Source organism: Stegodyphus dumicola, chromosome 1, assembly GCF_044657685.1.
Source record: "Stegodyphus dumicola isolate Sdum_Otavi_A_Nest chromosome 1, ASM4465768v1".
Lineage (NCBI taxonomy): Eukaryota > Metazoa > Arthropoda > Arachnida > Araneae > Eresidae > Stegodyphus > Stegodyphus dumicola.
Window position 1 is genome coordinate 76577185 of NC_140768.1, and position 131068 is coordinate 76708252.

At 31.8% G+C, this 131068-nt stretch overlaps 1 protein-coding gene and 1 long non-coding RNA gene across 4 annotated transcripts; both read left to right on the forward strand.

Moving 5' to 3' along the window:
• Nucleotides 1–25971: 25971 nt before the first annotated feature.
• LOC146999118 (uncharacterized) lies at nucleotides 25972–27739 on the forward strand. Its single transcript, XR_015039452.1, has 2 exons — nucleotides 25972–26244; nucleotides 27103–27739. It is a non-coding gene; the product is annotated as an uncharacterized LOC146999118 (long non-coding RNA).
• A 1881-nt stretch (nucleotides 27740–29620) lies between these two features.
• On the forward strand, nucleotides 29621–120218 carry LOC118198018 (flotillin-2-like). 3 transcript variants are annotated; one of them, XM_035369606.2, is made up of 9 exons: nucleotides 29621–29917; nucleotides 36981–37062; nucleotides 49705–49919; nucleotides 52599–52831; nucleotides 70362–70481; nucleotides 71709–71923; nucleotides 82328–82511; nucleotides 90287–90433; nucleotides 103025–120218. In XM_035369606.2, exons 1-9 carry the CDS (start codon nucleotides 29869–29871, stop codon nucleotides 103052–103054), a joined length of 1275 nt encoding a protein of 424 aa, XP_035225497.1. In that variant the 5' UTR covers nucleotides 29621–29868; the 3' UTR covers nucleotides 103055–120218. The 3 variants fall into 3 exon arrangements, with proteins under 3 accessions (XP_035225497.1, XP_035225498.1, XP_085672568.1); XM_035369607.2 differs by lacking the exons at nucleotides 29621–29917; nucleotides 36981–37062 and adding an exon at nucleotides 37206–37372; XM_085816442.1 differs by lacking the exons at nucleotides 29621–29917; nucleotides 36981–37062 and adding an exon at nucleotides 37279–37384.
• Nucleotides 120219–131068: the final 10850 nt, after the last annotated feature.

A 131068-nucleotide genomic window follows, 5' to 3' on the forward strand; every position in this document is an offset into this window, starting at 1 on the left:
ATTTTGTTTTGAAGGACTTCTAGTTTTCTCCTATCCGTCTTATTGGCAATTGCCCACGCTGGGGCGGCGTAGAGCATAACTGGCCTAATCATAGTGAGATAGATCATGCCTTTAGCTTTTAAGCTCAATTTCGATTTCCTACCTATAATAGTATAGAGCGACATGAAAACTCTGTTTGCTTTATTTACTTGGTTGGTTACGTGCTCTTTGAAGGTGAGCCTATCATCTAGGGTAATTCCCAAGTACTTTGCGGACGAGCAAACTGGAATCACATCATTCTCTATCTTGATATCCGTGTTCATAGTGACATTTCTTCTGTAGCGACGGAACTGGACAATTTTACATTTCGCGGTATTAATTTTAATTCTCCAAAGTTGACACCAAACAGCTACTATGTTGATGTGAAACTGTAGGTTAGTAAGAGCAATTTGGGGGCTTTTAGATTCCGACAAAATCACCGTGTTGTCTGCATATTGCGGGGTTTTAGCATTCAGTGGGTTGGGTAAATCATTAACGAAAATGTTGAATAATTGTGGGCCAATAACAGACCCTTGCGGGACGCCGCTGGCAATGATTTTCCTTTCGGAAAGGGAGTCTCCAACTCTCACCTGGAAGGTTCTTTTTAGGTATGAGATGATTAACTTCACAAGGCTGACAGGAAAAAGAAAGTTATTTAGCTTGTAAATCAGTCCTTCGTGCCAGACCTTGTCGAAGGCCTTCTCAAGGTCTATGAAGCATGCTGCCACACCAGTCTTGTGGAAAAAAGCTCTCGTGATAAACTCAACGATATTTAGTACTTGATGGGTTGTACTGTGGTGTTTCCGAAAACCAAATTGGGCCGGGTCTATCAGATCCAATCTTTCAAGGTGGTCTGTAATTCTGTTGTTTAAAGCTTTCTCAAATATTTTTCCGATAGCCGGAAGAAGGCTAATAGGACGATAACTGTCTGCAAGTGAGGGGTTTTTCCCCGGCTTCAGTATAGTGATAATAATCGAGTGTTTCCCACTGCGAAGAGTAATAACTCGTCCTGATGCAAGCATTAAAGATGTTTGTAAGTAGCACTATACACCTTGGAGGGAGGGCCTTCAGAGCACGATTGCTGATCCCGTCAAACCCGTGAGCTTTCTTGGTATTGATATGTTTAATGATAGTATGGACTTCTTTCGGGGAGATGAATTTTATATAATCCGTATTATCCCTGTTTTTGAGCATGTTAACGACATTTTGAACCTCCTCATCGTGCTGGGGGTTGGTCGAGGGGTTGGGCCTAAACGTCTCCTCAAGTTTCTCTGCGAACACATTGGCTATGTCTTCTTCAGAATAGTGGGTGGATCCCATGTGACTAATTGGAGCAATGTGATACGTCCTATCTTTTTTCATCGCATTTACAATTTTCCACATAGAGCTTGTATCAGTGCTAAAATGCTCTAAAAGATTATCCCAATTACTTGGCCTGAATTCCATGATGCCGGCCTGAATTTTCCTGTTGAAGTAATTTATAGTCCTTTTAAGTGAAGGGTCTTGCGTAACATTAAAACTTTTCCTAATTCTATTTCTTTCCTTTATGTCGCGAGAAATATCTTCAGGGAGTTTATTCCTCAAGGTATCTCTGCAAGCATACGAAGAACTCTTAATCGCATTTTGAATTTTGAAAGTCAGCGAATAAATTTCACTTTCAATTTCCCGGCTGTCTCTCAGATGGGGATTACAAGGCATGTTCCGTAGTTTATCTGTAAAGCTGGTCCAATTCACTTTAGTGCGTTTCCTTGGAGGGTCAGGGTAAAAGCCGTGAAAATCAAACACTACTGGATAGTGGTTTGACGACAGTTCTTTCTTGACTTCTAAGTAGGGAGTCTGACTAATATTTTTAAGTAATGCAATATCTAGTATGTCTCCGCCACTTCGACAGTAGAAAGTGTATTCACTTGGGGTGACTAGCTGTAAGTTATTTGCATAGATATAGTTTTTAAGCAGACTACCATTTCTGTTACCCATCCTGGCTCCCCAGGAGTGATCTGTTGCATTTAGATCACCCACAAGTATGGTAGGGAAATTCGTCGACATTATGATGTCTAAGTCCTGTAAGTTGATATCCTGCGGGGGGTTGTACGCTGCTACTATAAGGTAATTCTCATTGGTCGTACTGCTAGCAAGAATTGCAGTGTATTCTAATCTCGTTGTCGTCGTCGGGAGCTTGATAGTGTTGAATTTAATGTGATTCTTGATCACAACTGCAGTACCTCCGCGGGTAGTCCTGAGCCTATCGCTTCTAATAACGCTATAACCGGGGATTTTGAACTTATCACAAGGCTTGAGATGAGTCTCGACTATCAACATAATGTCAATATCATGAGCCGATAAAAAGTGCATTAATTCAAGTTTCTTGTAATAAACACCATTTGCATTGAAAAGGGATATCCTTAAGTAAGAGTGCGTCGCATCGATCAGATTTGTCACGTGAGCATGGTTATTAGAACTCATATTCAATATTTGAAATGTATTCGATGGCTTCCATGCCGACTTCAATTTTACCCATTAGGGACTTTGCTGACTTAAACTTCGTAAAACGTTCCTTCACTTTGCAAAGCTGCTTTTTGAACCAATCAAATATGTTCTCTTCAGGTTCTCCGCCTTTCGCCCAACTGGGCCAAGTTTTGGCGTTTTCGTCAGTTTTTCCACCCGGCAAGGTGGGGAAGTCATCTTTATTCAAAGTAAATCTAGCTTCCTGCTCTTTCGCTGAGAGTTGGGGCTCATTTCTCTGGATTTTAGGATACTTTTGACATCCGTTGTACGACGAGACATGACTTCCATCACAGAGCGCACAGCGCGCCGTTAGTTTCTCCTTGGGAGTTTTGCACGTGAACGTTTCATGCCAGCCTGCACATTTCATGCAGCGGGCTCTGTAATGGCAGTGCTCTCTTGAGTGTCCATAACGCTGGCACCTGTGACACTGAAAAGGTCCAGGCTTCTTCTTGTACTGTCTGAGTACGACATCAAGTCCTCGAAGTTTTTCCAAATTCCAAATCTTCTTTCCATTATCATTTCGCTTGGTTTCAACTAGAAACAAGGGTAGCTTCACTATCTGACCTTCCCTATAGGTGGTCAGCTGCCTCACTTTTTCTACGGGTATTTTTAACTCCTTCAGCTCGTTTTCAATAGCTTCTACTTTCATCGTTCTGAGTAGCTTTTTTATCACCGCTTTTAGCGGTCTATCTGAGTTAATTTTAAAAGTGTGGAAAGGGACTCCTTCACTTGCGAACATGCCTGTGATCGCTCTATAATCATCAGGGGTTTTTGCTCGAATGGTTAGAGTATCTCCTTTCATTCCAGCTTTGTAACTTTTAATTTTTAAATCTTCCTCTATTCTCTCTGTTTATCTTATCTTTATTTATCTGTTTATCTTATCCCAGTCGCCACTGAACTCGTCTAACACAATTGGGGGAACATGGTTTGCCGTTTTTCTGGAGGCAATAAATTCGCCTTCAGTATCTGCACTATCCATTTTGTCGTTATCCTGTAAATCCGCAAATTTACTTTTCTGAGGTGGTTCATTTATCTCAGTCTCAGATCGAGGTTATTTTTAGGGTATTGCGAGGGGCAATAAATCCGTCCTCATCAACCACATTTTTCTTTTTAAGCTTAGAATTCGTCCTCCTAATTTTAGGGGTTTCCTGCGCTTGCATATTTAGCTGTAACTTAACTGCTCTGAAATATGCTGAATTCTCTCAGTAACCGGTCCTGCTTTCAAACCCGATTTTTCTAATTGTATCTTTTCCATAATCAGATTATAAATCTCATTAAACTTTTCCTTCGGTAGGTTACTGATAACCCGTTCATCTAGATATTTCCGTAAATCATCTATCTCTGTTACTGACATGGCTAGCTCCAACCTAGCTGTTAGCTACTGGTAGCCGCAGCTTTGTATAAACTTTATACTCTGATGTAATTTAAAGCGTTTCGAAGCGCGTCACAAATCACAAATTTTCAGAAACGTATTTTAACTCCAACTTAATCTGAAGTATAAATAAAATTTACTCACTTAGCTTTAATCCTAAGTTCTGCGAAAGCAATTCTTATAACGAACTAACTTGTACACTAATAATAACGAACTGAGAGGTTTTCCTCCTTTTATAAGATTTTAAATCGCGCGCGAGAATTTTCTGGAACTTTCTCGAAATTAAAAAGAGATGTTTATTTATTAAATATTAGATGCACGTGCTCTTGTATTTTTAATTTTCCGGCTTAGCTTTCCTTTAATATTCATCACGCGCTGCACTGCACGGGGTGTTAGAACCCAGCCTCAGTTGTTATTTTTCTTTTCATAGTTTGTCACTGTAAGAGTGGCAACCATCTGATTTTCGTTGTAATTTGTTGTAGTTCTACGGATTTTGAAAAATAAATATGACGCTTTGGAATTTTATATGTAAAGTTATTTTATTTTAAGTTTATTAAGAGAAAGGAGAACGGGTAGTTCTTGCAAATCTCGAACAATTTTGGTGACCACGGAAGTGATTGGTAAAACAAGTCAAGGTTATTTTATTGGTTTTATCGAATTTAATTCTATTTGACTTTATTGAATTTATTTTTATTGGAATGGAATTGTTAATTGAGAAACGAAAACCTGTCAGAGCGTCTTTTACGAGAACGGGTTTTCATCCGCAGAGAACCCGTTGACGCTTCGGGAAAGAACCCGTTGGCGCCGGAGCCGAGCTGTAAGCGTGATATTTATTATTTTGCAAACGTGATTTTAGTGCATGTAAATTCAAGTTAGCAGACAAAACAATATATTAAGCATATGGTAGTAAAAATTCACAGGTAATATGCATGTAGAAGTAAAACTAACCGGTTAAACGTGATATACGGATATAAATTTGTATTAAATTCAAGTTAGCACAGAAAAGAATATATTAAGCATAAGACAATATATAAGCATTTATAACGTAAATAAAAAATATAAATTAGTATTAATGTACTGAAATTACCCGGTTAAACGTGATTAACGAAAAAAAAATTGTCTTAAATTCCAGTTAACACGGAAAACAATATAATCCTTACGTCAGCAGTGGTTTGCTAATTTTGATGACCATGGTGATGCATCAAACTATTCTGTCATCTTTGATAATCAATCATATTTTTTATTTCAATTTAATGATCTATTTATGTCACACCTGCAATCCTCTGAAAGGTTATTGTTAGAAAAGCATTAACAAGATATTACCTTGTTAAAATTTTACTCCATAAAAATTGATTTATTCTCATAATTTTAGATGACAATAACCAATAATAAAAATAAAAGCATTACTTAAAATGCACATGCATATTTTTGCGACCTACGAAAACAAATTATTTTACGGGTTAAAAACCTCATAGTTCTGCATGCTTACACCTGTTAATAATTAAGAACACAACGTCAACAGCCGTGTTACAAATTAGCATTCACCTCTCCCGCCGTATTTTCCTTTCATCCCGAACCGAGAACCGGCATTTATCTACCAAAATATTTCTATCTATTCGTTGTTAAAAAAATTCAGAAAAAATAATAATAAATAAGAGAAGAATAATATAAATCTGCAAATGCGAACAACGACAGTGATAATTCAACAAAGTGAACGCAAGAGGAATGGTTGCAAACTTCGAACAAGCGAATAGGATAAATCCGCGGGGTTACCAGGTTTGAACTATTATCGCCAACGTTGGCGATGTTTACATTTACCGGGTTCTCTGCGGAAGTGCTTCCACGAGAACAAGTAATGCAATTTTGCAGCAATTAGAAAAGGAAATTCCTGATGAAGAATTTATAAAAACGAAACTTGTTACTTTAGAACGTTTATCTGTTGAACTTAATGCATTTGATACTCAAATATTAAATTCAGAAATTTCTTCAAATGATCAGTTTGAAAATGAATGGGCGAAAATTGAAGAATACAAAGAAAAATTAGATTTAATACGAGTAAAAGCGGAATTATTCTTCAATCGCCAAATGATACAATCTACTAGCAGTATTCCGCCGAATTCGAACAAACGGAAACTGAAATTACCTAAAATAGAGTTAAAACAATTCGGTGGCAGCGAAATTAAAGATTGGTTACCGTTTTGGGGACAATTTCGGCGAATACATGAAGATAAAGAAATTCAAAACGAGGATAAGATGCATTATCTCGTTCAAGCGACCGTACCCGGTACGAGACCACGGGATATTGTAAACAGCTTCCCTGCAACTACCGAAAATTATGAAAAAGTTATAGAAAGCTTAAAAAATAGGTTTGGCAGGGAAGAATTGTTGGTAGAATTCTATATTCGGGAATTATTAGGTTTGATTATTAAAAATGTCACTGATCAAAAGAGAAAATGCAGTATATCAGAATTGTATGACAATTTAGAGTCGTATTTACGTTCGTTGGAGTCAATAGGAATGACAAGCGATAAATACGCTGCAATGCTGTTTCCGCTCGTGGAATCTTGCATTCCTGAGGAAATTTTACGAGTTTGGATTAGAAATCATGCATTAATAATTGCAGCAGAAAATTCTCACTCTGAGAAATTGAAACAATTATTATTGTTTTTAAAAAATGAAGTGGAAGGAGAGCAGAGAATTTCTTTGGCAAAAGCTGGATTTAAATTAATTGATTCGGGTGCCAAGAGAGAAAGTAGAAGAGATAAAAGGTACCAGAATAAACATTTCGTGCCTACAGCAAATGATTTATTCTCAGGCCATAATAAAGCAACCAATTATAGTGAGAAGAATTCTTGCATATTTTGTGAAAAATTTCATGAAAGTCGAGATTGCTTTGTTGCTCAGAAGATGCCTCTGATTCAAAAGAATGATGAAATTAAGAAAAAGAAGGGGTGCTACTTCTGCCTTAAAATTGGACACAGGGCCAAGCAATGCAAGACAAATGTACGATGTTTGATATGCTCGAAAAGACATTGGGGTGTCATGTGTCCGGATTTGCCCACTAATCAAAAGAGCAATGATGTTGAAAAGAATAAAGAAGAGGAAACCAAAACGCATCACTTGCGAGCACTAATTTCCTAGATGAAGTGTTTCTTCAAATCCTATTAATTAATATAGATGCAAAAAAAGCAGAAGACAGTAAGGGCACTTATCGATACAGGATCGCAACGTTCATACATATTAAAGGAGACTGCTGTAGACATAGGGTGCCACGCAATTGGATCTGAATCTTTAATCCATGCACTTTTTGGAGGAGTAACAACAAAGAGAGAAATTCACAAACCCTATGAAGTGAACGTTAGAAGCCTAAGAAGTGATTTTTCTAGACGACTAATGTTGTTGGAACAGTCGAATATTTGTGGACCAGTAGTCAGTTTACAGCCTGGAACATGGATAGAAGAACTAAGACAGAAGAATATCCATGCATCTGATGTAGGAAAAAAAGATTTGAAAATAGAAGTTCTTATTGGAGTTGACGTCGCAGGTGTTCTATTAAGCAAAAGAATTCAGAAATTAGAAAATGGGCTGACTGCTGTGGAATCACTACTTGGATGGACAATCATGGGAAAGATAAAAGATAACGTTTCAGAAAGAAACTCCTTGTCCATGTCTTCAACCATAACGTCGATGTTGACTCACAGCAGTGACATAGAAAACTTGTGGAAGCTAAAAGCACTGGGAATTACAGATGCCAAAGAAAGTAAAACTGACTCAGAGTTAGAAGAAGCAGTGTGGGATCACTTTCACAAGACTCTGAAGACGGTGGATGATCGCTGTGAAGTCAGTTTACCATGGATCAACGATAAAGAAGCTCATGTTGAAAGATAAATTTGAAACATACAATGCAGTGTTCGAAGAATGGCTCGAATCTGGAGTAATAGAAGAAGTAACAGAAGAAGAGGAACGAGTTTACAATCATTATCTTCCCCACAGACCGGTCTTCAAAGATAACTGTACAACAGCAGTAAGGCCTGCATTTGACGCTTCGTGCAAGCAAAAAGATTTCCTGTCACTTAATGATTGTTTAGCAAAAGGTTAAAATTTAACTGAATTAATACCTAGATTGCTTCTTGAATTTAGGCAAGGAAAAATAGGGATTATCTCAGATATTAAAAGAGCTTTTCTTCAAATATCTGTTCAAAAATCTGATCGTGATTTCCTAAGATTCCTATGGTAGAAAAACTCGGAACAAAAGGAAATAAGAAAATTTCGCCATTGCAGAGTAGTCTTCGGACTAAAATGCAGATCGTTTCTTTTAGGAGCAGTGATCAACTCTCATTTAGACCAATGTGAAACTTCTTTGAAGGAAGTGGCTACAAAATTGAAAAATTCCTTCTTTGTTGAATGCTGTGTCACTTCAGTGAATTCGAATGAAGAAGCAGAACACTTTATTGCAAAATCAACTCAGTTAATGGCAAGTGCTAAACTTAAGAGGGTGGGAGCAAACAGAACTGAACAGTGGAAAATCTACAATGAGCGAACCATTGAATGTACTTGGTCATCTGTGGAATAAATATGAAAATTCTTTGTTTTGGGGCATCCCTAATATCAACTTGGTTGATATCTCAGTGACAAGACGAAACGTACTATCAACTGTACAGAGAGGTTTTGACCCAATAGGTTTCACATGCCCTTTTACACTCCTTCCAAAGTTATACTTGCAAAAGAGCTGGGAAATTAAATTGAGCTGGGATGCAGTACTACTATACTAAAAGAAAATTCTTGAAGTGGGTCAAATAATTGCCCTTGTTATCCTCTGTGAAGATTCCCAGACTACTTTCATTGACAGAAGGACAATATTTTAGTTTGCATACGTTTGCCGATGCTTCACAGGGATCTTATGCAAATGCAGTATATATGAGAAGTCAAAATAAAAGTGACCCTAGTGCAAGCCAAAGCACCAGTGGCTCCCTTGAAAAAATAAGTATACCACGACTTGAATTGCTTGCTTGTCTTATTGGGGTGCGATTAGCATCATTTCTCAAGAAGAACCTTAAGGTCGAAATTTCAAAGGAATATTACTGGACCGATTCTTCAACAGCACTATTCTGGATAAAGAACGTAGAAGTTTGGAGCACTTTTGTGAATAACAGAGTTTCAGAAATTAGAATCCTATCGGATCGTGAAAATTGGCATCATGTACCAGGTGCGGAAAACCCAGCCGATATGCCATCAAGAGGATGTTCTGTGAAGAAACTCATTGAATCAAGATGGTGGGAGTGCCCACCTTGGTTGGCACTGCCGGAAGAAGAATGGCCTCGTTCTATCCCTATCGATAATAAAGAAGAGGTTAATACTGAAAAACGTAAAGCAGTTATAGTTTCGTTAAGCAATGTTAGCGATATGTCTTCACAATTCTTTGGCTATTATTCTTTGGCTAAGTATAAGAAAATACTTAGAATGATTGGGTGGATACCCAGATTTATAGGAAATACCGGAAAGAGGAAAGAAGAAAGAGAATCAGGAGAGTTAAAAGTTTATGAATTGATAAGGGCTGAGAAATCTATCGTGAAGATTATTCAACATGATTCTTTTTCATCTGATGATATTAAGAAGCTGAAGTCAATAAGTGTGTTCAAAGATGACGAAGGCATTTTACGTGTCAAGTCTAGGTTGACTGAAAGGAAAGACCATGAAAATTTTATTTATCCGATGTTACTTCCGAAGAATCATAAGATTGTGGAGAAATTGATAATTGATAAACATATATCTCTATGTCTCATGCAGGAATTCACGTACTGATGTCAACACTTAGAGAGACGTTTTGGATCCTGAAAAGCAGAGCTACGATTCGAAAAGCTTTATATGCATGTGTCAGGTGCAGGAGACATGGAAGTAAACGACTACAGACTGTGGCTGCTACCAGAAAACAGAGTTAGAGATGCTAGTGTTTTCGAGATTGTCGGCGTTGATTTATCTGGCCCATTAATTTTGAAGGATAAAAGAAAAGCTGGGATTTTACTTTTCACATGTGCTGTTTTCAGGACGGTCCATTTGGAACTGATTTTGTCCCTTTCAACTCAAGGATTTTTGCTTGGTCTTAGAAGATTTATTGCCCGTAGAGGGAGGCCATCGATAATTTATAGCGATAAGGGAATCAATTTTGTCGGATCCAATAATCTCTTGAGATCGATTAATTGGAATACCACTGAGATAGAAGCCGCCACAAACAAGATCGATTGGAAGTTCAGTCCACCCGCAGCACCATGGTGGGGTGGCTTTTGGGAATGACTTGTTCAAATGATTAAGAAGCTTTTGCGTCGAGTCCTAGGCCAGTCATGTCTGAATTATGAAAAATTGTTGAGTGTGCTGTGCGACTGCGAAGCAACTGTGAATGCCAGACCACTCACTTATGTATCAGAGAACTTAGATGATCTGATCCCTTTGACACCGTCCTTGTTTTTAGGTGAAATTCCAGTCTTTGGAGTCTTGACTTGGATCATCTTGATAAAGTTGATTTCAACAGAGACTGAGACATTTACAAAATTTACGAAAGCTCTTGAGAAAGAGATTTAGAAATGAATATCTCGGCCTACTAGTGCAACGTCAATCTACAGTGCCGATTTTCTCAACAGATAAAAATCGGGGATATAGTTCTTATCGAATGTGATGACGAACGCAAGGTGTTGTGGTTTTTGAATAAATTTGAAGTAATTGAACTATATCCCGGAAAAGACGGCAACATTCGAGTAGTTTGTGTCAAAACCATGTCTGGAGAATTTGTTCGACCAATTCAGAGAATATTCCCTCTCGAAATACCTTCATCTTTGGAGTCATATGAGGCAAATGAAACTGAGACGCAGGGTGAAGACAGTTTAGTCTCAAAATTACCAAAGAATAATTCAGCTGCAGATTTATCAAAGGACATTAAGACTGTCGTGACTAGAAGTGGACGACAAATTAAAATTCCATCTAGATTTCTAACCTGAACACTACTTGAGTTATTACAGAGTATAAATTCAAGAACTTAATTTTTTCTTTTGCTTATTATTTAGCCTTAATATTTGTGTGGACAGTATTTTTTATTATATTTTGTTTTGATTGATTAAGTATATGTCATCAATCAAAAGGTGGGAGTATTGTTAGAACCCAGCCTCAGTTGTTATTTTTCTTTTCATAGTTTGTCATGTCACTGTAAGAGTGGCAATCATCTGATTTTCATTGTAGTTCTACGGATTTTGAAAAACAAATATGACGCTTTGGAATTTTATATGTAAAGTTATTTTATTTTAAGTTTATTAGGAGAAAGGAGAACGGGTAGTTCTTTCAAATCTCAAAAACGGGGAATAAAACAATTTAATTTATAATTCAACTAACATTAGCTATTTAAATACCAAATCCGTAACAGTATTAATCAAAATAAGTCTTCTTAAGTTTAGAATTTAATAGTACATTTAGTAACAACTCTGTGAATGAACACACTAAAATATTAGTTAACCCGATTCTGTTTTTATGCTAATATTGATGTTTTTATTAAATCGCTGAGCCTAAGGAGCTTTAAAATAGGAAGATGTAAAAGCATCTGGAAATCAAATGCTTTCAAGTGAACATTTAGCAAAATAGTAATAAATAGTCACTAGCAATAATAATAATAAATTTTACTAACTTTGCTTAGGCCGTGAAAAGGATCTTATTACTTGATTTCTAATTTTTCTGTTATTTTTTGTCAATGTTTACGAGTAAGAAAAATTCTGAAGTCTCTAAGTTTTAAGAAATTTAAGGCAACTTTTCAGGCCATAAGTCTCTAAAAAGATCTTTATTTATTTGGAAGATTAAAATTCTCGTCCAGTAAATGAAACATTTTTCTCTTTTTCCTCTAATACTATGCGCTCATTCTCAAGAGCGTAGCCGTATACCGTTTTTGATAACAAAAGTCTTCCGGAAAAACGCCTTTAACAAATAATCTTGGTAATCGATCATCCCGTTGCTGTAAACCAACTGGTTAGCTTTTTTTGCCCACTTGCTCAATTTTTGCTTGCTTTTCAATCAATGAAAGTTTTTTGGTGAATATGAATCACCTCACGTAATACTGCAGTTCTCATTCAGAGCATTAAAATAGTACTTCTCGGTGGTGTTTTGTTTCGATGTATTAGATTTTAATCATTGCATTATAATGCAATAATTTTCGACGATTGCATACTGAACGGAGCTCTAAAATTGTTGATTTCTTTATATAGACTCCATTCATTTGCGGAAATGTAGTTAGTATGATCATTTAAGTACAAATGAGATGTTTCTTTTTAAGAAAATTTCAAATATTGCATTATATAGCAATCAGTTCGATAACTTCTCGTAGACGATTCCAGTATTTCTGCAAACAAATAAAGATTGAGCATCCCCTTTTTAATATGACTATCTCCATATATGATCAAAGTCATCTGAGATCGTAGATGATCGCCTTACAGAAGGTTCGCTGTATTTAAACCTGCCGTTAATCAGAATTTAAACGCTTCATTTTTAGAATTCATACCTATATCTGCAATTTTTTTATTAGTGAAATTAATTGTCTTTGAAAGAGTTACAGTTAACTTAAGAAAACGTTTTTCATGCCGCATTTCATTGGCTGCAAAATGCATTTCTTCCCTCTTTTTCCCCTTCCATCAAAAGTTCTTTTTCCCCTTCAGTGAAGAACTAAAACAATGGTCACCCTATTAAAAAATATTCTGCTTTGAGAGATTTCGTCTAATGTTTTCTACTTCAGTAAACATAAAAGAATTTTTAAAAATAATTTTCAAACATTAAGTATTTTCTAAAATAGCATTTCTCAACAACTAAACACCATCAAAGAAAAAAATATTTGAGTTTTGTGTTTTGGGGCTTATTGACTTTTATCTTTAATATTATATTTTAAAACAAAACTTTTTTTATATAAAACAAACAAGGTGTTTTTATTATTTTCCGTGATTTTGCTTCAATTAACAAAATTGCACTTATAGAAATTATTTTCAATTAACAGAAATATTTCTATTAATTCAGCTGCTCTATTATTATTTTGCTTCATTAATATTAGTATTGTTTTTTAAAGATCTAATTATTTTTTAAAACAATTCTTTTTAGAATTATATTTTCTAATTATTTTCAGGTCATATGCATAACAATGTTTTCTCGTTTTAACGCCGAAGATGGTGCCAAAACTAGAGTTTGAATTAAAAGACAATCTAAACCATACAGAAATTGAAGAAGTGAAGAGTTTAAGAGAATAATGAGTGAAAAATCCAACATTCGTAAAAAATGCAGAAATTATACATCTAAATATGTAATTTTAATACTTAATAACTCATTTTTAATACTTAAATATGTAATTTCATGAATTTCCAAATCAGTATTCTAATTTCCCTCCTTAACTGTACTCAAAGCGTTTTCTCCTTTTTACTCGAACGTTGTATATATATGATTTGATGACTTAACTGATAGTTTCAGTTACCTGATAGTTTGATGTCCTTTCATTATAAATCCGTACTTCTAAGCCAGCTGCAAGTATTACTGCAATAAAACCTTGTATCTTTCTTGATTTTTGGCAAGCTAATCTACGATTCCTTGGGTTAAGTTAAAATGTGTTTCTGTTTCTAAGGACGTCTTAACTTTTTCAACGAGTGGTGACCAGTAGGGAAGCTCGTGCGAGCCTTTTCTTAAATATGGCTCTAATTTGCAAGCCTCTTGTTTTTTATTAGCCCAAAGGAGCGTTAGTTCAGAAGGCCAATTACTAATTTTGTTTTGGTATTTTGCGTCGATTCATTATAAACGGTGAATCACATTTGAAATTGTTGCCACCAAATATTAGAGCCCTGTATTATATTTAAAAAATTAAGTAATGAAGAATCTGCATAAATGTATGTATGTTTCTCGCATGGTGATAAAGCAACGGTACCTAGAGCCATCAAAATTTTAATAACCTCGTCTCCACCCGAATATGGGCATCTGGAAGCGCAAATTTGTAATTTATTTTATTATCTATTTCATATTTTTTAAAGCATTTATGAGTTTTTGATTAAGAAACTTGGTTATTTCGAGGTCAGCAATGGCAACACTATTCGGGGAAAAGAAAAAACATTTTTACCTCCTGCGCGCGAGACTGCATATCGGAAATTCTTAAAGATATGCTCTTTTAAATATTTTGTGATATGGCTGTTGAATTGAATTTTATGGTTTAAATGCGAAGAACAGGATATTTAATAAAAAAAACGTAACACATAAAACGCTAAAAAAAGTCCCTTTGGGCGTAATATAAAACCAGAAAGCTTTCAAATTTTTGTTTGTTTGTTTATTCCAAGAAAAACACGCATCTCTCATATCATAATCATACTTCAGCTTACGTTAATCTTTCTCGTCTGCATAATTAATATTCTCGTCTAGTTTCCATTAACTTCTTTCTATCAAATGAACTGAAGATAACCTAAAAATTTAAACAGGTACTCGAAAATATATTTTCATTTTTACTTCCTTGTACGAAGTAAAAAGGAAGTATTGTAATCGCGAAAAGTTTCAGGCAGCATATTTCAACGAAAATATCTATTTTGACCGCTATCGAATGCAATTTAACGTGATATCTATACGTAAGGACAGAATAAAAGACTCGTTTTCTCAAAAAAAAAAATTATTAAACAGCTTTAAAATGAATTCTGAAGAGAATTTTTCGTGGCGTCTGTACGAACGTATGTACGTACGTATAACTCAAAAACGAGTAGCCTCAGAACGTTGAAATTTTGTATATAGGACTGCTATAACATATAGATGTGCACCTCGTATTTTGGTTGCAATCGGCCGCACCAAACGTATATAAATATATTTATATATATATATCCACTCTGTTACCCGGCTCACTGAGCTCAGTTTCTTTACTCTTATATGTTTGTAAATTGTACATTTTTTGCTTTAAAAATGATTGAATTATATTGTTCTTATCTTCCGGTTAAGGTTTTTATGCCTTTAGTAAATCTGTATGCAATATTTTTAGAATTATTAACAATTTTAATGTTGTTTAAGTGCCGCTAAGCCTAATAATATTTTTGATTGCGGCCATTGCTTGTTTACATTTGAAACAGCAAACTAGTGGATTTGTTGCCGATCTAGAGAAACTTAACTTCGCAAACGCCTTCATTTATTATTTCGAATTAAATCATGCTTAATCCTTTCTGGAATTTTTTCAAGGAAAAAAGTGTTTAAGATTTACTTCGTAATTTTTAATACAGATATTTTGATTTTTTATGTATTTTTGCCTTGTCGCGAAGTGAGAACTGAATTAATTGAATGAGAAATACTCAATCGTCTGTTAAAAACTGTTTCTTTTTTGTTTTGTTTGCTTAATTTCTTTTATACATCATTCTAGCTTTATTATAGTATTTGAATAGAACATGCGGCAACGACTAGATAATTCTATTCTTTAAATGATGTAAATTTTGTGCATTCTGAATTACCTCTTAATTTCAAGTTTTTTGGAAAACAGAACTTTTCAAGTTCGTATTAAGAACGAGCTATCTAACATCAGTGTAATGAAAGCAGGTGTCCCTTAGGGCTCGAATTTTTCACCTTTTCTTTTTAACATCTACATAAATGATCTTCCCAGCCACAAAGATGCCATAATCGCAGACGATACTGTAATTCTCAGCAAATCCATCAATCCGCAAAGAGCCATCCAAAACCTCCAAAATGCAATAGACTATATCTTCCCATGGTTTAACGTTTGGAAAATTAAAATCACCATATATTCACCATAATAGTCGGTGGTAATGTATATATTTTCGTTTTCGTTAATATTTAGCCAAGATTTTACTTCATTCTTTTTACTTATAGATTTACTTATCAAATTACAAAGCGCTATGGACTTTGTTCCTGCCAAAGTAGGTAGACTTTGTGTGTAAATAGTTTTTACTCTTGTGAAACGTTTCAATGTACTGCAAATTGTGTTTTTCATCATTTTACTTGCCAATTATTGCTTATCAAAAGAATAATTTTTATGAAATTTTAAAAATGCCTTACAATACATCCTGCAAGAGATGGCGCAACCAGAGCTCCAGTCAACTAAAATGCTTTTGATCACTACTAATAGATGGCGCCACACGAGCACCTCATTTGTTCAAAGTTTACTTATTCTACGGACAGCGGCACAGGAGCCTCCGTCGCTAGTAATCTCTGAGTTCTAGCACAGCATGTGTACAAGTACTTCCATATTATTGGATACAACTTACTCGATTCTTCAAGCATTTAAAAGTCAAGTATCATTATATTGGTAAAGGTCGTTAATGGTCGATTGCCTCTTACTAAGTGATAAGACATAGACATAGACATAGCAATCTGAATTATAATATGGAACGAAATATAATACTGTTAAGTAAATCTAGCGCCAGAGTGTCGCTATGGTAAACAAATAGAGTTTGTTTTTAAAGAATGCATTTATTCTATTGTAGTTTATGCGCTATAAGTAGATTTAATTCAATCCAATAAAATTAAATTAAATGCAAGAAAAAATGCGTAATATTCCGTACAAGGAAGTCATGTGGTGCACACATCAGATTTTTTAATAAATGTGTTGCTGTTATGAAATTTTTTACCATGATGATTATAGGAAGTTTTCATTAAAAGACAGAACATAAAATGAAAAATCTTCTTTGACTGTTCAATATATTTTAAATTTAATGACAAATAAGAATTGAGCTCAAGTCTTCACTTTAAATAAAAGCCTTTTCTGGAAGATCATCGCTCAAGCCTAATTAATTAGTCTTCTAAAACATCAGCTAACATAAAAGAAGAAAATAATGTGTAGCATAATTAAATTTACTCATTTTTTATGCAATGTCTGGGATATTTTGGGATTTTTTTTTTTTTTTTTCATTTTAACATGTTTTCTCATACACATATAATTATTTTTATTTCTGGTCTTTGTAAAAAGAGCCCACCAGCTGCCGAGCGGTAAAATCGCTAAACACTGGTAGTTCGGTCCGAGGTTCGAATCCCGCGAACGGGCTGGCTGCATGGGCATTTTCGTGGTTTTCCCCATGTGTAACGTGTATACGAGCCAGTTTCCCTTAGAAAGTCCTCCACGAAGGCATCCCTCCTCTTAGGCAGATAGCCCTTGTGTGCTTTGCCGTATTCTCAATACACACACACACACACTTTGTAAAAAGTAAAACATTTACTTAGAATTTGATATTTTGTTTTTATAAGATTAAAATGATAGCCTTTTGTTAAAATTTTTATAATTGACCACTTATTCCATCTAATATCTACCGTTTTGTAATATTAAAGACAATTGAATTTTTTATATCAACAGACTTTACGACACTTATATTACTTTTGTCACATTTAAAATGTTATAAAATTAAATAGTGTGTGTGTGATTATGGCAAAGCCTCAAGGGCTATCTGCCTAAGGGAATGGATGCCTTCGTGGAGGACTTTCTAAGGGAACTGGCTCTTATACAATAAAATTAAATAGAACTTATAGTTACTTTACACATTTTGCTATGTTCGCATCAAGTCTGAAATAACTACATTTTTCTGATAAAATACGAGTTTCAATCTGTAGACAATAATTTTTATAATTTATTTTGATTTAAATTTTTAAAACATGTAAAAAAAGCATCTCTTGCAAAATCATTTCAAGAAAACTTTCGAGTGTACGACTTTTAATGTAAATTTTAACTATTTTTTACGTAAATTATATTACTTTTCAGAACATTTTATTAACATAGTTTTTTAGAAACAGGTAGGTTTAAAAATATATAAACAGAAAAAGTGAAAAAAGTTAATAATCCTTGAGAATTTTTTGCAAATAAATTTCGCAGTATCCACAGACAAACATGAGCAACTGGGTATAGGCTATGTCTGACAGTGAAATAGAAGGAGACGAAAGAGTTATTTTCCTAGCCCACGAAATATTTTCATAACTTGTAGAGTTATGCTCCATTTAAAACTTGAGTTAATTTCTACAGGCCCTACTAGACTGATAGAGAATTATTGCTGAGTCTAAATCACCAAGTCAGAAGAAAATAAAATTTAAAAAAAAAAAAAACTTTTATTTAAGCTTAAATTGAACACGACAGACACAGCTTGTGCTACAAACGAATTTCCGTTACCTTGCGCGTACTTCAATTAACATAGTGGGACGTCAAATTTCTGTGTAGATAACGAAATCTGAGATTACAGATAAAATAGGTTCCTTAAGCTGGTTCAGCTATTTACCGGCGCATATTTTTAAAACATCGGCTAGCAAGATGCTAAAGCCGGAAAACAACTTAAGAAAGAGCTGGTGGGATGCAACTTCGGCAGAGCTTGAGATTCTCGTAGTAGCAAGATGCTACTACCAGAAGCCCTAATCTTAACGTTCAAAACCCTCAGCTTATATACAAAAACAACTAATTTCCATTCCAGTGAAGACTCCGGAAATAAAAAATCATGGGGAAATTGTAAACAACAATTGGTTAGTTAATATAAAGTACCTTGCAAATCTTTTCGCGCATGACTAGATAATTTTTTTATCCTTAATAATTTCAAAGAATCTTTCACATGAAGTCCACAAATATCTCACGAACTAACTAATAGCGAATAACAACTTTTTAAAAAGCTAAAATTTTATGAAAGTGAAAAATAAGTAAATAAATATTTTTTTTATTCTGAAAGCCTTCAGATTTCATATGACAACCAAGCAGGCGTGTTTTTTTTTTTTTTTTTTTTTTTTTTTTTTACAGACACATACACCTTTTGAGAGCATCTGGACTAAAAATATTCCTACATAATTGCCACTGCTCACTTTGAAATCGTTCAGCTTTTTAATCAAAAATTCGTATAAGTTTACAAAATAAGAAATAGGTAATAAAACAAATTCGAAATTTGGGTTTTCAGGTGCCCATTTTCGGGTGGAGGACTAGGTTATTTAGAATTTGATGGCTCTAGGTACCGTAGTTTTTTCACCATGCGAGAAACACGCACACATTCATGCGGATCCTTCATTATTTACTTTCTTTAAAAATAATATAGGTTGATAATATTTTATGGCAACGATCTGAAAAGTGATACAGTCGTTTATAGCGATTCGACGCAAAATGCGTTTCGAGACTAATCACTAACAGCTCTTCTGGGCTACAAAAAAAAAAAAAAAAAAAACTTTAAATTTTAAATAAATTTACGAATGAACGCCTATACTGTTCTGAATGCTTCTCTCAATGATTTCTTTCCTCTGATTAATAAATTAATAATTCAAAAATCATTCATAACTCGCATCATTAAAATGGTTATAAAAATGAAATAAAAATAATAACTTTCATGAAATTACTTTATTATTTAGAAACTTTTTATTGGCATAAAAGAGAAAAAAATTCTACAACAGAAACCAATTATTTTTATCTTCCTACAAACAGTACACAAATCTTTTTTTTTTTTTTTTCACATTCGTGTCGTCTGATGTATTTCAGGTATGATTAATCTGAATACTAAAAAACGTATACTACAACACACTTCTGCATGCTAAAAAACGTTCTTTAAAGTTCAATGGCATATTTCTTTGTACTTCAGCTTTGTAAGTAGACACAAAATTTTTCTCTGAACTATGACAAAACATGGCTTTGCACTTTTTGTAACATTTATCAACTATTATTCTAAGATTTTTAGAACACTTCAAGCAATTTCTACAAAAAATTACTGTTGATACAAAATGTGGAGCATACTGCAATGCCAAAGATGAAATCGGGTAAGAAAGGAATTCTTTAAATATAATAATTGCAATTTCTTCATTCGGAATATCTAAATTTAAACAATTTTGTATACGCAAAGCCATTTGCGTAATGTCTTTTGCTCTATTAATTGCTTCAAGCATCTCTTTTGCGAAACCTAATTTATCTTTGTAGATTGAACTAATTTCATTTTCCTTAGTTTGATCCTTGCTTGGAAAGGAAACAAAAGTGCTTTCTTTATTTCTAAAGAAATCAGTCTTACTTACAAATGAGACTAATTCACACGCTGAATTCACATGCTGAACTGAAAAATTATATTTAGAAACTTGTTTCTGCTTACTTTTTTCGAAAGCTTCTTTCTTTTCGAAGTTAGTGAAAATTGTAGATTTATGACGAGACATTACTTGATAAATACTATGGAAAGAACACAAAACGTGTCCCAAAATCACTATTGCCAGCTCTGCTTTCCCAAAATTTTATTTAATAAATATTATTCTTTACCTTGAAGCTTTTAGCATCAGAAAATAAGATTACAATATCGGCTGGGAGCTTATCGCATCAACTGATATTTTACAGAATGGATACAGTTGCAGTTATTTTTTAATTTTCGTTTGAAAAAGGATTACTCTAACCATAAATTAATAAATATTTCTAAAAAAATTCATTTACTAATTTGTAAAAAAAAAAAAAAAAAAAAAAAAAAACCATTTACTAATTTGTAAAAAAATCCTTTACTTGCGCTTTTTGTGTGTTAATTTTAAAGATACGACTGTTTGTAATAATTTTCAGAAAAAAGCATTTATATCAAAGTGCATTTTTGTCACTTATGAGAACGAAAGTAGTATATAGGCATACGCATACGTGCCTCATTCAGATGAATTCTAATTTGATTGCACCGTACTTCGCTTCCATTTTGATTGTTCATTGATTCTCCGTCGCTTCATTCAATGTTATCTCCTAAACTGTACTGCATTTCTCCATTACTTTTAATTGCTGTGTATATTTATTTCGTAATCTGTTGACTGTAAGGTACTTTTTATCAATGTAGACTAGAAAACGTTGAGGAAAAATCATATAGAATATTTTACATTCTTCATCTTTCCTGATAAGCTTAAAGTAAATGTTCTCCCAAATATTTCACCGTATCTTCGTTTTAAAGAACTGGCATAATATTACTTAATGGCATCTTCTCTGTCTGTATAACCTTCACTGAAGAAAGATGTCTTCGAGGAGGATTCGAATCTTAGAGAAGGCATGGGTGGTTGTAAAGGTATAGTGTCTGTTCGGCAAGGGGACGGACATTCTAAATACGCGGCAACCTGAAAGTCCTCTCGAGAGTTTGCTGGTAGGAAAGAGGGGTAGGAGGCCTTCCTAGTCTGCTGTCCTCAGAATTGGGGATGGAACTAAGTAAAGTCGTACTGTCACCTGTATAGTGTTCAAGGCTCTTACTTACCAACGACAGAAGCACTCTTTCACTCCTTGCCACGATGAATTTTGTAGGCTTGTTCTGATGTTACTATCATACAAGTGAGATAAATCACATATATAACTTTGTCCATAAGAGCAGATCATTTTGTACATGGATTGGCCAGCTCGATGTCCCAAACTTAACTCGAGTGGGCTGAACAGATGCTGTCATGAAGCCATGTTGAATAAAATCATGAATAAGTAAAGAAAAAATGTAAAAACGAGTAAAAGAAAAGAAACCCTTAGTTTTGCATGGCTTCATCTTGATCGTTATGTGCGAAAATTTTACTATAGAAGACGAACACACGGATTTTGTTTAGCAAACAAGATGCATTTATAAACAAAACCTAAGAGGGATAACTAAATTTTTAAATGCTCACATAAAATTGAATGTTAACATAGTTAATGAGTTTCACAAAGAAGCACCTGAGTTGCATTTGTGTCTTCCGTTGGAATTGATTCCGCTCAAAAACTGAGAAGTGCTCCAGCCTCAAGGTCTATAGAATCCTCTTCTATAAGCCTTGGCCAAAGAATATGTAAATAGACGTTATTTGTCTCGGCATCCTGGCTCCAGTTTAATTTTAAGCTCTGGTGAGACACCGATTATTTTTATATTATCCATGGAGGAAGGAAATTCTTTTCCTCATTCCATAGAATTATCACGTTCTTTTGTTGAGTAGAATGATGCAACACTTGAGTACCTAGGTGCTCTGACCTTACCTTCATCAAATAATATGCACGTTCTAATTTATCAAGGCGAACCCTTCCCCCTCCAAAAAAAAAGAAGAAGAACATTCTAACAGTATTTACAAAAGATCTGAAGATGAAGGAACATAATCATATTCACAAGAAAAGTCAGGATCTTAGTTGTGGCTGTCGGGCTGAAGACGTGACAATAAGAACAAAACTGCAAATACATGAGCTAAGAGTAAAAATCTATCAAAGTTTCCCCGGATTGAAAATAAATGGAGAAAGAAAGTATTAAACTCTCAGCACAATATGACATATACTTAGTTTATATTTACATCAAATAAATTTCCCCTAAATATGTCCTCCAGAATGTTAAATAGCTCAAAAATTTTGTAAATAGAAGTGGGAGCAGCATGAACCTCATTCATGGGGCCACTGCTTATTTTAATTATATCGAATATATATTCGTCACTGAAAGTCTTATTTATTTTGCGAATGATCTTCATAACATCTACAAATCTGCAGAGATATTATTTAAGGAATTTTCTTTTGAGCATTTCTGTTTTTTGTTTTATCGGCTAGGTTGAAAAGTGAAGTCTGGTCACTTATGTCAATGGTTTTACTAGATCTACCTGTATTTGCGTTCCCCATGGGGCAACCCTTAAAAGTGACAAGTATTTCAGAATTAGGAGTTTTTTCTTTTACTGTTGGCGGAAACATGCCCTCCACGTGGTTAAGATCTAGTTTCATTCATATCCTGGGTTTTGGGTCGCTTTTTGATATCAGTGCGATTTTTCGGATATAATCGAAAGCTAGCAGCATGCGCTCCACCACACTTACAACATATGAGTTTATTAAAAAATATTGCTTCCGATTCCGAACTCTTTTGAGAAAGAGCGTATTTAATATAGCTCTGAGCGGGTTTACACTCCTTTGAGAAGAAAAAGTGCTGGCAGCTGTAGCATCGAGTCGCACCACATTTGTAGTTGTATGGCTAAACATTAACATCAGAACACAGAAAGCTACTGATATCATAAATTTTCTGTTCCCAAAACATTGGTTAAGTGAATATGAAATAGAGGTAATGGTGTCCTGGTTTTAAATCTGTACTTTGATTAATGATGTTGAATCTAACTCTTCTTTAATTTCGTCCGTATTGCAGTCTGCAGATAAGCCTCGTAAAACTACCTTCAATGGCTTCCCTTTTTTGACATGTTATACATGATGTTGGATACTATTAGCTTCTAGGTATCTGGTGGTCTCGCGGTGATGGTCAACGGTAAGCGGTAATAATTTTAGGAATTCTCCTGAAATTCTAGCAGTAAATACCAAGTTTAGTTCATCATTGAGTTTTTGACAAAGTCATTGAATTTAAGTCGAGGAGTAACTATAATCAATGAAATCCTTCTTAGGTGACCGCAAGGCCACAAAACACGGGTTTCTTGGCTGGACCCCAGGCCCAAATAGATATCTACTAGATATCTAGTATATCTAGTTGGCCTTGCGGAGCCCTATCCCAAGCTAACAAGATATGTGATAAACGTAGCATGAAAACATAACGTATAAATAATATAATAACGTATAATAAGCAGAATAGTCCTTGTAGCAATTCCTTGCAGGGTGAAAAATCGATGGCAAATTTTTCGTAATAAAAGTACACGAAATGAAGCATGTTGAAGCTTGTACAGAAAACTGTAATCCTTGGTTTGGGTAAATCGCGGTCCAAACGGAGGGGATCTCTGGAAAACAATGGTTGGTTCTAAGGAGGTTAGAATAGATGGAGGGAGGGTTCGCAGTTTCCTTCACTATAGGGGAATGAAACTTCACCGAACAAACGGCGTCCATGTTTGTAACTTCAAAACATTGCATTACGGCAGTGAAACGTACATCTGTTCTGTGCATGTAATTTCCAGTAAAAATATGTTAAATTTATAATGAAATGCTTCTCTGTTGATAAACTTTTGTTTTAAAGTAATAAAGATGATATCCATAATTTACTATGAACAGAAAATTATTAAGAAATAGTTCGAAATCTAAATGCATATGTATAACATTAAATCCTTTAAAAATGATGTTTCTGCATATTTAAAGGATTTGCTTAGGTTTTATTAGCTACCTGTTGATTGTACTTTTCCAATTTTTCCTTTAAGAAGTGATATTTCTGATTTATTCACAATATTATCATAATTTATTAAAGAATTATTTCATATACATAGTTTATGAGACAGAAAAGAAAGTTATTTTATTTTAGTATGCTTAAATACTTCAAATTTAAGCTGCAATACACTAAAACAGAAATTCACATATTTAGCAATAATTATCTAAAATATAGTCACAGGTTGCATTTTTTTTAAATGAAAGTTTTAAATATATCCTTGTCAGAGCCAAAACAAGAAAAAATATTAATAAAATAAAACAGATTTATGTGAATTTAATAATATCATCAGTGAAACACGGATGTGTTTCATATTTATGAATCCCATAGAAATTGCCTTGAATTAAGCTGAATTACAGAAAATATACCTATATAAATTCTTGGATACGTCTTTCCACATGTTCAATTGTGTTAATATTTTACTTACTTTTATCTCTATACTGCCCAGAAATTTGTAAGTTTATGCAAACAATTTTTTAACAACAGAATAGTTTATCTTGATCAAATGCACAAATTATATTCATAACAGTTCATGAAACTTAAGAAATGAATAATAGATAATACATAAAAGTATTACTTTATTTAACACGTTTACAATTCATAAAAATAGTAACAATTGATTTCTTACTTTCCATGAAAATTATAAAACCAGTTACCTAAAAAGTTCAAATTATACAATTTAAATCCTAGCATATATCATTGTATGTTAAGGAATGAAGATACCAGCTATAAACAGAAACATTAAAATGTATTTAATATATTTTGATTATTATGAAGTCCATTTTTTTTTTTAAATCTGGAAAGAAAACAACATGACATTGTGTTATTTTTTAACATATTTATCAAATTACATAAAAAAAAAGGAAATCAATACTTACACGTGAAAAGTAATTCCAGGAATCTTTTTCGAAAATCTATTTGTGCATCCATATGCAACACAAGTTGACATGCTTCAAAAAGAAAAGAAAAAAATGTTGCAATTACAGACTTCCTTGCAGAAGTTACAGGCTTATTCACAAAGCCTACAGAACGTTTCCTCTGCTGTTTGCTCCGATTGGTTAAAACAGGAAATGTAGGGTTACAGAATCTAGTGCTTGGCGACTTTTGGTTCATCGCCTTTACAATTTGTATTTGAGAGTCGTGTACCAAAAGGTGTGCATAACCAATCGGAGAAACCGCAGCTCAGCTGTAATGAGCGCGGGAACGTCCTCAACCTTCTAGATCATCGGTTCTATCCCCGCTCGTAGCTTTTCTAAACTCTGCTCTACACGGATTTATTTTTATTTTAACTTTATTGAATGACTTTGTCATTATTTGTCTTTTCGCCTTCGGGTGTGGTGTTAAAAATTAAACGCTTTTATTTTCTCTATTTTTGTTAATGTTAATTTTTCTTACTTTTACTTACGGGTTTGTACTCTTTGTAGTAGGTACCAGTAGCAAGATTACGATCCAAGATCCCGTAAAGCATTTCAATAGAAATAGCGCATAATGGAATAAAATATAATTTTAGTTATACTTACTCATGTAAAAAGAATAGGTATCCGACGCCCTTAAATGTTTACTGAATGTTTTCATTTATTTTTTAACATTTCTTTATTTGTATAAATTAATGTGCTATGGAAATCTACACAATAGACTCTTTCTAACAGAAATGAAGAAAAAGTGCATATGCTATCTCCATGTAAACACCTTTTTCTTGTAAAACAATTACGTACTTTTAAAAGTTTAAATTCAAATACAAATAAACTATTAATAAGATCCGTAGGTTATTTAAAATATATTCCACACAATTCCTCTAAGCTTTCATTCATAAAATAAAAAAATATCGAATGAAATAAACGCTGTTTCCGTTTGTTTGGCGTTAATTACCACGCCTACAGGGCGATAACTCGCCATTCCAAATATGACCGCCAAGCAGATGTTTCATCCAATGAGAGCAGACCGAAATGGTCTGTAGGCTTTGTGAACATGCAAGTCACTGCGATAACAGTAACATGGCCGCGAAGCTTCATCGTGTATCCGAACTTTCCCTCCTTATATTCTAACCTAAGGCTCCTATAAACCAGGCTGAATCATCAGGCATTCGCGCTCCCAAGTGGGAGATTTAATGGCGGCTGAGTGGTTAAGGTGCAACAATTTTTTGTGTTTTTTTTGTGTAAAATGGGCGGATGTACAGCTATTAATTGTTCAAATCATTCACGGAAAGGTCATACATTGGTAAAATTTCCTAAAAATGAAGAAAGAAGAAAAATATGGGTAAATAATTGCCGAAGAGACAATTGGAAACCTGGTCCAGGCGCTGAACTTTGCTTAGTAAGTATAATGTTAATTACGCCTTCATTTAGAGTTTATATCTTCTCTGATGTTTATAATGTGCAAGTAAAGTGAAATTCTTGTGTACAATAACCTGAGTATCTGCTAATTTCTGTAATAATACCTATAATTAAATTAGTCTAGGGTTAATGTACCCGTCGCCAAACATCGCCAATGTAGATGTTTTGAATATGGAAAAGAAATTTCTCTTCTAATATAAAGCGCGGATTTTGTTTTCCTGTGCTAATTGTGGAATTTATACTAATGTAACATGAAAATCATTAGCATATTGAAATTTATTAAAAAATAAATAATAATTTGGAAAGTCAAGATAAAATCTGAATGTTTGCTAAAGATATATGTAACATTATACTATAGTTGCAATATCGTTGGAATGATATATAATTTTTTCTTTATTTTATAATCACTATTGTTAAAAAGTTAGATGAGTTGTTTATGCACGGTGCCCACTACTGTTTCTTGGTTAAAATAACTTCCAGAATTTTGACATTGACATCTGAAGTCAATAGAATAAATTGAATAGTGTGAGACAAAATATATATAATCTGACTTCAATAATTGCAAGGATTGTGCAAGTTTATTTATAATCACAGTATTATACAATTTGGCAATGGAGTAAAGATTTAGAAATGAATGCAAAAATTCAAATTAGTATTTTCTTGTTTCTAATTATAGAAATATAGTCTATTTTCCAGTATAAAAGTTTTACTTAAAAGTATGGGAAAGCAGATTTGTTTCATGCATGATCTTTATAATACTGGTATGAAATGAATGAATTTTAATCTGTAAACAATTTTTTGTTAATATTGAAATGCGTTTCTTTGGGTACATTTTTAGGCACTTGTGGATCATGTCAGACAACATGCAATAGAAAAAAGATGTCCGTGTGCATAAATTTTCCCATTGTGTTACTTCATTTTATCTAAATTTCAAGGATAATTCTTTTCATTTTTATATGGCATGTTATCAGTATAAAGGCTAGTGAAAATAAATTGGTATGTGTATCTGTTTTTGAAGTGTAATGCTTAAATAAAAAGATGGTGTGTGTTTCTTCATTTAAACAAAATTTCAAGGATAGTATTTTTCAGTGTTGTACGGTTTGTTATTTCTCAATGTAAAGTGTAACAAGGGGAAAAAAAACTGGTATGGTATATCTGTTTTTTAAGCATGATAATTTTATTTATTTCTTTAGTGATGCATATATATAGAGAGAAGGTGTTTGGTCCAACTGAAGTTATAATAAATCTAATTTTACTAGATCTCTCCCTCCCCTCAGGTGTAGAAAATTTTCAAGTGCAGAAAGTTTATTTGCAGAATTAATTCATTTCTGATAAACTTATTATCATTAATTTTTTATATAACATGTTATTAAGTTACACATTTGACTACTGTGTAATAAAATTGTATTTAGGGCAAAAAATTAACTATAATTTTGCATCTGGTGACTAATATCATATGCTTCTAAGAATATTACTTTAACTTTTTCCATAATTTTTGTATTTCAGGAACATGAAACTGTTATTTTGATATACTTAAATAATAAAAGTGTGTATCTGAATCAATTAATGGATACAAATATTTTACAGTTATTTTTAGAAGATATTTGCCATATCGCTTCTAATAATTCATAAAGTATGTTAAAATATAGGTAAATAATTTGGTGCAGAATTGAAATTTAGGGTTTAAAATATAGTGAATCATAAGACTAAATGATTTTTATTGTCATGATTTGCCTGGGCTTAAGAATGTACTTTTCGCCCGGTGGAAATTGTCATCAAACTGTCCTGAACAGGCTTTTTGTTGATAATAACTTCCAGGCTTATCAGTACCTCCTTTTGAGTGGAGGGTATGCAAATATAGTACCCAATTTAAATTACATTGTGATTGTAATAATATTGTGGTATGAAATAAGTGATTATAATTACAATTTAGGTAATTGCATTGTAATTATATTACATTGTATCTGTGAACTCTTAATTTCATTACTTTATGCAATTATGTTGTAAGTGCATAATCTAATTGCAATAATATAATATATTCGCAATTACAAAATAATTATAAATGCAGTTACATCTTAAATAGAGGCCATTTTAATACTTTTAAATTTTCGCAAGATAACTTCCCATTAAGGTTCATTTGGAGGAAACTATGCAAATACTAAAAAAGAAGTTATGCTAAATTTACATATTTTGTACAGTACTTTCTTGTTATAATGCTGTTCAATATATCTTCAATACTTTTGTAAATTTAACGACATTCTTTGCAATCACTGTGGTGCTTTAAAAAGAAGTTTCTTAGTTATGCTTTCTAATAAGAATGGGTTTAAAATTAAGTATTATGTATAATAACTAGCAGTTAAAAAAACTTGACTGCATGAAAATGCTGTTGCTGTGTAAAATAAAAAATAAGCTTTCTTTTATGCTTTGAAATGAATTACATGTGGTTAAGTCGTCCTTTTACAATTTAAGAATGTGGTTAACACACATTCTTAAATTGGACAGGTTTTATCTAAATTATTAGTATAAAATATATAAACTATGAATTATTTTGTAACATAACTCAAATTACAAAATTCATTCTATATACGTTCAAAGTTATTATCTTTTATGGAATAACTATTTTTTTAATTTAGGTAAAAACTGGATTTTTAGAAGTATTACAAATACAATGCAACACAAAGGTGATCTGATTGAAGAGGAAGGACTTTTTATTATGGTTTCTAGTTCGTATTTATATTACATTTGATGAAAAGCATCCAAAACACAGAATGCTGTACTTTCTTCTTCCATATTATGTTATGAAATATTTCACACATTTAAAAGAAAGTGTTTCTTCAGAATCTTGCACAATTATTTCCATGTACCTCAGACTTAAATGACAACATATTCTTAAGTTATTTTTTTAGTATGAATTTACAGTGTTTTTATGGAAATTTTTGTTAAAATGTCATTAAGATAAATTTATTTGCACACTCTACGCTTTAACTATTTCCCCATTTGACACTATTGAAAGTTTTTATTCATATCTTATTTATTATAGTCTGCTAACGAAACTGAAACATCTAAAGAATAAGTTATTTTGAATATGTTTACAAAATATACGCGAAATTTTTATTTAAGTGAAAACGTCTATATACTATTCGAGAATTAATAAATTATCCGAAAAGTTTATATGCGCTGAATACCGCGCGTCTATAAAATAAATCTTTAAAAAAACAGCAGACATTCAGCCAGCGTGTGCGATAAACGCGCCAAAATTGGCAGCGCGTTCACTCCCTCGCCAAGAGAGAAACGTTGGTGATTCAGCCTGGTTTACAGGAGCCTTATTCTAACCTCCTTGGTTGGTTCCCGACTTCTTACGCATGTGCGAAAAGAGCGGAAGACATGTGAACGATGTCGAAGTCTTGCAATAGACGTAGCACTGGGTTTCTTGAAAAGATACAAACAGAAGACCGGCATTTAGTAGTTGTTGAAAGTGCTGTGTAGGATTTGAGTATTTCGATTTTTATTGAAATTATCTTTCAGAAAACGCCAGCACAGTAAGGATTAGTTTAAAATAGCTGATTTTATATAATATAAAAAAATAGCTTTTAGGAAATAAAAAATGGGTAATGTTGAAACAGCCGGGCCAAATGAGGCTCTCATCATCTCTGGTAAGTACAGTATTTTTTTTGTTTTTTGTTGTAAAATCCGTATTTTACAGAGCTTTTTTTTTTTTTTTTCCCTACTTATAATAGACACACTGAAATTCGAATTTTCCTCAACATTTGTTCATTTAGCCTTTGAGAAAATAATTTTCTACCATAAAATTGTATCTGTAGCAATAACATATGTCAGATTTGCTTTAAATTGTTTTTAAGCATGTAATCAGAATTCCATGAAGAAAAAGATTTTATCTGCAACGGAAGGGGCGTGTATTTCTCTCAAAATTAAGTAATATTTTAGTAATATAAAAATTATTTAATACCGTCTGTTTGTTTTGCTGAAATTTGAATTTGGTGAGAAGTTTCTGTATATAATTATAAAATTTGAATGTGTCGTAATATGTATTTATTTAAATGTAACTAGGTAATGATACAAAATTCATCATAATTAAATTTAAGATAAAGGTTCCATAAGCTAATAGTTTTAAAGAGTTAGATACTTTTAAAATGTCAAAAGTATAACACATTTTAAAACAGCTCAGTATCTCAATAACTAACTGGTTTGTGATCTTGAAACGTTGTTTACGTATTTCGATATTCTTGATGTTGTTTTTGCATTTTTACTTTATATTCTAAATATTGAATTAACTGAAGTCTTGCAAAAAAAATAAAGCACAGTCTTCTTCTTTGGCATAAAATTGTAATATGTAATTTGTGCAGTATTTTGGATAAACAAATCATTCTTTTTAACTTATTTTACTCCCCAATTTTGTAAAATAATATCTTTTTGAAATGCTGTTCTTTAAAAGCAAGTGAATCATAAGAATATTTTTATTTTTGATTCCTCCTAATTGACTATTTTTTAACTTGAAGGTAATTTGTAAACTTTATGCAAGAAGCACAATAGCTGGTGATTGCATATTTACATATGGCTTGTATTAGTTAAAATTTGGACTAGAAATTTCAGAGAAATTATGCAAGCAAGGAGGTAAATTAGTTGTTAGAAATCTTTACTCAAGTATTCAAATCCTGTGAATGCACATTATTTTCTAAATATTAATAGAAGTATAAAAATATCCAAGTTTAAAGTCTGCTGGTGTGCATAAACATATAGTTAAACAGAATTGTATATATAATCGCCATAATTTAAATGGAAATGATAAGAGGTGAGGAGTTAAAATTTCATACAATTTCAAATTTAATTATAATTTTAAACATTTTTCTGTCAGAGGCACAATAATTAGCCATTTTATACAGATATAGTGTTTGCACTTAATAAAAATTTCTTGAAATTCTAATCAGTGAGTTCAGCGAGATCAATCATACAAGCAGGAAAATTGCACCTTTTATGAAATCTTAATTGAAAAAGAAATTACTTTGGAATCTTGTAAGCAGGTTACTCTATTAAAATTAATAAACAGATAGATATTATAATAAGTTAACTTTTTATCATGTATATTTATACAAAATAGTGTAAAAAAGCATATTATATGTAGTTCAGGAGATTTAATATGTTGAATTTAGTACAACTGTAAACAAATTCTCTGGCTTTTCAAATGGCAGAATTTTACTTTTACTATAACTTTGTTTCTGCAATGAATTTTTACATTGGGTTTTTAAAATGTTTGTAAAGATTTGAATTTCAGTATCAAAGCATGGGAAAAAAATGTTTGATTTTTCTGAATTATTTGAAGATTTTGATCCATTGAAAACCCATTTTGCCCCAGTACCTAAAGATATCACTCTTTTCATCTAGTAATGTATTAAATATGTTGAAGTAGCAAACACACACAAAGGCACATGAACAGATGTAAGGTACATACACAGATAATTTGTGGTGATTATTAGAATGTTTTTGTGTTAATACTGCTGGAAACAGTTAAAGAGAATTGTTATTGTATAAAGTGAATCAAAAAATAGTTCTTTTGATTTTCATTAAATTTCATCTCTCTAGCAAAAAATAAGATTGCTTATTTTTGATTTTTTTCATTAAACTGAAATAATTGTTTCCTCCCTTTTTTTCCTCTTTCAAACAAGTAAAATAGGTTAATCTTTGGATTATGGTTACTTGGCGAAAATTTGGCGACCACCAGTTTTTTTTTTTGGACGCCATTTTGTTTTCACGAAGTAAAGGCATTTTTTTTAACTCAACATTTTTTTCCAACAATCTGCTAGCCGAATTACGCTTATGCTAGAACTTTTATGGAACAAAAGTGCTTAATCATGACGAAGATTAGATACAAAATTAGGAGAAAGTGCAGAATCGCCCACTGCTTGCCGCGTTTTTAAGAATTGCACATACACTGTATCCATGTGCACGTCAACCTATTTTCACTTAAAAAAAATCCCAGAATTGCACAGAAATGGCATTGCGCACACTCTTGACTTTATTTATATACACTGCTTAAGTCCTAGCTAGTAACCTTTATCGCCTTACCAAAATCTCGCCATATTACCTGTTACCATATTCCAAAGATTAGCCACAAAATAATTGCTTGAAAATATTTTTTTATTTAGTAATTAATGAACTAAATAATTAATCTAAGATAGAATATCTTGATTCATCATTTTTTATACTAAATTCGAATTTTCAAAATTTACAAAGCAAAAAATGTTTTGGGATGCTTGATATCTCAGTTTAGAAATTTATTGTTTACTTATCATCCAAATAATTTGAGTATATACGTGCATTCATCAGACTGTTTTGCTTTTCATACATTGGATAAATTTAGAATATTTTTAATTTCAGTCCTTTTTAATGCAATTACAGATAAGAAATGCACTCATGATTTTACTGCTTGCAACATGGAAAAATGTAAACACGTTGCATTGACGGTAATGCAAAGTGCAAATTCTGCAAAAGATGGAGACAGGTGCTACTACTCGGTTTATAGCAGAATCGTATGGAATTGCGATACAATTGTGTACGATATACGGAAAAATAAAGAAAGGCTGTTGAAATTTTACAGCAACAGTGATTCTAACACCAGAATCCGAAACTGGAAATCTTTGCATGAGGCGAAATCGGCAAACCTCCATGCTGTGTATATGTAATACAATGAATAATATAATCAATTTATATATGTAATAATAAGTTATTGCAATAATGTATATAATAATTAAATTAAATGTATCTAATACGCCTTATTTATTTTGCAATTTTAGTCTGAATATTATGATTTATCTTTTCTGTCCTGAAATCCGCAAAATCCTAAAAAGGGAATTGGGAGCATACCATTGTTTGTCAAAGATCTTGGGCATTAGCATTACATCAAGTCTATTCTAATTTAGGTAGCCAAATGAAATTGAAGTCAACCTAAGAAATGATAGGAGATTTTAGTTGATGTTTACATTATGGTAACTTGGCGATTTTTTGGCGAACATTTGGCAACCAACTCTCCTACAGCAACCCTCTACTTTTTTTTCCCTGCCGCCATTTTGTCTTCACAAAGTAAAGACATGTTTCTTTTCTTCTTATCTACTGAACACTTCTTCCAATAATCTACTAGCCGAATTACACTTATGCTAGAAATTTTATCAAACAAAACTGCTTAATCATGACAAATATTCACTGCAAAATTGGGAAAAAGTGCACAATACCATACTCCTTACGCGTTTTTCAAAATAACACATACACATAAACCATGTACACGCCGACTTATTTTTACTTAAAAAAACATCCCAGAATTGCACAAAAATGGCATTGCGCACACTCTTCACTATATCCATGTACATTGCTTTTTTCTCATAAATTAGAAAAATTTCACGAAAATACATGACAATTTTCTCAATCTTTAAACCCGATTAAAAGAACATATATGAAATTACCTGATAGCGAAAAAGTATTTACCCTTTCCAAATATGAACATTTCCACATATAAAATTAATAAAATACCCAAAAACTTTTACCTCTAAATTATCTATTACATTATACACGTCACCAACGAATTCACACCGCAAGCATTACAAATACTTAGTATCAAATATTTAAATTATTTCCATGCACGTTTATTTCAACTTAAACGTATACCAAATTCCTACAAACATAAAATTAACAAAATAACTATCATTTAATTAAAATATCACTAAACCATGTACACGTCGAACGTCGACTTATTTTTACTTAAAAAAAACATCCCAGAATTGCACAAAAATGGCATTGCGCACACTCTTCACTATATCCATGTACACTGCTTTTTTCTCATAAATTAGAAAAATTTCATGAAAATTTTGTGAATCTTTAAATTCGGTAAAAAGGACATATATGAAATTACCTGATCGCGAAAAAGTATATACCCTTTCCAAGGATGGACATTTGCACGTATAAAATAAATAAAATATCCAAAAACTTTTACCTCTAAATTAACTATTATAAACGTCACCAACGAATTTATAACAAAACATTAAAATTGATTACAAATACTTAGTGTCAAATACTTAAATTCTTTCAAAGCACATTTACTTCTACTCAAATGTATTCCAAAATACTACCAACATATAACTCTCAAAATCATGATCATTAAATTAAACTATAATTAAATTGAAAAACACTACTTAAAATATAAATAAGCACGTACATTAAATTAATAAAAATTAGCTTACAATCCTAATTACTTTAAACTAAATCAGTGCTAATAATAATTTTCCAATAATACCATATTAATTTATTTACTCCTTACATTTAGAACAATGCATAAAAATAATATCCTGAAATAATTAAAAATACTAACTTACCTAATCTTCTACAGAATCTTGAGTGCATAGCGGATCACAAAATGTACATTTTCACCAGGTTTCTTGCACCGCCATTCAAACTATCTGTAATATCCTTCCTTTCACACAATCTCATTTCATTCCTACATATTGGACATTCATACTTATCCGCAATTAAGCAATTCTTTTCAATTACACATAAACGTAATAAAAATTTCGGATTTACTTTATATACGGCTAAGGGATCCAAATATTAAACAACACTGTTTCACAGAACATAGAATGAAACTACTCCTATAAAGTACAGCAGATATTTTTACAATATGCCCCCTTTTCCGATTAAAAAACAGTGATTCATCCATTAATGTCACATGACATATCTCATGATCTCTCATTTCCCTCACACAAAATAATGCGTAATTGGAACTGAAAACTTCTCACATTATTCCCAAAGTCCTAGGTAGTAACCTTTATTGCCTTCAAAATGTCGCCAAACTACCTGTTACCATATTTCAAAGATCAGCAAAGGATTTGTTTGGACCATCAACAGATGCATTTCTTTTTTCACCTAGAAATGACAAAAACAAATCTTCATGTCTTAGAATTTGAACTGTATGTGTGTACATCAAGCATGGTAATCATGTATTGCTAATTAACTGCTGTTTCAGTTACATGGCCTTCTGATGTATTGTAAATTAAGGCTCTACTCTTATATTCGTCCTAACATTACCAAACGCCCACCAGCGGCTGAGCGGTGAAGTCGCTGAACACTGGTAGTTCAGTCCGAGGTTCGAATCCCGCGAACAGGCTGGCTGCATGGGCGTTTTTGTGGCTTTCCCCATGTGTAACGTGTATATGAGCCAGTTTCCCTTAGTCCTCCACGAAGGCATCCCTCCCTTTAGGCAGATAGCCGTAGTGTGCTTTGCCATAATTAAATAAACCAAACCAAACCTGACATCACCAAATGTGGCGATATATGTTCTGCGCTGGTTTTTGGTGCGATTGCAGTGCTGTGCAGTGGTTTTGTGAACGAAATTGTTTGTATGGCAACCCTTTTGACGTTGAAACTTAACTCTTTAGCTGCAGTGCTTTAATTGCCCATTGGTTCGTGTTGTGCATGTTTTGAAATGGCCTATGTTGCAACGACAGATGTGGTGGCAAGATTTCGGTTGCGTATTTTAGATTGTGTGGAAAGTAAATTTAGTATTAAAAGGTATGATGTTAGAGTTGTTAACGAGTCTTTTGTTCACAGGTGTGTTTATGAGGATCGAAGTGTATTTTTGGAATTTCTCTGGGACTTTTAAAACGGAGTTCAAAATTCAGACCTGCTATGAGAACTCGGACGAAGAAGGGTGTTTCTGATAGTTCTGTGGAGTTGCAGTCAAATCCTTGCTGGTAAAGTATGTGGCTTTCAGTGGAGTTGAAGATTTGGATTGTGGTTTTCGTGTAGTAAGTTAACTTTGGAGGAAGTTTTTATCGTTACTTTCGAAATTTTGAATCTCAGAAAGGCATGTGATAAAGCAAAATCGTGGCACTTTAGTTCACAGACGTTGTGTGACTGGCGAAATTTTATTAACGAATGTATTACGGTAAGTGCATTTTATTTTACTGTTTTTATTTTGTAGAATGTTATGCTCATTGTTTTTTTTACTATGAGTTTTTGTTGTTATTGTTGTTTTTTGAATTGTTTGTAATTAGTTTATTTGATTGATTTGGTCACAATGCCTAGGTTGTGCAATTCATAGATTTTTTTGAAGTTTAAACAGGATGCTGTGTACATGGTATTCTTTGAAATTTATTATTGTTATGTTATTTTATTAAGGTGAGGTGTGCGTAGTTCGTAGATCCATTCGTTGCCTAGATTGTGCAATTCATCGATATTTTTTAAAGTTAAAACATATCGCTGTGAACATGAATTCTTGTCAAATATTTTTGGTTTGAAACTTAACATTTCTACTATCTAAATTTTTTGGTTTTGGGATTTTTAGCTTAAATTGTGTGTTCAAAACATGGTTTTTGGAGACATTTTAGGCTTATAGTTCGAAATGTAGACAAAAAATTTAGATTGTAATATGGCACCGTGGATTGGCGAGAAATTTGTCACCAAGCAAGGGCGTATATAAGAGTATTTCCTAAATCAATATTAAATATTAACATTTAAATTAATGTGTAATGTGTACATATATGACATATGAATGTTAATATATTTTTATATATGATTGCTAATGTATTTAATAATATTTTCATGACTCATATTTATGTATTGATTTCGTTTTAGTGAAAATTATGAGACATGATAAGGAAAATGAAAGTTATACATATAATAGTTAATACTTTTTGTATTTATTTATTTTTTTAGGTGGCTGGTGTGGAAATACTGGGAAGAAGATGGTTGTAGGAGGATGGGGTTGGGCATGGTGGTGGGTTACAGATGTTCAAAGGTTAATTTAATGCATCTAAAATACTTTAGTTTTTCTTAATATCCTTAAATTATCTTTTATTTTATATACTTTCTTTTATTTATTTGGTTTTGCTGTATGTTTTATTAAGTTTCCCTTTTTTTAATATTTTGCACTATAGAAGATGCTGCTGTTCTGCCGTTGATTTTTTGCATGAAACTGAAAAAAAGCATGGATCCCTTCCCACTGAATAGTTGCATGAAATTGAGAAAAGTATTGCTGTCTTAAATTAATGAAAAATAAAAGCCATTGATTAAATGTTTGAGGAAGCTGGAACATGTTTTGACTTCAAGTATATAATTTAGTAATTATTAATTACGTATTCTTATTGACAAGATTAAATACTCTAAAATGGTAATATCAGTTTGATATTAACATTTTTTTGTTATTATGTAAATGAACTCTTTGGCTTCTCATATTTTAGTTTTACCTTTTGCCTATAAATTAATTTCATTTTTAGCCTGTATTTGCTGGACAATATTTGAAAACTGATATTATAAATACAGTACAAAGTGTGTAATCCAGACTTGTCGGGACTTCGGTGATTCCGGATTAAGGTTTTTTACGGATTATAGATCATCAATTTAAATTTGGTAAGATGGCATGCAGAAATTATACAATTAAAAATGTGAAACCATAATTTATGAAATAAAAATCAATTATGATGTAAAGGGTATAAAAATTTATGGAAAAAAAAGCTTTATATTTATTTGTTTACCTTATTAAACATTTCTTTCAATGCAAGTTGTTTAAGTTGCTTCTTTTTTTTTTTTTTTTTTTTTTTTTTTTTTTTTTTTTTGCTAATACTTTCTCTTTAATTCTATAAACAGATGTAATTTCTTGTTCAGTTACGAAGTTCCACTGTTCAAGTCCTGTAATTACTGTATCGGGAATACCGGCTAACTTGTTAATTGAAATTTTTTAGTTTTCAGTAACCTCTCTGTCACTTTTTATCAGAAGCGCACATGGCTAAAGGCTTTACGCGCATGCGTAGCAGATGCATGCATTAAACACGCATGTGTAAGTTTGTGGCTTTGAGGTCCAGATTATAGATCATTTCGGATTACGGACTTTGTACTGTAGATACTTTCTGATTGTTTGCATCTCGCAAAAAAATCACTAACTCATTTGGTGACTTTCTGAATTAGGGACTCGTTTGTTATCTTTAGAGCTGATGATTATTATTGTGTTCATAAATAATGCAAAGAAGCATTTTATGAGAAACAATTGTACTGTAAAAATAATCTATACAACTGATATTTACAGTAACAGATGCTGTTTAGCTATGAAGAAATAATGGTTAAAGTGTGGAGATCCGTGTATATTCAAGCATGTGTTACGAGCATGCATACATGGGCTAGTGTAATGTAGATACGAAAAAATAAGCCAAAATCTATGCAGTTTCACCAAAAGTTGAAACAAGGGGTGCATATAATCGAAAAGTACCTATAAATGTAACTTGGATGTTATTAATAATAAAAATCACAAAATATTTTTTTTAATAATCGTGTTTTATTTGTGTTAAATAATAAATTATGGTCATGTGTGATATATTTTTAAATAGTTATTAGGGTGGAATATTTTGTGTTCATAGATCTCACAACCAGAAACTTTTCTGTTAAAGGCCATGCAATGCATTTTTGGCACCACCTTGGTGCGTTTTGTATTCTTCCTTTCTCCATGCCTTTGGCTGAGTCTTGATGAAATGGAATGATCAGGAATGGCGAAACAAAAACATTTTCTTTCATAATATAAAATCCTCTAAGAAACGTTCTGTGTTTGTGTGTGGGGAGAGAATATGACCTAAGTTAGTTTTAGTTCTTTCAGATTATCTTCACTGTTATACCGATAAGTTGCCAACTGTTGGTGACTAATTTTTTGCCAAGCAAAGATGTGAAAAACAACAGCCATTTCCAAAACTGATGACTTACTAAGAATTACACAAAATAATGACCAATTAACAAAATAAAAAATGCCAGAAACATCTATTATAAAACACTTACTTTTTTTTTTTACGTTATTCATCCTATGAACACAGCAAACAATTTTAGCTTCTGAAACAAAAGAGAACTGCAGAAACTTGGTCTCCCCATATGTACTAAATCTGTTTTCTGTTGAAAGAAAATCAGGAATTTGCACATATTATAATTGTATACAGTGTTGCTTTTCTATGTTCCCAATAAACTTTTTTTTTTTTTTTTTTCTTCTGAAAGAAATCAAAGAACTGCAATAATTTTGACCCATAAAATTAGATTTTTTACAAAGTGCAACATTATGGAATGCAAATTTCTGCAATCTTTGTTGGGTAAAATGTCTGCAATATTTTTGAAGAAATGCAGTACTTACTCTTTAATCAGCTGACAGACTTCACAGTCCCATTATGAATCTTTACAAAAAAAAAAAAAAAAAAAAAAAGGCACCCGTTGCTTGAAAAATAAATGCTAATGATCGCTGAATTTGAAACTGAAAAAATGGCCTTTGGGGGAAACGGGTGCATGCCTAGATTACCATACAAGTACATTTTGGGTGACATAGTATATTCCCTTGTGAATATTTTTCAGGGGTGTGGATACTCAGAAATCTTTTTCTTTTGGGGAATAAGCTTCATCATCTTTCATAATTTTATAGCATCTATCACTTTTAATGTTATAACAAGATAGCAAGAATTTGGCACATACTTTCATGTATTTATTACAGTCAGCTATTGTACTGAGATTCATTTGAAGCAAAATTTGGTTAGTAGAACTCGATAGATGTTAAGTCCTAACCTCATAAATAGAAGAATCAGTAATAAGAAAAGTAATGTGTGATAGAGCAAACCATGTTTGTATTTAGATATCTTTTACTTCTTGGCAGGAACAAAGGCTGCATAATCATTTTGGGCTCAAATTTCAATTTAAATTCATAAAATGGTTATTTAAATGCAGTTATTTTTATTATTATTATTATTTTAAGAATGCTTTACTTGAAAAACAAAGCAGGTTTTGTATGGTTCTTAAAAGGCTTTAATTTCAGCCAAAATTTGCAAATGAACCTTAATTTTGTTGACATTTCCATTCCTTTTGTGTGAATATCATTTTATGTAAATTTAGAGTTGAGTCCACATGGTTTGTAATGGAGCCATTTCAAATTGGCATTGTGAACAACAAGGAACATTTGATCAGTTTTGTAGTGTCTGATTGGTTGCTTGACCAACCTTTCAAAATCAGTGGTATTAGCAAGAATACTATTTTTCCTAATTGGAAATTAGTTCTTGGTTTTTAACCGTACAACCATGCTTTGACCTACTGTGTTAATGTGACCTTCAGAAAAGGCAAAGGTTAACAATTTGGCTGCATTGCTGCATATTTCAAACCGAAACATTCCACATAGATACACCGTTGATCTTATTGGCAGTGGGGATCTAGGCAAAGCATACTTTGCTTCCCTTAAATAAAGCTAAGACTAATCTAAATAAAATTCATGCTTTATTATTTATGATGTTATGCTTCCACTTACTATTATGAGTGAATTCAGAAATTTATTAAGGATATGAATATAAGACTTAAATAGAGCCCTCAAAAAGAGAAAGCATTAGAGCTGTCATTATTAGAACTATCAAAATCTGGAGACTGCCACTATTTCTGTGAAGAGCTGAGTTGCCCTTGCTCCAGAACTGCTAAAAACAGATTTGATGCTGTACGTTAGCACATTTTTGTAGTTGTTCCTTTAATTTTTCCTGCCAGTATATTGTAAATGTAAAGTATAAATGTTTCAAGAAATTGTGTTTGTAATTTAATATTAACTGCTTGTAAACTTTAGAGAGTTGAATTTATATTCAAACTTGTTTTTAAGATTGTGATTAATATTGACATGCATATTACATAATTCTGTTTTATTCTTAAAATAATATTGTAACAGAGGAGGCAGTTGCATAGATAATGACTTTAATGTATTTAGTTCTGATAATAAGGCAGTTATATAGTTGCTGATAGTTTCTTAAATGTTTGCATTGATTTCCCTTAAAAATCTTTAATTTCCATTTAAAGAAATGTGTATGAACCCAGTATCATGATCATCTAAAAACAATTTTATTAACTCCAAGATATAGAATAACACATTTCTAAAATGGTATTTAATAACTGACATTGCTTAGATTATGTTTTTAATTTATTTTTAACTCCTGGCTTTCAGATTATTTATTTATTTTTCTATTCTAAACATAGTGCCTGGTATATTAACACTGCAAAAGTTAGTAATACAACTTAGTTTTATTGTAACTTGAGTTATGGCTTTGAAAATAATTTTCATTAATTATGCATTTTTATATTTTGTTACACTGATGTTTGTTGTATTTTATTTTGAAACATGATGACATGATTTATTATATTGCCTTTCAACATATATTTCAAAATGAATAGTAAATAAATTTGTAACATAGTTATTTAGTTTCTTTGAGGTCATGTAGTTGAAAGTTCTAGAGTTACTACATAGTCTATGCATATTTTATATATTATTTTGTGCTTTTTTAAATGTTATGAACGTACCAAAGTTAATTATTAACTTGGTTCCTAAAGTATTAAGGTTTGAAAAAATTTCTAAAAATTGAATGCTGTTTTGATAATTTTAAAAGTTTAAATTTCTGCTATCAAATTTTTCAAAAAAATTGAGGTAATAGTCATTTTTAAATAAGCTATGTTGTGGAGAAATTCTGCGTGAAAAAATTTTAGATGGGATTAAATAAGAGTAATATCACTGTATGAGTGTGTTCATAGATGTTCTGTAATCTAAGTTTGAATAGCTTGCATGTCAAGCATCCAATTTTTTTAAACACTTCAAAAAAAATTATTGTTTTCAGCCATTCATAAAAACCTCTTAGTTAATTAGTTAGAAAAGATCAGAAACACAAAAACATGTTGGTTGGCAAAGAATAAGGTTCATTTATGTATCTACAGTTCATAAAAGTGTGTTTCTCATCAGCAGTTAACGAATTAAATCGTAAAATATATATATATATATATATATATATATATATATATATTTGTCTTAATGGTATTTCACAATATATGTTGCAGTGAAAAAATTCTTGTAATACAGGTTGAGTGTGAAGTCTTTCCCTAATTGCAAGTCTTATTGTTAAAAGATTTTAACCATGCTATTATATTTTAATTGTGACTAAAATGCTGAAATATAATCGTTAACTAATACAGTACAAAGTCCAAAATCTGAACGTCCATTATCCGGAATAATCTAAAATCTGGACCTCAAAACCACTAACAACATATTTCTGGCTTTACACATATACATTTGATTTCCCCCTCCGCGCATCATAAAACATCTGGAGAGTCCCTATTCTTAATTTCACTTCGACACTAAATAAAATACCTTGTTATTGAAGAAATAATCATTTTAGCATACAATTGTACGATCAGTAATTTGGCTGCATTGCTGCATATTTCAAACCGAAACATTCCACATAGATACACCATTGATCTTATTGGCAGTGGGGATCTAGGCAAAGCATACTTTGCTTCCCTTAAATAAAGCTAAGACTAATCTAAATAAAATTCATGCTTTATTCCATAAATTAAAAATAAAATAAAGCTAACACTGTAGCCTTTACATTTAAAACCATTTGAGGGAAAGAAAACTAGCATATAATACTAACAAAACAAACACACATTCGCCGATACCAGCATACATATGTACATACTCGGCCAAACTGCCGATCTTGACATCAGCAGCAACCATGTTACCGCCGATTGACCTTCGATCAAAATTTTCATAAGGAAAACTAAAGCCAACAAACAGCCCTCTTTTCCTCATGCAAATACAAAAACAAAACTGACACAGAATTACAGAAGTTCATCAGCAGTTGCCGCTTTTGTAAATAAGTCCACAGTATTTTACTGGTGATAAATTCAAGGTCAAGCACTCCATAATTTACTAGTCTTTTAATAAAGTGATATAATTATGTCTGTGTGCTTCTTTAAAATTTTGTGAGATAACAATTTCTACGGAATTTGTCTCTTCAGACACGGAGCTAGTCTCTTGTTCTGCAAAATTAACTTTCCCCGAGTATTCGTTTTTTCCACTAAAATCAAACTTATCTTTTTCAAATTTAATATTTCTTGCTTCACAATACTTTTCAATATCATTATAGGATCTAAAACGGGTGTCTGTTCCCTCTACATAATAATACAGTCAAAAGTCTTTAATCCGGACTCGTCGGGACTTCGCTGATTCCGGATTATAGATCATCAGTTTAAATCTGGTAAGATGGCATGCAGAAATTATAAAATTAAAAATATGTCACTGTAATTTATGAAATAAAGCGCAATTAGGATCTAAAGAGTATCAAAATTTACAAAAAAAAAAAAAAAAAAAAAGCTTGATATTTATTTGTTTATTTTATTAAACATTTCAACGCACGTATGCGTGAAGCATACATTACCATAGCTGAAATTAGAAAATTGCAACCAGAAAACTATTTGATTTGTATTAGTGATATTTATAATGACGAGGAATTTGATTTAAATCATATCGAAGACGGAGTACATCGAGATGAAATACTACATTTAGTAAGGAATTATAAACCGAATAAAATAAAAACATCTGCCCTGAAGATAAGGATAGTGCTGACAGATCAACTTCCAGTTCATTGCGCGCTGCGATGTCCCCTCTCCTCCCCCACAGAGCAGCGTGAAATTGATAAACAGATTTCGGAATGGTTAGAGAAACAAAGGAGCCTTTATCCATTTTTTGCAGCAATTCCACTTTTTGTTTGATGGACATCGAAACATGCTTTCCCTTTGTAGATCCTTTGGCAGCTCCAGCATCAGAAATTTTATTTGACATAATCGAAAGTTCAAGTTTACTTTTATAAAATTGCTCTAACAGTCTGCAAAAAATAATAAGGCGTATCCAATTAGAAGATTAAGGAACAATGCAATATGCAACATTAACTGAAATAGATAATTAGAGAATTTTAGCTTAGCTTATGCCGTTCGTTATACATTAAACGCGCATGCGTACACGCATATACGCATGCGTCAATGCATTATGCGTTGCATGCACTGAAAGTTTGTAGCTTTGAGGTCCGGATTATAGATTATTCGGGATTATGGCTGTCCGGATTAACAACTTTTGACTGTATATATCTGTACGTGTTCTGTCTGGCCTTTTAACTGCTTTTCTTTGCCAGTTTAAGTCTGATACTTCTTTCGGGGTAGATTTGTCATCTGACAACTTTATTTCTTATCTAGAAGTTTCCTGTTTTTCACCTGATTCTGCTAATAACTAAGATTCCTTTAGTCTTTTAAACTTCATTTTTGATTTCTGTTCCAGGATGCCATTTGCTGCATTCAGTTTTTCATCAAACTTCACTTTACAGGTTTCTATTAATATGCATTCTTCTGGTAGCCATATCCTATAACCCCTAGTTTTCTTCGCATATCCTACCATGATTCGCACCTCATTTGCAATTTATTTCTAACCTGTTTTGGCATGCCAACATAGGCTTTACAACCAAATATTTTAAAATAAACAACACTGGGTTTTCTATTTAGGAACAGTTCATAAGGGGTTCAATTGCTTTTATGACATACTCTGTTCCACGTATGTACGAAACAGACAAGAGCTTCTGCCCACCATTCTTTCCCATTTTACCATCATTAAGCATAGCTTTAACTGCGTCTAATGCCGTTCGGTTAAAACGTTCACACGTACCGTTCTCTTCTGGCGTGTACGCGTTTGTACGTTCAACACTAATTCCATTTTCGGCTAAGTACCTTTCGAATTGCCTGTTACAGAACTCCCCACCGTTGTCGGTGGTATACTTATTAATTTTCTGTTCGTTAGTCTTTGCATTTGCCTATGATAATTCTTAAAGTTGTAGAACAATTCACTTTTATTTTTCATACAATACACTGTTACTAATCTACTATAGTCATCCACAATAGCAAGGAAATATTTACCCCCACCCTTAGGTGGAACTGGGAGTGGGCCACAAACATCTAGATAAACCAACTGCAATGGTTTATCCGATCTCTTCGGAACAGTTTTAAAAGTTATTCTACTAGATTTAGCAATAATACACGGTTCACACCTCTCCATTGGTTTTTCTATTTCTGGTAACCCTTTCACGCTTTGATTCTTAGTAGTTTTCTTAATATAATCAAAATTTGCATGGCTAAATCTCCGATGCCATAGCATCGCATCATCTGTTTTATTTAACTTTCCAATTTCTGTACCATAACCAGCTTCCTTTTTATCTGTTGCATATCTAAACGGGTTTACGTAATAAAGTCTGTCATATCGTTTAGCATAGCATAATCTATCCTAATTATTAAAGTATATCCACATCTTCCCTTCTGAAATCACAAAATGAGCACCTGCCTTTTCTAACCTTGCTCCTAATAGCAAATTTCTCCTTAGATTTGGATTATATAACACATTATCTAACTCAATCCAATTTATTCAATTGCCTACTTTTACTGCAAATTTGACGGTACCCTTTCCTAGTACTTTGCTTTTACAATTTCCTACAGCTAAAGACATACGTATGTTGTTTATTTCTTAAAAATTTGTCATTAAATTTCTATTATTACAGAAATGAGTTGTAGCTGCAGTATCTACGACCCAATTAAATTTATCTGCGTTACCTCCTTTATCTGTAGTTGTTACATAATTTTCTACTAGCATTAATTCTTTATCTTTAAACTATCCATTTTTATCGTTTATTTTAAATTTCTGATTTTTACTTACATTTTCTTTACATTGAGCTATTAAGTGTCCAAATTTATGACATCTGAAACAAGGTCCTATTTTCATATTCCCCATTTTTTTCTTAGATTTAGTTTTATTTTCAGTTCTATCTTTCCCTGCATTTGAACTAATAGTATTAATCACACTTACCTTGCTGTCTTCTAAATCGGCATTTACCTGGCGAAGTTGGCTTTCTTCCCTTATCAGTTCTTCAGAATTCTTTCCAGCGTAAAATCTTCGTCCTTCCACCTATAGATCAACTGTACAATGCCGGAGTATTCCTGGGGTAATCTCCTTATTGCCTGAAATCCTTTAAAAAGATCTACCAAGTTGTGTCCAGCTTCAGCCAACTTCTTTGCAGTCATTCTTATCCTCGCAATGAATAATCCTATTTCTTCATTTGGGGTATATCTAATGCTAAAAAATTCATCCAGTAACTGAATTATCCTTGCTTTTGTAGAACTTCCCATGCTTCTTTACCACTTGAGCATTCTTGTATCAGTGGCCTGAACTCAGTTTTAATTCCATAATATAATGTAGTGAAGGCTCTATTCTCTCTCAATGTGAATTCCTGCTTTTCACGCCTTGTTGCACTTTTATCTAGTTCTTCTTCTTTGTCCTCTATGAAGCTCCAACAATTTCTATCCAGTAACAGCATTTTCATATCGACTTTCCAGTGATCCCAGTTGTCATGGTTTAACAGCTGAAAACCTTCAGGTAGTAATGACATCTTCAACTAAGTGTGAGCACAATAACTTAAACAAACTTCTAAGACAGGCAGCCTCTTTTCGTGGATAACGGCCCTCTTCACCTACATTCCTTCAATGCTGAGTTGAACTGGGTAACAGGCTAGCTGTTGGGGCTGGGCCCATAACCTTATTGACAGTGGGGATCTAGGCAAAGCATATTTTGCTTCCCTTAAATAAAGCTAAGACTAATCTAAATAAAATTCATGCTTTAGTCCGTAAATTAAAATAAAATAAGCTAACACAGTAGCCTTTACATTTAAAATCATTTGAGTGAAAGAAAACTAGCATTATGCTAACTCGTAATACACATTCGCCAATACCGGCTTACATATAATAGTCGCCCAGCCCGTCGATCTTGACATCAGCGGCAACCACGTTAGCTTACCGTCGATTGACCTCCGACCAAAATTTGTGTAAGGAAAACTAAAGCCAACATGGACACCACTAGGGTTGTTGCTCTATCTCTGTTTGCATGATTGTCTCTGCTGCACATCAAGGAAAACCACAACAATAGCCATGGTGCTGCAGACATTGTATTGTCCACGTGGACACTTGTTGTCCTGCTCATGAGCTTAGTTCCTAATTCAGGGTAGATTATGTAACTCTACAATCCTGCAAGGCAGAGAGGACAACACATCTGTTCTCTGTAGTGTTAGTGGTCCAAGGCCATTGAAATCCTGCATGGCATTCAGTAAAATCCCTGGACCTATTCTGTATTTACTTGACAGTCATGGAATCAAGAGCAGCATTGCATGAAATGATTAACCACATTCCTGATGATAGCATTCCTGCCACTGTTGAATTCAGACATGTGGTGGATGTGCTGGTAGGAGATTTTCCTTTTTGCATGAGGCATAACATGATCTTTACAAAAAAGAAAGGAAAAAAAAAAAAAAACCCAGCATTCAACTGCGATTTTCAAGTGAAAAACCCACTGAGTAATTTTCCCATTTATACATCTGCTTTCATGCGTACGCACTAACCATTTGCATATCCCAGCAACTTTCATGCAAATTTGATGTTGGTTGCATGGTGTTGCAATTTTAATGGCTAGCAGTGTATTCTTTCAGCAGTATGCTAAGATGATAGTCTGTTTATATTTTTCTGACGAATTTCAGGTGTTGGATGATATAACTTTAGGAAAACAGTAGTTCAGATCCTGTAAACTGTCCATTTGAATTTTGTAGACTTGCGTCTTTTGCATACTTTCTTCAAGAAAAAAATCAAATTGGCTGGGATCTAATGACTGTAGTGTTCAGGAAAAAAAAAAAAAAAAAAATCCAGCATGTTTGGTACATCATTCAAGAAAACCGCTATCAGTAACATGTAGCTGTATATGCAGCATAGATCTTCGAAAAAATTCTAAAGGAAACGTCTAACCCTTTTCAGCACAATCTGGGCACGCCCAAAAAATTTCCTCTGTGCACAAAGAAAAATTGAAAGCAAAAGGCTTTATGGATTATTATAGCCTTCTTTATTAATATTAGATGGCAGCACAACACCAAACAAGTCCATACATTGCAGCCATGTTTAGTTTTTAAAGACCCTCATTTAAAAAAAAAAAAAAACTTCTAGTTTTTTAGGATATGAAAAAAAATTGTTTTAAAAGAAATTTCTATCTTATTTTCTTGGCTGTATGCTGATCTCTTTATTCTATGTTAGTTTTCAATTTTTACCTTGAAATCTTGCCTAAAATCAAACAACGAACATTTGGTAAGCCCAGACTGTGATCATTGAAACCCCAAGACCAAACCAACAACTGTAGCTTTTCTTCACTGCAGTATGTTTTCTTCAGCGAACCCATTCACAACAGAATGGTCGATGTACATTTGTGTTGTGTTTCATTTCCTGTTTTTTTTTGGGGGGGGGGTATTAACTTCAGAAATTATTGAGGTGTTTTTCTGAAGGTCATGGGTAATTTCATCTGTTACCTCTTTGACTTTCACTAGAGCAGTTCTGTTTTTTTCACTCGCTTTCATTGCAAGAAGCTCTGTTAGCTCGTTATTAATATTTGATTAAAAAACTATGTTTTGATAGTTTTGAGTTGTACATGTTTATTCATTTTGCTTTATAGTTCATATTTTCTTAATTGTAGATATAATATTAGTTTATGTTATCTGATTTTTAATTAATTTACAAATGGATCGGAGAATGTAGACCACTTCTGAAGCAATGAAAATGCTAAATGAATTTGCCTTCAGATGATAAATGTGATACGAAGAGCAGTGACACTAAAGATTACATTACTGGACTGAATAACCATTCAGATGCCAGTGATAGAAAATACGAACTGATAAAAGTGTGAATAATGTAAATATCATACAGCAAAGTTACCTTTTTTTTTTTTTTTTTTTTTCATTTATACTCATGTATCATCGTATAACCAAGAAGTCCTTTTGGGGGGGTGTAGAGTAGCAGGCTCGCCCGTGATGCACCCTGGGTAATGCTTAATCTCGTACAGTAATCAGAATCTAGTGTTTTTTAATCATAGGCAAAATCTTTTACTATATTTTGGGCTTCCCAGCAATGCTTGTTTCAGCGCAGTTTTCAAAGCTCTATTCAATCTGTGAGCCCGCTTCAGGCACACTCACAGATTTAAAATTGTAAGTATTGTGTTTACAAAATTTTAGCTGTATATTCCTCTAGGCATGGTTAGACTTCCTATCATTTTTCCCCCCTGAAATTCTGACATTAAAAGGTAGTGAGCTGGAAAGGGTTAAATGTTTGATGCACCTAAACCTTAGAGAAAGTGCATATTTAAACGTTTTGCCATTCTTTGAATTCCTTTAAATTAGTATAACATGAATAGTCTGAATATTGTGAAAAAAAAACTGATAAATTGCGTAAATTGTCTGTATATTTTCAGTTATGTCATCGTTTATTTAAATATTTCTATGGTCTTGCAATGATACATTTATTTGATTTGTTTCAAAGTATGTTTGATACAATTTGAGTAACAATTTGTTGTAATGAATATAAGTTTTTATAGTATTACTTTTTAGCGTTTTTATGTAGACAATGAATTCATGAACATTTGTGTAATCTTTATTAAAATAATATTTATATCTTTGTTAATGTTTGATATGAAAAAATTCATGTGCTGTATGTCATTATAATTTACTTTTTATAGACTTCATTTGGAAATAATGACTCTTACACCTCGTTGTGAAGATGTGGAAACAGCACAAGGAGTGCCTCTGACTGTAACTGGTGTTGCCCAATGTAAAATTATGACAGAACCTGAATTTTTAGCTACAGCAGCTGAACAGTTTTTAGGAGATGAAATTCGCCAAGTGAAATCAGTTATCCTTCAAACTCTTGAGGGTCATCTACGAGCAATATTAGGTTAAAATCATTTAGTGTTAATTCCTGAATTTTTTTTAATTATGTTTCATAACAAGTCCTTTTTAGTTTTTTGCATCTGTATCACTCTCTTTCTCTCCCTCACTCTTTATAAATATGTGCGTTTGCATCAATTTTGTTTGCTTGAGACACTGATGCTCTGTTGATTCCGTTCACTGTTAATTTGATTTCTTTACATTATGTGCATGTATAGGTACTAATCTATTTAAAACTGATTATTCATTTTATTACATGCAAATATGAATTTCATAAGGTTAAATTTTAGGTTCATAATCACTACTTTGAGATTTGCTGCATTATAAGATTAAAAGAACTGTAGTGAAAGAACTTATGAAAGCGAACCGAAGCAACACAGTAGACTTTTCTTAATTCGCAAAATATTTATTCCTGGTTTATTCTGTATATTACAATCTGTAATGCTAATCATTTGTTATAAACCATTTTCTGAAGACTGCAGAACACCAATCGCAATTGCACCAATACATTGCTACATTCTAGGCAATAACAAAAGTGGCTGTGGTAATATTAATAGAACAGTGCATTCAGACACTAAATAATGTTGTTGGTTTTTGCATTCTATGATGTAATTCCATCACTGCTGTCTTTCTTTATCTCTGAGGAGATACTTTCTAGTAAAAGATTCATGTTTTGTTAAAAAATTATGCTTGAAGTGATGCTCTGAGGTATATGAATGATTTTCAATACATTGCTACTTTCTAGGCAACAACAAAAGTGGCTGTGGTAATATTAATAGAACAATGCATTCAGACACTAAATAATGTTGTTGGTTTTTGCATTCTATGATGTAATTCCATCACTGCTGCCTTTCTTTATCTCTGAGGAGATACTTTCTAGTAAAAGATTCATGTTTTGTTAAAAAAATTATGCTTGATATTTGACTTTTTGTTATTTAATAATTTTTCATTGCAGATTAGGCCTGTTGGAAGACCCAGAGTGTTTTGTATAAATGCATATTTTTCTGTCCATTCAGTTTTAAATTCTTGATGTTCATCTTGAATTTTACACTGCTTTTTCTGTATTGCCATAGTAAAAAAGTGTAACTGTCTCAGAGTGACTTAAAAAAAAAAAAAAAAAAAAAAAAGACATTGTTAGTCATTCGTGTAACAGGGCTGATTGTGTTTTTTGAAATTATCTTTCATTATTTGCCAATCATGTTATATTTTAATATTAAACTTGAAATTAAAAAAAACACTTACCCTCTTAAAATAGTCAATAACATATTACCAAATTTGTCTCTTCTGTTTCTGGTATTTATAGCTGTTGTGGTATACAAAAATTTAACTCATGATCACTGCAGTAATGACTGGTCGAATCTAGTGGTCAATTGCCAATACATCAATTTCACCCAAGCAAAGCCATCAGTCCTGAGTGTTGCGTTGGTAGGAGCAGGAGCAAGATTAGCTAAAGCTAGGTTTACATGCATGCGATCTGCTGCACATTTTGATGTGTGTACATGATTATGAAAATTTGTTTGGCAATGGCAAATTGCAGCTAATTTTCCAATACTATTAAACTACTTGAGAGCCACAAGTATGATTCTACTGAGCCGCATGTGGCTCACGAACCACAGTTTGCCAACATAGATTTCAATGAGGAATATTTCAGCAAATGATCTCTGTCCACCTCAAAATTCTGCTTGCACAATGGGCACAAGGGACCATGATATATACCAGTGTGGTGCAGATGTTTAATGAGACAATCATGTCTGGTCTCCAGATAAAATGCCACAGCTGGCTATGGATCTGGGAGAGTGCGGGATATTACGAATCAAATTCATATTCTTAATAATTATAAATAAATTTCATATTCTTAATTTCTTCAAGTAATTTAACATCAGAATTATTCCACATAGCATTTTTTATTGATTTAAATCATATTGTTTGATTGCAAAATTTCAGTTTCTCTGAGAAATAATTTATGATAATTTTTAATTTTCATCCAGATTTTTGTTCACTGATACTGCTTATTTAGAATCCATGATCAGACATCTTAAAGCTTATATAAAATTAATCTAAAAAGCAACCTTAGACTGACATAGATTTTTAGCAATTCTTGTGATATTTTCACATAAAAAAACAGCTAAAATGTATGAAACATATTTAAGTACAATTGTTAAATTATCTTTAGAAATAAATAATATTACTGCTTGGGACTGGGTTAAAAATAATAGATTTTAAATTCCTAGATTTAGATGAGTAAATTGTCCACTAAAATGAATTTGTATCTCGGCAATGGACAATTACAGGATCAGTTATTTAAAAGCTATAATCTTTACACTAAATAAAGATCTAGGCATTATGCAAATATAGTAATGAAAAGCAAAAACCAAAATTAGATCAAGCTTATATTTTGCTTTTTATGTATAGGATATTTTATTAGTTATAACTGAAGATAGCTGTTATAAGCCAAGTAAATTTGCAATTATTAGTAAAAAGATTCTGCAGGTAAATCCATGTGAAATCTTTCCTATTTCATGGAAATGTACCATTTACTGAGTAATTAATTTTTTGGTAAAAAAGTGTGTATTAAAATCAGCAATAGGAAGTTCTGTTAGAAAAATTATATAATGCTTGGCATCTATTAGATGTGTTTCTTTTAATTGCTTACTTAAAAATTAACTGTTATTTATTTTATTTATAGGTACCTTGTCTGTTGAAGAGGTTTATAGAGACAGGGACCAGTTTGCTTCGCTAGTTCGAGAAGTAGCTGCACCCGATGTAGGTCGAATGGGTATTGAGATACTTAGTTTTACGATAAAAGATGTTTTTGATAAAGTTGAATATTTGGCTTCATTAGGAAAAGCAAGGGTAGCTGCTGTTAAAAGAGATGCAGATATTGGTGTAGCACAAGCTAATCGTGATGCAGGGATAAAGGTATACTTATATTTAATAGTTGGGTGCTTATAATTACAATTAGGAAATGCTATATGAAGTTGTTTGCTTTTAGGAAATGAAAAAAAAAAAAAAAAAGAGGGGAAAATCAATTTTGCTGTTTTTTTTCCCCCTCATTTCCATTTAATAGCCATACAGATTTTGGTCACATATAAAAGAAATACTATAAATTGTAACTAGTAAAGATAATTATTATATTTGTATTATATAACAAGAGTAGAGCTGTAAAATATTTTTTAATTACAGTTAATAAATAATATATTTTGTTATATTTTATTTAATTAATAATATAAGGGATGCCCAAATGAAAAGTGGACAAGTTGAAGAAAAATAATGCCTTTATTGTAAATCAAAAGAAATCGCCATGGGCGTTGAAACACAGGTCCCAGTGTTGCGGCAGCAGCTCGATGCCTTTGCTGTAGAAAGATTAGGGCTGGTTCCTGAGGAAGACCTGCATGGCTTCCCTCGCTCCATCGTCCGAATGGAAACGTTTTCCCTGTAAGGCTCTCTTAATTGACCCAAAGATGTGAAAGTCCCAGGGTGACATGTCCAGACTGTAAGGGGGGTGCTGTGGGCGGGCATTGTCATGCAGAAGGATCACTCCTTGTGTGAGAAGGCCCGGCCATTTGTTTTTTATTGCTCGTCAGAGTACTGCAATATTGTGTGGAATTGATAGTGCTCCCTTGGGGCAGGAACTCGATTAAAAGTGGTCCACGACAATCGAAGAAAAATGAAACCATCACTTTCCATGCAGTTATCGTTGCTTTCGATTTCCGTGGTAGAGGAGCTGACCTGTGTTTCCATTGCATACTCGTTTTCTTGGATTTGGGTGTGTAGTGGTGGCACCAGGTCTCGTCGCCCGTAATGATTTGATCCAGAAATGCGGGATTCTCCTCATAATGGATCAAGTGCTAGAGACAGAAGCTCATTCGTCGTTTCTGATGATTAAGGATCAGGTGTTTTGGTACCCATGCCACACACCATGTTGTATCCCAAATGTTTGTGGATAATGGTGTTAACCGTTCCTTTACTCAGGTTGAATTTGTGACTGATTTCATGGGTTTTAACCCTTCGATTAGCTTGGATTATTTCATTAACAGAGGCAATGGAATCATTGGTGATCCCTTTGTTTGCTTCGGCCGGTCTCGGCAGATGTGATGTCGTTTGCTGCCCTTCATGGAAACTTTTACACCTTTTGTTTACAGCCGTACGACCTAAACAGTGGTCGCCATACACTGTCACTATTCTTCGATAGATGTCCGCATTATGCTCACCTTCCACAACAAGAAACCATACTACCACGCATTGTTCTGATCTGGACACATCCATAGATAGCACGACTTTCCTTTCGCACACCGTCTGAGATGCATACATCATACCGCCCTTTATATACTTGTGCAGTGGCTGTGCTATCAATGCATTCATTCTGACGTTATCGCACGTATCCACTTTTCATTTGAGCAACCCTTATATATTTACTGATTTCAGGTAATATTATCACATTTAAGTAGCGTCATATATTTTGTGGAAAATATGATTTTATATAAATATTCCATTTGCCTTGATTTTTGAAAGACTCCATAAATTTATTCTTAAAATTACTAATAATGAACTCTGTAATAATGTAAATTTTTGTCTAAAAAATGTTGTGTAATATAACAGTGAGCAGAAGTTTGTGAAATAACCATTTTTATCAACATTTCCTTAAATTTCTTCTTGAACTCTACAGACCAAGGCTGCCTCTCCAAGTTTTCTCCATCTGACCCTCTCCAGTGCCACAGCTTCCCATAGGTTTACCCCAAATTCTTTTCCACACTGTCCAGCCATCTAGAGGGTGGTCTTCCTTTTCATTGCTTCCCCTATATTTTTGATAAGGTTATCATTTTAGTAGGAAATGCATCATATCTATAAATATGATCTAGCTATCTAATACGAGATGCCTTTACAATATTGACAATATCGGGTTCATTATATTTCCTATAAATTTTATATCTATATGATATTCTCCATCATCCATTTAGTTTCACCAATCCAGATGTCTTCCGTTGAATTTTTCTTTCAAATATCAGCAGTGGATCTTCCTCTGTCTTGTTAAGTACCCAGCATTCACTTCCATACAGAGCCACAGGTCTTATCAAAGTCTTATATAAATTTGTTGTGGTTTTTGTGCTAATTAATTTGGATTTAAGTTGGTTTCTAATCCATAAAAACATCTGTTGGCCATAGATATCATTTTTAATTTCAATTTTAATGTTATTGCAGCTTGAAATCATTGTACCCAGATAGTTAAACTGTTTAACAGTCTCAAAAGTGTAATTGTTTATCTTTAAAGGGGGGTAGATCCATGATTTACGTTCAATTTCTAGTCTATTTGTTACCTTTGTAAATTTTGTCTTATCCTCATTGATGGTTAGACCTATCTTCCCTGATGTATATTCAGGCGAGACAAATACCTTGAAAGCAGCCTGTTTAGTTCATCCAATGACATTATTGTCATCAGCAGAAGATAGTAGTTTTAGTGCTCTTTGTAAAATAGTTCCACTTGTGTTTAGTTGAGAGTCTCTCATGGCCTTTTCCAGTGCCAAGTTAAACAGCAGACAAGAAAGTGAGTCTCCCTGTTGCAGATCTTTCTTAGTCCAAAAAGGTGCTGAGAAAAAGACAAAACTTTAATTCTGCATTTCACACTCTTAAAAATCATCTTTAGAAGGCTGATCAGTTTCCTTGGGATGTTAAATTCCAGCATGGCGTCAATTAATTCCGTATTTAAACTATCATATGTAGCTTTAAAATCAATAAACAGGTAATAGGTATAAATGTTATATTCCTTTGTTCATTCTAAAATTTGTCCGATGGGATGTATTTAATCAATTGTTGTTTTCCCTTCTTGTAACCACACTGGTAGTTCTCAACAATTTTGGAAGTATATTTCTGCAGTCTCTTAGAAAGGATGGTGGAGACAATTTTATATGCTGTATTCAATAAAGTAATTCCTCTGTAATTAAACAATCCAACTTGTCTCTTTAGGACAAGTTGGATTTTTTAATTAATAATAGTACAAACAGGACAAGTTGGATTTTTTAATTAATAACAGTACAAACAGACCTTTCTTCTCACTCAGTAGACATTCATTCCTCTGTCTATATATCACAAATAATGTAATAAATTGCTTTAGTGAGTTTCATTTCATTAATATTTAATAGCTCAGCTTTGATACCTGGTCTAGCTGATTTATTAAGGCTTTGATTGCAAGTTCAATATCATAGAAGGTTAGAGGACTGTCTTCCATCTCTTCATCCTGATCTTCATAGATGGAGTTAAGTTGTATATAATAAGTGGTAGTCTCTTCTTCGTTATCTCTAACCCCAAATAGAGCCATTTAAATGTTCTTGACATCTAGATAGAACATCTTCCACATCTCTGACAATTTCTCTATCTTCTTTTTGATATGCTGTAGTTCTCGGATTAAATCTATAGTGCTATAGCTTATTAATGCTATAGTTCTTGGCTCTTACGTTATTTACTGAATTATAAAATTTTCTATCCTCCTTTCATGTCTTTAGGTTTTAGGTTATTGTCTTTAGGATACATAAGAGTTAAAACAAAGCATTCATCAAGATATGCTTTGTTTTAACTCTTATGTATCCTTTTTTCCCTCCTCTTCTTAATTCTCTATATCTTTCCTTAGCATCTCTAATGAAATGCTTCTTGATCATTAGCTAATAAGACTCATTCTTCCTTTCTGTTATCACTGAGCATTTCTCATTAAATTATTGGATATGTTTCTTCACAGAATATTCAGGTATTGGTTTCTAAGCAGTTTCAATTATGAATTATGATATGTTTAAGACTATGGCAAGCTTTCCTCGTCGGTTGATATTTTGTCACATAATACTTCCCACATATTTTGGTTTTCTTTAGTTGTGCAATATCAAGCCTGTTTCCCCCCCTCTCTTTTTGTTGAAGGACTTGTTGATCCTTAAACGTAGTTTTACAATAACCAAAAAGTGTACAATAACCATTTCCTTCTCAGAATGTCCATACATCCAAAAGACTACTTTTGTGTCTCAGTGCTCTGAGAACATGCTCAGTTTGGTTTGAATTTGGAAGAGATCTTCAGTTGACTTTGTATATATCTTTATGTTTAAATGTTGTGCTTGATATCATCATATTAGATGCAATGATAAAGTCCACAAGTCTAAAATCATTATTACTTGTCTCTTTGTGTAGAATATGGGATCCAGTAAATACCCTCATGTTTTCATTTTTTCCTATCTTTTGCACTAAAATTTCCCATAATGAGCTTTACATCATTTGAATGATATTCAGTATAAATCCTTTCAAGAATATCATAGAATTCATTCTTCTCCTCTTCATTGTTTTCTTCCTGGGTATCCTGAGTACATATAATTGGAATATTCTGTATTTTACCCTTAATGTGTATCTTGCAAATTCATTCATTCACTGGTTTAAATTCAAAAATTCTATTACTAACTAGCTTACTAACAATAAAACCAGTACCAAACTGATGTGTCTTTATATGACAGCTGTAATAGACACTGCAGTTTCATGTATCGATCATTACATGGCCAGTCCATCTCATTTCCTGGATGGCCAGAAAATCTAGCTTGCATTGGATGGGAAAATATCAATAAACTTTTTCAGTGCTCCACTTCCATATAAAGTTCATAAATTCCATATTCCAAATTTCAGATCCGATTTAATGCTAAATTGTCAGGAATGTATCATCATGGAGAATTCTTTTTGAAGTTTCTTAATCAGGAGCGTTTCTATGAAGCAGAATGATTAGCCCTGCCCCAACCCCAATCTGGAGGACCAGTTCCCTGATGTAATTCTCAGGGGCAGGGGTATCCAGCTATACTCCCAGACTCTAGGTACCCATTTTAGTCGCCTCTTATCACATTCATAGGCTACATTGGGACTAGACTTTCACACTGGGTCACCACATGGGTACTTTTAATTTACTACTATAAAATAAATTTTAAAAATAAACATGTTTATTTGCCAGATTGCTTTTTTTTTTTTTAAAACTGTAAAGTCACTAGGTTATTTTGATGCTGGAGACGTGAAAAATTAGCAGCACCCTCTGCGGGATTCAGACCTGGACCTCTCAAATATGTGCCAAGTGTGCTACCCTTAAACCACGGAGGCATGCAGAAAAGAGGGAGAAAATACCTTATAGCCCTGTTCACAAGAGCAGATTCGACCGGTAGCGAAAACCGGTTCTTCCAACATGTCCCGTTCACATGGGACAAGCATTAACTGCCTTGCCGAATTGGAGGTAGAACTTGGTTGAATGTTCCTTACCTCTCGGGAGCAGGGCAAATAGGGAGATTTCCCATACTATACTGTGTGGTTCACTTAATTTTAGTTACTGCTCGCTGGACTGTCAGCGAAATAATTGCATTGATAGATGTCTGGGAATGTGATAGCATCCGCCCGAAAATTAGATAGAACTGTACAAGATACGGAAATTATAGACAAATACAGACAAGGTTATCTGATGCTAAGTATTCCAGAAATATCGTTCAAATTAAAAATAAAGTTAAGACAAGTGCATATCAGCTTCAACGAGACAAGGGAGTTGATACCTTTTGAATGATTTTTAAAAAAAATTAAGCATTTTCGTCTACTTTTTATGAATATTATTAAATGGTTTTGTGAGACAAAATAATTTTAAGCTGAAAAAAAAGTTTTTGCTAGTAATTTTTTTTAATTTAAATTTTTGAAGAAAAATTTTACAATGAATGTCTTTCTTCTCCTACAATTTTCAATGTCTCCCCCCAGTTTTTTTATTGTATTTATTAGAGTGTTCTTAATAACTTCAAGGAAGGATTTTGCAATTAATGAATTAGTTTCTGAGAAAAAAATAAAAATACACTTTTATCTAAAATCTTTAAAACAGATATGATCTCAGTCACATTTTCATCTCAAATAATTTTTCCTTTCAGTATTTTGCAAAACCCATCCTTGTTTATATAAAGTATATAATTTTAAATAAGCAGTAAAAATAATAAAAAAATTAGTCCATACCTGTATATGTTTTAGGACTTTAAGTAAAAGGATTTATTGAAAAAAATGCAAAAGGTTTCTCAGTTTGCATTTGCAGTTTAAAGAATACAAACTGTCTAAATAGACACTTAATAATTTCAAATCTTTAAAATTTTAGTACTGAATTTCAATACACACATATATATAAATCAAACCTAGTGTTATTTATTCAATTGGTAAATATAGACATAAATTACAAACCCTTTTTTAAAACCTTATGTGGCCAGAAAAATTGCAAAAACTCAAAACGCAAGCAGAATTTTTCTTTACCTGTTTTTGTTTTGTAAAACACGTTCAAAACAATTTTAATGCATTAAGTAATTGTAATATTGTTGCATGCGTACGGGTTTGTAATAGATTGATAATAGTTCATAAATGATTGTCATTGCACTCAAATCCGATGATAGCTTAATTAAATTAATTTTAAAACAGAAACACTTCAGAGTTCTAGAATTTTCCACAGAAATACTCGTACAAGTATTTAGAATATCAAAGTATAATCAGTAATTATGCTTCAATGTAATAAGAACATTAAACACAACGGAATGCAAAACGCATCTTAAGAGAAAGTTAACCCCTTCGAGCCGGGTAGCGAAAACGCGCGCTTATCGCTGAGGCCGGCAGTGTCTTACGCGAGCGTCTCTCCAGGGCCTGGGGCTTTTTTGCTACTAAGCCTAAATCCATGAAATTTCCGAAGTATCAACGCATTGTTTAATAATGCTCTATAGAGTATTTAAACGGCTTATGCTTTATAGATATTTATGTATATATATATACTTTAATTACCTTATTTCTTGTTTAAATGCATATTTTACACATTTTATTTTAATTACTCACCATTTTATGAATTTTAACATTATACATCTGAAAACTAAATATATTACTTAAAATTCTCTTTTCGTATGAAAAATTTGAAAACAGGGATCTACACACAGTCCTACGTTACATTCCTTGCACTCGTAATAACTCATTTGCCGTTTTGGAGGATTTTTACGGGAATGTGAATAAACGAAGCATCGTCGTCTCATTTTCTTATCAGTCTCTTCTGAACAAAATTTTGGAAAATGTCTTTCAGTTAATCTTTCAGAATCAATATCTGAAATATTTTGCATCATTTCTGCTATTTCATGCTCTGTTAAACATTTTCGACGCTTCGACATTGCAACGGTAAAAACAAAGAATTCACGTCTAACAAGATCTAATTATTTTCTAAAAACTGAACTGCAAACCGAAATACCCAAGGCTTTAGAGCAAATAAAACTTCTCTACTTACAGTAAACAACTACCACATGCGAATAAAGTGCGATTTAAAGAGACGTCATTCAGAAACATTTATTTCCCCGTTTGTTTATATAATCAAAAACACGTGTATGTGAGTCATGCTTCTCTCATTTCGAGTAGAAGGTCTAATGTACATGTATCTGAAACCATATGGACATACAGTGCCATCTTGTGGCAGAAATTATAGTTTGAAAAATGTTCCAAAGTACTGGCACAAATACGTGACAGTCGGTAGTAAACGGAACAATCCTCTGGCACGCCTGCGTGTCGGCCGGTAGGTAAGTGTGTTCGTTGCTGACACGTATACGTGACAGTCGGCGCGAAGGGGTTAACTCAGAAATATCTCCAATCTCCCGCTGAACTAACAACTTATATAGCATAAATAATGTCATAAAAATAGTGTGTTATAATGAGATTATTACTTTGAAACCGATGTTTCGAATTGATGCCCAAGAAAACCAATATTTCCCATTCTGCTTCATTGCATATCTTTAATAAAAGTAAAACAAATCATCCAATTAATTTCCTTTATCATTTTTTTTTTTAAATGCGAAATGTTTGTTTTACAAGCTGTGAAAATGTCGAAAGTTTGTCACTGATATATTTTTAGATATGAAATTTTAAAATTAATGGACGTCAAAAAGTTTGAAATATAAACAATTTTCAAAAATTCTCACAAAATATTTTTTTTTTTTTAAATTACACTAAAAATTTCATTTAATTTTTTTCCTTCACAGTGTGTTATGGTGCAAACTATAATATTCTGAGATTCTCAGTTTATTTGTTAATATTTGCACAAAATCGTTTCAACTTTAAATTTGAAAAAAATCTAATCCTCTAAAAATCAAAAGCGTTACACGACATCCACAAGCAGTGTATATACAGAGTTTGAGTTCTATATCTTATCAAGAAGCAATTTAAAAATCCATGACCATCTTTTAACTATAGCAACAAACTCCATGAGTAAACTAAATAACAGCTTATAAAATAATAATAATAATAATTTAAAAGCATATATTTTTCAGGAACCATTATGAAAGTTCTGGTACTAGTTGCGAAAGTACAGATTACAAAATTAACAACAGTAAACAACGTTAAAAATGTGTAAACAGTATTAGAAATCGGAGACAGGATTGTTCACAGAGGCTTAGGTGTAAAGGTAAGGAAAATGGTGGTCTTCTGAACAGGTCCTAAAGACGAAACTCTTTCACGTCTCCTTTTTCTCCTCTTGCTAACGGCAGCTGTGCGAAGGAGCGTTGCATGTGAACAAGGCTTATAAGTTTCAATGATATTTGCATGCCTTATATACTCCATCTTTTAAAGGGCGACTGGGGATTAAGGAACCCAGTCACTAAATCCTGGTGGTGAAGAATCATCATCCACTACCTTTTTAGTTTGGGTGCCACTGTGGAGATATTAGGTTATTATGAAGCAGGGAAAATGTGCAATACTCTCACCAGGACTCGAACCTGGACCTCTCGAATATGCGCCAAGTGTGCTATCGTTATACCACAAAGGCATGTTTCCTACATACAGAGGGGAAAAGTACTTTATAAAGCCAAATTTGCAAAATATTTTCTCCATACTGATCAAAGATTATTAGAAATTTATTTGATGTTATTGTAGTAGTTCTTTAAATTAAAATTCTTACATAAAACCACTGCAATTGCATAATTGTATCTTAATCTGTAATGGAGAGGGATAATCAAAAAAGCACATTTAATGTTTATTTTTTAAAATCGGAAAGTACTTTTAGTGTTTATTCTTTTTATTTACTTATTTATATTGTTAAATATTATATCAGATTTTGAATTTACTAATCCTGCTGTAGCTCAGAATTTTTTCATGGTATGGAATGCAGTCTGACTCAAGAAATAAACAGAAAAACTTAAATTTTTGGGGTAAGATAGAATAAATCCTGAAATGTATCACTTATCATGCTGTACTGTGTCACATTGTGTACTTAGAATATTTAGTCATGTAGCTTGAATAAAATCAAAAAATATAGAAATAATGAAGAGTTAGTACAAATAGTTTGCAAACATTGAAACTGAGAAGGACAAGTTTATTTTTAAAATTTCCAACTGACTAATTCTGCTTATTTATCTGAAATTCACTATTAGCATAGGAAGTAGTCTTATGACTAGGGATTATATACTAATTCAGAAGTCAAACAACAAAAATCAGCGTTAATTTACAAAATTTTCACAGGACTAGTTTCGATGGTTTTACCGAACCATCATCTTCAGCTGCAAAACCGCAAAATTTTGCGGTTTTGCAGCTGAAGATGATGGTTCGGTAAAACCATCGAAACTAGTCCTGTGAAAATTTTGCGGTTTTGCAGCTGAAGATGATGGTTCGGTAAAACCATCGAAACTAGTCCTGTGAAAATTTTGTAAATTAACGCTGATTTTTGTTGTTTGACTTCTGAATTAGTATTTGTTCGGCGTGTTATTGTGTCTTAATTAGGGATTATATAGTTTGAAAAATTTTAATAAATTCGTAGCTAGCTTTTACTTTTTTTAACTGACTTCATTTGGTGCCTAACATTTAAAAGGAATATGTCAAACTATTAGCTAAAAGTCTCTCACAGGAATCAATTCTTTAGAGTTGGCACAGATTAAGACTATAGTTTTTTTTTTTTTTTTTATTATTATTATTATTTATTTATTTTATTTATATTATGTTCTACATGTCAATTCATGAGTAAATTATTTGATACATTCAAAGATAAACTTATTTAAAAAACACTATATTTTTTCATTTTTATGAATTACTTGCATTAGGCTTATTTGTAAGGTAGGAAATTTTATATTTTTTTCTGAATTATTTGTAGCTAAAAATATTTATTTATATTAATACTTTAGTTATTTTCAAATTTAAATATCTATAATAAATATGAGAAGAATTTTCAGTTAATACAGACAGACTTGATGGTGTTTGTAAAAAAATAAAAGCTGAATACTGAATGAAATGGACTTTGTCATTCTTTTGTTCTAAAATTTGACAGTTTTAAGAGACAAATATAAATAGTAAATAAACAACTAATGATTTTTGCATTCCCCCCCCCTGCTGTAGTGATTTAAAAAAAAATAAAGATGTTAATTTAATTGACATAATATAATAATGATCAACTGATTATGCATAACATTACAATTTAATTATTATAAGATTACATGAAAACATTTTTTATTTAAATATAAATTTTTATTTCAAAAAATAATTTGCTACATCATTTCTGTTTTTCTTAAAAAAAAAAAAAAAAAAATACAGAGAAGAAGATAGAACTGATGTGAGCCAACAATTTAAATGAAATTGTGTAATATAAAATATTTATCACAGTAAATGAAATAAGAATTTTTTTTTCAAGTTGTGAAAGTGTAGCTGTTATTATTTTGTCAAATGCATACAAATGTATCAATGTTCTTATTTTTGAAAGAGCTCATTTTTGAAATGGCTTCTTTTTATCATACACAGGAATGTTGGCTCTGAATTAATCTAAGATTACAGAGCCTAAATTACAGAGCACTACTGGGCTAATCTTTGGAATATGGTAACAGGTAGTTTGGCGACATTTTGGTAAGGCGATAAAGGTTACTAGCTGGGACTTTAGCAGCGTACATGGATAAAGTCAAGAGTGTGCGCAATGCCATTTTTGTGCAATTCTGGGATGTTTTTTTTAAGTGAAAATAGGTCGATGTGTACATGAATACCATGTATGTGCAATTCTTAAAAACGTGGCAAGCAGTTTGCGATTCTGCACTTTCTCCCAATTTCGCACCTAATCTTTGTCATGATTAAGCACTTTTGTACCATAAAAGTTCTAGCATAAACGTAATTCGGCTAGCAGATTGTTGGAAAAAAAATGTTGATTAAAAAAAAAAAAAATGCCTTTACTTCATGAAAACAAAATGGCGTCCAAACAAAAACTAGCAGGTTGCTGTAGCAGGGTTGGTCGCTAAATTTTCGCCAAAAAATCGCCAAATTACCATAATCCAAAGATTAACCCACTACTAATTAAAATTCAGATTTAGTATCAAACAATTTTATATTACAAATTTCGTTATAAATGAGGGCTCCTCTTCTGACAAAAATTATTTTTTGCAGTTCCTGGAATTTCTGCTTACTGATGTTATAAACTAATTTAGTGTTTGTTAGAATTTTAATAGATTAAAGAATGCTAAAAAAATATGTAATGAAAATGCTTCTTTCCTAAAAGGAACTTCAAAATGTAAGTTTAAAATTCCTTTCTGGAAAAGGATATTGGCAGAAGGTTTATTTGTTGCCCAGTAATATAAGGGCCTGGTTTCATTTAATCCCAGTCAATAATTTTCACTTAAGCAGAAGAAAATAAGTGCTGTCTTTAATTGCTACTTTAAGAGTCGTTAAAAGGCATCAGGCTATTTGTAAGATGTTTGAAAATGATTAAAATTTTTCATTTATTTGGAAGTAAAAATGTCATGCTAATCAGCCCTAGTTTCAGTATTTTTGGCGCCATAGGCAATCAGAGTTGGTGCTTTGGGCAATATAGGTATCCATGTAAATTAAATATTTCAGTTTTCGGAAGCTAAATTCAGGTGTCACTTGTGAGAACAACTTGGCCTCCACCTTCCAAAACTAGCAGCTACATTTGGCACCTGTGTTGGAGCCTGTCCGAATGGTAACTGAAGCAATATGTACTTTTAATTCTTCTTCCCATACAGAGAGAAAGAGTGGGAAAATATACTATATACACTGCTGATGCTTTACATTACAAAATAATAGTCAGATAATATATGTGATGTATATATTGTACTTATGTATGTGATAGGATGTGATAAACATTTGGAAGTCAAAGTGAGTGTTTTCTGCTTCTATTTTATTTTACATTTTTTTACAATTGCTTATTTCCCTTCAATTTATAAATGTTTCGCAAGAATAATAAGGGGAAAAAAAACTGCTTTTCAGTTTATATTTGCGTAGCATTGGAATTCTTATCAGTTTAAACCAATTAGTATAATTTTGATCAAATAGTTTAATGAAAAAGTAAATTTGATTCACTTGAATTAAAATATTTTTTTTGCATGCAAGTTTGTTCTTTCCTTTGTGACTGGAGATCATACACTTTAATTACTTATCCTGAAACTGAAGTCATTGTTGCAAATTGATTGCCTCAGCATTTTCGTTGATACCCTCTTAAATTATTCTTTCTGATGGCAAAGAATTTATTCTTCCTCTCTTGTTTTTTTAATCATTGTGTCTTGAAATATAATTAACTTCAAAGAAGAAAAATCAATTGATTTTTCCCTTCGTTTATCAAATATATGTTTTTTGCAGTTATAATCTTCTATATGTATCATACATTGTTCAAATTATATTTTAATTGTTAACACTAGATTGCCCAAGGAAGACATTTTGACTTTTTAATTTCCATTAGAAAAACAATTAATAAATATAATGACACAATTTCTTAGAATTTTGTGACTTTTTTTACAACATATAAATATGTTTATTAATAATTGTAGTTACCTCCCCCTCTTTCATTTTCGATATATACAGTCAAAAGTCTTTAATCCGGACTCGTCGGGACTTCGGCGATTCCGGATTATCGATTTTTCCAGATTATAGATCATCAGTTTAAATCTGGTAAGATGGCATGCAGAAATTATAAAATTAAAAATATGAAACCGTAATTTATAAAATAATGAGCAATTATGATCTAAAGGGTATCCAAATTTACCAAAAAAGAAGCCTAATATTTATTTGTTTACTTTATTAAACATTTCTTTTAACGCGCGGATGCGTAAAGCATACCTTACTCATAGCCGAAATTAGAAAATTGCAACCAGAAAACTATGTGATTTGTATTCGTGATATTTATAATGACGAGGAATTTGATTTAAATCATATCAAAGACAGAGTACATCGAAATTAAATACTACATTTAGTAAGGAATTATAAGCCGACTAAAATAAAAACATCTGCCCTGAAGATAACGATAGTGTTGACAGATCAACTTCCAGTTCATTGCGCGCCGTGACGTGCCCCCTCCCCCCCCCGCGCAGAGCAGTGTGAAATTGATAAACAGATTTCGGAACGGTTAGATAAACAAAGGATATGCTTTTATCCATTTTTTGTAGCAATTCGTTTTTTTGTTTGATGGACATCGAAACATACTTTCGTTTTCTAGATCCTTTGGGAGCTCCAGCATCAGAAATTCTGTTTGACATAATCGAAAGTTCAAGCTTACTTTTAGAAAATTGCTCTTACAGTCTGCAAAAAATAATAAGCCGGATCCAATTTGAAGATTAAGGAACAACGCAATTATCAACATTAACTGAAATAGATAATTAGATAATTTTAGCTCTTACCGTCCATTATACATTAAACGCGCACGCGAAAACGTATTCTGCACTTGCGCAGATGCATATGTGCAGTCGTAAATGTCTTGCGCGCACGAGTAAAACGCCTATGCGCATGCGTCAATGCGGCGCATGCGCAGAAAGATTTTAGCTTTGAGGTCCGGATTATAGATCATTCCGGATTACGGGTGTCCGAATTAACGACTTTTGACTGTATATATATATATATATGTTAACGGTGAAAGACCGAAATCTGGAGAGTGTCGACTTTCACCAATGAATGTCAACATTTGCATAGTCTCTTGGTGTATGTCCGAAATATTTTCCAAATACTCTTATTTCTGACTTACACCGGTCAATGTGGGCATTCACCATGTACTAACGGTGAATGTTGAACATATAACAATATTATATTTTCTTCTCCGTAATTCAGTTGCAAATAAACGCACTTTAGACTTGAAATAAGAACATGAGAACCTAAAACACACAATACATTCAAACTGAGAAAGGAAAATAATAGAAGTTAAAAACTTACTTAATTATACAGTAAGTTATAAATGAAAAAATAAAATAACAGTAATAAAAAACTTACTAAATTATGTGATTCAAATCTTATTTATTGCAACAACTTAAACTATTATGGCACTTTATGACTTCTTTTTTCGACTTTCACCAGAGCATATCTGTGATTGTTGACATACACCGGTGAGGGTCCGAATATACAAGAATGTAGTGCAATATTCGATCTTTCACCAACGTATTTGGTGAATGTTAACATTCTCTGGTGAAAGTCGATATTCTCCAATTTCGGTCTTTCACGGTAACATATATATATATGCGTGTGTTATACCTATATTGCCCCAAAGTAGTCATTTTGACTGCTTGGGAAATTTTAAATAATCAAATGGCTCTTATTGAATTGTGTAAGTTTCTTATATGACCAATTCAGCTCTGTGTTGAAATAACATTTTTTATTTTTTTCAGATAACATACAAGTACATGATAAATTGTCAATTTGGGCGTATACTTGATAAATTGCAGTTTCTCAATAAGCTAAAGTAGTACTTTTTACTTGAATCTGAGTGAACACGTTGTTCTAAAACTTGTCGAGCCATATACAAGCTGTAGAAAAAATATCACGACCGATAACGTTTTCACTAGCATGTTACTCGCGACAAAATTGCTGGCCAAACAAACAACTCTAGTTTGAACTATTAGAGGAAACAAGAGATAACTACCCAAATCAGCCACACAAACGAAGGATAACGTGCCTCGTTTTTCCACTCTGTTATATAAATCAGAGAATTGTGTTCTTACAATACGTAAAAGGAAACCAAATAAAAGAGTAGCTGTTCTAAATGTCAAAAGTATGTTTGCAAAAGATGTATACATAAAAAGAATTCCACTTTCATTTGCAAAAAATGTACAAATAATAATGCATAAATTATTTTTTTCCAAGTGAAGTAATTTTTTTATTGTTAGTATTTACTAATAACTTGTTATACAATTATAAATAATATAAAAAATATTAGAAATTAATTTTAAACAAATTTCTTTACACATTGGTTATTCTTTCACAATGCAGTCATTTTGACTACTTTTGGGCAATATAGGTACAGTTAAAAGTTGTTAATCCAGACTTGTCGGGACTTCAGCGATTCCGGATTATCGATTTTTCCGGATTATAGATCATCAGTTTAAATCTGGTAAAATGGCATGCAGAAATTATAAAATTAAAAATATGAAACCGTAATTTATAAAATAAAGAACAATTATGATCTAAAGTGTATCAAAATTTACAAAAAAAAAAAAAAGCTTAATATTTATTTGTTTACTTTACTAAACATTTCTTTCAATGTAAGTTGTTTAGGTTGCTTCGTTTTTTATGTGATAATACATTCTCTTTATTTCTATAAACAGACATAATTTCTTGTTCAGTTGCAAAGTTCCGCTGTTCAAGTCCTATAATTGCTGTGTCGAGAATACCGACTAATTTGTCAAGCGAAATTTTTTCGTTTTCAACAACCTCTGTAACTTTCTTCGCTATCGGAAGCGAATTATGAGGCATTTGATTTAAATCATATCAAAGACAGAGTACATCGAAATGAAATACTACATTTAGTAAGCAATTATAAGCCAAATAAAATAAAAACATCTGCCCTGAAGATAAGGATAGTGCTGACAGATCAACTTCCAATTAATTGCGCGCATGGCGGTGTTAAAGATAAACAAAGTTTAGATAAACAAACATTAAAGTTTAGATAAACAAAGGATATGCCTTTATTCATTTTTTGCAGCAATTCCACTTTTTGTTTCATGGACTCCGAAACATTCTTTCGCTTTGTAGATCCGTTACATATTAGTAAATATAAATCGGAAATTCTATTTGACATAATCGAAAGTTCAAGCTTCCTTTTATAGAATTGCTCTAACAGTCTGCAAAAAATAATAAGCCAGATCCAATTCGAAGATTAAGGAACAACGCAATCTGCAACATTAACTGAAATAGGTAATTAGAGCTTAGCTTATACCATCCGTTATACATTAAATGCGCATTCGTAAACGTATTTTGCGCACGCGCACACGCAAATTCGCAGTCGTAAAGGTCTGCGTCAACGCGACGCATGCACAGAAAGTTTGTAGCTTTGAGGTCCGTATTATAGATCATTCCGGATTATGGGTGTCCGAATTAACGACTTTTGACTGTATATGCTAAGTTGCAGTCTTTCTAGTATTAAAGACGGTTAACTGAAGTTACATTATTTTCATAATTTTTTTTATTTTTTTTTAATTTGAATGGTATTTCATTATAGATTGAAAACGTTATTATCTGAAATTTAATATTGCTTTATATTTCTTGTTTGTTTATAAGTATATACTTAAAATCAAATTATTTTTATTATTTGTGTTTGTACTTGTGTTTTAAACTAAACTAAATAATTTTAATTTTTCTTAAGTCTTTAAATAATAATTGTGAACTTGTTTGTGGGTGCATTTACTAAATTTAAGCATTGTTATAAGTTAATCTTATTGCTTATGTTTAATAATGCTCTTAGGTTAATTTTTTTTTTTTTTTTTTTTTTTTTTTTTTTTTTTTTTGAATTTAATGTAGATTCAATGGTTTTTCCCCTCTTGTTGTTGCTGTTGTTATGAATTGAACCCAAGCCTGCTGGGAAATAAATACTGTTAAATATCATATGTACTTTAATTTAGAAAGTAGGTTTTTTTTGGGGGGGGGGCTTTGACTTATATTAACTCTTTAGGAAATAAATTTGTGAAATGTTTCAGATGGAAACAGAACTATGTATGAAATCTTAATGAATAAGAAAAGGAAGGGAATTTTATTTTTAAATGAACTTGAGGTGAAATAAAATGAAGCTGAAATTCCACCATTGAAAATAAACTTAAAAATATAATGATTGGAAACCACTTCCCCTCTCCCCCCCTCGCATTATTTGTTAAATAAATTGGAGACATTCATTTCAAAATATTTTTTTAATTAAAAAGGATCAAATGTATTGTTAAAAATATGACATAAAGAAATAAATTTGAATATTACAAAAGGTGACTTAGCATAAAAATTTCAAAAGATCCATGAATACAGTAGAGAAATTTTAATGCTGTCTAAAAACTGTTTTTTTTTTTTTTTTTCCATTTAATGAAAAGTGTATTAACGATAATGATATTTTAATAACAGAGATTTCAGATAAGATGTACTTTCAATTTTTCAATATAATTAGTGTATCTAGTATAAATAAGATTTAATTTTTAAATGCATGTTTTTTTTAATTTATCCTGATATTTTGTACAATATCATATAGGAAGCTGAATGTGAAAAAGCAACTATGGATGTTACTTATGGGGCTAATACAAAAGTAGAAGATTCACATCGTTTATATCAATTGCAGAAATCAAATTTTGATGCAGAAGTCAATACAAAAGTTAGTATTTTTTCCTGTATTGATATCAAAAATATTGTCAAATTTATAATATATGTATTTAAGTTAATGACTTTCAAGCTTTTAGACATACAATCAAAATGGTACTTATATATTATTTTTTCAACCAAGAAAATTGGCAAAGATCCCACCAAATTTGAACCAGTTGTTGCTGCAGAATTCTGAACTGCACTTATTATAATAAATCTGCAACTCTTATAATAAAATATTCATCAGTCTCTTTGCATTATCACCAAACAGCCACTGTTGTGCAAGTATTCAACTTATTTCATTTTTGAGCTTCTTAAAAAAAGTTTTCATCGTTTTCTGTTATTTCTGCTATTTATTCACTTTCTCTTGTTAGGCCCTCCATTTTTACCAGAAGCTCTATTTAGAATGCTGAGTACAAACTTCTTGTTGATAATTATTACAATATATTGTTGTTTTGTCAGTCATATATATCCAGCTGTTATTTTTTCCATTCAGCATATGTTTATTCTCTTGATCAGCTGTAAAGGAACTGGAGTGTAGATACAAATGTGATTCTACAGCACTTAAACTAAGTTTTTTGCTAGAAGAAATACAGCAGGAATGTTTAATTTTTATCCTTCATTTATAAAGACAAAGGTGGTTTATCAAGAATCAATCAGAGTTACGTCATATGAAAACACATATGTTATGATGCTAATTGTGATATGATAATCCATATTTGGCACTTAATTGCATGCATGGTGACAGTTTTACAATCGATAGAATAATATATAAGTGGAAAATGAAATAGTATTTTGACTTTCTTTTATACCTACTTCCAAAATTGATCTAAGTAAGTATGTTATAAAGTCATTTTTATTATTTTCTAAATATCTAACTATTACTTTTTTTTTTTCAGTAGATTTGTTATTATTGGGTATTACTATTTACTTAGACAAACAGAAATTTGTTAAAATACTAAACGTATGTTATTTGATGATGATATTTAAATAATAAAGCTATTATTTTAAACTATTTTAGCTGCTATGCTAAATATTATTTAGTCAACTAATTTAGCTAAGTATATGAATTATTATTTAGTGTTATAGTCAATAAACTGTGTCTTATATGTAAAACTGCATTCATTATTTTAAATTATGTTCTTCATTATTTATAATTTCCACCTTTTTAAACTTAAATCTTCAAATGTGAAGGGGGTGTTCAGAATGTTTACTCACATTTTTTATTTTATGATTGAAGAAAGCTGAAGCACAACTGGCATATGAATTGCAAGCAGCAAAGATGAAGCAAAAAATTCGAAGCGAAGAAATTGAAATTGAGGTTGTAGAAAGACGGAAACTGATAGCTGTTGAAGAAAAAGAGATTCAGCGCAAGGACAAAGAACTTACTGCAATGATTTGCCTTCCTGCGGAAGCAGAGGCATATAAGGTTGAGCTAATAGCCCAGGGTAAGAGGTAAGATATGCAAGTTTATTGAAAAATTGCTTTCCCTTCTGATCATTGAAGCAACTGAAAAACAGCTGCTATATTCTGAAAATATCATTAATATTTATCAGTTAATTACTATGTATTACAAGTTGCTTAATGGAACAGCTTAAAAAAATATCAAGTATTCATAAAAATGGTTGAAAAAGAATTATAAAATTTATTAAAATTACCATGCCATAAATATTTGACCCTGCTGTGAATGCACAAATAGGAATTGGAATGTAATCATTTGGTACTTTGGACTTGTAATTGTGTGGCTACATTCATGGCAAAATTCCAAGTCTAGTGTGTTGCCATTCTAATTCTTGATAGTTAAATTTTGTTTCAGTTTTAAAAAGCTCAGAAAATAAAATTAAATAAATGTTAAACTAATAGTTTTCAGCAAAAATTTTTAAAGGTTAATATTCAAATTCTTCATGAAGTGTTTATATATATATCTATATATATATAATCCAGAGCAGTTAAATAAGTGTTCCTCAAACTGTGGTCCTCAAAGCCTCTCTTTTTGATTTTCCTAGATTTGCAAAAATGGCCTGTTATTTGTAATTTAAAATTAACAAGACTTTACATTATTTCTTGCTGATAACTTGTGGCTAAGTACATTGGCATATCTTTCAGATGTATTCTAAAAAAATAAACTAAATCTTTGTCTAAAAGGTAATTCTTTGATTGTTCTCGGTGGCCATGAGAAATGAAGGAGAGAAAACTTAATTTGTTAGTTAGTTGAATAAAACAGAGAAATTTTTAACCATTTCCAATCTTAGAATCTTTTTTAATGGAAAATTATATCATTATTGGCAATTATATGATGACTTACATTCACATCTCAAATTTTTGAGATCGCAATATGAAATTTATTTTCCAAGTGGATGTAGCAAATTTTGATCAGTTCACGATCCTTTTCATTATAATACTTGGGGGGGGGAACTGTCCCTGAATGAAAGAGAATTGTTGATAGAGCTCTTGAATTACACTGGTTTCAAAATGAAATTCCAAGCAGAAGGTATCGTTTATATCTGAACCCCATTACCAATGAAGACAGAATGTAGTGTTTAAAAAATTATTATTTCTCAGTTTGCTTCCATGTCAATAAGGGTGTTCTTCATCAGCTCAAATAAAAACAATTGGCCGAAATTCATTTGACGTATGTGCCGATCTCACACCTAAGATTACCAGCATATATCCAAACACAGAACAGCTATGCAAGAATCAGCAAGCTCATCCACCACATTAATGTGAGAATCAGCATTTATTGGCCTAAAAATTGTTAACCAGAATGAGCTATTAGACTCTAAACAAAGTTTTGCATTGTCCACTATAAATGGGGAATTACTTTTCAAATTGCCAGCTAATAATATGGCTCTGTATATGTTAAAAATTTTATCAACTTTGTACTATTAAAATTTTTAGATCATTAAATAGATAAGTGAAAGTTCACATACCTTCTAAATAGGGCTGCCCTGAACTGCCTTCTTTCCTTCTTGTCGGTATCCGTCTCTATGATGAACTTCGATTCACTGCGAAACACAGCTATAAACTTTTTAAGAAATTTTAATTCATATGAAAGATATCTACAAAATATTTACAAGTTATAATGATTACAAGCATAATTTATACGGAGACGGTCTATCGTTGAAAGAACTCATGGGAGAATTTCAGTCGAGGAACTAAAAGGAGCTGAAACAGTGGTTTTCCGACTCATCCAACGAGAATCTTTCAAAGGATTGAAAGATCAAAGAATACGTGCTCTAGAACCTATCATGGACTCCAATGGCCTTATAAAAGTGAAGACACGTATCTTTCAGAGAGACAATGACGCTGACTTTCATTACCCAGTTTTACTTCCCTCAGAACATCCATTAGTATTAAAACTGATCAAATCTGAACATGAAAGGCTAAGTCACGCTGGAGTACAATTCGTTATGTGCGCTTTACGTGAAAAATATTGGATCATAAAGAGTAGGAAGACCGTATGCAAGGTTATCCAAAACTGTGTACGATGTCGAAGGTTCGACTCTGATTCATATAAGATTCCTCAAGCGCCACTACCTGAAGACAGAATAAGAGATGCTTTAATTTTTGAGATTATTGGTGTTGATCTGACGGGTCCCTTAATTTTAAAAGGAGGCCAAAAAACATGGATCGTCATTTTTACTTGCGCAATATATAGAGCAGTTCACTTAGAGCTAGTCTCATCTCTATCAACCGAAAGTTTCCTGCACGCGTTCAGGCGATTCATCGCTCGAAGGGGTAGACCTGTCACTGTATACTCCGACAATGGAACCAATTTTGTTGGATCAAATAATTTGTTTAAGACCATAGATTGGAATTCTATCTTAGAAAATGCAACAGTTAAGAAAATTGAATGGAAATTTATACCCCCTTCCTCGCCATGGTGGGGAGGATGGTGGGAAAGATTAATTGGAGTACTAGAGAGAATTCTTCGAAAGGTACTAGGAAAATCTTCTCTGAACTACGAAGAATTGTTGACAATCATTTGTGACTGCGAGAGCATTATGAACAACCGTCCTCTCACGTATTTGTCAGAAGACGTAAAGGATTTAAGAGCTCTCACCCCAGCAATGTTTCTAACAGAAATTCCAGAGACAGGAGTTCCTGAATTAGATTTTTTGGATTCTAAATCCATCAATAAAAGATACCTTTACAGAGCCAAATTGAGAAAAGATTTACGAAAAAGATTTCGGTCAGAATATTTAGGGCAACTAAAACAAAGCTCAAAATTCATCCGCGAACCATCTTCTGTGAATGTTGGTGATCTTGTAATTTTGTCCAACAACGAAAAAAGGATAAACTGGCCCTTAGCTAGAATCCTGGAAATTTTTCCATCCCACAACGAATACATTAGATTAGTGAAACTGAAAACTGCACAAGGGGAGATTATAAGACCTACTAAGAACCTCATACCTCTTGAACTCAACTTTACACCTGAGTCGGATGTGCAAATGAGGTGCGGAACTCGACGTATGACGAAACCTCAAAAGACTTGAACTACAGGTCAGTTGAGGTCCATCCTCTGTTGATAATGGACCTCAAGGTGGGAGTGTTGCGTTTGCTTACTAGAACTTTACTTCCACGAACGCCCTCTGGCAAAAGAGACTAAAAGTAATCACTTGAACGGCTGACGCGTCTAACAGATGTATAACGATAGACCGTCTCCGTATAAATTATGCTTGTAATCATTGTAACTTGTAAATATTTTGTAGATATATTTCATACGATTTAAAATTTCTTAAAAAGTTTATAGCTGTGTTTCGCAGTGAATCGAAGTTCATCATAGAGACGGATACTGACAAGAAGGAAAAGCAGGCAGTTCAGGGTAGCCCTATTTAGAAGGTAAGTGAACTTTCACTTATCTATTTAATGATCTAAAAATTTTAATAGTACAAAGTTGATAAAATTTTTAACAGTATAAGCTTTAAAAAAATTAAATAATGAAGAATCTGCATGCATGTGTGTATGTATGATGTTCCTCACATTGTGAAAAAATAACAGTACCTAGAGCTCTTGAATTTTGAATAATGCAGTCGTCCATCTGAACATGTGTATCTGGAAGCCTGAATTTTGAATTTTTACTTCATATTTTGTAACACTTAAATGAATTTTTGATTAACAAACTCAACAATTTGAAAGCAAGCAGTGTAAACATTATATGGTATAAAATATTTTTATCATGAAACTGTCTAAGAAATTCTAAAGATGCACTGTTTTTTAAATATTGTGATTTTGGTGTTGAATTGAATTTTATGTTTCATAAGTGCGAAGAAAGTGATATTTAATAAATAGTTCACACACAAAACATTCATAATAAAAAGACAAAAAAGATGTTTTGCAAGCCATCTGACTTAAAAAACTGAATATGGATATGATAAACTGAGAAAAGCCTGAAAAAAAATAGAAAAATGTATGCCAACACTTAACATTGCATTGAGAATTCTAAACATATGCATTTTTTAAAATTTTATAATTTTGCTGTTGAATTGTATATGGTGTAAGTGCAAAGAAAATGGTGCTTAATAATAATGCTAACAGAAGTGAGTAGAGCACACAGCGAGAGTGTAAAGGACCTTAACAAATTCTTTTGGGCGATGATTAAAATCTGAACTCTTTCTTTTCTTTTTTTTTTTTTTTCTTTCTTTCTTTTTAAAGTCAATAAGATAGAAATTCTCTGAACTCTTAACAGCTTTGAATTATTAAAAATGAATATATCTTTCCTTCTATTAATTTAATTGATTAATACCAATATAAAAGGAAATTAATTTTAATTAATTGTATTTAAAACTACAGTCAAAAGTCGTTAATTCGGACACCCATAAACCGGAATGATCTATAATCCGGACTTCAAAGCTACAAACTTTCTGCGTACATGCGCGTAAGAGCTTTACGGCTGCGAATATGCGCATGCGCGTTTAATGTATAACAGATGGTATAAGCTAAGCTAAAATTATCTAATTCTGTTAATGTTGCAGATTGCGTTGTTCCTTAATCTTCGAGTTGGATCCGGCTTATTATTTTTTGCAGACAGTTAGAGCAATTTTATAAAAGTAAGCTTGAACTTTCGATTATGTCAAATAGAATTTCTGATATATATTTACTAATATGTAAAGGATCTACAAAGCGAAAGTATGTTTCGAAGTCCATTAAACAAAAAGTGGAATTGCTGCAAAAAATGGATAAAGGCGTAATCCTTTGTTTATCTAACCATTCCGAAATCTGTTTATCAATTTCACGCTGCTCTGCGGCGGGGGGAAACGCCGCGGCACGCAATGAATTCGAAGTTGATCTGTCAGCACTATCCTTATCTTCAGGGCAGATGTTTTTGTTTTATTTGGCTTATAATTCCTTACTAAATGTAGTATTTCATCTCAATGTACTCCATCTTTGATATGATCTAAATCAAATTCCTCGTCATTATATTTTGCTTCCAATAGTGAAGAAAGTGACACAGACGTTATTGAAAACGAAAAATTTCAATTGACAAATTAGTCGGTATTCTTGACACAGCAATTATAGGACTTCAACAGCGGAACTTTGTAACTGAAGAAGAAATTATATCTGTTTATAGAATTAGAGAGAAAGTATTATCACATAAAACGAAGCAACTTAAACAACTTACATTAAAAGAAATGTTTAATAAAGTAAACAAATAAATATTAAGGTTTTTTTTTTTTTTTTTTTTTTTTTTTTTGTAAATTTTGATACCCTTTAGATCATAATTGTTCTTTATTTCATAAATTATGGTTTCATATTTTTAATTTAATAATTTCTGCATGCCCTCTTACCAGATTTAAACTGATGATCTATAATCCGGAAAAATTGATAATCCAGAATCGCCGAAGACCCAACGAGTCCATATTAACGACTTTTGACTGTATAATGATAGTAGCATATGCTAAAAAATTGTTTTCAAAGAGGTCAAGATTAAGGTGGTCTGCAGAATATTTGAAATAATAAAAATGGTTTCTACTTGAGAAATGCTAAGTTATTGTGGACTTCTTAACATCAAAACGTGATTTTAATTTAAAAGATAGCATTTGCTGTTCTTAATGCTGCTGCTGATGTAATTAAAATGTGAATAATATTTTTAATATTTATGGTTTATTTCTGAAACACAGTCAATATTTTTTGCATTCATTTTCAATTGCTGGTTAGTTAGCCGCTATGCTATCATTTTCAATCGCTGGATCACAGGATTAACTTAGAGATCTTAACATTGAACGGGTTAGATATAGCGTTATTTGGGTGTTACTTATTGAAAATCAGTTTAGGGTTGAAAATTATGTTTTCAGCGTCTGTTCCTGTTTGAATATATACTTTTCTCTATCTCTGATTGGCAGCATGAAAAGTAGTAGAAGCATAAACATAATGCATAGGATTTCGAAAATGATAAGTGGCAACAGAGCAAAACAGAACACTCTTTTGATTTGTTTCGGTGTAGTTTGAACACTGCTGATGTGATACAGTCAAAAGTCGTTAATCCGGACTCGTCGGGATTTCGGCGATTCCGGATTATCGATTTTTCCGGATTATAGATCATCCGTTTAAATCCCGTAAGATGGCATGCAGAAATTCTAAAATTAAAAATATGAAACCGTAATTTATGAAATAAAGAACAATTATGATCTAAAGGGTATCAAAATTTGCAAAAAGAAAAAGCTTAATATTTATTTGTTTACTTTATTAAACATTTCTTTCAATGTAAGTTGCTTCGTTTCATGTGATAATACTTTCTCTTTAATTCTATTAAACAGACATAATTTCTTCTTCAGTTACAAAGTTCCGCCGTTCAAGTCCTATAATTGCTGTGTCAAGAACACCGACTAATTTGTCAATCGAAATTTTTTTGTTTTCAATAACCTCTGTCACGTTTCTTCGCTATCGGAAGCGAATTATAATGACGAGGAACTTGTTTTAAATCATATCAAAGACGGAGCATATCGAGATGAAATACTACATTTGGTAAGGAATTATAAGCCAAATAAAATAAAAACATCTGCGCTGAAGATAAGGATAGTGCTGACAAATCAACTTCCAATTCATTACGCGCCCGCCGCCGAGCAGCGTGAAATTGATAAACAGATTTCGGATTTCAAAACATACTTTTGCTTTAGATCCTTTACATATTAACAAATATATATCGGAAATTCTATTTGATATAATCGAAAGTTTAAGCTTACCTTTATAAAATTGCTCTTACAGTCTGCAAAAAATAATAAGCCGTATGCAATTCGAAAATTAAGGAACAACGCAATCATCAACATTAACTGAAATAGATAATTAGATAATTTTAGCTTATACGTCCATTATACATAAAATGCGCACGCTAAAACGTATTCTGCACTTGCGCACACTCATATGCGCAGTCGTAAAAGGTCTTACGCGCACGCGTGAACGCCTCTGCGCATGTGTCAACGCGGCGCATGCGCAGAAAGTTTTTAGTTTTGATGTCCGGATTATAGATCATTCCGAATTATGGGTGTCCGAATTAACGACTTTTGACTGTATCATATTCTAAATTAGATTATTTAGTTTGATATTCCAATAAATATCCTTTTAAGTTGGATTGAGTTTTTAGACAGGAACACCACTGAACCACTACATGTAGAATTTTAGATGCAACATTTAGATTCATTATAGAATTTCATAGATATATCATGCCATTATTGTCCAATATCTGTTAATTGTTTGATCAACATTTAGTCATTACCACTGGTGAGCTTTAGGGAGTTCACAAGAGCCCTTTGTTTAATTGTGTTTTAATTTGCTAATCCCTGGATCTTTTTTGGGGGGGTGGAAGGTAGAAAATGCTACAACTGAATGCATATATGCCTTTACAATTAATACTTTAAATTCATATGGATTTTATGAAGATTCTTTTAAAAGTCATTTAATTGCATTTCGTTCCAGTGGAGCTAGTGTAATAGTAGGAGAAAAATCAGGAATTGCGATCAAATTTTTCAAGAATTTCCTAACATTGTAATGTGGCTATGTATAGTTCATTGTTTGCAATGGACACAACTGCAAAATCTCCTGTTTTTTTTATCTCATCTCCCAATCTCCTGGCTTTTAATTTTTAACCTTTACCAAGGAAAGTGTTTTTCAGTAATAAATGAAGTATACTGAACTAATGAAACCTAATATTCAGCAGATTTCATGCCGCATCCTTAATAATTTTCTGCATAATTTTTCTTAAGTTTTATTTGATATGAATTGTCTTAATATTCAATAGACATTTGCAGAACTTTTCATGAAGATTAAATTAATGTTCAATCAGTTAATATTTATATTATTTTATTTTGCATCAATACATGATAAAATTACTGAGATTATCCATATGATAGGAAGTATATTAATTATAATTTTGTTTTCATTGTTTTAAAAGTACTTTAATGAATTTAAGCTTTACTTGCCTGGTCAAGGTTTTTTTTCAGTATAAAAGTGTAAGAAGATTACAAAACAAAATTAACTAAACAATGCAAAATTCAGAATATATAGTTAAATATTAAAATATCATCTTAGAAGTAGTCGAATAACCTTAACCATGCATCATAAAGTGAATCTAAGTTTAATTATTGGAGTTCTTTTGAAACTACTGTGCTACTGCATGGTACTATCATGCAAAAAAGCCTCTTAAAAGCTTTCAGTGTTGTGCACAAGAACCTCTCTGTTTTGTGCACAATAAGGTTTTAAGGTTGATAGCTGTGAATGAGTATCAGAAGATCTGATTAAAGCCATTAATGAAATGAATTATTGTAAAATGTTTTCTCACTAAATTGTATGCATTTTATCACCAATTCCTAAAAAATCAGCAAGAATTCAACAAGATTGGTAAACATCTAGTAATGAAATACACTCATGTCCATAAATTAAGGATAATGCAAAATCAGGCAAAGGAAGAGTTAGAAGCAAAACAAATTTGACTTATTTGTAAAGCGTATTTATTGAACAAAAAGGAAAGAGCAAAAAAAAGATGCTATATGTTTGATATTATTAAAAAAATTAGCGAATTTTTCTCCCTGGAGCAAATTACAAAAAAAAACCTATTTACAAAAAAACAATATTACATGGTTGGTATGATTGTTAATACATTGTATGTCTCCCAAACGATGCAATACAGTCCGTACAACGCCTAGACATGCTGAGTTTCAAATTATCGATCTGATCTTGGGGAATATTACACCACTCAAAACACAATGCTCTCCAAAGTTCCGTTAGACATGTAAGAGGAGGTTGATGTCCTGCAACTCGTCGGCCAAGCATATCCCACACGTGCTCTACTGGATTCAAGTCCGGTGAGAATGCTGGCCAGTCCATATGGGTGATATCCTCCGATTGAAGGCATTCGCTTACGATGTTTGCATGGTGAGGACGGACGTTGTCATCCATAAACACAAATTGTGCGCCCATGGCACCCCGAAACAAACGTACATGTTGTTCCAGAATGATGTCCCGATAGATTTGGCTGGTCATGATTCAAATTTGAACATGCAGGTCTGTTCTGGAACCCAGAATAATTCCACCAGAAACGAGCACTCCTGCACCACCGTAACAGTGTCGTTCAGTGATGTTTTCTTGGTGGTAACGGGTACCTGGAGCTCTCCATATGAAAGTCCGTCGAGAATCAGACTGCAAGCTAAACCTGAACTCGTCGGAAAACATCACACAAGCCCACTGTTGCGGTGTCCACAATGCATGCTCTCTACGCCAGGCTAACCGCAGGCGACAGTGAGTTACAGTAAGTGGAACGCATCTGACAGGTCTACGAGCATATAGACCAAATTGCCCTAAGCGTCTGTACACGGTCTGCCTTGAAATTGTCATACCAGTGGCTGAAGGGAGCTGACGAGACAGGTCTGAGGCTGTGCTCCGCCTGTTTCTTTTGGCAGTAACTGCCAAATACCGGTCCTCATTCGGCATTGTAACTCTGGGGCGACCTGTGCTGTAACGTCTATTCACATTACCATCATCTTGGAATCGTTGCCAAAGGCTGGAGATGACACTCTGGGTAATTCCAAGTTCGTCTGATACTTCCAGTTGGGTACGCCCACATTCCATACGGCCGATAATTCTACCACGTAAAAAATCATCCAAGTGCGTCCTTTGTGTCATAACTATTCGGTTATTGAACTGAAATGCTTATAAAACGTCTGCGACCAATTTTACTTCTTTGCCTATATTCCTTATATATCACTCTCATACACTCTCGTCATTGTGACGTACCATCGGTGTCATCTAGTTACTTACTGAAATTTGCATATGATTCTTGAAAATGTGTGCAGTGATTTTACAGGTGATATATTTATTTTAGAGTTTGATTTCCGCGTGACTTCAAATTTTCCTTAATTTATGGACATGAGTATATTAAAAATTGTCTATATGTTTGGCCACTGTGAGTAGCATAGAATTTACGAACACTGTTATTGTGAGAAGGAATTATTCAGCTTATTTTGTCTTAATGTTAAGCATAAAGAGATTTTGCTTCTTTTCTATTAATGTGGACCCGCTTACTGCCAAAATAACTGTTGGCACAAAAGTCTGAACTAGATGGTACCTTTAATGATACATACAGCTTCATCAAGATAATGACTGCTTTATAATTTAAAAATGTTTTCTTAATTAACCCACAATTGTTTGTATTTTCTCTTTTTTGCAATAAGTAAAATATTTCATTAGAATTTGATATTTTGTTTTACAGAATAAGGTGTTAAAAATGTTCATGTAAAATTTAACATTTTATCCTATAAAATTGCTATTCTGTCTTTTTATTAAAATTTTTGTGGCTCACCACTGAATACTACATAATGAAATTTTTTTATTGGAGCTGTTGTTTAAAGATATATTGTTCTGGTCCAGAACACAGACAATGGAAGTTGCTCGTGCTGAAGCAGAAAAAATCAAGATGATTGGTACTGCAGAAGCCTATGCTATTGAATCAGTAGGCAAAGCAGAAGCAGAGGGAATGCGAATGAAAGCTGCAGCCTACAAAGGTTATGGAGATGCTGCTATAATGAGTTCTGTTCTGGAAGTTCTTCCTAAGGTATTTTAAGTGTTTATATCGACTATAATTTTCAGTCCCTTTCTCAAAACATTTATAATTTTTATATCTACCTGTTGTTGTGTTATAAAGTTTGATATGTTTCACAATCACAATTATTAATCAAACTATGTAGACATTAAGTGAATTATTGTCTAGTCCACTTCCCCAACTGTTTAACCCTTTGCGGCATGGTGGGTCAATATATGTCCCACCTAATTAATATTTATTTTCTCAGTTAGCAATTTCCGTTAGAAATTTTCTAATCTTTTAAAAATAATCTATTTTAGCTATTATTTTTCTCAGTAGATGTTACTACTATACCAGGGCTTAAGTTTATAAGCAAAAAATATTCAAAATAGGATCACAAGAGTGATATCCATGTATCTCGCATTTTTCAATATTTTAAAAATTTTGGTATACAATTTATGATATGTATGATTCTTTTTAATATTCAGAGGTATTTTATTTTAAAAAATCTTAATTGGTTTCAATATTTTATAACATTAATTTTGCAGTTGAAATAAGTGGGTTAAAATTTGTCCCACCACACACTTGAATTTCCGCTCAATAGATGGCAGCACTCACGATTATTTTTTCTTTTCTTTTTTTCATCTACTTTTTTCGTGATTGTGCGCGCTTTTACATCCGTTGTATGCTCTGATGTGCTAAAATGTCTAGAAAAAAATTAACAACTCAGGAAGCTTTGGATCTTTTTGCTGAATTGCCATCCGATTGCGACTCAAATGCTTCAGATGTCAGTTCTGATTCAGATGAAATTGAAATCCAGAAGAGAATAACTGAGGTTGAAGTTATTGCTGAAGAAGAAAGGGAAGTAGTTATAGTTTGTTTCGCTTTTTAAAGACACAGACTTATCTATGCATGTGGCACTGTAAATATGGATCGGAAGTATCTACCCAAAAATTTAAAAGACAAATTTATGTCAAGAGAATATATAGACTTTTCAATTAGCGATGATTAAATTTTTTGCATAAAATGGAAGGATAAAAGATCCGTTTCTGTCCTGTCTTGCTTGGAAAAGGCAACTGAAATGAAAGAAATTAATAGAAAAGAATGAGATGGAAAGCCAAAAAAAAAAAAAAAAGTACTGTGCCCAAACAGCATTATTCCATACAATAAGAATATGGGATATGTCGACTGATTGATCAACTGAAAGGACTATATGAAATAGACCGCAAAAGCAAGAAATGGTGGCACATGATTTTTTTTTACTTTTTAGATGCGAGTATAGTAAACACATTTATTCAAGTTTGTTCTCGAACCTGATCATGATGTAAAAACAATGAAAGATTTTTTTCTCTCAGTTATAGAAGGTCTAATGGCACTTGCAGGCAAGAAAGACCTGAAAAGAAAACTGAAATCCCCAGTTCAAATAAAAATTAAAAACTCGTTCGTACAACCAGAAAAGAGACTAAAAAATGTAAGTAAAACGCCAAAGAGAACGAGCAGGAGAAGATGTGCATATTGCAGCATATCGAAAGAAGAACGACGAACATTTTGGATGTGTGAAACATGTGAAGTGCCTCTATGCTTACAAAAGAATGAAACAACATGTTTTTCAAAGTTTCATGAAAAATGACTTTTTTTCAATTTTAATCATATATAAATGTTTTTGAATCAAGTGCCAATTTTAATATTTTATTTAGTACGAGTATCAAATTTTAATCTTAAAATAATATTCAAGAAAATATTTTCTTTTGTTCCTAAAATTTAAAAATATTAAATATATACTACAGTCTTTAATCAGCAGTGTCTTTAATCCGGACTCGTCGGGACTTCGGCGATTCCGGATTATCGATTTTTCCAGATTATAGATCATCAGTTTAAATCTGGTAAGATGGCATGCAGAAATTATAAAATTAAAAATATGAAACCGTAATTTATAAAATAATGAGCAATTATGATCTAAAGGGTATCCAAATTTACCAAAAAAGAAGCCTAATATTTATTTGTTTACTTTATTAAACATTTCTTTTAACGCACGGATGCGTAAAGCATACCTTACTCATAGCCGAAATTAGAAAATTGCAACCAGAAAACTATGTGATTTGTATTCGTGATATTTATAATGACGAGGAATTTGATTTAAATCATATCAAAGACAGAGTACATCGAAATTAAATACTACATTTAGTAAGGAATTATAAGCCGACTAAAATAAAAACATCTGCCCTGAAGATAACGATAGTGTTGACAGATCAACTTCCAGTTCATTGAGCGCCGCGACGTGCCCCCCCCCCCCCGCGCAGAGCAGTGTGAAATTGATAAACAGATTTCGGAACGGTTAGATAAACAAAGGATATGCTTTTATCCATTTTTTGTAGCAATTCGTTTTTTTGTTTGATGGACATCGAAACATACTTTCGTTTTCTAGATCCTTTGGGAGCTCCAGCATCGGAAATTCTATTTGACATAATCGAAAGTTCAAGCTTACTTTTAGAAAATTGCTCTTACAGTCTGCAAAAAATAATAAGCCGGATCCAATTTGAAGATTAAGGAACAATGCAATTATCAACATTAACTGAAATAGATAATTAGATAATTTTAGCTTTTACCGTCCGTTATACATTAAACGCGCACGCGAAAACGTATTCTGCACTTGCGCAGATGCATATGCGCAGTCGTAAATGTCTTGCGTGCACGAGTAAAACGCCTATGCGCATGCGCAGAAAGATTTTAGCTTTGAGGTCCGGATTATAGATCATTCCGGATTACGGGTGTCCAAATTAACGACTTTTGACTGTATATGCAAAATTTTACAAGTCATGCATATATGCAATAAGTACAAAAAGCATTTTAGTGTGTTTATTATGAATATTTTGGAATGCACGCTTTATTTTGTTTATTCATTCCACATTTTTTTTCCTGCTATACACCAATATGCTATAAGACATGTGCTAGTTGCATGGTGGGACAAACGGTATCCCACCTTCCACCGTAAAAAATAAAAGCTCAGAATTTTTTTCAAGCCTTAAAGGCACTTAAGTAAGTCCATCTGACTTATTCTAAGGCATTTTTTTAAAGATTAAAATATATTTTAAATATGCGTGTCGCAAAGGGTTAAAGTGAGAAATGCAAGTCCAATTATATTTTAAAAAATGTCATTATGCAACTTCTGCTGTCAGAAGTTGAGCAGAAGTTGCTGTGGCTTTCATCTACACTTGTATCTTATCCACAATGTATCCAAATCTCTCCATGGAAATTACTTCTATTGGTGAAGCCTGTGATGTTCAGGGTGACAGACCAAACACTGAACACTGTAAAGTTTCATTTAAGTGCCACTGTAAAGTTTGATGTGTTTTGCGATCACTAATTACTGTTAAAAAACTTTTTGTAGATGTTAAGTGAATTATCGCTAGGTCTGAAATAACAGTAAAGACTTGAAAGAGGCACAGAAGACCCTTTATTTGAAACTGAGGAAAAATAGCAGGCACACTTGATGCTTAGAACTCAGCCTGCACTTGTTGTGAGGTAATTTAAATAATAGTTAAATGTAAAATTTAAATGAGCTAGTAGCAAAAGGCTACACAGATCAAATTAATACAAAGTTGGTTCACAATCTCATTGGCGAGGTTATTCAAATATCAGCAATTAATTAACATAAAGGAATTTTGCAATGTATGTGATTAAATTGTGTTAAAACATTCATAGTATTTAATGGTGATATAGTATATATATATATATATTTTATTTCAAAATTTTCCAGTATTGCAATATTGTTGACTAGGTAGATGAACACGGGAAATGGGCACTTTATGAAGTATTTCATTTTCATTAAATAAACAGAATACGTGTTATTTTGTGAGGTTTTTCAATAAGTAGTGGGATTAAATTTTCATAAGAAATCCAGAACAACAGTATCTGTTTTAGGCAAATAATCTTAATAGAGTGTTTTCCAGTTATACATACTTTCATATATACCTTTAGAAATGTGTAAAATCTCTAACCAAATACAGATCCAAGTCTTTGCAGGCTGAATTGACAGAATAAATAAGAGAATAAAAACCTCTGTTAATAATTTAAACTTTTCCTCAGCTTTATTTACTTTAGATATATTGTATATCAATTGTACCTTAATGATTAATGTACAGTTAATTGTGTAGTGGGAACTACAGAATTAAGCTTTCAAAAACTGTGCAATGTACCGACTAAAGTAACTTTATTTTAATTTTAAAAATATATTTATTAATGCAAAAATAGTTAAAATATTTAGTAATGCTATATATAATATATTTATTAATGCAAATAGAAAAATAGTTGTTTCATCTTAATATAAGAAAGATTATTCTCTTAGATTGTTTTAATATTGATAACAAATATTTTTACGCTAATTTTTTATGTACAATATTTAACCCTTTGCGTTCAACGCCCTTTTTCACTCCAGCAAACCAGCAATTCAAGACAATTTTCTGCATATTTGGTGAATTTCCTACAGCTCACTTAAATTATTTCACACACCATTTAAAGAAATCTAATGATTCTTTTATATCTAAAAATCCTAGTGGTCCTACTGTTGTTTAGCTTTGTACAAAATATATTTTTTGCAGTATTTCTTCGGAATTTGTGCAAGTTATCCATTCTGAATTTTTTGTCTCTTCTGTGGAACCACTGGTGATATCACCTTGAATATCTGTTAAGTCTGATTCTTTGCATTCTTGCACCTCTTAATTCACTGCTATCTTCATCACTGCTTTCCTGCTCTCTGTCATTATGTAGTCTATGCATAGATATAATTCGTATTTCATCAATGAAAAATGGAACTCATCTTAACTTGAACTGATTTCTTCATCTTATTATATGTTTACTGGGCCCCATAATTTAGAAAATAATATTTTTATTGCCATGACTGTTGAGTTCAAACATAAGAGAGATGCATATATAATTATAAATTTAAAATGAGTATTTAAGTTTAAGATTGACTGTTTTTTACTTCCTTGTACGATTACAATACAATTACTTCGATACAATACTTTGTAATCGCGAAAAGTTTTACGCAGCATATTTCAACCAAAACATCCATTTTGACTGCTTTCGAATGCAATTCAACAATGTTTTTGCGTGATATCTGTAAATAAAGAGAGAATAAAAGACTTTTCCTCCAAAAATTTATAAAACTGCCTTAAAATGAATTATGAAGAGAATTTTTCATGGCGTCTGTACGAATGTATGTACGTATCTCACATAACTCAAAAACGAGTAGCCTCAGAACGTTGAAATAAATCATGCTTAATCCTATCTGGAATTTTTTAGATGAAATAAGTGTTTAAGATTTACTTCGTAATTTTTAATACAGATATTTTGAGTTTTTATGTATTTTTGCCTTGTCGTGAAGTGAGAACTGAATTAATTGAATGTGAAATACTCAATCGTGTGTGAAAAACTGTTTCTTTTTTGTTTTGTTTGCTTAATTTCTTTTATACATCATTCTAGCTTTATTATAGTATTTGAATAGAACATGTGGCAATGATTAGATAATTCTTTAAATGATATAACTTTTGGGCATTCTGAGTTATAATATGAACGAAATATAATACTGTTAAGTGAACCTAGCGCCAGAGTGTCACTGTGGTAAACAAATAGAGTGAATTTTAAAGAATGCATTTATTCTATTGTGGTTTATGCGCTGTCGGCGAAGTAGATGTAATTCAATCCAATAAGTTTAAACGAAATGCAAGAAAAAATGTGTATAGTTTAATACTCCGTACAAGGAAGTCATGCGGTGTACACATCAGGTTTTTTTACTTCCTTGTACGAAGTAAAAAGGAAGTATTGTAATCGCGAAAAGTTTCAGGCAGCATATTTCAACAAAAATATCCATTTTGACCACTTTTGAATGCAATTTAACGATGTTTTTGCGTGATATTTGTATGTAAGGACAGAATAAAAGACTCTTTTCCTCCAAAAAAAAATATGAAACTGCTTTAAAATGAATTCTGAAGAGAATTTTTCATGGCGTCTGTATGAACGTATGTACGAACGTATCTCGCATAACTCAAAAACGAGTAGCCTCACAACGTTGAAATTTTGTATATAAGACTACTATAACATGTAGATGTGCACCTCGTATTTTGGTTGCAATCGGCTGTGCCAAACATATATAAATATATTTATATATATATCCACTCTACTCGGCTCAATGATCTCAGTTTCTTTACTCTTATATGTTTGTAAATTTCACATATTTTGCTTTAAAAATGATTGAATTATGTTGTTTTTATCTTCCGGTTAAGGTTTTTATGCCTTTAGTAAATCTGTACGCAATATTTTTAGAGTTATCAACAATTTAAAAGTTGTTTAAGTGCCGCTAAGCCTAATAATTTTTTTGATGGCGCCATTGCTTGTTTACATTTGAAATGGCAGAGTAGTGAATTTGTTGCCATTCTAGAGAAACGTAGCTTCGCAACAACAAAGATAATGCCTTCATTTATTATTGCAATTTAAATCATGCTTAATTCTTTCTGGAATTTTTTCGAGGAAATAAGTGCTTAAGATTTATTTAATTTTTAATAATTAGTGATTTACTTTTTAATAATTAGTAATTTTTAATACAGATATTTTGAGTTTTTATTTATTTTTGCCTTGCCGCAAAGTGAGAACTGAATTAATTGAATGAGAAATACTCAATCGTCTGTGAAAAGCTGTTTCTTTTTTGTTTTGTTTGCTTAATTTCTTTTATACATCGTTCTAGCTTTATTATAGTATTTGAATAGAACATGTGGCAACGATTAGATAATTCTTTAAATGGTATAAATTTTGTGCATTCTGAGTTATAATATGAACGAAATATAATACTGTTAAGTGAACCTAGCACCAGAGTGTCGCTATGGTAAACAAATAGAGTGAATTTTAATGAATGCATTTATTCTATTGTGTTTTATGCACTGTCGGCGAAGAAGATTTAATTAAATCCAATAAGTTTAAACGAAATGCAAGAAAAAATGTGTATAATTTAATATTCCATTCAAGGAAGTCATGTGGTGTACACATCATATTTTTATACACATGTATTGTTGAATTATACTCATGAAGTAATATACCCAACAAAACCTAAATAAACATTATTACTGCTCAAATTATCACGGCAAACTGAGTGGTGATTGAGAGTCACCTTCAGTGTTATCACATCAAACCAAGGGTCACCTCTGAAGTTGCTGCATCAAATCAGATGGTGACCGAGAGTCACCTTTTAAATGCAAAGGTTTTATAATGTACTAAGATGTAACAATTTTTAGAGAACTCAAGTTGTGCAGAGCTTGTAAAATCATATTATACTTTCCAAATTCTGAGTCTCAAGCACTCTTTAAAAAATTTTATAAGAAGTTGCATTTATTGTTGTGGCTGGAATTTGCTTAGAAAATAGAGGAATTCATGGCTGTGGAATTTTATGGAAATGTCAAATATTCTTTTACTTAAAAGCTTTGAAGATATTCTTATATTTATGAATAATATTTGGTTATTTTACTTCAGATTTAAAATCTGTTATACGGTTTTTCTTACTGCTCTTTTGAATAAGATGAACTTAAGATAAAAATGAAAATAAAATGCACAAGTATACCCTATCTTACATGAAAGCATTTCATCTTACACATTTTCAGTAAATGTGCTTTTGTGGTTAAAGTGTTTTTATTAAAAACTGAAAATATTTATTAGTTTATTGAAATATTTCATGTGATAAGATATTTTTTGTTAAGCTGGGTTTGTATAAATTATATTTAAATTCCCCATCTGAAATTTTACTAACTGAATTGTATTTTCAGGTAGCAGCAGAAGTTTGTGCACCATTGGCAAAAACTGGAGACATAGTTTTAATTGGTGAAACAAATAAAGTAGCATCTGAAGTAACAAAATTAGCCAGTCAATTACCACCTACTGTGCATTCTCTCACTGGGGTGGATTTATCTAAGGTAATGTTATTTTGACTTCAAAGTTGATTTCTGTCTTATCTTATATAGAAATTTTTTATTTATTTATAACTAGAAGCTGTTTCCTGAATTGTTATTCCATTGCTAGTTTGTCAAATAGTTTCAAAATTTGAGAAAGTTATGCCTCATGATTTAAATAATAATACAGAATTACTTAGGAAAGAATAAGTATCTCTCAATTCTAAAGGAAAAGGCCAATAAGATTATCTTAATTTTTTTCCCTATGTAATGTTGTGTGAATTACATTTGGCTGAAATAGTTAATATTAGTTTTATTTATGCATTTTAATATATTCTGCCTGAAATTACATAACAGTTAGTTTATGCATCTTGCTTGTAAGTGTTCTTGTATTTTTGATTATGAAATATATATTGGATGCTTTAGTACTTCCAATGGTTATTTTGTGTTTCTCTATTCACTGTTACTTTTTAATAGTATATTTTCAGCATCATTCCAGAATTACAAATGTGTATTTTTATATGTTTTTGACCTAGTACATTTTGTAAATTCTTTTCTTAATGTTTTATGTTATAATGTATGTAATGTAAATGAATTTTAAATGCTTATTTTGATACCCATCAGCTAAGTATTGTTATAAATTTATACTTTTTGATTTTCAGAACTGATCAGTATCATGTAGTGTTAGAACAATAATGTCTTTTTATCCATTGAAACTTCTTTATTTTTGCAATCAGCAATTTTGTGTGATATTAGAATAATAATATCTTTTCACCCATATATTTGGAATTTGAAATATGTTGAGAGAAAAAGATAGTCTGGAAAAGAGTGCCTCATTATTTAGAAATTTAAGCATTTTTCATATGTGTTGTATTATTATTGAACAGCAGATACAAATATTATAATTTAGATACAAAACTTGATTGTGGTAAACTTATTTCCATAACAATATTATTAACTTAAAAAAAAAAAAGAAGAAATAATATCAGTTATAAATGCACATTTTTGTTGCTTTTAATATCTGTATGTTTCACAGTTTAATATTTTATTGTTACATGCGTACGGATTCGTAATGGATTGAATGCATACAGAACTGATGATAGCTTGATGAAATTTATTTTCCCAAAAGAAACCTTTTACAGTTCTGGAACTTTTCTTAAAAGTACTTGTGCAGCTCTTCTCAGTATGACAGAGTACAATCAGTAGTTATCACTTCCAGCTACTAAGAGTGTAAAACACAAGACAGTATAAATGTATGTACAAGACAGTATAAAATCAAATGTTCAAATTCACATAGTGATCTCTCAGTACTCTGAACTAAATTGATGGTTTTTCTAGTCTTATATAGTTTTCCCCTGATGCTTGAGAAACTTTCAGTACCTTCAGTTTCTCAAAATTGCTAGAAGGCATACACAATTACAGTTACATATGGCAGAATGCAGTTACTTAAGGATCAAACCCGTTGCAGTTACATAGGTGTAGTACCAAAATGTTGCTAAACAGTCCCCAGATTTGGTGACAAAAATTAGTCAACTGGACAATGGCCAGTTTGATTCTATCTTTGGCAACAAAGCCATTTACCTCAATGTTAAATGGACTTGCTGTGTAACCTTATTTTTCTGGCAAAGCTTTGCATTGCATTTTTTAGGTCTTTCATGTTATGTTACACAGGAGATAGCACAATTCACATATAATGTGACTAAAATTATTTACATATATACAGAGTTCTTAATGATGTTAATATCCTGAATAGATACTTGATTTTATCAAATTATCCAGTGCTACATTAGATGAATGCTTCAAATAAGTTAGCAATCATACACTTTCTTGTCCACTGTAATTTAATTAACAATTTTCCATCTGTAAACTTGCCTTACAAGGCTCATAAATTTATTTTTCATCTAGTTCTGGTATAAAAAAGAGGTATGCATATTTTCTAGCATGACATAAAAAAGAATTACATTATTTAGTTGCTTAACCTAATTTCCATCATTAATCACATCAATAGGCCACTGAAGTGGTCATAAGTAGGCAGTGTACCACTGCTATTATTTGTTTGTCATTAGGCAGTCAAAGCTATACAGTTGCGAAGATCAATGAATAACTACTAGTGATCCAAGCTGTATTGTAGTTTGATTGGCAATATCCTAAGTGAGGGAATCCTCTGTTTAGGAGGATCAATCCTCTGTTAGGGAGTATTTTATACCTAGTTCATTTTGAAAAAGAAGAGACTGACATATTCATTTGATGATGTTAGGCATGGTTATGTTAACATATTTTCGAACACTTAACAAATCTAATTCATTTCCTTTCAACTAAGCAACACTAACAAGAACTTCTGCATTATTGCATACTAATCTCTCAGGTATTTACATTTTCCCATCGAATACTATGTAATTTGGCAGAGATCCCACCAAATTGTAGTATGGTTGAATCTAGATCCAGAAAATACCACTACTGATAGTAAAGAAAGTGACAGAGAGGTTACTGAAAACGAAAAAAATTTGATTGCCAGGTTAGTCGGAATTCTCAATACAGCAATAACAGGACTTCAACAATATAATAGAACAAGAAATTATGTCTGTCTACAGAATTAAAGAGAAAATATTAGCACAAAAATGAAGCAACTTACATTGAAAGAAATGTTTAATAAAGTAAACAAATTAAGCTTTTTTATTGTAAATTTTGTTACCCTTTAAATCACAAATGCTTGATTATTTCATAAATCATAATTTCATATTTTTAATTTTATAATTTCTACATGCCACCTTAACTAGATTTAAACTAATGATCTAATAACCAGAAAAATCCCAAATCCGGAATGATGCATTACTGGTTTCACTGTTCTACCCTATGCTAGTAGTCAGAGGAACAGTTTCTCTGGAAGATTTTTGGACTAAATTATCCAACTCAAGTCTGTACTGGTGTCAAAAATTTGGAAGTCTCTTCTTATGTGAGCAAGTCCATCACAACCAAGTATCGGTTTCAAAACACACGCTAGATTCCAGTACACAGGTTTCTTTTTACTTTCTTCCAGTAAAGCTATTAGTTATTCTCTCCCTCCTTTCTGCATGCCTTTGTGGTGTTATGGTATCACACTCAGTGTGTATTCGAGAGTTCCGGTTCGAGTCCCGTCGAATGCATTGCTCATTTTTCATGTCTCCTCTTTTAAAATAACTTAATGACTCTACAGTGTTACACCAAACTAAAAAAGGTGGTTGATGATGATTCTTCACCACCAGGATTTGGCGACTGGGTCTCTGGATACTCTACAGAGAATCTTAATGTGAGTTGTGTCATTTTTTATGGGTATTTCTCATTTGCTCAATCTTTTTTTTATTCACAATATTGAAATCAAAGACTCCTAATTTTGAAATCTCCCACAAAAACATCTTGAGAGTTAATAATGCAACATCTTCAGACATGTATTTAAGTAGTCTAATGTTAACTACTCTTTCACAGTCACATAGTATTATAAGTAGTTCCTCGCAATTTAAGACGGCACAACCTATGTTTTTTCTCATCTGTGTAGCTATGAACTAAACACACCAACCAAGACATGATTAACTCCAGAAGAATAGCTTGATAGACTGCACAAGTGTAAAGAACAACATAAACTTTTCAGCTGTCTCTGAGTTTAAGGGGACCTGCAAGATTTACACCCATGATTCCAAAAATATCTCAAAAATAAAAAAGTAAAATTGTGTACTCTTATCGTTTGGTAAAATTCCTGAAGTTGTGTCACATCTTTTAGGATTAAAACTTTGGTATTTCACACTTCTAATACGGTTTAATATCATCTTATGAGCCTTGAGAATGTAGTACTTTCCTCGCAAAATAGACATCACCACAGAAGCCTTGCATCAGCTCATTATGTGCATTCATTATCAGTAACTTTACTTCTGTGTGATCAGATAGCTATGTAGTAAGAAACTTGGAAGCCCTTAGTACCATCCTGATAAGCAATATTGGTCTTAGATCTAATCAGACCATCACTATCAACTATTGGTCTGAGGTTTTGAATCAATAATATAAAAGCTACATCAGCTCAGGACAAAATTTTGAGGGATTCATTGCCAGTTTTCTTTAACTTTCTAAGTATTCAAGTTAACGAGTAAAATTTTCTTTACAGATGCAAAGTATTTATAATACCAATCGTGAAGTTTATAATCTTTGCTGATAGTGATCAGTACTGAGTTATGGCTTTTTCAACTGGCAAGTTGACCCTTTTTGGCCATGACGATTCTGATTCTAACAGCAATGATGGGTCTTCCATAATTTTGACTGTAAAAACTGTTTAACTAAGCAACTTAAAAAGGGAGGTTGATGCATTTAGCTCTGAAAGGTTATGTCAGCATTCTTCTATTTTTGAAAGTGTTTTGTTGGACTTAATTCCAAATAGAGTTTTCTCATCATACATCTCACTAGTTCCACCTCAAAGCAATTGTCAAATCAGTCCATAGAATGTTCTTAAATCTGGCATATTCAAATCAGAAATGACTGCACTTCCCAAGCATGCTCTGATTAAGCAGGACAATAATTCCAAATGAGGAAAAGTTACATTCTTTAAAGGTGTAACTTTAATGTGTGTTTTCACAAAATTTAGGTTAGGGATGCACAACCTGTGGCCCATGAGCGGTAAACAAGTGGCCCGCCGAGACCTTTTCAAACTTTTTTTGTAATTTGACATATAGGTTGTCTCTAGAAGGGTTTGCGAGCAAAACAAATTTCACCCGTCTTCATTATTCATTATACTCTGTCCCCTTAAAGTGAGATTTGGCACTGAGCCAAGTTCCCGGCATCAACCAAAGCACATGTCCACTGCCTGAACACGAAAATTGCTCCTAGCCTGTAGGACCAACACCTGTAGAAGACTGAGAAAGAGTCTGTGGTATGACATAGCACGAGTGTGTTTGCACGCATGCGCTAGTAAAGTGGAAGAAAAAAAAAATTTGCTGAGATCTGAAGCAGTGCATTCATTTTCTTGGTGTCATTGCACTTTTGGCTTTGTGACTATACATTGTTTTATCATGTGTGGTGTTTATTGTTCTTTTCGAAACCATTAACCCTTTGACGCGCGTGATATTATTTTTATAATTTTTTTTAACTAAAAACTCTAGAAATTGAATATTAGGATCCTAGAGATAAATAATATATGAATTTAAAAAAATCTACTCTTGCCCATTGTTCTCTGGGTGATGGTTGCACTGTGAAACCACTGCACGTCTAGGACTTTGAAATTTACTGATGTAGTAGGGGGGAAAAACTTACCATTTTCCGCGCGCATTTCCAATAAATGACGAAATTTACAGATTTAAAAAAAAAATTTATGAAATTTTTCTATAGCAGTGAAAATATAAGTACCTACATAATAAGGACATTTGGATAAATGGATTAAAAAATTCAATAAAATAAGAATAAAAAAAAACTCAGTTTTTTTTTTTTTTGTGTGTGTGTGTGTGTGTGTGTCACTGTTCAAAGCGTGTTTTGTCTCTTTGGTACATACATAGACCCAAATTGCACATTTTAAATTTCACTGGTATATGTCCAGTTCATCTGGCACATGAAATTTGTTGTTTTTTTTTTTTTTTTATGTTAATGGGGGGTGGGGCTTGGTCTTCTTGGCTTTGTACGGATCGTTCATTTCCCATTCATACTTATTTTATTCCTATTTCGTCCCAAAATATTCAGAAAATATTTTTAATTTAAATAAACTTTTACGCAATTTTTATTTTTAATTATAGGAAAGTATATTTACATTAAATTTAAACCACAGGAAATAATTTATAAAATCACAATACTAGCTTGGGGAGCAAGTGTGTTAATGTCAGAGAAAAGTACTTGGAAAAGAAAGACCTTTTTACTGGGCAGGTGCATGTATTGTTTAGTAATAAAATAACTCTGTGGTTTCAAAGCACTTTATCTATATCCGGGTAAAAATAAACATTCCTATTTGAAAAGCAAGCGAACGTCATTGAGAAGCAAACACCAGTGGTTTCAAGGCGCAACCACCGAGCCTCTAGAGGATTGTAAGCATTGTGACACAATGCTCTAGTGGCGCAGTGGTCGCGTCCTGAAACCACATAGCAAATGCCATACATATAGAGGGGTTTTTTTTATACATATATGCAGTTTAATTTTTTATTGTTTATGATAGAAATCATGATGTGCGATGACTAACTTTTGAAATTTAAGGTTGTTTATATTAATAAAAAGAAGTTATTTTGTCTCATCGAAAACAAATTGTAAAAGGCATCCGATTTGAAGTACTAAGACCTAAAATATGTATGATTCTGAAGTCATTTTGTGTTATTTAGATGTAAAAGATCAGTAACCATTTCATTTTCACTCAAAAATTTCGGGAAAAAGAGGAGAAAAAAAATTCGGAGAATGGTGGTTTCAGGGCGCGACCACCGTACGTCAAAGGGTTAAGAAGTTTCATATTTTGAATATTTCACTTTTTTATTTAAATATTATTTTGAAAGTGGAACTGGCGTAGAATTGTTGCAGTTTTTGTTCGACGTGGCTTTGATAGTTGCCATGATGAATGGATGCAAAATGAAAAGAAAGTTAGCGGACGATAACAGGAAATTTTTGGAGGCCTGGACTTCGAAATATTTTTTTGTGGAGTAAAATAATAGAATGGCATGTTTGATGTGTAACTTTATGATTAGTGTTTGCAAGGAGTAAAATTAACTGGCATTACGACACGAAACATTCAACATTTTCAAAACTTGAGGGAGAGGATCGAAATTATAAAATAGAATCTCTTCGCCGTTCTGTCGTTGCTCAAGGGAATGTATTTACGAAGTCATCTTCACAGTTAGATAACTGTGTTGAAGTTAGTTTGGGAATTGTAGCCTTAATTGCTAAAAGTGGCTGCCCATTTACTGATGGCGATTTTGCAAAGGAATTTATATTGTTGGCTTCTGAAAAAAAAAATGCCCTGAAGCTACGCAGGAATTTAAAAATGTGAATCTCGGCAGAGTGACAATTCAAAGAAGAATTGAAAATTTATCTGATGATGTTACTGAACAATTACAGAATGCTGCCACCAAATTTAAGTACTTTCTTCTAGCAGCTGATGAGTCAACAAATATTACTTCAACAGCTCAGCTTCTTTTGTTTGTTAGAGGAATTACTGAAAATTTTGAAGTAACTGAAGAACTTATTGGAATGAGTTCAAGGAAGGGGCAAACAACTGGAACTGATATTTTATCCTCTGTTTTAAATTTGTGTTTTGCACATAATTTTGATATTGTCATACTTGTTAGTATCACTACTAATAGAGCTCCAGCCATGGTTGGAATTCAGAATGGCATGATGAGTCTGCTGAGAAACCATTTGGATGATAGAGAAAAAGATTTGCTAGGGTAATATTGTATCATGCACCAATAACAGCTATGTGCAAAAGAACTAGGACTTGACCTCCTAATGAAAGTAGTGAGCGATACAATCAATTTTATTTGCTCTCATGGTATAAACCACAGGCAATTTAAAGAAATCCTTGAACACACAGCTGCACCACAGAGTGATCTCATATATTACTCTGAAGTACGATGATTGAATTTGATTGATGAAATAATACCATTCCTTGAAGAAAATGGCAAGCAAACTTGGATGTTACAGGAACCATCTTTCAAGTGTGACTTAGCGTTTTTAGTTGTTGTGACAGCCCATCTGAATGACCTAAACAAAAAATTGGTGGGAAAAAACCAATTCATCAATCACCTGGCCAATGCAATATCTGCTTTCAAACTAAAACTCCAGCTGTTCTCAAAGCAGCTTGGCTGTCAAAATTTTGTCAGTTTACCTTATCTGAAGAAACTCGAAGAAAATTTTCCGGATAAACAACTGGATTATTCAGATCAAATAAAGAGGCTGCTTATTTCTTTTGAAAAGCGCTTTTCAGACTGAGTTGCATACTGTTAAATTTAAACTGTTCAGGGATCCATTTTCTTTTGTAGTCAAAGAAGCTCCAGAAGGTGTTCAAATAGAACTTATCGATTTACAAACTTCTGTCTTATGCAAATCCAGATTCCTTAATTTAGATATTCTGAATTCTTATAGAACTCTACCTTTCGAATTTTTGCGCTTAAAAAATGCAAGCAGATGTGCTACTACATTTGTTAGTACTTATATATGTGAACAAACATTTTCTCTTATGAATCTAAAGTCAAAATTAAGAAATAAACTGACAGATCAACACTTGCAATATGTCTTAAGAATATGAACCACTAACTTTCAAATATATTAAAAATCATTGATAAAATTCAGTCTCAACTATCACACTAATATATTTAACTATGGCTCACACTAATGTATTTAACATTTTATTAAAATATTTGTACACAAGTATTAAATTATCATGCACAAGCATAAACTGTATTTTCCAAGCGGTGTGTTCTGGCCCCAGTTGCGCATGCATGGGAAACCCCATCGCTCTTAGCTTATATACATACATAATGGTCTTTTAATCAATTTAAATTTGATATGGTACATGTCAGTTTTAAAATTTGCTTATGACATTGCAGAATATATGGAAACAATAAATAAGCTAGAAAAATTTATTTTGCTTAAAAATTAATACAACTGTGTTCATTAAATGAATTGAAATTTAAAATGCATTATATGGCATGCATTACATATCAAAATAAATACTTTACATTTTTTACACTTTCCCAGTTATAAGTACAGAGAATTATTTATGCTTACATATAATAACTATAAAAATTTAAAGCTCCTTTTATTTATTTTAAATCTAATGCTTTACACTAAAATTATATTATTCTAATTCATTTCCCATTTGTCATGTGTAGATTGAAATTTATATATTAAAAAAAATTTCAATAACTAATAAACAATCTTTTTAGTAGAGAAAAGGTTAATCAAATAGGAAGAAAAACATGTCATTTTAAAATTAGGCAAAATTGCAACATTTATTTTGGCATAGATTTAACTATTAATAACATTAAATGGCATTAAATAACACTGAATCAATTTCAATGGAAATCAGATTCAGGTCTGTCTTCATGAGAAGGGGGAAAGGCTCTTTTTGCTCCTTAAATATTGTTTGTGTCTGATTGCCCTCAAAATTGATAGTTTTGCTTGAAATGTATGCCAAATTAAGATTGCTGTTTTGCATATATATATATTTTTTTTTTTTTTTTTAATGTTTATTTAAAGACTTTCAGAAGTTGTATTTAATTTAGGGGAAAATTATACAGTATTTTAAGTGAAATGTTTGCAATAAAGTTTCAATTTCAATTTGAAGTAATTAAAATTCATTATCTCCTATATAATTTTACACAGGGAAACATTTAAAATATCAAATAATTGTTAGGAAAAAACGTGGAAATTTTTACTGCATTGTATTTTATAAATTGAGAAAGACTTAAACTTAGGTGGCTCGACTGTTTGGAAACTGTTAAGTCTGTTTGTAGAAAACTTAAGTTTGTTTGTTAGTCTGTCTGTAAAAATAACCAATTGGATGTCCATGGCCAGGGATAGAAGAGCTTGGAATTTGATTCTTATAAAGGAAAGGGCCCATCCTGGGCTGTCTGGCCATTGAAGAAGAAGTACAGTCAAAAGTTGTTAATTCGGACACCCATAATCCGGACCTCAAAGTTACAAACTTTCTGCGCATGCGTCAGTTTGACGCATGCGCGTAAGACCTTTACGGCTGCGAATATGCGTGTGCGCATGCACATAATATGTTTATGCATGCACGTTTAATGTATAATAGACGGTATAAGCTAAGCTAAAATTATCTAATTCAGTTAATGTTGCAGGTTGCGTTGTTCTTTAATCTTCGAATTGGGTCTGGCTTATTATTTTTTGCAGACTGTTAGAGCATTTTATAAAAGTAAGCTTGAACTTTCGATTATGTCAAATAGAATTTCTGATATATATTTACTAATATGTAAAGGATCTACAAAGTGAAAGTATGTTTTGAAACCCATTAAACAAAAAGTAGAATTACTGCAAAAAATTGATAAAGGCATATCCTTTGTTTCTCTAACCATTCCGAAATCTGTTTATCAATTTCACGCTGCTCTGCGGCGGGGGGAAACGCCGTGGCACGCAATGAATTCGAAGTTGATCTGTCAGCACTATCCTTATCTTCAGGGCGGATGTTTTTATTTTATTTGGCTTATAATTCCTTACTAAATGTAGTATTTCATCTCGATGTACTCCATCTTTGATATGATTTAAATCAAATTCCTCGTCATTATAATTTGCTTCCGATAGTGAAGAAAGTGACACAGAGGTTATTGAAAACGAAAAAATTTCGATTGACAAATTAGTCGGTATTCTCGACACAGCAATTATAGGATTTGAACAGCGAAACTTTGTAACTGAACAAGAAATTATGTCTGTTTATAGAATTAAAGAGAATGTATTATCACATAAAAAACGAAGCAACTTAAACAACTTACATTGAAAGAAATGTTTAATAAAATAAACAAATAAATATTAAGCTTTTTTTTTATGTAAATTTTGATACCCTTTAGATCATAATTGTTCTTTATTTCATAAATTACGGTTTCATATTTTTAATTTTGTAATTCTGCCTGCCATCTTACCAGATTTAAGCTGATGATCTATAATCCGGAATCGCCGAAGTTCCGACGAGTCCGGATTAACGACTTTTGACTGTATTTTATAAATTGATTAAAAACCTATAATATACATATAACTTCTAGCAATTATGGGTCTGATATTTTCCAACCAATTGCAAATGTGACTAATGATCCCTCTATTCCTCCAATGGATTCTGCTTTAATTGGGTATTATTGGGAATACTTGGACGTTGCCTGAAGAAATAAGGTTTTGCTAGCTGAGCTGTTAAACAGTTCTGAATAAGTTTTCCTTTAAGTTGAAAGTATGTGTTTTAATTAGCCAGAAATTTGTGAGTGAAACTCACTAGTGTGATTCCCAGCCCAATATAATAATCAGGTTAACGCATCTTAAGTAGGAAACAACCAAACTCTTTTTGTGCATATTGTTATTAAATTGTAGAAAAAAACTAAACTCTTTTTATTCATATTATTATTAAAGCACAGGCAATGACAAAGCTTGTTTTCTACGAATTATCAATGAATTATTGTAATCGCTGAGTTTTTTGGTGACAAAGTGATTTTTTACTATAAGTTAACCTTTTTTTGCAGTAAATTCCTAAAATGTAGACCACAGTATAATAGAATGGGGTAATGCAGAATTGTGTGCAGATCATTTGTCAAATTATTTCTGCAAGAACAAGCTTACCAATGATAATTCTAGTAATTACAAATTTGTGTGATGCCCTAGCTTTTTTTACCAACTAAGAATTTCAAATAGTTCAGATTCAAGCCTTAATTCAGATTTTGAAGAATGGTTGCCAGTAGACAAATCCATTATTCTTGGAAGAGTTTTTAGGTCACTCAGGAATAAATACGAAAAAGGTTCCAGATAGTATAGCACATATGGTGTGTACCCTACACTAAATTATCAAATTTATCACCAAAAGCACCATGGAAAAGGCAAACATGAGGCAGTAAAACTATATCAATGTATTGTTGGCCGTGGCCGCTCATAGTCCCTGTTACAAGCATATATAGGGACGTGCAATCATTGATCTTTATGCTCGCCCACACTATGATACTGCATCTTGGATAAGGTCCCTTTCTTGGATACTTTTAAATGATAAGCTGTGCCACTCTCATGCCAGATCACTTGGCATCTACAAGCTGACGACAAGTTGAAGTTACTCTCATCTGAGAATGTTTCGCAAACCCACTCCTGTTCAGTCCATGATAGTCGCTCATGACATAATTGCTGTCTAAATAATGATACACACACACACCACAGATCTAACTGCCTATAGTCCTTCTCCCAAATGTCTGGCTAAAGTTTTTTGGGACATCTGCTGTCCTGTATCAACAAGAAACTCATTTTCCATTATGAGTTGTAATCCACCGGTTTGTTTTTGCCAGTAGGGCCAATATACCTGTTTCCTGCAGATGTCCATCAACACTATATATACTGTCAGTAACCAGTATTAAAAAAAAAAAATTAATTAAAATTCTACAGAGAGACTTCTTTGAACATGAGGAAACATATATTAGAGCCCATCATTGGAACTAGAAAAAAGAAAAATACTTTACAACAATGTCTTTTGTGCTCTGGCAAGAAAATATACAGTGTAACAGGGTATGTGTGTAAATTTTGCATTGAATTTTTCATAAAGCAAAGGGCTTTAAAAGATATCACACTTTAAAACATTATTAATTCCATTTTTGAGAAAATGGTGCAAGTTTAAAATGTACAAACGCTGAGGATGTGTTAAGCAAAAAATTTGTATGTGTTTGTATTTACTAATTTGCTTAAAAACTCATAAGTCCTTTAAAGCTTGATATCGCTTATCTTAGTGGTAGAAAATAAGAGAAATTATCAGTATGAATCTTAATGAAACTGGTAACTATTAGGGTTTAGTGACAGATCCTAATATTTAATGAATCTAAGAATTACAAATTATATGTATGTAGAATAATACTGAGTGAAGTTATTTAGTTTATGTAAAAATTATTAAATATTTATGCAATTTTTTTCTTCATTCCTAATTTCTCCTAATAGATGCTGTCCAATATTTCCAATGTAAAATAAAGGTGTCCATGTTTAGGAGTTGCTTCATCATAATATCACCCTTGGTGACTTTTCAGATTTTAATGCTTCGTTTATCACATCAGATGACAGTATTTAGTTGTGACATATAGCTGCCCTATTTTGTAGAGTGCGGTTTTTAGATATCTATTTTGATCTTTGTACATAGTTTTGTCTTATATTTAAAAAAAGGCTTATATTTTCATACATGTTTGTGTTTAAATCATTAGTGAATTTGATAGTTTTGTTTATTTTAAAATTTATCAAAAATTTTATAAGTGTATTTGTTTTAAATTTTTTATATTCATGTTCATATACTCAAATCTCTTTTGTTCTTTATATTTTCCAGTGTTTAAAAAAATTTTATAAAAATTGTTCTATATATACACCAAGAACCTTCCAAAATTGTATTCTAGTTAATTGAGTTTTAATATTATTTTTACATTAATAATACCAAGGTTAAATTCCTGGGAATTGTTACTATAATTGCTCAATGATTTTTGTCCTTTTTATTCTATTCAAATTAAAAATTTTTAAATATATGTTTCTAGCAATTATATATGTTTTATGAAAGATAATGAGTTTTGTAATAAAATTTGATTCTAAAACTTTAGAAAATGTTGTGATTGGAAATTTGTAGCATTTGTTACTGCCAACAAATGCTGTGTCCAATGACTAGGTAAACTACTTTAGATAACATTTTTAAAGTAGTTGTTTAACAAAATCTATTGAAAAATTATTTATTTTTTTGAAAGCTGTATACTTTCCTTACACAGAGGTATTTTTCTAAATAACTTAGAAATATTTCTCCTGAAGTGTCTTTTGATTATTACATGTATGGTGTAATGTATAGTAAAATAACTATTGAATTTTCATTTTATGCCAATGGAATATGTAACTGATTAAAATTGTAAATGGGCTAATATGAGAAAATTTTGTATAGTTTGTTTTATTTAGCCATAGCATTGCTTGATAAGTAAGAAGGAGTATGAAAAATTATGTTGTGTAGACAATCTAAAGTTCAAGGTTGGCTGATGTATATTTTTATATGGAGTTCATGTTGTCTTTTTCAAAGTAACATTGATGTATTGAAAGAGAAAGCTGTTATAATAATTTGAATGGCTGTCAGCATAAAACTTTATTCCTTCCTTTTTTCTAGTCATTGGTAAAATAAGTTAAAAGAAATGTTGCTTATAAAAAAATCTTTTGTGTAAAATAAACTTTCTGTACCTATTACTGTAGTTTAGTATTTGTACTGCTGCTTGCTTATTTACTTTGAAATTAGGACTGTCTTCACTTACATGACGTGTTCTCAAATGTATTATCATGTAACTTTTGTTTTTCCTTTGTAATTTTTTTCATTTAGTTTCTGTAGCAAACCAGGTTCTTTTTATTGTATGAAAGTGTATTTAGTGTGTTTTATGTATGTAAAAGTTTCTTTTTAAAAACAGGTATCAAAATATCTTCTTATATTTTTAGAAAGTTTGATATGTAGTTAGATGGCTATAGTTTCATATTTTTTGCATAAAGCATTTTTATTAGCATTATTATTACTGTTTCATAAATATCAACAAAATTTCTGTTTTTCAATAATTCTGAACAAAATTATCATTTTATCTTTTATGTAAATCTTATTTAATTATACGTCATATGATCTTAAATTCGCTTAGTTCGAAAACAAATTTTTCTAATACTTGCACAATAGCTGCAAAGTAAGATAATAATAATTTATTTATTAAAGATATATTGATTATATTATCTCCTAATATAAATTTAGTAGAAGTATCTAAAAGAGTGAACCCATATGTAGGTTGCAAAACCATTTTTTATATGTGTTAAGGAGGTGGTTAAAAGTTTTGAATTGTCATTTTTGGAATAAATACATTTTTACTAATTGCTATGTGTGCATATGCATTCGTTTTCTCATATTTTTTCAAAGTGTATTTAAAAAATGTCATTTGATTTTAAAGGCATTTTCCATAATGCTTAACTTACTTGAAAATATGAAAAAAATATATATAATGAATTACTTTTCAGTTAAAGGCCATACAATACGTTGTTGGTACATTTTGGCTTATTTCTTTCTGCATGCTTTTGACTCAATATTAGCAAAATGGAAAAGCCAGGAACATTCTCTAATTTCGTGATAAAATCCAAAAACCCATTATGAAGGATGAACACAGCTTTTATTATATTTTCTTTTTTGAATAAATTTTCATCAGTTTCCAAAATTTCAATACATCCATCAATTTTTACTTTAAAACCAGATAGCAAGAAATTACCCCATGTTGGTCTTATGTAACTATTATAATTAACCATTGTGTTGTAATTCATTTGAAGCAAGCTTTGGTTCTCAAAACTCAGAAGGGATTTAATTCCTGACAACATAAATTAACTGGCATTTACAAATTGCAGAATCGATTACAAAGAGACAGATAGAAAATATGATAACTGTGAAGACATTATCACCAGGAAAGAAACCAAACTAAACTTGCAATATCTGTTGCTTAGAAAATATGTCAAAACAAAACAAAAAAAGTGCCTATTGGTATGGCTTTAGTAGAAAAGTGCTTATAATTTTTCATTATTATATATTAATCATTCATATTAAATTTGAAAAACTGTATATTTAGCTTTTATGATTCAGATCTCATGAATATATATGTAATTAAAAGATATACTCCTCAAAGTACTAAAAGAGTACACTTCAAAATTTGTATTCTTTAAACAGAATGCTGTTGAGATTTACATTAATAAAGCTTTTATGTGTTTACATGTAATCATTTAAGAGTATTGAGAATAATTGTAAGAATTATTGAGAAATAATTAAAGTGCAGTGTAAGAAAGGCTCAAAAATACAAATGCTTCTAACTGAAGTTTATTTCTGTATTTCTTGCTTTTATTTCTTTTTCTAGCTTTTGTAATAGATAAATGAATTTTTTTAAATTCAATTTTGTGTGTCAGATTGTTGTTTCAAAATATATTATTTTTTAAACATATATGTATATATATGTAGAGGTATTCAAGTATTTTTCTTTAAATCTAGGTTTAAGATATCCCATCTGTAGTTGGGGTGCTTCTTAGTTTTAATTAAATCATAAAATATTGGCTTATTGATGACTAAACAATTGATGTTACTTTCTTTGACGTATAAATAAATTGTTAATTACATTTTGTGCTTATGATATTTTTTACTGTTATTTGTATTATTGATCTAAAAGCTTGCCGTCCAAAATTACATTTGGTTTTTTATAATGATTGATTAATATGTAGCTTAAGAGGTGTCTTCTGTAAAGTTTTTCTGTATTTCTGAAAGGACTAATGTGTATTTTAAGTGATATATGTTAAATTAATAAGTCTAATGAAATATTGAGACTGGGAAACTTAATGAAAATAAATTATGCAGAAATTGTGATAGATTTGAGCATTTAAAATTGGTACAAAAAGTGGGCTCCAAATTTGTAGATAAGGTCATGCATGTATCCTTCAAGATAAACTCTTATATCAGCCTTGTTTAATAACTGAATATTTGTTTTTAAACAATTTTGTTTAAGCATATGTACTTTAGATTATATTATTTTCCTCTAATTTTCCATTTTTCAATGATTTTCATATTATTCCGATTGATATTTGTTTTAAAAATGCTTATAATAATAATCTTTCCCTAATTTAATGGTCTGACTGCATTGTAGGATTTTATTGAAATTTAATTTCTGTGTAAAATGCTTTTATTTCATATATTTGCACATATTTCTATTCCAGTTGAACTTTCCTTTTGATAAATTTGCATGATGGTACTACACTTCTGTAGTTTTAAAGATATGGCATGTTTAGAAACATAAATTTAATTTGTATTTCATTTTAATTTTTTGTTTGGCTGCTATTTAGAAAATTATAATGTAACATGAGAGATAAAAAATTTCCAAGTCAAAATAAAAAAAAGTAATTAAAGTTTAATATTAGGAGTAAGAAAATATATTGCAAATAGAAATTTTTTCTTCTGTTGAAGTTGCATTTTAAATGTCATGTTGAAATATGAAAGCATAATATTAGAATAATTATAGAATAAGCCTTAGAATAATTTATCATAATTTGAATAGTTTAGTTCAGTAAAATTAAATTAATTATTCATTCTTTGTTCTGAGAGGGAAAAATTCTGTACCTATGTTATTGTAGTCCATTACTCCAACTATCTTTAGTAGACATTATTTTAAGGGCATAGTAGGCATTATTAGTAGTACTGTCTTTAGTAGGCATTATTTATTAATTATAATTCTTATAAAATGATATAAGCTGTATAGGTATGAAGAATAATATGAGGATAATTCATAACTAAACAGAAATTTATAAAAGGGAAGACTTTAAGCAGTTCGTTTAAGTTATAGAATCAAGGATAATGTACATGTTTTGTTCTGGAATACAATCTAATTTACAGGAGTTGTCGGAGAAAAATTTTAAAGTTATATAATGTTAATCCTTTGGTGACTGCATATGAAAATATGCATGCATTGCATTTGGGCTTCCAACATATTTTTGCATACCAAAACAGATACAGAAGCCAAGGGAATTAAATTTTCAAGGCATTCCTTTCAGAAGAATTAAAACAATTTCTAGTCTAAGTTGTCTCATAGTTGTATAAAATGAAAATGTGGCATAAGTATGGCATATGGAAAATATGGCTACATGGAGCAAATGTGTAGCATTATTTACATAACCCTAAATATTTTATATACTAATATCCTGCAGTCAACATGTGTACAAGAAAAATAACCTGCACAACTTTGCAGAAATCAGCGTGTTAATTAGTTGCACTTGCTCTCAACTTACAAGGATGCTCTTCCAACAATGAACTGTCAAATATATATATATACCCTTTGATCAAGTAATAGAAGGAAAAAAAAAGCCTTTGCTTCATCAGTTCAGAAAATGAATTGCATAACTTATCTGAAAATGAATTTACAGATATTTCATCAAATAAAGGAGCTGAATGGGAAAAAAAGCCTCATCATATATTATAGGATTGTAAAAAGAAGTTTTTTTTTTTTTTTTTTTTTTTTTTTTTTTTTAGTAGTAGTTTAGCTTGCTATGTGTCTTAAAATAGGTTTAGGTGGGTGATAAATTTGCTGAAGTTTTTTTACTGGAAGGAAGAGCTCCAAAAGTCTAGTGATGGCAGAAAAAACTTTTAAGAAACTGACGGCTTTTTTAAATGGCTTGTATTCATGTTAGCCATGGGAACTCCACTGCAGTCAGTCCGTTCACCGAGATCTGGCCCCATTTCATATCATCTGTGGTCTGTAGTTTTACCACATGGCTGCCGATGGTCTTGCATATCTGAAACTTGTAATTAGATTCATTTCATTTATTGTAACACATAAAATAGTTTATTGCTTTGGTAATTTTTTTCAACATCTAATCCTACTGTATACATTCAGTTTTCAGTTAGGGTATTTATTATCACGTAAAGTGTATGTTTTGCCATAATAAACCAAGCCTAAACCAAAAAGAACTTTACACTGAAATTATTTCCAGAATTTCTTGTATTCTGACCTAATTTTTCGAAAATTAAATTTTTGTCAGTTCTCTTTAACTTTATGTTTTAAGTTACTGTGTGACTGTGGGAACAATCAAAATATATACAGTCAAAAGTCTTTAATCCGGAATGATCTTAATCCGGACCTCAAAGCTACAAACTTTCTGCGCATGCCTTATGTTTACGCATGCGCGTTTAATGTATAATGGATGGTATAAGCTAAGGTAAAATTATTTAATTATCTATTTCAGTTAATGTTGCAGATTGCGTTGTTCCTTAATCTTCTAATTGGATACGCCTTATTATTTGTTGCAGACTGTTAGAGCAATTTTATAAAAGTAAGTTGGAACTTTCGATTATGTCAAATAGAATTTCCGATGCTGGAGCTACCAAAGGATCTACAAAGGGAAAGCATGTTTCGATGTCCATCAAACAAAAAGTGGAATTGCTGCAAAAAATGGATAAAGGCTCCTTTGTTTCTCTAACCATTCCAAAATCTGTTTATCAATTTCACGCTGCTCTGCAGGGGGGGATGTCGCGGAGCGCAATGAACTGAAAGTATCTGTCAGCACTAACCTTATCTTCAGGGCAGATGTTTTTATTTTATTCGGCTTATAATTCTTTACTAAATGTAGTATTTCATCTCGATGTACTCCATCTTTGATATGATTTTAATCAAATTTCTCATCATTAGTAATATCACAAATACACATCAAATAGTTTTCTAGTTGCAATTTTCTAATTTCAACTATGCGTAATGTATGCTTTACACATGCTCGCGTTGAAAGAAATGTTTAATGAAGTAAACAAATAAATATTAAGCTTTTTTTTTGTAAATTTTGATACCCTTTAGATCATAATTACTCTTTATTTCATAAATTACAGTTTCATATTTTTAATTTTATAATTTCTGCATGCCATCTTACCAGATTTAAACTGATGATCTATAATCCGGAATTTCCAAAGTCCCAACGAGTCCAGATTAAATACTTTTGACTGTATTTGGTTTTAATTCTACATTAATTATTTGTTATTTTTATTCCAAGTATTAGCAAATTTTTAAAAGTGCTTTTTGAAAATTTCTGAATAGAACTGTACCACCCAAACTTGTTATTTTTTTTAACATTAGAATATTAGCTTTTGCATTTAAATATTGCTAGATGAGTAAATTAATTTATATTTTTTTCAGAAAAATTTAGAGTTCAGAAAAATTTAGAATTAAGACTTTCTTTATTAAAAGGGACATTGCTAGTAAACATGTTTCTTATACACTATGAGTATGTGTGGTTCAATGTTTTGTCTTTTTCTTTCTTCTCCATTTCTTCCTCATTTTATGTACATATATTTTCATTATTTCTATGATTTATTATAAACTGGCTTATATTTAGTTAGGATTTCCATGGTAAATATTTTTGGGTTCTTTCTTTGTACAAATTTTAATCATCTACCCTTCTTTCTTAGTGAAAGACTATTACATCAAGAACTCGCTTACTGTGATCAGTTTCTTGCATATTTCAGTATTTTATTTCTGGATCAATGCATTTTCATCATATATTAAGTATTTTATGGAAAATAAAGTTAGTCTAGTTTTTATTTTATTTTATTTTTTGATTAAGAATGTTATTAGCCTTTCTTGCTTCCTATTTGAAATTCTTAAGGTATTGTGTAAAATTTAAGCAATGTTAAAATTGGAGATTTTTCATATTTAATTGTATTTTTATGAGACTGAAGGTTCTGATTATAATTTATTTAAAAATATACACTGTAAAATCCATGAAAATTACAAAATTGGATCTTCATGAAAGCCATGTAACAAAACCAAAGGGAGTTATTAGGAAGTTATGAGGCCCATCTTGCTTATCATTTTAGTTATTAATATTAAGAAATTTTGAATGAATTGCCTGTATGGTATTACTTAAATGGTGATAATGATGATCTGAGGAAATGGAAACCAAGTGCTGCTATGCATAGGGAAATTCTGATTGTCTTTAATATGAGAGTTCTGAATTTTTTCTTCTGTCTAAAACAGACCTGTTACCAGTAGGTTCAAGCTGTTACAAATTAAGTCTGTATTTTATCGCAATTTTCTTTCGTGCAGCATATTAATCACTGTATTAAAATGTAGTTTCAGAACAGAATAAAAAGGAATTTTTTTGCAAAATATAGAAATAAAATGTTTCTTTATTAAAAAAAAATTTATTCATTGTTAACCATATTTTTATCAATAACTAATTCTAATTTTTTTCATTCAATTTAATGTTTTCTGTTTCTTTCAGTAGTTGTAAAATTCTAATTTTACATTCCTGCACTTAATGTAACTGCTGATTGTAGCGTTAGTTGTTAGAATCAGGTTTTTTTATTGGAAATAAGCAAAGAAAACGTCCTAACCAAGATTCATCACATGTATTAAAAATTCCCAGTGCCTTAGCTTCCCTTTCTACATATGATGAAATTTTTTTATATTTTCTATTATTAGTGTTTCTTATTCAATAAGTCATGGCCATTTTGCTACTGAGTAAGTTATTTTAACGTTGTTTTAAATTAAAATAAAGCAATTTCATTATTGCGTTATTGCTTAATGATGTATTTTAAATACTTTTCTAGTTGAGGAAAATTTTCGACTTTGTCTTATTTCTCAGTGAAGAAATGAGCATAGAAAGAAAAAAATAGCAGCCACAAAGTAAAACTTTTATTGCAGAATGAAAGCAAAAAAAATTGATGAATTTGTGCAATTTTGAAAAGTGAGGCTATTGAATGTTAAATTGCAGCTTTGTTGTTCCTGTATCATTTTCATAATCAATTAAATGTATTTCATCTGTGTTTATAATGGAGAATAAAGTTGATATTTATTGCAGAATGAAAATTTTGTCCATATAGTTTGTAAATAATAATTGACTTAAATCTTATTTATGTTAGCAGCATTAATTTCTTTCTGTATAGGTATATATGCTCTTTTACATTTTGTGTCATGTTGTAGATGATATTAATTTACGTTATAAAAGTTATTTTTATAGTTTTTATGTGTTTGGCTGTGTTTTTACGCAGGTAGTAAATATAGCTAAACTTTTAAAATATTTGTTTGTTTAAAAACTGAATTGTTTCTTTTATTTAATAAATATGATATAAATTTAAGTTTTTATCTAAATAAAAGCGTTGTAAGCTTGTTTAAGTATATATAAACATTTTTTATAGCATAAAAGTAAAAATATAGTTGAGTAAGTAATGTAATTTGTAAAACTAAACATTTTATTATTGTTCTGAATTCATTTTTTCCCTGTCTTTTTATCTTTCATGGTTGAAAATAGGCAAATTTTAGATTTAGATATTACAGAAAAAATTATTTATTCTATTAAATATGATATTCTTTGAAAATGATGATAATAATTTTTATTTAATTGCTTGATTTCATTCTGTTTAAATAAAATTTTCAAGTATATTTTATGCTATATAATAAAACTAAATCAATTTCTAAATAGTCCATTTAACTTTTATATATCAATATATTTTATTCCCGTTTAAGTTTTTGTAAGATATATATTTAGCACAATTTTTGCATTGAAGACTTTTTGTATTTCCATTTGACTGTGCATTATTTAACGTTTACATAATGAGAACATTATTTAATGTTTACATAATGAGTAATCTTCTAAAATATTAATAAATAATTTCATTATCATCAATATTTATAACTTGAGTAAATTATTTGACTTATAGCTATGCTCAGGACAGCATATATTATATATCCCAGTGTTATTTTACACACACACACACCAAAAAAAAAAAAAAAAATCTTTAATTATGTACTCCAGATTTAGAAAACGTAATTTAGTTTTTTAATACAGTTGATATTCTCTTAATACACTGCCACAAATGAACCTATGTAATTATATACAATTCCTAGCTCTTTTTGTACACATATATATGCTATTTCTAGATCTTTATGTAAAGTATTTTTGCATAAAATGTAGTTGTCTTGTAACTCAAATGTTACTTTCTAGTATGTGTTATATATTAAATGCTTTATATATATATTAAAACTATTCTGTATTTAATTAATTAAAGCTTCCATTTTCTGTTTTGATATTTCAATCAAGTTTATTCAGCAAATAGTTGTATCTATTAATATTTACTTTAAGGCATTATTTTCCAAATTATTTTTTTATTAAAAGTTTGAAATTTGGATGTTATAATTCAGGTATCAGCAGAAAAGTTCATCATGGAATTTATGTAAATATATCTCTTAAAATGTTAATATTGTATGTGAGTTATTGCTTCTGACATCTATGCAGTTCCATAAAGCCATAATAATATATTCTTATTAAATATTTCTGCAAAGTATTTTTCCACAACACATTCTGTTGCTTTTTGACAATGCTAATATGAAGAACTGCATCTCTAAACTACTTTTTTCATACTAAATTAAACTCTGCCATGATGCCTGCCTAAGTTATCACATTTGTCACTAAGGTTTTCGGTAGCTTTTTTTTTTCAAGGGGGGGGGGGGGAAGCGATAGTTCATTTAGTTTTCCTGTGAAATAAATGTATAATAAAAATTCTTTAATTTGAACTGCATAATCACAGAAAACTAAAATTCTTATTCTTGTTGGTTTCATCTGTGACAGAGAATATTTTATGTTAAATGCTGCCCAAGTCATGGTACACTAACAGTTGGGCAGAAATATATCTTGTGAATTTTTCCTTAAGCAACTAGGCCATAAAATGACCTTAACTGTAATTGTTCCAAGTTCAAACATAGACCAAAAATAAGTTTTTGATGTATGTATTTAAGCTTGTGAAGGAAACAGCAGTCATCCCATATAATTTTTGCCTTTTAGCAACTTTATTAACAAGTGTCTGTTGTTCTTTTTTATTGTTTCCTGAGTATTAATTAGGAACGTTTCAAGCATAGTTTAAATCATGTCAATCTGATATTGGCTTGTTTCCACATACTCATTCGTTCTCCTTTATTGAGAATTGTCCTTTGATGTGTAATGTGGCATAATTGACTTTCTCAACTCTTGAGCGATGTATTTGTCATCTGACAGTCCGCTCTGCATTTTTATGTTTGCATAATTATGAAACTTACTTGCATTTGTTTGCATTTTTACTTTTTTAAAAAGAAAAAGCAACCTTTGTTCATCATAGATTTTGTATAAAACTCTATGAATTTCAAGAATAATTGATAGCGTTTTGCTTAAAATCTGTGCCAAACTAAAGTTGTATTTTTGCTTAATTTAAAATTTTATTTTTCCATGTTTCTATTCAGTCTGATTTTTTTATCTATAGCTTTTTAGATTAGTTTATACATACATGCATGCTTATATGTGTCTATGTATATATATGTGCATATAATGTATGTATGTATATATAATGTATGTATGTATATATATATATAAGGAGATTTTTATATGATTATAAATTCTAGAATTTTTAGATAATATACTCGATTCAAACTGCCAAAACGAGAACATTCTTACTGCATGGTGAAGCTAGTTTTTATAGTGTGTTTGTGTGACCTTTATTTTTGAAATCATCGGTCATATTGTACTTCTAGTTACAAAACTGCTTTAAGTAAAAAAAAAATATAATTGGAAATTAATTTAGTATTTTCAAATTCAAAAAATAACCTCTGACAAAAATATGAAAGCCAACTTTTACAGGACCTAGCCTGTATAATTATGTAATTATATTTAGTAAAAGTATACTCATTCAAAAACAATAGAACATAAAAAGGTTTAACTCTTGTATAAGGAACGGGGGCACTATGCCTCTACCATACGGTTAATTAGTATAGCACCACGTCCACCATGATCTAGAGAACCCTTAAGACAACATTAATTCAAATACGTGAGTACATTATTGAAAATGAATGATTGATTACAAACAATTGTGGTATACCTTGACAGTAAAATTGTTGCATTTATGTAAATAAGTTACGATAAAGACAAAGATGTAGTGATAGTCTGTAAAGTGCTAACAATTAGTATTCCAGTTGTTGCCATTAAAAGAGGATACTTCCTGCTGTAATGGTCACTCCAGGGTCATTTATTCTGCTGTGCAGAGATCCGTGCCGAGACTGGCTAGCTTCTCCGTAATTTTAATGAGCTGCCAGCAGAGGTGCTTCTGTTTGACCATGAGCTTACAGAATGCCTGTGTGTTTGTAGTGGGAATACGTATGTACATCCCGTTGGTCAGAGAGCAGGTAGTGACGTAATGCTCCGGAGTACCCAGGTGACCGCAGCTGCACTGGTCTGTGTCGGTCATGCCGTGCCTGGCAAAGTACTCCGGGAAGGGCCCATGGCCTGTAACATAACGGACCAGGTGCAGGTTAGAGTAGAGCCTGGCTGGATTAACATACAAAAGATGATAATGAGTACGTCTGCCGGTCTCAGCAATGTCCCACTCAGCCTGCCACTTTGAGAGTGCTTGCAGATGGAGCATTCTTTTTAAGGTAGAGTGTGGCCTCGGTAATGCTAGCTTCTCGGCTTCCTTATTTAGGGCAGCGTCTTTCGCAAGGAGGATGACAAAAATTTACCAAGATATATAAATTTCAAGTCAGATTATGTTCAGGGGTCGTACAAATGTTTACATTCACATGTAACTAAAGGGCCCACCAGCTGCCGAGTGGTAAAGTTGCTGAACACTGGTAGTTCGGTCCGAGGTTCGAATCCCACAAACGGGCTGGCTGCATGGGCGTTTTCGTGGTTTTCCCCACGTGTAGCATGTATGCGAGCCAGTTTTAGAAAGTCCTTCACAAAGGCATTCCTCCCCTTAGGCAGATAGCCCTCAAGGCTTTGCCATAATCACACATACACATGTAACTAAGAATCTAATGTTGTTTTATAAAAAGGTTTCTAATGTTGATGGATTAAGTGATGAGCAATGCTATGTGCACTGTTGTCAAAAGTTTTTGTGTAAATTTTTTCAAATAGATCTTTTCACAAATATTATTATAGATTTTGATTTCCAGAAAACAGTGGCAGGCTTCAGTTTTGGCATACAAGCAGTTTAACATTATTTGCATGAATGAAAAATACATCTTTTTTATGGCATGATTATTAGATTTTGACTCTACAGTAATAAAATTGCATTTTTAGCTTTTAAAAATTTATAAATTAGTTTTGTATAAATTTTTTTAATGTACCATATGCAATTCAATTATTAATTAAAGAATGTTACACATTAGTAAATCACAAAAGAATATTACTGAAAGGTATTAAAAGGGAAAAAATCAACTTTAAATCATTATAATTTATTTATTAACTAACCCCTGTACAAAAAGCCAAAAAAATTGCAAAAATTCTAAATTTTAAAATTAAGCAGTGTGGTCAATTTTTTCATGTAGGCATCAAACTTCTTTTGCTTTATTTTTAAAACTTTAATAAATATAATTATAGGAAACAGAAAACTGTGTAAAGTGTTTGATTTTGTAATTTTTACAAAATTTATTTCTTAAATTTAGAAGTATCCAAACTGGAATTTTTGTCATTGGAAATTTATATCTACAGCTGTTGGTTATAAAAATAAAAACTGTAAGAACTTTTATGGATACTGTGTTTGATTAAGGTTAGCATACACATAATAAGAGGTTAATTAAGAATGTGAGAAGATAAGTTTTTTAATTATCTACATGTCTTATGTATTTTTTAAAATGTTACTCTTGAGAAAATTATTAATTTATACTAGCTATTTATACTTCTTGGAAAATTTAATTAGTTGGATTTCAGTAAATTTCAGATTTTTTTTGCTTAAATTGTAGAATATAAATTTCATTGTAATATATCTTAAATGTTACTGAGAATATCTGTATAATTTGAATGAACTGTGCAGCTGCAGTTTCAGATCTGTTTTAAAAAAATGCCATATTAACTGGGTAATGATTTCCTTTCCCAAACAAGATATTGAAGTAAAATTTAATATGATGTGTGTAATCTTGCTTATCTTTAAATAAACCTGAAATTATATTAAATTTTCAAATATCTGACTATTGTTCCTAACATATAATGCAGCAAAAACACATAAATAGTATTGAGTAGAGATGTATTTTCAAAAACTGTATGTATAACTTTTTGTGTGAAGTATTAATTTGTATGAAAAAGTAGACCTTTAGTCTTATTATAATTTTTCAAATATCAAATAGAATGTAATATAAAAAAAAGCAGATAATGAGACTTTGTTTCATCATGTGAATAAACTAATCATAGTTAAAATAAAGCTGATAAACCCATCATAGAAAGAAACTAATAATTAGTTTGTTTTAGCTAGTAAACTTATCATAGAGATAACAAAGAGAGGAAAAGGAAGAAAAAGAGGTCTTAGTTAAATTATTTGCCTTTGTGAATTAAAGTTTTGTATTGTAAAATACTTTGCAGCTTTTGAGGAGATATATTATTTATTCGACTCTAATTGTAACTACATGTTCAGATTTCCAGTTAATAATCCAAAAATTTCAATTTGCCTAGTAATTTTTCCTTTTTAGTCTTATCATATAAAGAAATTTAGTGAAGCATTTCTTCCTTTCACTACCCTCTGGTGTAGCTCTTTCCTGTGGCTGAGCTGCATGCATCTTTCTGATCCTGTTGGAAATATATATATATATATATATATTTTTTATTATTATATTTACAATTCTGCTGCTAACATTTTCAATCTTTCACCAGAGGCATCGATTGGATTGATAATGGAAAAATTAGAACATGTTTCTCTAAACTTGATAATCTCATTCTGGCATAGACAAATTTGTAATGTTTATACCTTGTAAATAAGATTTTAGTTTTCTTTTTCATGTGATAAAGATGTATTGTATGATGCAGTTAACTGCAGATAGTTATTTTCCAAATAATTATTTTACAGTGTATAATATTTTTTTTCAAAATTCTGAAAAAATTGATCATGTGTTATATATTTATATTTTCATATATTGTATGATCTTAAATTCACTTAGTGCGAAATCGAGTTATTCTAATACTTGCGCAATTGCTGCAAAGTAAGTTAATAATAATTTATTTACTAAAGAAATATTGATTATATTACCTCCTAAGATTAATTTTAGTAGAATTATCTAAAAAGAGTGAATCCATAGTTAGTAAGTGTAATTCCGAAAATTGTTTTAAAGTAACTTGAATGTAAATTGTTAAAAATGTTTAACGGGGGACTTGAATTAAATCATGAATAACAAAATTTCAATTGTAAAAAGAAATTAAATTAAAAGCAAGTAATCATTGCCATTGATCGGAAATTAGTTGACTTATCAAGGGGAACAATTCAACTCCCGTTCAATGAACAATGTGTTTCCTCCCCCTCCCAGTGCTAGTATATGTATATAATGAGGGAAAAAAAGTACTTTTTCAAAGTTTGTATTTATAAATACTAATAACTGAGTTAAGAAAACTGTGTAAGTCAATCAGTTTTAACTAAATGTATATAGAAAGCTGTTCTTTTTATTTTAATTATAATCTATATTTTAAGTGCTTTTGATTATAAACACTATTCTTTTAGAAGTCCTCCAATGCCCACTTTCCTTGCCTTTATAAGAACAAATGAGGATTCTGTTGAATTATTGGATGAAATCTAGGTGCAGGCTAGGTCAGCACCCCTGCAGCATGACAGGTGACTGAGGTATTGCTGAACCAAACTAACTGTTAAGCTTCCGTCCCAATTTTGCGGGAGAACACCCCCAAGGGTCTCCCACACCTCTTCTACCACTACCAACCTTTTGAGAGGACTTTCGGCTCTTCATGTATTTTTAGTGCCCCATAGACACTATATGTTTACAAAAATGTGTGCTATGTCTGGGACTCGAACCCGGGCCTTTTGGTACGAAAGTCAACGCCACTAACCATTATATCGGCTGGGAAGCATTGGATGAAATATTGGGCTTTATAAAATCTGGAACTATAAGCTCAGGCCGTTTGACCATGGACAGTAATCAAGCCCTACTCATAATTAGAAGTCTGACTGCAATATAGAGGTCAAGTTGCTTTGAGCAGAAAAATATTGCAGTATAATTTATACCTATTTGGCAAGAACATAGTCTTGCCATTGCTTGGATATTAATGAATCAAATTTAGAGGTTTATATTTTTATTGCCGTTTTATAATTTAAGCTGTGTCCAGTTTATTTTCATTTGCTAAATATAGCGCAATTTTATTTTTATTCATGCTTATGTGTGTTTTATAGTCACTGAAGGTAAAAGCTAAAAAAGTTGGAAATTAATGCCTTGATGTTTTTTATGTATATTTACAATTTTAATGTGATTATACTAATAATCCTATGTTTAGAATTGTTTGTCTCATTAAAACAATATTAAACAAATATGTTATTTTAAAAGGTGTATGCTTTAATATTTATATTTTAATTACTTGTATGTATGTAAGAATGTTCAGACGATGACTTTGCGCTCACAAATAGCGTAAGCCGAATGTCCATTGCTATTGAATGTCTGTATTGTCTAAATGTTTAAATTACTCAACTTTATGCCGCCTGGTGTAAGAACCAACCAATTACAGAAAGCGAACACATGCAGGGTCACTTTCTTTAGCCCCGGTCCGATCAATGATTTCGCTGAGTTGGCTGCTCTTTCATGTATGCGAAATTTCACCTTTCATGATGGGCTGCGGTTAAAAACCCTACACAGGTGTGAGCAAAACTAATAATTCTTATGTTATATGACTGTGACTATTGCCATAGCTATACCATCGTCTGAATGTACCCTAAAGAGAGTACAGAAAATTGTTATTTTAAATTGCAAAGGAGTACTTTCCTGTAGGATATAAAGGTGGTCAACAAGTTAGTCATCCCAGTATTTATTAATTTTCATACAGGATTACTATAATAATTGGAAAATTCAGTTAATTTCACTTGTATTCTCACCCCAAGAAATATTTAAATATTAAAAAAGTTATTATATTTATTTTGATTTTTCGATCCACATGTATTGTTTGAATAGACAATTTTATTTAAAAAATAATATAGCATCTTTATTGGTGATCACTGTAACTGCTGTTTTAGAAATGCATTCCATTATGAAATATAACTGGAAAAAGTACAAACTTTAATATGAAGTTGATTTAATTTGCATATTTTGTATTGGAATGTTTATTTGAATGTTCCTTAATTTTTTGACTGTATTTTATTTTATTCAACAATATTGTTATTTTTGCTATAAACAAGCATTCTAATTTGTTTGCAGTTGTATTTAAAAACATTGAAATAAAATTCTGAATCGATCAAAAACAACTCGTTGGCCACCACTAGTATAGCAAATGTCTCAATCTACCTCTATTTTTAGTTACGTACTCTGTGTTTTTAATAGCAGGTACTGCAATGTTTATTTCATTAATTTTTATTGCATTCAGTTAATTAAGTACATACGAAAAGTGTTTGCCTTAGAAATGCCTTTTGCTGTGATTTATATTTTTTTAAAAAAAAAGAGTTATGATTATTCCATTCTATTTAAAATGAACTTAGAAAATTTTAAAATATCATTTAGTAAAAATCAGTGTGATACTTATTTCACTTTCTTTATACTAGTGATTATTATGATCTTTATTGTATATTAATATATACTGTTGTGTAAAATTTCGGCAGAAAATATATTCTTATGAATGAAAGCAAATAAATATAATTGCATTGTTCTTTGAAGCATATTTTATTATGTCCAGTTATTTATGACTGTAACCTGTTGCTAAATTTTTAAAATTATGATATCTTTACACTAATGAATAGTTAGAATAATTGAATTTTCAAAGTTAAAATTTGGGGCAGGGAGATCAAAAAGTGCAAGTGGCACAACTAAAAAATCACATTAAATAAATTAATTGATTAATATTCAATTCGGATTCCACTTGAGAAAGTTCGTGCCGTTTGCAAAAGCTCCTGGTTTTACAAAATTTGTAATGCAGTTACAACGTATAAATGTTTTTATTTATTTAATATGATATTGTGTGCCAATTAGTCCCAAGTCTGGATGGCAGTTTTCAAAAGCTGAACAGTCTGAATCCAACGGAATTCAACTGGGCAAACAGCAAAGGAATTATTATTCGCATTCCAGCTTACGAAGTTGTTCTTCCGCGAAAACTTTTATTGGTTCCCCGAAATGTTTTCTTTTTATTGTATTATATTTGTGTGTGTATGTATTAATGAGTTATAGATGACTGTATTGGCAAAGCTAAAAGGTAGGATAAAAGTGTAATGAAATGAATGATCTTTACTTAACTTCATATAACTGCTAGTCGGATCTCGTTAACTTGAATCTTATTATTTCGAATCTCTTGGTATGTCGGGAAAAAAATTATTTACTGTATTTTCAGTGCAAAATCAATAGATTTTTTATTATTATCTCGGAGTCTATTTTTGCATTACTATTCTAAAACACTTACTATCTCGAATCTCCTGTATTAGAACAATGAATCGACAGTTAAAATGTGTACCCGTTTTCCTTTGAAACATTGGATGTAGCCTTTGGGCTTGTCTGCCTTTTACAACGGTGGTGATTCATTTTTTTGCTTTTGTGGGAAAAGACCTATGAGTAATAATGCCTCATGTGGAAAGTTGTCTGTGTCCTTTAACCTCTAATGTAGTCAGAGCTTAAACTGGGCTGGAGCCCGTCTCCGGTACTTCTCAGTTTTTGAGGTAAATTGCAATTGTAGCCGGAGCCCGAAATAAAAGGACACTTCTTCTGTATAACCTAACTTTTCCAATTTGTCACCGTATTTTTAGCAATACGTAATTCCGTTCGTATAAAATCATTCCCGCACTCACCCAACCACATATAGGTAACTCGCAAAACATCACACATGCTCAATTTACTCTTCGCAAACCAGGAGTTCTTTCGAACAGACCTTGAAATTCGATGCCTACATTCGTCTCCAGTAACTCTGCACATCCACTTAAAACCGTTTATACGGTTTTTTCGCTCTACTAGTTTCATATTTGTTCCACAAATTGGGCACTTATACGTTATTGCAATGAAACATTTCTCCATACACCACTCAATAACGCTTTTTTTTTTTTTTTTATCTCTTCGCTCCGACTGATTAAAAAAATCCAGATTCAGATACTCATCCATTCTGCAGTAAGCACCGAATTAGGCACACTCATCAATAAAATAAAATTAAAAAAAAAAAAAAAACTTTCTTTAAGCAAAAGAATTCTTTTCTGTATTTTCAGAAGTTACGGTTATAATTTCTAATTCATGCATTCAATATTTTCAATCGTTTGCTAATGATCGTTTTCAATCGTTTGGTATCTTAATAATACATTTGTGAGAGATAATTCGTTGCGTTAAATGCTAACACTACCACACAAAAGTAGATTTATAATTAAAAAAATCTCGCACAGAACATTATAAACCTACCATTTCAACTTAGTTAAAATATAATTTAAGTTTTCTTTAAATACGAAGCTATAGCATACTTGTTTTTAAGAAGAGGTGTAACCAATATTACGTCATAAAAAGGCGTGTCCAAGCATAAGAGAAGTAAACACAGCATTGACTGATGCAGCCTATTCTGCGATTTAGCCAATTTGGTTATACGTAATAACATTTTTTTTATGAAGTTGTTCTTTAGAGCAAAATTCTACGCAGTTTTTAAATTTAACGTTTGCTGTTTGTTCCCTTCAGCCATTTTTCCGGTACATTTAAAAGCCAGACGAAGGCTGGCAGCGAAGCTGCTAGTTTTCAATATTTTCTTCCTAATTTTTCCTTAATTTTAGTTATAAAGACTTGACAAACGTTTTTGTGTATCCGTTATTGAATATAATGGATCAGAAATTTTTAAAAAGCATTTTTGTGATCTTAAACATAGTTTTCGGGAAAATGTCACCTTTTGTTAAACATTATCACAAGTTTAAACTTCTTAATAACCTCACTAGATCTACTGTAACATATAACAAGATAGTTTCTTCCAAATGTCATTCATTTTTAACTAAAAATGAGACGCATGGAGCATTTTCAAGAGATGCGAACTGCGAAAATTTTTGTTTTGAGAAAACCAAACCGAATAAAGTTTTTTTTTTTTTTTTTTCAAACTTACCTTTAATACATGGTCAGGAGACACAGAAAATTAACTTTAAATACTAATATATAGACACTAGATAACATTTTCGTATCATTAAACTATTTTTAATCTCATATTATGAGAAAAATAAACAATATCGCAAATTAGTATCTGATTCGAAGTTAGAGGTAGAAACTATTTATGCTTTATATCCAATGAAACTTATGTTTTACCTTCATTTGTTACATTTACATTATCTTTTAATGCTTTACAATATTTTTTACGTTTTCTGTTTTTTCCAAGCAGGTAAACCCCTCCTTTTGCTTGGTTCAAGCGACGTTGATCACGCGTTTTTGCAACGAGTAGGGAAAACGAGTTTGTTTCTTCCTGTTCTACGCGTATAGCATTTACACAACCAAAGCTAAATTCATTAATAGTTATCAATACTGACATTTCTAGCCCTTTTTTAGAAATAAATACTTCTTTTGAACAAATATATTAATTATTACATCAATAAATAGCTGTTGAAATACATTTTTTACATTTTCTCCAAAATTTAAAGGGCAAAGTTTACGTTGTTCACGCATTCGAAATGCTTGCAACTTCTTTAAAAATTAGAATATTTGAACTCGTTTTTTTTGCAAACGATGCATTTTTGTATATGGAATATTATGACAATAAAAAAAAAATCGATATTTTGGTTGATTTTTAGCTATTTTAAAGTCCACCGTCACCGAAAGTTTGGCGGAAAACTTTCGTTACAACCAGATATAATATATTTGATTAAACAAATAGATTTAAATCTTGGTAAATTTGTATTTTTTTATTAAAAACTTAATTAATCATTCATAACACTTAACATTGTGATTCATATGTGTTACATGCTGTTGACTTTATATGCATTGTTACTCTTAAAATTTATCAGAAGTCTAATTATGACGTTCTTTTTAGTCCAAAAGGCTTTATCCCTGAGGGACTATTTTTTTCATTTTGCGATTTTGCGTGGAATCACTCTGAATGTCCGTTTCACTCTTCAAACTGTTGCCACCAAATATTATTGCCCTGTATTATATTTGAAGAAATTAAATAATGAAGAATCTGAATAAATGATGTATGTTTCTCACATTGTGATAAAACAACAGTACCTAGAGCCATCGAATTTTGAATCACGTAATCCTACTGTGAATAGGGGTATCTGGAAGCCCAAATTTAGAATTTGTTTTATTGTAGATTTCATATTTTGTAAAACTTTAACGAATTTTTGACTAACAAACGCAAGGATTTCAAAGCGAGCAATGGCAACGCTGTACAGAAAAAACATTTTTATCTCCAGTGCGCGAGACTGTGTATCGGAAATTCTAAAGATATGCTTAATTTAAAATGATTTTGCGATATTGCTGTTGAACTGAATTGCACTGTGTGCTGAAGAGTTTGATTAGTGAAAAAGAAGCTGGCGGCCTGTAATGACAAGACAAGAGTTATTGTTTCCTGTATCAAATAGGTGTTTTGTTATTGTATGTGTGTGAATCAAGCTTCATATATGACTCATTCACAGATACTGCGAATTGCTCCTGTTAAAGATAGAGCCCACTCCGATAAGATTTGAAAAGAATCTAACGTTTTTTGGCGCCACGAACTTAAGGTGTGAAGTAAGAAACAGTATTCTTTCATTTTTGAGGGTAGGTGAGATTTATTATTTTTTATTATGGAGCTTGGTTAGTATATCTTAAAAAGAAAAGAGCAGCAGTACGTTCCTTTACAACTTAAGTGTTTAAAAAAATTGCAATTGCTATACAAGATCTATCATTTCCAGAATCGTTAGATGAACTTCTTGAGCAGTTAACAGATTTAACAGGATTTACTTAGTAAGCTGGATACTGATATTGAAAAACTACAAAGTGAAGCTTCAGAGGATTATCGGGGTAAGATAATAAGGCAGGGCTTCTAAACGATTAAAAGAGTTTTCAGGAAATTTAGATTCTGTTGCGAGTTTGAATCCTAATAAGGTTAATGAATCAATCACTATCCGTGCAAAAAATACCGTTAAGTTATCAAAACTTACAACAAAAAAAAAATAATAATAATAAATTTTTTTGGTGATGTAAGCATGTGGTTTCAGTTTTGGAGTCGGTTTAAAAGTTCCATTTACAAAAACGAAAGTTTACGTGACGTTGAAAAATTGTCATAAAGTTAAACTTAAAAGTTTGTTAGGTGAAATTGTGTTGAATGCAATAATTAAGGAATTTGCTGTAACGAGCAAAAATTACAATAAAAGCATTACTTTACTAAAATAACGTTTCGAAGAAAGGGTATCTTAATTAACAGTCATATGACGAAGCTACAAAGTCTAGATCCAGTGAAGCGGGCGTGTGATGTAGCTCTTCTGAAATTAAATGATAAAGCAGAAATTAATATTCGATCCCTAGCAACTTTATTTGTAGTTTGGGAAAGTTATGGCCATTTATTGTGTTCGATTTTAATGAAATTGCTTGCGAAAGCGATAGTAGGAACAAGAAAAAGAAATAAAAACCAGAATTTGATATTTTAGAATTAGTTTGAATTCTTAAAAAGTGAAACGGAATGCTGAGAAGCTTCCAGCTCATTACACGATTCGAAGACATCTATGATAGTTTCTAGCAATTATTTTAAGAATGAAACATATATATATATATATATATATAAAGAGTTCAAGCCTGTTTAATCAACCGACAGCTGCATTTTCAACCAATGTAAAATTTAACCGTTTATTCTGTGGCGCGAACCGCAGTTCGTTTCGATGCGAAGTTTTTTCACAGGTGAAAAAAAACAAAACAAGCTAAAGATTGAAGGTCGTTGTTTTAAATCCTACCATTTGAGCATTAATTGTCCTAAGAAAAGGCAGTAAATCTCAAACGATAGTTTCGTCTGCAAATGACTCAAATTCAATTCTATTACAAAAGTGTCCCGTGAGAATTGTGACATCTAATAGATCGAAAATCATCAGGGTATTATTTGATAATGCTTCAATGCGTACCTTTATCGCGAAATCATTAGCGGATGAGCTAAAACTTAAAATTATGAAAAAGATAATTTAATTGCTTGTACATTTGGAAATCGCGCTCCATAGAGAAAATTATTCGGAGTAACTAGAATCCAGTTACAAAAGTGTACTGACCCTAAGAAGAAAATAGAATCTGAAGTGTTAATAACAGAGAACATTACATATATGCGTATGTTTGCACCCCTGATAGATCAGTACACGAAATGTTAAAATGCCATTATGATGAATCCGACCTATATTTTGTAGACAATACAAAATCACTAAAAGTTTTAGTAGGCGCGCAATAATTTTGGGAAATAAATTCGGGTGGATGCGTGCGTAATTATATATCTGCATCTCATGTATAAATTCTCGCAGCTGCGTTATACATTCTTATGTTTAAATATCTATGCAGTAAGAACTCATTGGTTTGTATAAAGGTCAGAATGCAACACTAATTTTACTATTTAATCAGATAGTTTCCTCATTTTCGTCGTCATTAACATAATATCTTAAGAGAAAAAATGTATGATATCTTACGTTTTTCACTTCCTTGTATGAAGTAAAGGAAGTATTTATTGCATTTGCGAAAAATTTCGGGTATCATATTTTAACGAAAATATCCATTTTGATTTCGAGTATCTTATTTCAACGAAAATATCCATTTTGATTGCTCTCCATTCTATTTGAATGACGTTTTAGTGTACAGAAATGATGTTTAGTGTAGTTATGCGTACAGAAAGAATAAAGAACTCTTTTTATTTATTTATTTATTTATTTATTTATTTTTCCCAAAACGAATTGTAAAATGGTTTCAGAAGAGGTGGGTTTTTTTTTTTTTTTTTTTTTTTTTTTTTTTTTTTTTTTTTCCCCATGTTGTTTTTACGTAGGTATGTACCTCGCATAACTCAAAAACGAGCATACGCGGAACGCTGGAATTTTGCATATGGGACTGCTATAGCATGTTAATTGTGCAACTCGCTTTTTCGCTGCAATCGGCCGCGCTAAACGTACAAAATCACTAAAGTACATTTGCCATTCTGTTACCCGGCTTGGTTTAAAAAATTGTAAATTTTCAGTTTAATCTTCATTCTTTCCTTTCCAACCGATATCAAACCGCATAATACGAGTTGCGAGTGATGATTGATTTATGTTTAGAATGCGACTAAAGTTACCGACGCAAACAAATTGTAGGAAATATTTCGACTAGTTCCCGCAACGTTTTCGCCGATCGATAGTGGTTAACAACTTTATGCATAAACCTGACATATGACTTCGAATTTGTTTTTTAAGAAAACGAGTTCCGGAAAGTTGAGGTGTCGAGAACATGGAACAACTAACTTTAAGAAACTAATGTGATGAATCGGCTTCAAAATTTGCGTATCTTAATATTTTGTCTTAGTACTGATCTCAGAAAGAAATCGGACTTCTACGAAGACAAAGATTGACGAATAGTTATTTGCTTCCTCTTAAGGTGGTTTATGTGCGTCTGATTGAGAGGTTTTGCGCTCATAAAAAGAAATCCGCTTCATACAATTTAAAATAACAGTAGTAGCAAAAAATTAATTATTTTAAATGATAGGAGCATCAGGAAAAAATATTAGTTAATTATTTTAGATGTTTAGCTTTGCAGTCCATACCGTAATCTAAAATTCTTTCGAATTTCGATTTACGAAACTTCTAGCAAGGTTACATGAAACGCACATTTTGAAGACCATTGCTACTCAATGAGAAGTTCAGCTTGAAATCTGAATATACTACGTATAGTCTTTAAGTCAGGATATAAGTTTTCATACGCTGGTGAGATTGGCATGCGAATTTTTTTTGGCGAGGGGGGGGGGAGACATTTGTTAAATTAATGAGGGAAAATGCTTTGTGTGTTTCATTGATGTACTTTTTTTTAAATATCAATGATATATGCATAATAAATATTTTTGTAAATATAAAGACTTTCCAATCAAGACGATACTTAGATGTTTATTAGAGCAGTGGTCTTAAACTAGCATCCTGCAAGCCGAATCCGCTCCACGAATACATTTCAGTTATATATTAGTTGTAAATACCGTGCTTATACTTTGGGATATTAAGCAAATTCACTCCAGCGCAATCGCACGTTCGGGGGGAAGGCGGTAACCAATTAAAAGCGAACTCAAATGTGGTATTTTCCGGACCACCGGAGACCACGCGAGTTGACTCAACTTCAACTTTTTGCCGTGTTGCAACTCTTGCTGAGATGCAGTGGCTGGGTGACGTCATCTCGAACTATGAACTCTCGCTCAGGTTAGGTTAGGTTATTTAATTACGGCAAAGCTTGGAGGTACTGCCTAAGGGGAGGGATGCCTTCGTGGAGGACTTTCTGAGGGAAACTGGCTTGTATACACGTTACACATGGGGAAAACCACATAACACCCATGCAGCCAGCCCGACTCTATGTTGTCAGAGATCGCACGACAACTCGGAACGGAGCAGTCGCACGCTGCGTCGTGCCTAATTTAAACCCTTTTCATTCTGTAAACCGTTTGCGTCTTCATTAAAATATGTTTGTATAAAGAATCTATTTATCATTTATGGATTATTCTCTTTAAAGGATTCCAGATAGAGATGCACAGAAAGATTAATTTCAACCATTGGCGCTGGCAGAACCCATTGGGACAAGGTAAGGTAAAGGTAAAGGTAAAAGTATGGGGGACACCAGCAATGTACCATAGGTCAACTGGTAATGCCTTCTGATACTAACTCTTTGAAAAAAAAGGGGGGGTGTAATATAGTCGGAATACAATTTGAGATTCACAAGATAAATGGAACATCTGATTTGGTGCTACAAAAATAGGAGATAAAAATATAATTAATAAACAAATAAACATAATGAGATAATTATAATTAGTACTGGCAACACAATGTTAAAATGAATTGTTATAATAATGCTAAAGAGGTGGGTGTCCATGGGTTATCTCAAATATATTGGTTTATTGCAGTTTATAAAGTTCACGAGCGGAGCCATTTTGTCGATAATCAAAGCATGTAAAACTTCACTAAGTTTAAACTTTATGTGGACTTACACTTGACAGAGATCTAGGCCGTAGGAAGAGAGTCGTTGCATAATTTTCTGAAACTTTGGATATTGATGTTTATCTTTAATTAAAAACCTTTGGAATGCCTGGAGGTCAGTTCTTGGGGATTTTATGTGAATATCCTCAGTTAAGGGGCATGAGAAAATGTAATGATCAGGAGTTCTCTGTTCCCCACATATACAGATATCAGAATTTGCCAAATTTCTTGCGTAGAAATATGTGGGGAAGGATCCATGTCCTGTCATAAAGTAATTTAGTGAAAGATTCGAGTTCAGAGATGCGAAGCTTACATTGGGGATCAAATTATATGTGCGTCTTCCCTATGGAGCATTGTTCCACAAATCTTGCCAAGATTTTGAAGCAAGTTGTTTTAGTTGGTACTTGAAAATTGAGCGAGGCCATGGAATGGTGATTTCAGTACCATCTTGATTAATAGCTGCTTCTTTGGCTAGTTCATCTGCCTGATCATTACCAAAATGGCCACTATGTCCTTTGATCCATGAAATTTGAATTTTGTAGTTTGGAATTTTGCCAAGAAGAGAATTTATGTCGGATATCAATGGAGAGGAAGGTAAGGGATTTTTAATAGCTAGAATAGCTGCTTGGGAGTCAGATTTTATGCTAAACTCGTTGAGATTTTTGAGAATGGCTATTTCAATCGCTGCTTTTATAGCTGACAATTCCGCTTGGAAAACACTATTATTATTATGAAGATGGCTTTTCCATTTGATGACATTTGAGGGGGTAATTTGAAAAAAGGGTGCGGAACCAACTTTTCCTTCAATTTTTGATCCATCAGTATAAGCAATTGGAGATGAACTTGAATTTTCTTCGGACGTGGGGAATATTATTTTGCTGAAGCGAAGCGCTGGATCGATAAGATTGGGGTTAATTTTCTTTTCATAGTTGGATGGCCAAAAGGTTTGGTTGTTGAATTCTGCGGCTTGGTTAAGATGAAGGACTTTCATATAGGTGCATTCCATTTCTGCACTGATTGATAACGGAAGAGTACCAGCTAAAGTATCAAGTGCTATATTTGAAGTTGTGCGATACGCCAGAGTAATGCAAAGAGTAAAAGGCTTTTGAATTGAATTTAAACATTTGATCTTTCTCACTGTCATTGGTTGTGCCCAAATTCCGGCTCCGTAATTTACCATTTTTGAGATGACTGTTTTTAGAAGAATACGTGTTATATGGGGATTTAAGGCCCAGTTATATCCATGCATACGTCGTAGGCAGTTAGCTATTGATGTTGTACGAAGTTAAATATTTTGTAGATGAGGAATCCAGGAGAATTTCTTGTCGATTGTTAAACCGAGGTACTTGATTGTATTCACAGATTTGATCTTTTGATTGTCAATTTTTAGAGCTAAAGCATTAGTTATATTTTGTCCTGGTCTATGGATCACTAAGACTTGGGACTTACTATGTGAAATTTGTAGTTTTTAAATTTTGCAAAGTTGGTTAAATAACTGGAGTGTTTCGATGCAATTATTCTGTAAAATGTCTCTGGTACGGCCACTTGTAATAAAAGCTACATCATCTGCAAAAGCAACAATTTTTGAGTGATCTGGCCATGGATAGGCAATGATGTTGTTGAAGCTGATATTCTAGAGATCTGCACTTAAGCAAGACCCCTGAGGACATCCTAGGACTTGATTACGCACAATTTCAGTCTTGTTGTAAAGAATCATACTTTTCCTGTTTCTGAAGTAATATTGATTAATTAGAAATAAATTTTGAGGGCACTTAAAGGAACGCAGCGCTTGTAAAACTGCTGGCCACCATAAAGAATCAAAAGCTGATTTTAAGTCGAGACATATTATTGCAGAATGAAGTTGGTTTATTTTATTGTTTCTGACTTGTTTAAGAGCTGAATTCATTGCATGACTTGTTGAAAGTAGGCTTTGAAATCCAAACTGGTTATTGCTTATTAAGTTTTTGCTGTAAACATTAAATTTTAGACGACCAATAAGACATCTTTCCAAAACTTTTCCCATGGCTGGGAGAAGATTTATCGGACGATAAGATTTAGGTTCATCGGAGCTTTTATTCTTCTTATTGAAGAGTACCAATTTTCAGGCAATCAGGAAAGGTAGAGAGCTCTATACATCGATTGCAAAACTAAAGATTATATCAGGATGGGCTTGATTGATTAATTTTATAATGTGGTTATCGATGCCATCTGGGCCTGGTGCCTTTTTTAAAGCTAGGTTTTTAATTATTTGCTTTATTTCTTGTTTTGAGAACGGAATATCGTTGTCTGTTTGTGGAATGTCATCGCAGTTACGGATTCTGGTTTGAGTAGGTGAATCTTCAGCTGGATCATCTTTTAGAAAGACAGAGTCAAGAATCTCATTTAGGGTTGAGAGAGTGGCATCCTGAATTTCAGCAGAA

Bases quoted from the DNA above. Each gene is read 5' to 3' on its own strand.
- LOC118198018 (XM_035369606.2), top strand. From the start codon at position 29,869: ATGGGTAATGTTGAAACAGCCGGGCCAAATGAGGCTCTCATCATCTCT. The intron at 29,918-36,980 runs GTAAGTACAGTA...TTATTTTTTTAG, and splicing joins TGAGGCTCTCATCATCTCTG to GTGGCTGGTGTGGAAATACT. The intron at 49,920-52,598 runs GTTAAAATCATT...TTTTATTTATAG, and splicing joins TCATCTACGAGCAATATTAG to GTACCTTGTCTGTTGAAGAG.